Source organism: Mustela putorius, unplaced genomic scaffold, assembly GCF_011764305.1.
Source record: "Mustela putorius furo isolate JIRA1106 unplaced genomic scaffold, ASM1176430v1.1 tig00000174_pilon_pilon_pilon, whole genome shotgun sequence".
Taxonomy (NCBI): Eukaryota; Metazoa; Chordata; class Mammalia; order Carnivora; family Mustelidae; genus Mustela; species Mustela putorius.
Window position 1 is genome coordinate 18,776,291 of NW_025421304.1, and position 137,959 is coordinate 18,914,249.

The following is a 137,959-nucleotide window of genomic DNA, read 5'->3' on the forward strand; positions in this document are numbered from 1 at the left end:
AAAACAATCAAAAACTTTACAAAAGGGGCTGTATTGGTCCTTTTGACTTTTTTGTTCAACATAGCCTATATGGCTATTCACTGGGAAGGAGGAAGGGCAATTCATATGCTTTAGTCCCCTTTCCCACAATTTACAAGTATGAAGAGAGCGCTAGGGGCACTTGTAGGCGTGATGTGGTTTCCCTTTATAAAAAGAGCTGACTGTATCTTGGGGCCTAAAGGGGTAAGTTCTCCAGCTGAAATGAGAAAATGATGCTCTCCCAGCAGTCAGCTTCAGATTTGGGGAAGAAGCAAAACAAAAATCCATGGGCTCTCGATTGTGAGCTCTTCCCATGTTCCCTAAGCATACCAAATAGTAGCACATACACATTTTTAACAACTTTGTGATTTTCAGGGTCCCCTGTCCACATTAAAAAAATAAGTTACACAATATTTAAACTGGCTTTTTTTGCTATTCTTTGGGACACCAGGAATGTCAGAGACATGGAGCTATGTTATATCCCCACACAAGTGCATGGCATCAACAGCCTTCAGTTACAAGCTAGGCAGGTACCAAGTTTACCTACTAGCCTTGGACACATTTTGCACAAACCCAAGAAGTTCCAGACAAAGGTTTTATCTTTCATATATTTACACAGTTCAAAATGATATTCACAGCATCTTCTAAATTTTGGCCAAGAGTCAATAAAAAGCATTTAAACTTTGGAACGTGCCCACATAGGAAGCTGACCCAAACAGTAATTGGGGCAGGTACCCGGAAACCAAAGGGCAGGGAAAGTCAGGAGGAGCTGAAAGGGTTCTTCAGCCAGTTTATAAACCTGGTGCAGTGGGACCTCCAGGCTGTGACACATTTACAGCAGAGATGCAGATCCATCTAACTGGCACCTGTCCCTTCCATTACTTGCTGAGCCTGCTTCTGTCCCATGCAGCACTGTGCAACCGACTGGAATAACCTGAAAACAGAGACAGTTACAAGTTTGTGAGAAAAACTTCAGACCTGGCAGTATCTTGGGTCACCTGAGCTTTGGCTATCATTAACCTTCTTAATCACCCACCCCAGTTAGAGCCATCATCTGTTTCTCATTCTTAAATAAAAAATGACTTTGAACTCACTTTTCAATTTCTGGGGCACAGTGTACAAACTCGTGGTTCCAGAACTTAAACGCTGGATTTTTAATCAGCTCAATGAAGGTAATAAGAAGACCCCAAGGATGTGGCCTATTTACAATCAACCGTTCCAAGAGAACCCTGAAGGGGAAAAAAGGGTTAGTTACTGCACAGAGAAACCTACAAATTTATGACCACTTCTCCTTTACCCTTTTTCCTAACTTTTCTCCTTGATTATGAAATTACGTGTAAAGGTTAGCTTTACTAATGACAAGTGGAGTAATGTCTATATATATAGTATGGTTAATCACGTGGATTCTGGAATTAGAAAACCTGGGTTTGTATCCTGCCCCTCTTCCCATTAGTTAGTCTAGAAGACTGAGTTAAGGTAAAAATAACCGTATCAGATAATAGGTCTGTCCCACTTTTTACAATGTGTTTATCTCTTTCACCAGAATCTACCCACTGCCCAATCTCCAATGCTATGTGGACTGAGCAGTCTGCACAGATTCCTAAACTACCATTACATCAAAAAAGGGGGAAAGAAAAACACGTATGATTTGGTTATTTCTCTTTCAAACTTCTCCTAGACTAGACGATAAAGAAAAGCCCAAGTTCTTTAGATGGCTTTTAACAGGACTGTAGATTCAGGACTCTGGACGAAAAAACATCATCACCACTACCACCACCTGAGAAAAACTGCTGACTTTCAATCAAAATGCCAGTACCTTTTGTTAAAGACCTTTTATTTTAGCAATGATTAGAATTTGTAATTCTCTACTTGTCATTTTGTGTCTATCAGACTAGTCAACTGCTAGGGCAGGAACCATGTCCATTTTGCTCACAACTGTATCTCCTATTTAACAGGTAAAAGATACTCAATACTGACTACATGGGGGAAAAAAAATCTTCGTAACAAAGGGGAAGAGGCACCACATAGAATTATCTGAAAAACATCTCCCTTACCTTGTAATCTGTTCTTGGATAGCTTCAGTGTTGGCTTCTGCAAAAAGGTACAGCATGGTACAGCTGAAGTAGTGAGTGTGGCTATTTGGGTACCGCAGCTGATTTGCAATGGCATTCAGGAAGAGATACCGACCTAGAAATTCAGAAAACTCATTTTATTGCAGACTTGTCTCACATGAAAAGCCAACATAAAAAGACAAAATCATTCTGAGGGGCTAAGGTTTGGATTTCTACACTCAAATGCTCTGCCACTGAGCTATAACTCCTAAGGTTTGGATTTCTGATACAGGTTTTCACAGTATCCTTTAGTTTCAACCAATAGGTCTTGAGTCCCCAGTGTTTCCATTTCTGGGATGGGAGGTTGTTACTTTGTATCTTCATTTTTTTAAATATTTAAAAACAGACCCCTGCATATAAGCATTTAAAAAAATTAGGGAAGGGGCGCCTGGGTGGCTCAATGGGTTAAGCTTCTGCCTTCAGCTCAGGTCATGATCTCAGAGTCCTGGGACTGAGTCCCGCACCGGGCTCTCTGTTCAGCAGGGAGCCTGCTTCCTCCTCCTCTCTCTCTCTCTGCCTGCCTCTCTGCTGACTTGTGATCTCTGTCAAATAAATTTAAAAAAAAAAAAATGGGGTGCCTGGGTGGCTCAGTGGGTTAGGCCGCTGGCTTCGGCTCAGGTCATGATCTCAGGGTCCTGGGATAGAGTCCCGCATCGGGCTCTCTGCTCGGCAAGGAGTCTGCTTCCTCCTCTCTCTCTCTCTCTGCCTGCCTCTCTGCCTACTTGTGATCTCTCTCTGTCAAATAAAATCTTAAAAAAAAAAAAAAAATAGGGAAGAATAGCAATTTCACAGATTTCTTTAATGTCGCTTAACAGACAGCTGGATTCTTCTGCCCCATGTTCAGTGTGTTCCAGTGTTGTGTTTTATGTCGCCCCTGGAGAACTCCACTGGACACTCATGACAACTTGAGTACACACACATCATTATTGTGAAAGTAGTTTTGGCCTCCTAGCCCTTATGTGAAAGGGTTTTGGGGACGACCAGCCCTTAGGGCTTCCACTCCACACTTTGTGAGAACTGCTAGTTTAGACTATATTGGAATAAATACATATTAACTGGATTTGGTTGTCTGCCTCTGCTTGATTATTACTCATGTTTATAAGGCTATTCAAGTGAGCTTTAACACTAAAGGCTATGCCCCTCCCCCTTTTTTTGCTGGGTATGGACATAATGGTGTTCAGTCTTGTTAAATCTTGATTTTATATTGTTTCAGATCCCTTCACAAACAGACAAGCAAGTGCTTGTGCATCAAGATTAACTATCTCCTCCAGAACTGGTAACAGTGAAGTTAAAAGTAGGCATCCTTTTTAAAGTATATGTATGTTATGGGTGCCTGAGTGGCTCAGTTGGTTAAGCATCATCCAGCTGTTGATTGCTGGGTCACCTGAATTCAAACCCCTGTGGGGCTCGAGCCTAATTTCAAAAAAAAATTTTTTTAAATAAATAAATTTAAAAAAAGAAATTTTTTTTTGTGTTAAAATAAGCAAGTCTATGTAGTTGATTAGTACCTACTGGGGTCTCTATTAAGAATGAATACAGAAGACCAAAAGAAATGTGATTCGACCAGGCAAGATGCAACCTTTGGGAAGAATTCTATATTGTCAACTTTCCAAAAAGCAGGTTAAGGAAAATCCTATGTTAATTTTTATATACCTAATATTTAACAAGTTGCCTAACAGACACTAATAAATGCTGGGGAGAAACATAGGCTAACAAAACAATCTAAGATGAGCTTATTTTTAAAGAGAGGCTAGTAAAAAGAAAATGTTCATTTTCACACTAAAAAAAAAAAAAATAGTGTAATCATACAAACTGAAATACTAAGTAATGTGGTAGGGATTCTGGATATTTCTTTCCATTTCTCCAATTTTTTTGCATTAAGCAGATAGTATACAACTAAAGATAAAAGAGCCAGCAGAGAAAGACAAATACCATATGATTTTACTCATTATGGCAAATTTAAGAAACAAGCAAAAGAAAATAATGAGAAAGAGTCAAAGCAAGAATCAGACTTAATTTTAGGGAATAATCTGGAGGTTACTAACGGGGAGTGGGTATAGAGATGGATTAAACAGGTGATGAAAATTAAGGACTGCATTTAGGATGACCACTGGGTGATGTATGGAACTACTAAATTACTAGACTATACACTTGAAATTGATGTAACACTGAAAAATGGGATTGAAATTTAAAAAATACAGCCATAAACATACTGGTAAAATAACTGTCAGTTGTGGCTTAAAATATTTTTATGATCAGACTATGGCAAAAGGTGCAGAGAACTTAACTCTCAGAATTGGCTGGCCTCACTCACCTTCCGTGTCCAAGTCCACAGCTAGGTTCTGGAAGATGTCCATGTGAGCCGAGTGGGTGATCGTGCTCATTGATGGCGTACTACCCTTGTTGTGGATGTGTGCAATGGCCTGAGTCCCTACGTAGAGCACCAGTGCATTTATGAGCTGGAGGTTATAACGATTGCCAGGCTCATTGGATACCTAAACGAACAAAACAAAGCTACTTATTTTCACACAGGATTCAATATTTCTAGCCCTTTTCATGCCTTCATAGAAGAGCTGAACTGCTCTCAACATTTGTGATTTATATTTTAGAAATTTGCATGACTTTGTGAGGTTGCTGAACAAATACATAGTTGCCTAAGGATGGTTGGGTCAGTACCAAAAACGATTTCCCTTTGGAAGCCAAAACTTGAAAAGGTATCAGCAAACAAGTAAAGTTTGTAAATCAGACTATGCATTATCTCAACTACATTAAAATATCTGGAGGGGCGTCTGGCTGGTTTAGCAGGTGGTGTGAGACTCTTGATAACCGGGCTGTGAGTCTGAGCCCCACATTCATTTTGGAAATTAATGAAATCTTAGAGAAAAAAAATATTTGGAGGGGAAAAAGTAGTTTTCTGGTATGGAAAGACTGGAAAGATAACACAATTTCAAGTCCTCTTCTGTACACCCAACAACCAGAATCCATTTAGAACAATCTTGGGAGGACTGACAGGGAATGATTATCAGCAGTATTATTCTTAAAGAAAACAAGCCTATTCCCCGGTTGCCTCTTCCAAGGCACTAGCTTTGTGTCAGTGATAAAATGAAGTAGGTAAAATGCATAATCCAGGTAATCTCATATAATCTCATCCAACCAGTAGAAATAACATTTATGTTTTAAAAATTTTAAATCCAGTTGAAAACACTAACTCCCAGGTGTACGTAAGTAGCTCAGTCAAGCATCTGTCTTCAGCTCTGGTCATGATCCCAGGGGTCCTGGGATTGAGTCCTGCAGCAGGCTCCCTGCTCAGCTAGGAGTCTGCTTCTCCCTCTCCCTATGCCCTTCCCCCTGCTCATGCTCCTCTTCACTCTCTCAAATAAAATCTTAAAAAAACAAAACAAACACTCGTTCCCAAATAGGCCATCCACGGGACTGTGCCTACAAAATGCTATGAAAGCTAAAAGTTTTAAATCAAACCAGTTAACCTGTAGGTTGCTTCGCAAATCAGACAGAAAAGTGACCGGTGATCGAGTTTTAAGATAGGAATCCAAATCCTTTTTGAACTGAGGTGGCATCACTCCAGTAAAATTGGTAAGAATCCGGGGTGCAATGTTAATCTCACTCAACATATCCACCTGCAGCAGACAGATAAAATAATCAAAACCAGAAGTGTATGTAGAGTTAATAGTAAATTCTTTGTCTCTGCCTTAAAAAGTGGTGGGATTGGGGCGCCTGGGTGGCTCAATGGGTTAAGCCGCTGCCTTCAGCTCAGGTCATGATCTCAGGGTTCTGGGATCGAGTCCCGCATCGGGCTCTCTGCTCGGCAGGGAGCCTGCTTCCTCCTCGCTCTCTCTGCCTGCCTCTCGGCCTACTTGTGATCTCTCTCTGTCAAATAAATAAATAAAATCTTTTAAAAATAAAAATAAAATAAAAAGTGGTAGGAGTGTTTTCCCAAAACTGTACATTATAAATGTCCTGATGAGAGCTGCCACTTTTTATTAATCTTTAATTAAAAGAATATCTCCAACATGATACAAATCTCTCATTCTGTAATAAATTTTCTTATATATATCTTTCTAAATTAGGGCAGGGTACCTTCCTAAATTAAGGCTGGATTAGGTAACTTTTGCAACGAAGTTTAACGTATACCACTAAAAGTTTGTTTCCTGGACTTGGATTTCAAAAAAGAATACAGAGGAGATTCCTCATCCTAACAGTTCTAGTTTTTAAAAAGATGCCCCAGGGGTGCCTGGGTGACTCAGTGGGTTAAGCCTCTGCCTTGTCTCAGGTCATCATCTCAGGGTCCTGGGATAAGTCCTGCATCGGGCTCTCTGCTCAGCAGGGATCCTGCTTGCCCACCCCCCTCCCTGCCTGCCTCTCTCTGCCTACTTGTGATCAAATAAAGAAATAAAATCTTTTTCTAAAGGGGGGGGGGGGGGGGGGGGTGTCTGGGTGGCTCAGTGGGTTGAGCCTCTGCCTTCGGTTCTGGTTGTGATCCCAGGGTCCTGGAATCGAGCCCTGCATCCAACTCTCTGCTCACCAGGGAGCCTGCCCCCACCTGCCTGCCTCTCTGCCTACTTGTGCTCTCTCTTTCTCTCTGTCAAATAAATAAATAAAATCTTAAAAAAAAAAAAAAAAGCCCCAGCAGAACAGATCATACTTGCTACTTACAAGTAAATAAATAAATAATGCATATTAAAGAAAAGAGTGCAAAATACATAAAAATTACAGTAGCCACATCAGGGCTACACATACAAAAAACACCTTTGAAATATGAGCATTACAAAGTTCTGTTCTACAATTCTGTAAACCAGGGCCACCCAGCAAATAACTGGTTCAACACCTCTATTAAGGTTCTATAAAAATGAATTTACTATCAAAATTAATTTAAAATAGCAGCTAGGCAAATACTGTGAACTAACATTCAGCAAGCTTAATAACGTGATCTCCCCCCACCACCCAACAGCATTCTCACCTAACAACTTGTGTGTGTATATGCCTGAGAAGAGAGGGGTTAAACAGGTCTACCACTAGAGAAAGGGCTCAAATTCTAAGATATAACTTACTTCTCCTTGCACTGTTTGGAACTTTACCTTCAGATTAGGAGTGAATGGGTCTGGGAGCCTCATGTTTCTTGGGAAGGCACTCAGGATGAGATTTCTTAGCTGAATACAATTAGGTGGGATCACATCACAGAATCCATAATGGTAATCACAAAGGAACTCAGGGAAATCATGCAAAAGAACCAGAAGCACTCTCAAAGTACCCTATTTAAAAAAAAAAAAAAAAGAAAGAAACAAACAAACAAACAAAAAAAACATTGGCTGTTTCCCGCATTAAGTTAGGAAATAAGAGTAAAATTTATACTACCGTAAGTAAAAAAGACAAAAGTATATACTACGGTAACAAATTACAGGCTTTTTACCAAAATATTTACATCTGGAAATCACCAAAAACCAGCTTTGGGGAGTTTACACCTTTTATGTGTATGCTTTAAGAGGCTGGCAAAAATAAATTAACTAATTAATTAAAAGGCAAAAAATTCTGTCTTCAGAAACTGGAAAAAACAACTAATGAAAACCAAGAAAGGAAAAGAGGAAAATCAATTACATGTTGTAAAAAGTACTAAAGGAGGGCGAAACAAAGCTGGTATCCTTGAAAAGATTAAAATCCAGGCTTAGATGGCTTTACCAGCAAAATCTTCATTATAAGCACTTAAGGAAAAATGAATACAATTTTCCCAATCTCAGTTTTTTCCAATTCTTTTAATGAGATTTGCATACTCTTGATACCGAAGCTTGATGTGAAAAATCACACAAAAATCTTAAATATTAGAAACAGAAATCACAGTGATATATCATGATGAAATGGTTCCAAATGCAATGGCAGCTTAAGCATTTGATGGAGTTATTAATAAAAAAATTTTTCATTTTAAAAAAGCATTCAATGTAACTCAATACCCATTTAATGACATTTTAAAACTCAACAAATTATAAATAGAAGGGCATTTCCTTATTCAGATAATGGCATCTGCAAAACAAAACTGTAGATTTATAAAAATATAATGGTGAATTACTGAAAGCTTTCTTTACGATCATTAAGGAGACAAACACGACATTATCTCCATCTTCTACTCAACAGTTGTGGAGTTACTGGCCACTGACAATAAGGCAGGTAAAAGTAAAGCAAAAATCCACTGCTGTATGTAGATGAATTGACTTTGTATATAGAACATACTTCCTGGGACACCTTAGAGGCTCAGTCTGTTAAGCCTCTGCCTTCGGCTCAGGTCATAACCCACATCCATGTTTACACTGGGTTCCTTGCTCAGCAGAGAGCCAGCCTGCTGCTCCCCCTGCTTGTGCATGTGAGCAGGCTAATAAATGAATAATCTTTAAAAAAAAAAAAAGAAAGAAAGAAAGAAAAAGAATACACTTCTCCCCACAAAAGACACAGATAAACTCTCAGAAAAAGTAAATTTTGTTAGGTAGCTAGATACACAGCTACAAGGTAGCTGGGCAATATATAAAAAAAAAAAAAAAAATCAGTTTTGTTTCTATATGCTGCCAACAAACAAGAAAAAATTTTAAAGGTATTTTACAATTTTACAAAAAACATCAAATAACTAAGGATAATTCTAAAGAAAGAGACTGAAAACCTCTATGCTGGAAAACTACAAAGCATTACAGAGTAAAATTAAAGACCTAACTAAATTGAAACATCCATGTTCAAGATTGAAAGGCTCAATATTATTAAGAGGTTCTCTATTCTCTCCAAAGTGATCTATAGATCCACTGCAATCTCAATCTAAATCCCAGCCAGCTTTCAGAAGTTGAGCTGACTATACAGTTCTTTATGCAATGGCAAATGACATTAAACAGCCAAAATAATCTTTAAAAAAGCAAAGTGAGGACAATTTACTCTACTCATTACTCTGGTTTTTAGTAAGTCTTACAAATCAAGACAGTTTGGTACTGGCCTAGGAACAGATAAACAGATCAACTACAGAGACACGCATACACAAATGGTCAATTATTTTGATAAAGGTGCCCAATCAATTCAATGGGGAATAAAAAATGGTACTCAAAAGCCTTATATTACTTACTGTGGGGTGGCAGTACTAGGAAGGATGAGGAAATGAACCTCACCCATACACAATATTAAATTTGAGACAGATCATATTATGGTAACACAAAAGCCAGAATAATGTAGGTTCTTGGGCAATGAACAGAGTACAAGCAGAATAGATGTCAATTTGGGACTGGCAAAGCCAACATGAGATACAAAAGCCAACATTTAACGAAAGCAAAAACTTGGATCATTTTTACTACATTAAATTGAAAGTCTCCATTCCTCAAAAGACACCTATTTTTAAGGGAATAAAAAGGTAAGCCACAAGAGTGATCTGGAAATAATCTGATTATGTATTAAACAAAGGGCTCATATCCAGAATATATGAAGAATTCCTATTTAAAAATAAGAAAAACATTATCTGGTGAAAAGATGAGCAAAAAACTATAAAAGGAACATCACCAAATGATACCCAAATGGCCACTGTACTCATTAAAAAAATCAAGGATATGCAAAATTCATTCACAGTGAGATCCTAACTGCACAACTGCCAAAATGGCTAAAACAAAAAACAGACAATACCAGGGATATTCTGGTATAAGAGTTAATGGACACATATACTTTGTAAAACTAGCAGCATCTATTGAAGTTGAACCTATGAATATGTTTTTTGGGGACTGGTTATGAAATACACTTGATTTTTGTGTTTTCCTGAGGATCTGTTATTCTTTAAAAACTTAATAGGAAAAGTGAGGTACTTGGGTGACTCAGTCGGTTAAGTGTCTGACTTCAGCTCAGGTCATGATTTCAGGGTCCTGGGATCAAGTCCTGGATAGAAGTCCCTCTCCCTTTCCCTTTGCCCCCTCCCCAATGCCCTCTCTCAAATAAATAAATACATTTTTGTTTTAAGCATTAATTAGGGGCGCCAGGGTGGCTCAGTGGGTTAAAGCCTCTGCCTTCGGCTTGGGTCATGATCCCAGGGTCCTGGGATTGAGCCCCGCATCGGGCTCTCTGCTCTGTGAGGAGCCTGCTTCCTCCTCTCTTTCTGCCTGCCTCTCTGCCTACTTGTGATCTCTCTCTGTCAAATAAATAAATAAAATGTTAAAAAAAAATAAATAAAATAAAAATAAAAGCATTAATTAATAAAAAAAAAATAGGCCTCATATTCCCAGTTGACAGTGTTCAAAATTTTAAGTTTAAAGTATTTTAATGTGTAACTGCAAATTAATTACCTTATAGAGGATTTGCATAGGTTTGGTGAGTTCCACATTTCTAAGGAAAGGCGCTAAATATTTGAATAAATCAATCAGTAGCTGCGCATACATAGGCCATCCCTGAAAGAAAGAAATGTACATGAGCCGTAATTATACTCAGCTGCTCTTCTATCATCAAAAAGATGCCCAGGCAGCTACACTGTGACTTACTATCATCTTCATACTAATGTAACTAGAGAATACGGACATTAAATACTGCAAAGACTGGCATGAAAAGGGACTAAGCATAATTATGGCAACAGTGAGAAATAATATTTACAACAAAATGGCTCCAGGGGTGCCTCAGTGTCTCAGCTGGCTGAGCACCGGACTCTTGATTTTGGCTCAGGTTGTGATCTCAGGGTCAGGAGACGGAGCTCCCTGTCCAGCTCCCCCCTCATGCGGAGTCTGCTTGAGCTTCTTTCCCTCTGCCCCTACCCCCGCCATGTATGCATGTGCTCACACTCTCTCTTTAAAGAGAAATAAATCTTTAAAAAGGGGGGGGGTGCCTCCAGAAATTCCAGGATATATAGAGGTCCTTGTTCCTATAGCAAAATTTAAAGAGGACAAGGAAACTCAGAAAATTTCAGATACAAAACAAAACAGTCAATTAAGAAACTGACAGAGGTCTGTTTTCTTAACTCCTTCTTTTAATTAAGTCCTAGGTCTCAACCATTTCCTTTCCCACTTCCAACTCCTGTCCAGTAACTTGCAGTTTATAAAAAGTTCACAACACAAATCTTCTCAGCCAAACATGGCCTGTCATCAACTCCCAACTATACAAACTATGTTCTTGTGGACAAGTTTATGTTACTGTGTTCCTCCTCCTGGAATACCAAATAAAACCCACTCCATTTAAGGATTATCTCACTCTCTTTTTTGCCAACCACGTAAGTAGTCACATTTTCTTAAGGGCTAATCAGGGATGCTTTCTATTCATATGCCATTAAATTGCAAGATGGGAGAGAAACCTCTCATGTTAACTGTGTTTATTTGTAATTACAATTTAAAAACTCTTTACTAGAACTTGATACTAATTTCTTCAAATACAGACCAGTGGTATTCATCACTCTTGAGAGTGAAAAGCTTTAGCATTTAGAGTGAGAACCTGTAAAACTGGCAGGTTTTAGAGCTCCATTACCCAAGTTTTATTTAAAGCTACTCCAAGGTTTTGACTTTTTTTTTAAAAGTTCTTAAGCAAGATTAACACATTGCTCACAACAGACCTGGAGGAGCAATACCCTAATCATTGAGGAATGACTTCTAGGCACAGGCAGTCAAGTATTGGTTAAACCTTCTCCATAACTTTACTCCACATTAAATAATTCTTGACTAAGCCTGGAAGGAGTACAATTATTACTAAGTGACTAAGAGTGCTAATAATAAGCTCCAAGTAGTTACAGTCTTCATCTGTAGAAGATAAACTGCAGCCACACCTTCTGCTGTGGCGTATGTGCCAGCATTCTTGCAATAAATATCCGATGAGAGATCAGTTCAAGCCAGGCGTACACAAAGCCAGGAGCTTTGGTAGGCCTCAAGATATGGAATGTATTGCTGAAAGACAAAAACCTTCATCAGAAGCAAGGTCCAACTTAAATACAAACACATCAGTGTAATTAGAAAACACACAAGCTAGTTTTAAAATCAACATGCCTCAAATCCACAAGAGTACTACTTCTCGAATTTTACCACTAAGAACAGCAATCCTTAACGAGAAATCTCTATTAAATTCAGTAATACTCACCAGAAAGCTGTAAGTGTCTGGAAATTAATAGTTTCCAATACATGCTCAGGTGCATTGAGTTCCAAGAGCAACATGATAAAAATTCGATGGTAGGGAAGCTGCTGAAATTCACTTTGCCGAACGTCATGGTCCTGCAGGAGAACTCCCACTACTATACCAAGGACCTACAGAATATACAGATTAGAGCCTATAAATCATGAAGATAATTCACTTTTATCACTCCCTAGACATACTTTTTTTTCCCATACTCTTGTGCCCCACATTAAAGAAAAAGAGACATGCCATCTGAATAGACATTATATGCTGGCAGCCAAAGGGGCCATATACTGGTTTGATGTGGCCTGTAGAATTTTGTATTTTCTTTGAATTTCAATAATCTTCAACCAGAACTGTATACTCTCCACAAACCCACTGGTTTTTCAAGAGCTCTGAAAATAGGCATGGTACATCATACTCCATTATATTAATACAATCTAAAAAACCTTATTTTTCTGGTCTGATGTGAAACTGATGAGGCAAAATGGTTTATACGTTTGACATTTAGGAGATGGAGGGGCCAGAGACGATTTTGAATTGCAGAAATGTCTCATACAAAGAGCCATCCTGCATTCCACTTAATCTTCCCACCAAACAGTAAGAGACAGGATAACCTGTGTGGTAATTATCCACAAACCCTAAGTTTGTTTTTGTAGTTTTAATAGTAAAATTTCCAGGAACTCCACTGTGTATGTCAAAAGAAAACTATTTTGTATTATCAGTGTATTTTTAGTATTCCATTCACAGTGATTCTGTATACAGGTGAAAATTTTATACTATCTAAGTATCTTCCGATGTAGTCATTACCAAACATTAACATACTGAAATACACTGCTCCCCCCCACCACCTGTGGTCTTAAGTTAAAGTACCAAACTCTTCTAAAATTTAGTGATTATGTTTATACTACTACCTACAAATTTAATTTCAGGACTGAAGGGATCTTACAAAATGTTCTGGGGGAATAGGTTGGACCCTGAGAACCACTGACGCAGATTTCAAGTATACCAAGACTAAGGCAAAAAAGAAGTTCAGACCTTGTTCAGCAGATTAATCTTTGTGACAGTGTTGGTGGCCTCCCCTGAGTGCTTTACTAGCAGAGCAATGAGTCGGACAAAGGCATCCAGGTTGTGATAGCACTTGGCTCGGATCATGGTGGGATTAGCAGCAGGATTGTGCTGCTGCTCTGCCTGAGCACGGTAACTGATTTCAACACACATTTCAGTACACAGTCGAAAGAACCTCGTTATAAGGTCATCAGTCTTCAGGATTCCTTGTTGGTGCATCTACCAAGGGAACAATAATGAGAATATATATAGATAGATAAAAACAAAAAAAATGAGATAATACACATCAATTTTTAATCTTCATGCTTAAGAGGTATTCTCTTATTCACTCTTTGTCACATTTCTAATTCTTACTTTAAAAAAGGTGTCATGAAAATGACTTCTCCATTAAGGATCAATGACAGAATTCCTCAGTTTTAAGTTTAATGGAGAACAGCAAAGATGGAACAGAAGAGATAATAACATGGCAATTGTGAACAGTGTACAGCCAAATAATGTGGAAATTTAAGTAGACAAATAAACCAACTTTCAGGAGCCCACTAAAATCATATAAAGACATTCTAGCCAATTCATACTTCCCCCTTGTAGGAAATTAAATGCCATATATTCCGTATTTTATTTTCCCACAGAATTTAACTTCTTCCAACTGACTCAACCAATAACAAAATTTTTGAAACTCCAGCCAGCTGCAACAGGAAAATCAAGTAATAATTTGTATGATAAATGGGTACCCAAAAAAATAGCCACAGATCTAATCTGGCTATTTTAAGGAAAACTGAAGTCTATTTTAAAGTAAATTCAGTTTAAAATAAAATGTTCTTTTAAAGTATAGAAGTACAAATTTCATGACATATGATTTGGAAGTGAAGCAGAGCAGAAAAGTTATTTAGCTAGTATGAAACAAGACAGTACAAAAAGAGTTAAGGGTGCAGAGAGAGAGAGGGAGGTCAGTGCTTACTTAAAGAAACCAAGCCCAGAAAGAAAACTTGACCGTTATCTTGGAAATTTTAAAACAAATCACTGTCCCTTGATAAGCAATAAAATAACTGAACTGACATTTATGTACTCTAGGCAAGAGAGAAGTTCAGCAGAGGGACTTCTGGTACATTGAAATCTGAAAAACTAACAGGGGGTTAAGGTAATGAAGACAAACGGCTGTGATCAAGAGGGAACACAAGGAGGAAAGAATTCTCAAAAGGATACAAAAGAGAACAGAAAAGTATAAATTATACTTTCTTAAGCAGAGAGAAGAAACAAGAGCAAAAAAGCCAGCAGGAAGAGCTGAGACAGGTGCCACATCCATACCCATGAAATATTGATGATCGCAAAAACCAAGTGATTCAGAGTTCTTCTATCCAAATCAGAAATCAAACTATAAACATTCAGTAACATCCATGCAATAATGTATATTTTAGAATTTTGTTGGGTACAGAGCTACTGTACTGTATGATTTATTTAACTAAGTTAAAATTCATCTTAAAAAGTAAATCCAATTTCTAACTTCTAAAATTTAAATCAGCTCTTACACACTGTCATTTATCTGATAATAGAACTCTTTTGCAATCTTTCTTTGGTAGTACTCCTAAACTTTCATCTCAGTTTAAAGAAATACAATGGTCAATCTGCAGAAATTAGCAGATAAACAAATATCGCTCCCTGAATAAACATTACAATAGTCCTACTAAAGGAATTCTAAGGGCAGTCAGCACAAGTACCATTCTTGCCCTTAAGTAGTATGATTAGGACACACTGACTATTGGGTATGAATCCCTCCAGTGGTTGAAAACAGACAGTAACGATCAAAAACAGAATGCTAAATGGTACTGCAGCTCTCTTTCTACATTTTTGTCTGTTCCTCCTGTTCACAAACATTCTTTCCAAACTTAATTATTCTAGGAACTTGCCTCCTACTTTAATTCAAAGTTCAATTTAGATCAAATCAAATGAAAACAAATACAGTAAAGCCATTTTCCAAAAGAACATGTTAGTCAGTTTTAAGTAAATAAGCTACTTAATTTAGAAAATATAAGAAAAGACTCCACCCATTTAAGTTTTTAGTGTTTTCTTATTATTATTTTTTTAACATGAGCTAGGGGCGCCAGGGTGGCTCAGTGGGTTAAAGCCACTGCTTTCGACTCAGGTCATGATCCCAGGGTCCTGGGACTGAGCCCCACATCAGGCTCTCTGCTCAGCAGGGAGCCTGCTTCCCCTCCTTTCTCTCTGCCTGCCTCTCTGCCTACTTGTGATCTCAAATAAATAAATAAATAAATAAAACCTTTAAAAAAAAAAAAAGGAGCTATTGTGAGAATTTTGTTAGCCCATAAGGCCCTAGTTATCAAGCCAGTAAAATTATGACATACATCTAGCAATTTCATTATTCATTATCTGATCCCATACTTTGTAACTATGACAAATGAAATGGGATTAGTAGAACTAAAGAGAACATGAAATGTTGAATTTACTGGTTAGCACCCAAAGATGAGGAAAAGAAATAGGCTTTATCAATTTAACAGAGTAACGATGGCGACAATTTTTGGTTTACATGAGTATGGAGGTAACTGTCTGACGTAATACTGAGCTTAAATACTGGAGGCATCACACCCTACTTATGTTGAATAAAAAGCACCTTTCTTTCCAAAAGCTCTACCTGTCCAACAAACGCAGAGAAAGCTTTGGTACTGTCACGGCCAGCTGCTGCTGAATGGTAGAGATTCACCCATTCCCTCAGGAGATACTCTGCCTTCTCCCTCAGGCCTGGAGGATCATCATACTCTGAGGCTTGAGAGATTCCCGAATGCATCATAAAGTTAGGGCCTCCATGAGCACGATCAATCATTGCTTCATAGTTGGATCGCACTACTTCCATCAGCTGGGGCAATCTAGTACAATAAATCCAGAGTGAAAATCAGTCTACTCATGGTCGCGATTTCACAGACACAGTTGGACAATTTGCTTATTTAATAGAAACCAAAACAGTGACTTCCATATTTAAACAAAACTATCCTCGGTCTCTGTTTACTCATAACCACATAATACACAAATAACTGACCTTGGTTAAGCCACTTCTTAACCCCCCAAAAATAGTGCCTGTTGAAATGGAGCTGATCGATGTTCATAGTCAACAAATATTCACTGTGCGCCTACCATGTGCCATGGTTTGTTATGTATCTTAATTTCAACGTTTCTTTGAGATATTTCTATTTCATTCAAGAAAAGGTAAATCAACTTATCAAAACTCCAATTTTAAAGTGGCAGAGGCAGGGCTTAAACACAGGGCTCTTGATACCAAGTCTAGTACTGTACATAATGCTTGCTCTAGAGCAAGAAGGCTGGGCAGTTAGTTAAGGCTTCATACTTCAAGAGACAATATTAGGTCAAACTAAAGCTTCCCACATACTATATGTACAGCAAGTTTTTACAGGTAATATTACTTATTAAGTCTGCACATTCATTTTCAAAGCTCCTTCATAGACTCAATACACAAAGATCCCCAAACACTTCATCCTCACCCTTCTGGAGCATTGCCTCTGGAGTGAGCATTAATCCTCATGAGAGTTTCAATGGTGTGGAATAGATCTGCCTCAGTAACATGAGCAACACTCCTTTCATCCACCAACAGGATTTTTACCAATTGCATAGCAAATGCCACAGCCATGTAGTTTAAACCATTCTCCATTGACTGGCAACACAAAAAGCACAATGTAAGATAGACAACACTTACAGCAAACACACATCCCAACTAACCAGAGTACCTTTCCTGTTTAAGAAAATTTCCTCCATACCTGAGCTAGGTGAAGATCATACTGCTGCATATTAACCAGATGATTACGAATGAGCAACTCCACTGCTTCCACATTGTATTTATATTCATCCCGACATTCAATTAGGCACCTAGAAAAAGGATTTCTTTTAAAGGCCTAACCATACTGTTATCAAATAAACAATTTTACTCAATGGTAATTTATTCCAAATTAAGGATGCTTTGAGAACCAACAGCAAATTAGTATCTAAGATTCAAAACAGCCAATAATAAAATAGAAAAAAGACAACCCAGTGTTAAAACTCAAGCTTTGCTCTCAAAGTCTAGAAAACAAAGGATTCCATTTAAGACAATGAAATATTTATATACGAACACTACTGCTATGAAATCACTAAAACCTTTAAAAACCAATGATACACAATTTATCCCCCAAAGCAAGGTACTGGTTTTTCACATTCATCATAGGCACCAAAGTGGAAACGGCCAAGCAATCAACAATTCTCACTACTCAGGACTGGAACAAATGTCTCGCTTAACTTCTAGAAAAAAGAAATGTCTGGACATAAACAGGGCATGTATGTTAGAAACAGTCCAATAAACAGTACTCTTCTCTAAGATGGTTACCGACCTTGTGATCTGTTTGTTACACCATGGAGACCCGTATGCCCGGCCATCTTGAAGAGCTTTTAAGACCAAAAGGTGGCACTCCCTGTAGCGCAGCAACAGGTCAGCATCAGCACCACTTGTAGCATCAAGTAAACCCTCTACAGCCTATGGAAGAAAAACAGTATTCACAAACATGGATAATATAGTACTTGACCCAACTATCAAAGACAAAACACAAACCTTAACAAAAACTACAACACACCCTCTAAAGCCTCCAGTGAACAATGCGCTCACCAAAATGCTTTTCACTTACCCTAACACCCACACACACACTCTCTCTCTCTCCCTCTCTCTCTAAATTCTATCTAGTTTATGTTCACTGTGTTCTTCACATGACAGGCCCAATGTCCCAAAACAGTCAAAGTCTAATGCTCCCTGCCAAACTTCCCACATTACCCAAGTACTTGGTATCAACATATTCCTCCAAATCTAAACTGCTATCTTTTAAAGTTTCTTAACTGTATTTTCAAAAGATCTTAATAGAAAAAAAAAAAGTTCCCATTTCACCATCAGTAACTGTCACAACTACATTCTAGAGAAAATTACCTGCTTATTACGAAAAACAACTTGTTTTACCTTAATTTTAAAGTCTTAAGATAACCTAAGGAGATGATGGCATGGGTCACTATTATTTACAAACCTAGTCTCTTCCTGCCCTTGCTTCACAACTCATCTCTTCTTAAAAGTAGCATTTAAGAACTAACCTTCTGGAGCAGTCCAAGAGCAGCTATGGCATCCCGAGAGTTTCGAGATAATACTACAACCTCCAAAAGACTTCTAAGAGCCTGAGCTTGAGGATTCATGGCCAAAGTTGGCGGGATGGCATGTAGGTGCTGCTCCAATTCTGTAATGCACTTATCATAAATCTGAGCTACATCATCTGTTGCCCAAGCTTGCTGTTTTAGAAAAGGAAACAACCAAGAAAGTCATAAGCAATAATTTTTAAGATTTTTTTTCACCGGCTTATACATCAATTAAAAAGTCTTTCAGTATGTTTACATCCCTGAATATTTTTGTTTTTAAAAAACAACTCCCCCCCCCCCAAGATTTTATTTATTTGAGAGACAGCGATAGCTAGTGAGTACAGCTGCTGAGAGGAGAGGGTTCAGAAGTAGGCTCCTCACCAAGGAGGAAGCCCAACGCAGGGCTCAATCCCAGGACACTGGGACCATAACCGGAGCTGAAGGGAGACACTCAACCAACTGAGCCACCCAGGGGCGCCCCCCCCATCAAAACATAGAGGGGCTCTTCCAGTCCCCTTCCTGAACTATTCGATCTTAATAACATTAGGTGGGGCACTGCAAGCAAGGATGAGGGGAGGGGTATTTAATTTGACTGAAGAAACCCCACCAGACATCAACACAATCAAACAATCAAAGCAAGCAAAATAAATAATGGGGTAGAACACAGCCTAGGAAATTAGGTAATCTGAACAACGGAAAAATATAGTACTCAGTTCAAGTGTCAAAGCATGATAGAATAAGAACACAGCATCATTTCTGTGATAAGTATATCAAAGATGCTGGATCTGAATCTATTCCTGACAACATATTGGAAAAATGCAAATCAGGCCATTCTAAAAAATAACTGGCCTATAATCTGCATAAATGTTGAGGTCATGAAAGCACGAAAGAGGAGGAAAAACTGAGGTACTGGATCAGACTAACCTAGGGTAAATTTTAAAAATAAAACTAACTGAAATGTATGATTCTGAAATAGGTCCTTTTACTATAAAAAGGTGATACTGGGACACTTCATAAAACCTGAATGAGGTCTAAGGATTAGGTATTACTGTATTTGTAGTAACTTCCTGATTTCAACAGCTATACTACAGAATGTCTTTTTAGGTAACACACACCAAAGTTTTCAAGAGTGACTGGGGTATCAGGGTATCTCGTATTCAAATGGTTTAGGGGGAAAATGTTTTCCCATCCCTACATCTTCAACTTTTCTATATATATTTCAAACCCTTAGAAAATGTTTTTACAAAATACAGGCAAAGCCATGGGGGTCACCATGTAAATTCCTCTAGTTAGGCCAAACATGAAAATGAACCTCATGCATTTTTTTTAAAAAACCCCCCATATGAACACAGCACATATGCTATGCTCAGTAACTGTGGGTACATTTTCCCCCTATAACTTAAGCTCACAGGAAGCAAGTGACAGATTAACACCTAAAAACATTCAAATTAAAATGTTAAACATTCGACTTAATCCCAAGCAACAATTTACCTTCATGGGTTGAGCTAAAAATCCTGTGGGCTGACTTAAATCATTTGTGGGCAGGAAGCCAGGCACATTGCGTGCAAACTCTTCGTAAACAGCCAGCTGCTTTGGGTCCACACCACCAACCTGTGAAGAAGAAAACCTATTTTGACAGGATCCTCTTCACAAACTAAAGGCAAGTTTTTTCAAAGTGGAAAGTCTGCATGGGAGTAAGCACAGGGGTTCTTCTGAGAATGGATACAGGAGTCACTACAACATATTGATGTTTGATGCATGACTCAGTATGCACGCATCTGCACACAATTCACAGTGTTTCCCATTTCGCTGAATCATGTAAAGAGTGCCCGTCATTTATAAATTCATTTGAGTTTTTCCACTGGAAAATGCCTCAAATAAAACCATACCAAGTGCAATTCTCCAAAGGAACTGGTAAAAATGATCAGATTTCTCACCTCATCTTCTCACCAACAGGTAGCAATAAAAACTTAAGTACCAGAAGGGAAGACCAAGTTGTGAAACACAAAAACTAACAGGGACATGAACTCTTTATGGGAGCACTTCAACAACTGGGAGGTGTATACATCTAAGGTTATCTGTATTAATACACACATACACACATCCTTTAAAGATTTTATCTTTAAGTTATCTCTCAAAGTAATTTTATCTTGGGGCACTGGGTGGCTCAGTTAGTTAAGTGTCTGCCTTTGGCTAAGGTAATGATCCCAGGTCCTGGGATCGAGCTCCCTGCTCAGCCAGGGAGGCTGCTTTTTCCTCTCCCTTTGCCTGCCACTCCCCCTGCTTGTGCTGTCAAATAAATAAATAAAATCTTTAAAAAAGAAGAAATAATCAAGTATCCAAAAAAAAAAAGAGAGAGAGAGAGAGAAGGTAATTTTAATTTAATTTTAATCCCTCATGCCTCATGTGAGGCTTGAACTCCATCCCTAAGATCAAGAGTCACACACTCTACCAACTGAGCCAGCCAGACACCCCTATCTAAGGCACCTTCATGTGTTCTCCACAGATGGCCTTCAAATGATAGGCTGAGGTGGGATCTGTCTCAGAAACATCTAACATTTAACCCTACTGTCTTAGTCTTGGTGAAGAGTTTAAGCAACTAGAGCAGAAAGAAAACAAAGATGGGCAAGAGAGAGACAAAGCCCCCAGTTCTCACTTTTAGCCTGATTTGCTCTGGCATCCGCTCAGCTTGGTATGTTAACACAACAGGATCACAGTACCTGCGCCCTTCTTGCCTAGCATGTTTTCTCAGTTCAAATTCCTGCAAATAAAAAAAAGTCACTGAGGTTCTTGTTATGAGGCATTTTCTTAAACAGGAAAAAAAAAAATACTTAAATGGCAAATGCTAAACACTTACAGTTGCTAATCTCTTATCCATCTCAGGGCCTGCTTTTTCTACTGCAGTCTTCTGAATAAAACAGCAAGCTAATTCACAATTGTCCTGAGCTAACTGAGCAGCTGCCTGATCCATCATTTCCCTCTGTTGTGGGGATGCGGTCTATTGGAAGGGGAAAAGACAGAATGAAAACAATTTAAAAAGTTTTCTGTGGATGGACAAGACAGGTAAAAAAACAGGAAATGCAGTGCCTAGACAAATTTTACATGTTCTGACTTATGACTTATTAGCTATGACCATGAAATAGCCTAATCATCATCTTCATCTGTATATAAGATAAAAACAGAACTCACCCAAAACATTTTACTTATCAGGCAATTATGAAAATGGTGAACAAATACGTGAACAGTAAAGCAGTTTTTAATAAAAGTCATTATTAATCATGACATGTAAGACCCAAAATTAATAACTGAGTTACTTGAAGAAAGAGTGCATGTTTGTGTTTATGTGTATACATACAAAGTCACTTTTGTATTGTCTTATTCCAAGTGTTTTAATCTAAATTCTTAATGATAAACAAAAACAAGATTACTAACTTACGCGTTTTTAAAAATTCTTCATTTCTTTAAACAATATCTGGATATCTACTACCTGCCAAACACTATGTTGAGGGATATAATAGTAAGCAAAAACAAACATGATGCTTCAACTCACAGAATTTACAATCTAAGAGAAAGAAAGACATCAAATTTGGTGATATGTGAAGAAAAAGAACGTCTTTCAGGCAAGCAGTAAGGTACTATACCAAAAACATAACCAACATACACGAAGGGCTGATGCAAAGCTGTTTTTCAGGTTGGTAGATATGCTCATTAGCAGAGGTTCCCTGCAGGTAATCATAGCCATTCCAGCTGTTAAATTACGCATCATGTGATGAGCTGCTATTCGCATTCGAGATTCCTCAGAATCCAGGGCAAAATCCTTCCTGACTATTTGCTCACAAGTAGTCATAGCAATCTTAATCGATCGATCCACCACAGGATGGACCAGCTCCTGAACAGCCCGTTCAATTGCCTGGCGCACACACTGCTTCAACTGTGGATGGGCCTGAAACAAGGGAATCTAGGTGGGGAAAAAACAAGTTAAGTCAACAGCTTATTTAAGTAAGACAACCCAACTTTCATCAGTAATCACACTCATGATTTTGGAAGTTACTTCAGTATTAACCATTAACTACCAATTTCTACTTAAACCAATGAAGAACACAAGAAATAGAAGCTAAGCTACAAAGAGAGCAGTATTCGGATACTTTATGATATATGATAAGAGATAGAGTCTTCGGTTTTTTAAAAGTCTTATGGGCAAATTTTTTATTACTGGATCATTACCTGCTTCCTTAGTTAAAATTTGTGCCTTAAGTACTCTTTTGTTAAAGATTTTTATTTATTTATTTGAGAGAGAGAAAGAGAGAACAAGTGAGCACAAGAGCCAGGGCAGAAGGAGAAGCAGACTCCCTGCTAAGCAGGGAGCCCAACACGGGGCTGGATCCCAGGACTCTGAAATCATGACCTGAGCCAAAGGCAAATACTTAACAGAGTCACCCAGGTGCCCCATGTGGGCATTTAAAGAAAGTGACTTCTTTAGCTGCTTGGAGTAATGCAAATGAATCAAAGATTTCTAAGAGAAAAAGATTTCTTAAAAAGCACTACCACAAATAATTCCTCAGAATACCAAACATTTTACACTACCAATTTGCTTCACTTGGAAAACTATTTCCAATCTTTTATCTCTAAAACAAACTATGCCCTAATACTCAGTTAGTCTCTTTAACTCAAGGTCCTTGCAAGAAATTTTTAAAATACTCATGAGGGGGGGCACCTGGGTGGCTCAGTGGGTTAAAGCCTCTGCCTTCGGCTCAGGTCATGATCCCAGGGTCCTGGGATCAAGCCCCGCATCGGCTCTTTGCTCAGCAGGGAGCCTGCTTCCTCCTCTCTCTGCCTACTTGTGATCTCTCTCTGTTAAATAAATAAAATCTTTAAAAAAAAAAAAAATACTCATGAGGGATACATTAAGTATTCAGATTACTGACAGTGTTATAAAGGGAACCACAATTTGTAGATCTAGCCCCCAACCCCAACAAAAAATAGGATGAGGGTTAAAATATCTCTTTCAAAAGCCTTTTATGTTCTTTAAATAAAAAGGGGCTCACTGTATTCATGTTACTCCTATATGTGTAAACATTTTCAGTTTCTAAAAAACAAAGACCATGAATCCTCCAAGTACCTGATTCTGAACAAGTAAGCAGAATAAAAGATAATCATCACTCTGAACATACAGAGTAACATACTACCTTTCAAATGTAGGAATTTTATAGACCAAATCAAACTTCCTCCTAGAACCAGGTTAAAGAAATATAACTAAAAGTGTTAAGTCCCACTTCTAGACCCTGACCTGGAGATTTCAGAGACACACACGGGAATCAGCTCAGTTCAAACTATCTGCCAGGAAAGGTCATAATGCAAGGCTAAGGGTGACATGATAATGAAAATAAAGAGCAAAAAGCTATAAACACACTAAAGATCTTTTGACCTGTGGAAGGAATTCCTGGCGATTGTGATTAGACTGCCAGCTACTTACTATCTCAGGATTTGGATATGAGGAACAAATATAGACCATGTCTAGTCACAATAACTATTTTTAGAGTAGGAAAAAAGCCAAGCTATACTACAGAGCAGTTCCCAGTTCCTGCTCTCTGCACAAAAGTCTACACACTAAGAATCCAGAAGAAATGGCAAAAAGAAAAGGAAGGTGACCAGTTTATCTTGTCACAAAGTAGGAAATGGGGTATGGAGCAGTGTTTACATACCGTTGGATTTAGGGTAATGTGTGGTGCCAGGCCTGCAAGGGAATAGACATTGATGTCGTGGTAGCTGTACTGTGGTTGTGGTGGAACCGTGGCTGTACAAGTAGTACTGGTAGCTGGTGTTGTAGAAGTTGCTAAATGTTAAGAGATAAAATAAAAGCTAATAAAAAGCATACTTCTTGATTTTATTGTAACATTAGCAGGCTCTCAAAGAGATTAGTCTCTTGGAGGACTTGGGGGAATGGCACAAGTCACATTTTTTCCACCCTCAATTATAAGAAAACTTCTATTGTTTTAAACAGACATTTGAACAAAGTATGTAAAACTATGTCAGTGACAATGCCCCAGAGCAAATCATCAACTGTGAGGACATGCTTCATTAAGAAGCCCAACCCTTGTTGAATTACTCTTTCTTATAGGTATCTATTTCCAGTCTAGGCTGTTCCCTGGTTTTACTTGGAGATTCTTAGCCATTGAGGACTGAGAGAGAATGAAAGCTGGTTTATCCTAACACACCTCCCAATCTTTTTTCCCCAACACTTCTACAGCTCCCACACTTCCAATCTATATGATCCAAGTATAATAATTCACCCCCCACCCCTGGCAGATCTAACTGGTTGCCTGGCCAGCCCAAAATTTGAGGAATAACAGAGACCATCATACCATTCAGTTTCTTCTGAGACCTCAAACAATGTAAAAGATAACCTTAGTTGGGTTATGATTAATGATGCTTAATTAAGAATACCATATGAATTCTAATACCTAAGACAATGCCTACACATAACTAACTTTTACTTAATTTAGGCGGCTCACCTAAGTATATAAAATTTTAGCACCACATTACATGGAAAATCACAACTTTCTATATGCATGAAGACGTACCATTTAAGAAAACCTTCTGGTAAGGAGAGGGCTAATTATGACACTTACTTGTGGTTGTGATGGGAGGGAGTTCTTCTGGCTGCTTGACATCTTTCTTTGGAGCAGAGAGTTGCTCATCTAAGTTCTTTAGGCGATCTTTATCCTTTAGGAGGTTTCCAGGTTTTAGCTCATTGATGTCTAGTGCAAGGTTCTTACAGAGGACCTCAATCTCAAACTTCAAGTTTAACTGCATAATTCAAATATTCAAAAAGAATTTTTTTTAAATGTAGATTTATTCACAATACATACTACTCTTACCCAAACATTAGGGTTTACCCCAACTATCCTCTACTTCTCCTATAAATTTTAATAATGTGACGACACAGAATGTTCTAAAGGATAAAGCAGCAATAAATTTACCTTTAAGTCATGTTCTTGATGTAGCTCTGCTAACACATTCATAATTGCCATTGTCCACGGGTTGGGTGGCCTAAAAACCTAAAGAAAAAGCTATTATGTTAAGGGGGCCACCAAAATCATCTTTTAATTTGTATTACATAAAACAGCTATAGAGAGGGAGCCTGGGTGGCTCAGTGGGTTAAGCCTCTGCCTTCGGCTCAGGTCATGATCCCAGGGTCCTGGGATCGAGCCCCACATCAGGCTCTCTGATCAGCAGGGAGCCTGCTTCCCCTCCTTTCTCTCTCTGCCTGCCTCTCTGCCTACTTGAGATCTCTGTCAAATAAATATTTTAAAAAACAAAAACAGGTGTAAGGGGCATTGGGTCCTAATTCCTTAAGCATCTGCCTTCTGCTGGGGTCATGATCCCAGGGTCTTGGGATGGAGCCCCACATTGGGCTCCCCACTCAGCGGGAAGTCTGCTCCTCCCTCTCCCATTCTCCCCATTTGTGTTCCCTCTCTTACTGTGTGTCTCTCTTCATCACATGGAAAAAAAAAAAATCTTAGGATAAATAATAAAATTTGAAGAATTAAAAAATATAAAAGTTATGCACTTATACCCATATGGCCATAACAAAACCCTTGGGTTTCCCATCTATGTATTTTAGGAAAACACCAAATCCTTTAAAATCATGCTACTTTAGCCTCTCATACTCGAAATCCGAGTTTCCCTAAGGAAGCCTGACTAAACTTGCTCTGTGTTCACAGCAACTAAAGACATAATCTCTTGCACTTTTGCTGAAACAAGCTAACTCTTAAAAATCAACCACCGATAAAATATTAAAATATACTCACCACACTACGAATGCTTGATTCTAAGACTTTGGCAACAAAGGGAACTACGTAGAGCAGCTCTTGCTGTCCTTTAACATAAGCCTCAAGCAGCAAAGACTTTACATCCAAGTCCTAGAATAAGAAAAGTATTTTTTTTAAAAACTGGGCATGTATTTCAAAACCCTTCACAAAGTACCAAAAAAAAAAAAATTATCTTGCCAAACTCATTTCCAAATTAGGAATCAATATAGTATGACTCTTGTCTTACAGAAAGAGATTACAGTCAGACCTTACTGGCTTTTGCTTATCCCGCTTAGCAATGCAGGATCATGAGCATGCAAGTGGATTCAAAACATGGGCCAAACTCTTACAAACACCCAATTATCTTTAAAACAGCCCCAAATAGGGGCACCTGGGTGGCTCAGTGGATTAAGCCTCTGCCTTCGGCCCAGGTCATGATCCCAGGGTCCTGGGATCGAGCCCCGCATCCGGCTCTCTGCTCAGCAGGGAGCCTGCTTCCCTTCCTTTCTCTCTACCTGCCTCTCTGCCTACTTGTGATCTGTCAAATAAATAAATAAAATCTTTAAAAATAAATAAATAAAATAGCCCCAAATAAAGTCAAGATTTTTTTTTTAAAGATTATTTATTTATTTATTTGACGAGAGAGAGAGAGATCACAAGTAGGCAGAGAGGCAGGCAGAGAGAGAGAAGGGGAAGCAGGCTCCCTGCTGAGCAGAGACTCCCCCCATGTGGGGCTCGATCCCAGGACTCCGGGATCATGATCCAAGCCGAAGGCAGAGGCCCAACCCACTGAGCCACCCAGGCGCCCCTAAAGTCAAGATTTTTAAACAAAATATGCTGTATGAACATTCTCAAGTTTTACATGGACCCCCTGAAACTCACAGTGTGTAAGATGGGTTTATTTTTAGCTAGTGTTATCATTCCTAGCCAATGTCCCAAATTCTTCAGCAAAGAACGATCTGAAAAGTTCGCTGCAGCTTTATCAGAGGTCAGGAGCACCTGAAATGGTACAGGATTAAGAAAGATAGAAAATGAGCTTAAAAAAAAAAATTCTCAACTGAATGTTTGGAATTCCTCCTTATCCTACGTTAAAAATGAGCCCTCAATTCTGAGAACATGGCCCCACATTAGATCTATTCCGTATTATCAGAGTATAACTACACAAGGTTAAGGGGTCATGTATAGTCCTACAGAAAAGTATTTGAAAATTGAAGGTTTTAGTGAGTTTTGAAGCAGACACCCAACTGCAAATCTAGTTTTGAAGAGCCAAATTCAATTCAAATGATAATAAACCAATGCTTCCAAGTCATTCAAGACAATAAGCATATGGAGAAATGTAACCAATATCATAGTACTGAGTGCAATCTTTAGCATTATCTAGGTCACTATGTATCTCTACAGAGAACTAAAATAGCTTTCTGAAATACAGTATAATAATGCTTAAATGCTTCTTTTAAATTTTCTAGAATACCTATTTATTTCATTAATCGCTTCTTTTAAAATTTCTAGAATATCTGTTTCATTAATTCTCTAGTTGTTACTTTCCTAAACAGGATATAACCACCACATGAGTTTGTTTGGGGGAACGTACACAAATCCATGTGCAACATGTTACACCTTAAAATTTATGGCTATCAAGTTGTAATTTCAATTTGTTTAAAAGAATCTTGAAATTCTGCTCCATAATATGTACGTACATTCATATCCCAATCATAATTTTAATCAGATAAAAAAGGGTGAATATAGTTATGTTCCTTAACCTTATCCAGCAACAGCAGAACGGCACAAAGTCAGCTGTGCAACAGAAAGAGCCAGGAATTCTTTTGCACTACAGCGTAACCAAGAATGGGGAAAATTCCCATCCACAGGTTTAAATATAGTGCTAGTTCCTAAACCACTACCCCAAGTGATTCATCAAAGAATGATGACAGCTGTATGCTGGTTTTCTTGAAACATTATTCTTCCTGAGAAACAAAATACCTACTTTTATGGAACAAGTGTTAGCACATTAGGAAAACTCAGACTCTGAACTGCTGAGAATCCTTCACAACAGCTATAATTGAGGCTACGGTACAGAGATACATGGCACTTAATAAGAAATCAAAGGCTCACTGCAGCACTGTCTTTATAATACATAAACTATTAACAATCTAAATATTCATCAGCAATAAATATACAGACAGTGGATTTCTATAAGACAATTAAAAAGAACCTGAGGGACTAAAGTTCAGAGCATATTACAAGTATGAAGAGGAGACATTAACAGAGCTAAAATTTAAAACATGCACGGAATGATGAAAACAAAATCAGAATAGGAGAATTACTTTCCAAGTAAACAGTACATGTCTGTGTAACTAAATTCTTAATGAATGTACTTGTACAATCAAGTATTTCCAAATTCAAAACAGTAATGAATAAAAAACAAGAACTAAATCTTACTTTGATGTTTCTGTAGGTCTCATTCAGAACCATCTTATTAAATTCAGGGTTCTTCAGCGTGTCAAGGAAGTTTGAATAGAGGCTGTGAAAGTTTGGCTCAATACTGACTCTCTTCATAACCAGGTACTGTGAAACCCAAGGCATAAATTCTTCCTTCACAGTTTCCTTTAGTTCTTCAACCTAGCCAACCAATGCAACACAGAAGTACACAATTAAAAGATAATACAGTTTTGTGGGGTTTTGTTGTGAACACTACAATATGTAGCATGTGGCTCCTTGCAAAATCAGATGCTCAAGCGCCACCCTTCATCTCCCCCCCACATTAGACACATACTATGAAGTACTGTATATTCAATTCCATGTTAGTATACAGTCATCTCTCAAACTGTGTGTTGACTAGGACTAAAAATCTATAGCTCCTTTCAGCTTTAAAATTACAAAACATGAAGTCCCTCACCTCCACCATTCCCAACTCTCCATTTGACCAAAATTGCATAAATTATTAATGTACAACCTGCCATTAAGAGACCTAACACCGGAACTATGTTTTCCTAAATTTCCAACTCCAGGAAACCTCTCTTCCAAAAGGACACTAAAGGCTTATCCCCCAATCAATTCTGGAGGGATTTTGAAAGATGGTGTATGTGTAATATCTCAAAAATTACTTGTTCAGGCTAATATTACCAGCTAACATAGGCATTTCCAATGCCTTACATATAATCTTGAAAAGCAATGGTCATTTCTTGTGCTTTGTACAAAGTTACCTCAGTTATTAGACATCTAATAAAAGCTCTGAATGGTCTCTGGGAAAACATGACTTGCAACGTGGTACAAATGAAACCCTCCACCATGACGAGACCACTGAGTTTATTTCAAAAGCCTGTAAAACTTGCTGCAAAACTAATGCTACTTAATGTCTGCAAAAACTATAGCCACTAGTTGTATATCCTCATTCCCTTTGTTTTGATTCTATTACTTCCACCTTTAAAGTATTACAAAGGGTGCAGAATATCAAATATAAATCACCCAACCTATTAGGGTAAGAACAGATAGCATTCACAATGGTATATAAACTATTATATCATGCTCACCTTTTGGGTCATATTCGATTGTGAGAGATTATTGAAGATAAAAGCAATTTTCTCTTGGATATTTTCTGGGGGCTCTACAATTCTTTCAGTTTGATCTGTGGCCACAAGCAACGTGTCTATATTTGTAGTATTAATAGAAGGCTAAAAAACAAAAACAAAAACAAAAAACATAAACATAAACTGAAATGTCTGCTTAACAAATCCCAGGGAAAAATGCATACCAATTCTTTCAAAATAAAAAAAAACATACACATGATATATACAGCTATATACTCTAAGCGTTGGCCAGAATATGTATTGATATAGTGCCTGTCTTTGAGAAATCTGGGGAGGGAAGATACAGAGGGAGAAATGCTGGTCTTTATACTTTCAGTAGATATGTGTTACTTACAATAAAATTAAAATACATGCTCACTACTGGAGACATTACAACACTAACAGACCCGAGGAAAAGAAAAGAGATGTACTTACTGGCACATCTTTCTTAAAGCTGACTCCAGTTGGCCTGGTGACTGTAACCGTTTTAGCAACAGTGGTGGTTGTTGAGGTGGTTACCATCGTGCTAACCTGACCAGCAAGGGGAGCTTTTGCTGGAACCTGGGCCTGAGCCTGGGCCTGAGCCAGTGCAATACTTCCAGGGGTTGTGATAGAGCCCTGCATTTTCACAGGAGGATCTCTAGACTGTTGTCCATATTCAATATACTAGGGGAAGGGAGAGGGTAAGACATTAAAAAGACTTCTTAATCAAAACTGAAAGTGCTTAATTATACTCCTCTAACTTCTGAGAGGGGATGTCCCTTACTCCCTGCCCCATTCTGGTCCATATTCCTATACATAATATACATAAGTAGATACCATAGGGCTCTTTGGAAGGTAAAATAATTATGTCTTACAATATTATAAGGGAACTAGACGAGCAAAACAACTTTCAAAACAGCCACCACCAATGCCTGCATATTTACTTTCATAAATCCCTTAATATATGTAAACTTTAACATCTTTAAATTTCTATACTTAATTTTTTTAAAGATTTCATTTATTTATTTGACAGAGAGCAGGAGAGCACAGGCAGGGGGAGCAGGAGAGGGAGAAGCAGGCTTCCCTCTGAGCAGAGAGCCCAATGCAGGACCTGATCCCAGGACTCAGACCATGACCTGAGCTGAAGGGAGCTGCTTAACTGAGTCGCCCAGGCACCCCTAAATTTCTATACTACATTGATCTCTTTTACTGGATGCTGATAAGAAACCTAAGGACCAAAAATGAGTTATTTCTCAATAACTATATTACTATGAAACAAAGAAACACACTGTTGAAAGCCAAGTCAGCTAGACCCAAAGAAGCAGGAAGGCAGACTTCTTTCCATTTCATAGACCACTCAACCTCCTTTCCACACACAAATTAGAAAACTGATAAAAGGCTCCTAATCCTATTCCCAGCAGTCCAAGCCTGAACAAAACAAAAACTACTACCCAGCCGCACCCAGGTGGCTCAGTCAGTTAAGCATCTGGCTCTTCATTTCAGTCCAGGTATCATCTCAGGGTTGTGAGATAAAGCCCCAAAACAGGCTCTCCCCTGGGTGAAGAGCCTGCTTAAGATCCTCTCTCCCCCTCTGTCCCTCCCCAGCTCTAAACAAATAAACAAACAAACAAACAAATTACTATCTAGATATATAACTTTATTTAAGAAGGACATTCTCAAGGCTTCTAAAGTGGCACAGTCACTTAAGCACCCTACTTTTGGTTTTGGCTCAGGTCATGATCTCAGGGTCCTAAAATTGAGCCAGGAGTTGGGCTCCATGTTCATCAGGGAGTCTGTTTAAGACTTTCTGTCCTCTAATCATTTCCCTTGCTTTTGATAAAAAATAAATCTTCAAAAAAAAGATAAATAAAGGGCATTTTCAAGTAGGAAAGACAATCTCTGAATAAAGTATAGGACTTTAAATTGGCTAAGGGGTGCCTGAATGGCTCGTTAAGCATCTACCTTCAGCTCAGGTCATGATCCCAGGGTCCTGGGATAGTCCCACATCAGGCTCTCTGCTCAGTGGGGGGCCTGCTTCTCCCTTTCCGACTCCCCCTGCTTATGTTCCCTCTCTCCCTGCCTCTCTGTCAAATAAATAAAAATCTTTTAAAAAATAAACAAATTGGGGCGCCTGGGTGGCTCAGTGGTTTGGGCTGCTGCCTTCGGCTCGGGTCATGATCTCAGGGTCCTGGGATCGAGCCCCGCATCGGGCTCCCCACTCCGCAGGAAGCCTGCTTCCCTCTCTCTTTCTCTCTCTCTCTCTCTCTGTGCCTCTCTGTCTACTTGTGATCTCTGTCAAAAAAATAAATAAAATCTTTAAAAAATAAATAAATAAACAAATAAATAAAATAAATTGACTAAGTACAGAAATACACATAACCTTTCTCTCACCCTCTAACTATCTTGTTATAGGAGGTACTAGGAATCACTGCTTTGTGTGATCATTTCCAGGCCACCTCTCGTCTCCACACTCTCTAGGTCTATATTCCCAGCTCTGAATTCCAAACACATTTCTCATCTTAGCCTTACAAAACTCTGCTTTCCTGTACTGTACTACAGTAATGGCATATTCCCCCAAACCCCTCACGTGAATGAGTAACACTTGTGGCTTCCCTCCATAGATCTTTTAGGTTAACCCATCACAAAAACTCTCCCCTCCTACAAACAAACCCAGCTGGACTTGGTGAAAACACTGGACTAAATTCTAATAAAAATTAAAAGTAGATTCATACTCTGATCTTTCTGATTTGTGTAAATATGACATTATAAAGCCATTTCTCTGATTTACGCAAAACAAAGTTAATAAAGATTAACTTAATTGTTCTCTATAAGCAAGGTTTTGACCAAAGATAAGACAAAGGTATGAATACTAACCAATTAATCTAAAATCAATCACTAGAACAAAAGCTTACAAATTTCATGAATAATCACATAAAGTGGCTTATAACATATAATATCTAGGGGCACCTAGGTGGCTCAGTTGGTTGAGCACCAGACTCTTGATTTTTTTTTTTCCTTTTTTTCTGACTCTTGATTTTGGTTCAGGTCATACCTCAGGGTGGCACTGAGCCCCACATCAGGCTCCATGCTCAGTGCAGAGTCCACTTGACCCTCTCCTTCTGCTTCTCACCTGACCCCCACTCACATGAGCACTGACACTTTCTCTTTCATAAATTAAAAAAAAAAAAAATCTTTAAGAAAATGAACACTATCCCATGTTCATTTCCTCAGGGACTGCCTCCTTTTTAACAAGTACATCAAAGGAATCTAAGCAGGTGGTAATAAGACTATATATTTTTTTAAGTTATCTCTATACCCAACATGAAGCTTGAATTCGCAAATCAGGCAGATTTTTTTTTTAATAGGACTTTACTTATCTGAGAGAGAGCATGTGAGTGGGGAGGGGAAAAGAATCCAAAGCAGACTCTACAATGAGCAGAGAGCTCAGTCCTGAGATAATGACCTGAGCTGAAACCAAGACTCTGATGGTTCAAGTGACCGGGCCACCCAGGTATCCCATGCAAGAATTCTTATTAACAGCAGATGATGTCTATACTTTAATAGCAGTATCAGGCTAAAATAACTGATAAAAGCCTTTATTAAATGAAGCAAAACCACTGCTTAGAAAATATCATCCAAAAACAATTTTTTCATAACCTATTATTAAGCTGCAAAATGAGCAACAAATAAAAAAAAATGAGCAACAAATAGTATGCATGCTTATATAATGCCAATCATTAAGAAATCTTAATGCCAGTCCCAGCAAATCCACAATCAATCAAAGTAAGCTCTCCTACTAAAGAGATTTTAGGTATTAAAGACACTTACCTCCTGTAAATGATGTGGAAATTGCATAAAGTGACTGATAGAAGCCAAGTGCTGACAATACTGGGGATAGTCCTTCAATCTGCCAACAAAAACATTCATTCATTCATTCATCACCTCATGTACAAACAGAAGCAGCAAAATTAACAGATTTTCATTCAACTGCTAGTCTAGGCCACTTGCCCCATTCTACCTAAGAAACACCTACTTGAAGAGATTGCCAGATAAGAGCATGAGAGTGAGGGAGAGAAATATCTATGAACTTTTTTTTACATCAGAAAACAGTATCCTTTGTTTTTTAAAGGTCCTATATTTCAGTTAAAACTTGATTACAACAAGCCATTAAAATCACTATCTGGGAACAATTTCAAATGTTCATTAACAGCTAGATGGAAAAACAATTCACAGTTAATCCATACAGTAACACAGTTAACCAATACATACATAATCAATACAATAAAAAGAAGCTACTGAAACATATAGTAAAACAGATTAATTTCAAAAGCATCAGCCTAACTGTAAGAAGTCAGACTCATACATACTCTCCATGGTTCTGCTTATAGAACACTAGGAAAACTAGAAAGAAATCAGATCCAGGATTGCCAGGGGTCAAAGAACTACATAGGGGAAATAAGAGAACTGCTTAGGAGTAACAAATTTTCAAGATTCTGATTGTAATAGTGGTTCTAAATTCTGCAAAACTCAAAGTACTGTAATCTAAAATGGTGCCTTTCACTAAAGCATACTTAAATAAACAACAACAAAAACACTATGTCAATTTACACTTTTCCTACCACTTATCTGATAATTGTAAAAAACTGTTCTCACTCCCCCCCCCCTACTTCATACAGATGTTAAGATACATATAATGATGGGGCACGGCAAGAATTACTTGGTAAGTGAGTTATTATTTCTTTGTGTATTAAATAAAGATGCTTCCAGGGCGCCTGGGTAGCAGTCAGTTAAGCATCGGAACCCTGGTTTCAGCTCAGGTCATGAACTCAAGGTGGTGAGATCAAGCCTCACGTGGGGCTCTGTTCCGCGCAGGGCTTGGTGTGGAGTCAGCTTAAGATTCTCTCCCTCCCCCTCTCTACTCTCCTCCCGTTCTCACATGCCCTCTCTCTCAAAGAAATAAATAAATCTTTAAAAAAGGGAGATAAATGCTTCATAGGAAACCTATTCACTCACCTATTTTTAAACCTATCTAGTGCAGCAATCCCAAAATAATACATTTTAGAACCAAAAGGCTTGCGTAAGGCTTCAAGAACATATCGCAGGGCCAGACCTAGTGCCATGTAAGTGACCAGTCCTTTTTCAATTATCCCACCAAACAGGCAGGCTGTTATATGTAACTCTTTATCAGGGTACTGGGGGAAAAACCGATATTCTTCAAACAAGTTCCTCAGCATACAGTTAAAGACTTCTCGTTCCCTCTTTATGGTAGAATCTTTAAACCTCTGTAACATTTCTAATACCTAGAAAAAGCAAGACAAAAACAAAACACGCATAAAGGAAACTATGATGAAAAGCATTCCTTAAATATTCTTCAAAGAACTGTTAAAAAAGAATATATTTTTAAAAATATAATCTTTAAGGTGGGGGGAGACTGGCTGGCTCAGTTGGAAAAGCATGCATTTCTTGATCTTGGGGTCGTGCATTCGAGCTCCACATAGGGGGTAGAGTTCCACACTGGGTGTAGAGATTACTGATAAGAATAGATATAATTTAAAAATAGATATATGATATATAGATAATCTTTAAAAAAGGATTCTTAATCAAGATATTTAACAATATACTGAGCCTGAGATGAATATTATATCTCAAAGGGTATACATACACATACCAAAACACTCTGAGCTGAATTTCTAAAAACTCTGAAAGGGGATTTAAGATTTATATAAACCATAACATCCTAGACACTTACCTCATCAACAGACATAGTTGGATGTGGTGGGTGATTATATATTCTCTGAAAATAGCTGTTCGCTTCGTCATCTATTTCTTTACTAAAGTGCTGATTTGCCTCTGGCCACACCTGAGACAGGTCCGCTGTTAGAAACAGAAAGGCAACCAGTGGGCATTTAAGCCTTTTCCCCAATGGCCCACTTTTATACAGAGAGAAAAAGAGAAAAATACCCTTTTAATCTTAAGGGGAAAAAAAATAAAAGAAAATGAAGAAATTATTAAGTGGTCAAAGATCAATATTCAAGTATTTTGCGTACATATAAAAGATTTTAACAAGTGCCTTACAAACGTAGCTCTACCTCAGTATTTTACCAAACCATGAAAGTTCACTACATTCAAATCCACACTGCACTTGTCCTTAACACAACCTCACTTGGCATTAACAAGTCTTTACTACTTTATAATAAAAATGACATCTAACATATAAGAATTATCAATGCATGTGCATTAAGACACTGATGTAAACACAAAGCATGCTACAAAACATAACATTCAGACAAGTCTTTCACACTAACGTTTTCAAGTCAACTGGTATACTTTCAAATCCTATATAATGAATATCTGGTCCCAACAAGGGGATTTATAGGTAAATGATACCTACATCTATACAAAGAGGACTTTTGACTTTGAGAATTAACTTACTAAGGAAGTGAAACTTTAAAAGCTGTCTTCCAAGTTACATCAGATATGTCATGCGATGATTATTACATGTAAGGCTATATATACCATAAAGCTTTAACCTTAAAATAAACTGCCTTATATAAAACTGTCAGGCTGAAACAAAAATTTGAAATTCTCATAGCTGCTCCTGAATTGTTTACAACAAAAGAACACCACCAACACATTTTTAGAATAAGTGTAAGATTTATATACATACATTTAAATGCTAAAAACAGCTTTTTACTGTATTTCTTACTTTTAGAGTAACACCCCTAAAAGATGCTACCTCTTATTAACCATCACAGTGTTCTAACAATCCACATCAATGGTGGAGAGATAACTCAATTTTTTACTTCAGTAACTCAAGTTAGTCAATTAATTCCCACTGACCTACAAGGCACATCAAATAATCACCCCTACTAACAATATATTAAGTCAATTTTTTTGTCCACATAACTGTAGGGGCAACAAACTGGAAATCTAAAAAGCTTTATGTACATCAGTCACACTTCACAATCACAGACAACACTACCACTTACAAGGTTTCATCTTACTCTGCTGGAATGTAGGCTGGTTCAGTCCAGAGGTGCCCAGTTTCCTCTGTACAAAAGGATCGTTATTCACTGCAGGGAGTCCAAGAGCCCCAGTTCCTATACCAGTCAGGCTGCCTGTGCCAAGACCACCTACTAGAAAAAAGGGAGGCAGCCAGAAGTCTTATCATTACTCATATTCTTTACTTACATCAAAGATCTAGGTTTTTATTTAGAAAGACAGTGTCTTTGTAAATTCGCTTATAACAATATTTAATTTTATACAGATCTAAACTAATAAAAGTAGATAAAAATGGCCAAGGTGGGGCATCGGGGTGGTTCAGTTGGTTAAACACCTGCCTTCAGCCTGGCACATGATCTTAGGGTCCTGTGATCCAGCCCTGTGTCAGACTCCCTCACAGGGCATCTGCTTCTCCCTCTCCCTCTGCCCCCACCCGTTTGTGCATACATACATGCTCTCGCTCTCAAATAATCTTTTTTGAAAAAAGGAAAACACAAAAATGTCTTCAGCATATATAATTATTCATTTATTTATATTCTTAATAAGACTAATATAGAAATCTTTTTTTTTAAGATTTTATTTATTTATTTGACAGAGAGAGATCACAAGTAGGCAGAGAGGCAGGCAGAGAGAGAGAAGAGGAAGCAGGCTCCCTGCTGAGCAGAGAGCCCAATGCGGGACTCGATCCCAGGACCCTGAGACCATGACCTGAGCAGAAGGCAGTGGCTTAACCCACTGAGCCACCCTTAACTGTACATTCTCATAGGTGATATGCTATATAAGACAGTCAAACTAAGAGGAACTGGTTTGCTTTTAACACTGATTGAAAACTAAAGAATTTCATTGTATCTTCCAGTTAGCATGAGCCAGGACCTGCTTATTCCACTCAACTATAGCCAACAGAATTTATAAGAAGGCCTTATTAAGGAAATTAATTTTGACTTAAATAAATCAACAATCAGGGCTAGAACACACAAAAGAACTACTAATCAGGTTACAGAGTCATCACATTTTCAGTCCTTAAATTCAGGTACACTGAAACTTATACCCTGAAGATAAAAGATGCAGATAACTTAGGAGGAAACAAGTGGGTACAGGAGAGGGGAAAAAACTTAACCTTTACTTCAATATAAAGTTCAAAGCCAAAACATTTAAAATAACTAAAAAAGTTTTAGGGATTTACTATCATTTTCAAGGTAGGTGAGGTATAACGAAGCAGAATATATACGTGAATCTCCTATGTGAAATATTTTCTACCTTTATTATTTACTGAATGATTCATAAAGCTGTGAATTCTTTATCTGAACCTCCATCTTTCAGAATGTCAATAACACACTTGATAATGTCTATATTATCACTTGGTAAAACAGAATCCTTATCATCTGAATTAATTAATATTATAATAGTATAGTGTTCTCTTCCCAGCTTTGAAGAATGAAACCACCTCACAATTTAAACAGCTTTCATTACAACAGTGACTCTGAACACCTTACCCTAAAGCACAATGAGATTTACAAATAATCTGCACTCTCATCCACCACTGCTCCCCCTTACCTGGAAGCTGTGATGAAAGTCCTCCAATACCACTGAAAGCAGTTGTCTGATTTGGGGTTGAAAGGGGTGGAAATGCTTTTGCTGGTGATTGAGGGGTACTGAAGGCAGAACCCAAATTTGGAGGAAAACCCTGCATACTCTGGGTGTGAGGGGCAGCTGAACCACCTATACTAAGAGATGCCATTCCACCAAGAGGGTCAATCTAAAGAAAAACATTATAAAAATGAATTAAACATACTTTAAGAACATACAGACATATGATACAGGTAAAGAAATCTTTAGCTCTTCATATGCTTAATCAGTAAACTGCAAAACCCTGAGCAATCATAATACCTAAATCCTCAAATCAAGTCAACTGTGCTAGTCTTTTTTCTTACTATATCACAGAGTAGGTTTCAAGAGTTAGCCTCTAACAAAGCATCAGAGCCGTTAATGAGGGATGCAAAACTTCAAGAGTAACACTTAAGATGAACTGCCCTGCAGCCAGCACTCAGCAGTGACACAAGGACAGTTAGGTCTTCAAAATTTCCAATAAGTCCCTTTATACCAGAAAGAATCTCTCAAACTACATTATTTAACTTTCAACACGAAAAACTTAGCAATCAGAAATAAATCTTTCAGTCAAAACAAATAAATCTACTCAAAATATGAAGATCTTGAGGGCTGGAGGAGATCAGCTCTAATTTAGAACAAACAAACAAAAAACAAGGTAAGCTATTCACCAAAAGATCTTTTAAAATATCTATAACTGCATTTTCAAGCTTCTTAGTTTGTGTCATTATTTCAGACGTTCATGACATAGAAAATGGTACACAAAATGCCTTTTATAAAGTGGCCCCTGAAGAATCACTAAACATTCTTTTCTTAAACCCCAATCTGCCAATCAATGCAGATGAAAAGAGAAGTGGAATATGTTGCTCCCAGAGAGAAGGGGGGTGGTTGGTGTCAGGGAGTAACTTATATGTACCTTGTTTTTAAAAGAGCAGTTCAGTTGAGAGCTGAAGAGCCCCAGTTATAACAAGTCCTTATGCTCTAGCACTGTTGCTTGGCCCGTGAAGCTACAAACAAGACACATCAGGTTCAAAGGCAGTGCTTATTTCTCAAGTCTAAGTTACTCTTATTTTAAAAAGAAGCCCTTATCATTTACCTAAATAAATTGTTTTGTACCTTTCCTCTCAGAGTCACGTTCTATTTAATGATTAAAGTCTATCCTCAATTATAATGCCTATTTATGGATCTCCTTTAAAATGTAGTAGTGGATGCTAGACATGCAGGTATCTATAAGGTAATAAATTTAGACAAATTTTCATTTGACAAATTACAAATGAGGTGGAAGTTTATTCTATTCCAAGTCTATGAACACACACAGATGTACCAGTTGTAGCATTCATTTACCTGAACGGGAGAAATGGCATCTAAGCTGCTAGCACTAGGAGGGCGTCCTTTTGGCATAACTCCAGGTGGAGGCTGTCTGGCCTTGTTCATAACATTACTGCAATTGGCCACCATGGTAAGGATGGTTTCTGATAACTCCTGAGAAACACTCCTAACGACAGAAGAGAAACAAAAAATATCACTTAGTCAGAACACCTAAAGAAACAAACCTGATTTTCTTTTTAAGTAGGCTCCATGCCCAGTGTGGAGCCCAATGTGGGGCTTAAACTCACAACCCTGAAACCAAAACCTGAGGTGAGATCAAGAGTCGGATGCTTAACCAAGTGGGCTACCCAGGCACCCCCATACCTAATTTTCTAATAAAGAAAACCTGACAGAACATGTCAGAAAAAAACATAAATTTCCACCATACCCCATTCTTTGAATCCATCATTAAACAAGGGTTTTCTGAGCAATGGCTCTCTCGTGGAGATACCTAATTTATACCCTTGAAACTAAACCTTTTGTATGGTACAACAAATGTATTATAAAAAACACGCCAAGAAACATTACATATACTCAACCCATTTTGCCAAAAATTATGCCCAAACCTGAATATAGCAAAGCCAACAGGTAAGAAACTCAATACTAGTTTCTCATAAATACAAAACATTTATTTAAGTATAGATAAAAATACCATATACATGTAGTCACTACACCTGTCAAGCACATAAAGAACTGATTCCTAAAATGTCAAGTAGGATAAATGTTTTGTTTAATGAAAAATCCACCTTCTCATCTTAAGGTATCACTGCCTCATAAAACTGTAGAAAACTCTTATATTTCTAAACTCTACACAAACTTGATTCTGTCTTTAATCTTTCCTCCTAAATTTGGAATATTACTACTGCCATCAAGAAGTAAAAGTAGTCAGTCAGAGAAGAGCATTATTTCATGTTTGGGAAATGAAATATAAAACTGGACATCAAATCACTACAGTACAATCTACAAAATTCTTGCTTGAACCAATATGAAAGACACAGTGGCTCCAACATGGATTATGAATTTAAATGAACAATGAGTTGGGGTTTTTCTCATCTATTAAAGCAGGAAAGAAAAATATTAACAGATCATGGAAAAGAAGATGGAGATGTCAAGTACTACAAGTTTGAGTTTACTTATTTACTTTAGTACTGTTAATTTCTAAAAGATGCTGCAAACAAAGACATTTAAAACAGAAAAAAACATGAATAGCTCTCTCTAGCCTCCATATATCTAAGTTCAAATGCCTACTCCTATGTAATTAAAACTTCATGGACATACCAGTGTGATCTCTTAGATTACCAAATACTCCACTAGCAAGGCTATGAGGAAATAGACATTTTCACTGCTGGTGGTTATATAGAATGAAAAACTCCCTAGGGAGGGAAATTTTCCAGTAACTAATAAAACTATACATGCATTTCCATTTATTCCAATAGGCTCTGCTTCTAATGGTCCCAAATAAACACTAGCAAAGACGATGGCTGCAAACACTATTTACTGTAACACTACTTATGATATATAGCAAAAATAATCAGAATGTCCACCAATCAGAAACTGATTTAATAAAGCACAAACATCTACTCAATGAAGTACTATGCAGCAACTACAAGTAATAAGAAAGCTCTTTGATTCTATGGAGTAAACTGTAGGATACCTGATCAAATGAAAGCATGTTGTAATAGAATATACAATATTCTCCCTTCACTGTAGTAAAGAGGAAAATACACGAATACTTTTTTAAAATTCAAAGATAACCCCCAAATATAAATGAAAATGGTTACCAAACAAGAACAAGGTGGGAGTAAGAGCCACAAAGATCCCTCTTAGTTAAAAAAAGAAACCATAACCAACTAAATAAATAAATAAATAAATATATAATTCCAAAGACATCTATGCCATGGGTTAATGGTCTCCAACAGTAAATAATAATCACTATGTTGCAATAAATACAAAATGCCTTCAATTTTAAGACACAATATTTTATGTATTACACAAAAAGGAAATAAACTAATTTCAACTGTTAAGACATCACTAATGATATGAATCATTTCAGATATTAAAATATTAAACAGTGGGTATCTCAGATTGACAGGCTATGGTTAATTAAAATATTCCTTATTATTTGGAAAAAACTTGCTTATATTTGACACGATTTCAAACTTAAAGAGACCAGAATATTATTAGGGATTCCCATAAATGCTTTACTCACCAATTAGTTACATTTTGCCCAATTTGTTTAGCCAGTCTTTCTATACTCTCCTCCAAGTGTATGTGATGACGTTATCTTTGGTCCCTAAATACTTAGCTACATTTATCCTAAGAACAAGGACATTTTCTTATAGAACTACATAGAATAATATATGTCGAAGTTTAACACAAATAAATCACATTCAAATTACATCATTTCCACAAGATACTTCACTGCTATTATTCCCCTGCATCATGATCCAATCCACTGCACTGCTGTCACCACTTATTTGAACTAGAGAAATTCATCAGCTGTTATTTGTCTTCCTCCAACTTGATTTTTTTAAAAAGTTATTTTATTCAATATCCCTTGATATGAGTTTGTCTGATATCTTGTATTTTAGATGCGTTTGTTGCAGGAGTACCACATAAGTTACATTACATTCTTCTCCGTGCATTTTATTTTTTGTTTATATTATTGTTTTAAGTAATCTCGATACCCAATGTAGGGCTTAAACTCAAAACAAGAGTCAGATGTCCCTTCAGTGCATTTAATTAGGAGACATATGATATAGAGAGCTGGTGATCACTTTGATCTATAAATTCATGTGGCATATGCCAGGCTTCGCCACTGAAATGTTGCTTCTTTCCCCCTTTGTTATTATAAGGTAATTTGTGGGGAGACTCAAATCAGGTGATTGTCCTGCTCCTCAAACATTCTTTCATGACTTTTAGCAGCCACTGAAGTTTATAACTCCATCATAATTATTTCTGTATTTATTAACTGGAAGAACTTCCCTTCTTTGGCATTTACATGCATCATTAAATTCTTCAACAAGATAGGTTCTTATAATACAGCAACAAAAGAAATTAAAACCTGGAGTTGGGTAAACCACCTCCTTACAAATAAATACAAAACATTTTATCCAATTTCAATATGCCCTTAAATTTCCAGTATTTAATTCCAGTTTACTTACTTCCAGGTGGATTACAATGTACAAATGTGAAAGGCAACATTCTAAAACTAAATTTTAGAACATCAAGAACTTACAGAGCAGGGTTTCTCAACTGTTGCACCATCAGCACTATGGAATGGATAATTCTTTGTTGTTGGAAGGCTCTACTGTGGACTGTAAAATGTTTAACAGCAACCCTGGCCTTTACCTACCAGATGTCCTTAACACATTTATCTCTGCTTGTAACAATCTATAACAATATCAAATAACTCTGAGGAAGGAAAATACTCCCTAGCTGAGAACACCCAGTTAGGGATATATGTGTGCAAATTTCTCAAAAAGCATAGAAAAGCAAAATAAAATTCAAGATCTATATGGGATAGCTTACGAAAACAGGACTGGAGAGGAAGACAAAGTTAGCTCCAAAAATGTTACCGGTTAAGCTGCACAGTAGACTCATAGGTGTTTATTATGCTTCAGAAATTACAAAATATACACAGTACATAAGCAAATGGTGAAATGAAAAGATCTCCAAATATTCTCTACTCTATAAAAGCAACTAGAAAAGTGGCAAAAATTATCGGAATCAACTATATTAGAATTCTTACATATATGATACATAATATATATATGATACATGAACTCTTGATATAGAACAATCCGGAAATTTTTATTCCAGAAAGACTGAATCTTGGTAATAAAAGCTTTCCGGTATCTCAATTTGCTTTACTTCCATGCCGTCCCCTCCAGCTGGACAGCAACCTTTAAAACCTACCATTACAGAGAAAAACCAGCAGCCTGACAATCACAGGACAGGGCTCAGAACTGGATTGAGGCATCTCCAAAGCCTCATCCTCAGAGAACCCTGTGAGACAACAATGGCAAGATTATCTCTATCTGACCTAGGAGTTGGCCAAGCACAGCCTTTTCCCTCACGAGATATTGATACATTTAAAGGGAACTGTTTTAATTTTCTGGCTGCCTAGGGTGGAAGAAAACAGTTTGAGCAAATAAGAGGTTAAACAAAAAACTTAAAAGGAAAATCTGGGGAATAAGATTCCCATGGGTGAAATGGAGAACTCTAATTTTCCCAGAGAATCAAGAAGTCCTTGGACATGTATTGAGCAACGCCAATATGTCAATCTTTGATATTACCACAAAAAGACCTAAAATGGACCAAGCTCTTACCTCAAGTTGATGTTCAGGCTCTAAGAAGGAAATAAAGGCTAACAAGGAGTTGTCAAGTGATTAGTGTTAAGATGTGCCCCAATATGCACACACACAAAAAACACAGGAAAAGGAGTAACTTGCTCATTCTGGCATTTAAGAAAATCACCCAATCACGATCTCAGGGTCCTGGGATCGAGCCCCATATTAGGCTCTCTGCTCAGAAGGGAGCTTGCTTCTCCCTCTCTCTCTGCTTGCCTCTCTGCCTATTTGTGATCTCTCTGTCAATTAAATAAATAAAATCTTTTTTTTTTTTTTTAAGAAAAGAAAAAAAAAATCACCCAAGTCTTAGCTGATCACCAGGCTACCCAATGTCAATGGCCTAAGGTGACAAAAAAGAATATGAACATGACAGAATCAGTTCCAAAAACTCTCTAAATGAAAGAAAAAAAGCAACAAAACAAAAAACAGAAGTGGGGGCGGGTGCCTGATTTCAAGAACTCAAACATTATTTTGACTTACCAGTTTCCAACCACAAATTACAAGACATGCAAAACAAAAACAAAAACACAGTAAAGCATGGCCTGCACATAGCAATAAAATGCTATCATCAAAAACTGTCCTGGGAGGGGCTCCTGGGTGGCTCAGTGGGTTAAAGCCTCTGCCATCAGCTCAGGTCATGATCCCAGGGTCCTGGGAAAGAGCCCCATATCGGTCTCTCTGCTCAGCAGGGAGCCTGCTTTCTCCTCTCTCTGTCTGTCTCTCTGCCTACTTGTGATTTCTGTCTGTCAAATAAATAAATAAAATCTTAAAAAAAAAAATCAGAATTTAGTAAGAAATTCTGGTGGGGCGGGGGATGGGGGGTGGGGAGAGACTACCTGTCCTGAGAAAAAGACATGCTGGCCTTAGTAGACAAAGACTTTAAATCACTTATTTCAATATGTTTCAAGAACTGAAGTAGGGGCACCTGGGTGGCTCAGTGGGTTAAAACCTCTGCCTTCAGCTCAGGTCATGATCCCACGGTCCTGCAATTGAGCCCCACACAGGGCTCTCTGCTCAGCAGGGAGCCTGCCTCCCTCTCTCTGCCTACTTGCGATCTCTGTCAAATAAATAAAATCTTTTATTTTTTTTTAAGATTTTATTTATTTGACAGACAGAGATTGCAAGTAGGCAGAGAGAGAGGAGGAAGCAGGTCCCCCACAAAGCAAGAGATACCCAGGACCCCGGGATCACGACCTGAGCCGAAGGCATAGGCTTTAACCCACTGAGCCACCCAGGCGCACCTAAATAAAATCTTTAAAAAAAAAAAAAAAAAAAGAATTGAAGTAAGGCATGTTAAAAAGAACTACAAGAAAAACTTTTAAAAGGTGCCCCTCAAGGGCTGGCTGGTTGGCTGAGTTGGTGGAATATACAAAGTCCTGATCTCAGGGTTTTGAGTTTTAGCCCCATGATGGGTGTAGATTGCTTAAAAATTAAAATCCTATGAGGGGAGAGGGGAAGCCCAGGTGGCTCGGTCAGTTGGGAATCTTACTCTTGGTTTTGGCTCAGGTCCTGATCTCGGGTTGTGGGAAAGAGCCCTACATGGGGCTCGACACGGAACCTGCCTGGGATTCTTTCTCCCTATCCCTCTGCCCCTCCCCCCACTCGAGCATGCTCTCTCTCACTCTCTGAATTAAAAAAAAAAAAAGATGTTCCTCAAGATAGAGCATCTAGAAATTATTGTTTCTTGGGCACCTGGCTGGCTTAGTTAGTGTGCATGCAACTCTTGATCTTGGGGTCATGGGTTTCAGCCTCACACTAGGTGTAGTAACTTCCTTAAGTAATTAAGTAAAATTTTTAAGAAAGAATTCTTTTAGAGTTGAAAAATCCAATAACTGGGGGGCCTGGGTAGCTCAGCCAGTTAAATGTCTCCCTTTGGCTCAGGTCATGATCCCAGAGTCCTGGAATCAAGACCTGAAATGGGCTGCCTGCTCAACAGCAGGATCTCCCTCTCTCTCTCTGCTGCACATGCGCTCGCTCTCTCTCTCTCTCAAAAAAAACAAAACAAAACAAAACAAAAAAAACCTTCAAAAAGAAAAAATGAGAGAAAAGAAGAGGAAAGAAGAAGAAAAGAGAAAAGAAAAATGTAGTAACTGCCAACTTCACTACAGGTTCCCAAGAACAGATTCATGCAGGCAAGAGAATCCAAGAATCTGAAGATAACTAAGATTATCCAGCCTGAAAAAGTGAAAGAAAAAAGTGGAAAAAAATAAACTCAGAGACAGGTGGAACACTACCAAACGTATCAAGACATATATAATGGGAGTTCCAGAAGGAGATGAGATGGAAAAGGGGCAAAAAGAGTATTTGTCGAAGTAACAGCTAAAAACTTCCTGAATTTGATGAAAACCATTAATCTAGACTCCCAAGAAGCTCAACAAACTCCAAGTAATATAAACATACAAGGTCTAAACCTAGAAACATAAACTGGTGAAAGAAAAAAAGACAACGTAAGCAGCTTAATGGCAAGGAGAGGCAATGTAGTGCATACAAGGGAGCCTCAAAAAAAAAAATTAACAGCTGATGTCCCCTCAGAAACTATGGAAGCCAGGAAGCCCTGGGATGGCATATTCAAAGAACTGAAGGAAAAGGCGTAGCAATCAAGAATCCTGTATTATAAAACTATCTTCGAAATACAAAGGAGAAATTAAAACTTCCCCCACTTAAACCAAAACTGAGGGAATTTATTCTTAAATAATCTACCCTAACAAGAAATAAAGGGAATCCTTTATGCCGAAATGAAAGGACACTGCATAGTACCCTGAGTTCACATGAAACAAGTAAGAGCACCAGCACAGTGACCTAGATAAATATAAAACACAGTGTGTGTTTTTTAATTTATATCTTTTTAATCTCTTCCTTGATCTTTCTTTTTCTGGCTTGGTAAGTTTATTATTGTCTTTACCTAAAAAATCTTCATAGAAATTATGGTTTGGTTTATTAGCTCTCAGTGGCCTGCTCCTAAGCTCTGTGAAAGTTTGAGTTCTTCTGCGCTACCGCATCTTTCTTCAGGGCCAAGAGAATTTGGGACCGTTCCACCTATTCTAACTTCTTTCTTAGGCTCCTTCTCAGAGACTGGATTCTCTCATACAGCAGGATGAGCTTTCTTACACATCTTCACCATGTTTAGAGTTACTTTGTTCTTTATATATTGACAAAACTGTCTTTTCTTTTCTTTTTTCTTAAAGTAATCTCCATACCCAGTGTGGGGCTCAAACTTACAACCCCAAGATCAAGAGTCAAATAAATGCTCCACTGACTTAGCCAAGCAGGTGCCCTGAGAATTGTTTCATGTCAGCATCTTCATTATCTTCTATTTGGTAATGCATATAATCTGCAATGTTCTGACCCATATGCTTCCCATGTACTTCTGCACTAAATTCCTTGCTTTCCAAACCAGGGAATCATTTGGTACTATGAGGGACAGCAAGCCTCCATCCGCAGGTCCCTTGAGGGCCACAAAAACTTTATTTCCAGTAGCAGTTGTGGCCAGCCCTGCATCCAAAAAGCAGGTGAAGACACCAGGTTGACCGTCAATGCTTTCCACATTGTATTCATCTCTAGTCACCTCCACCTGGCCTTCACAGATCTTGTCTAAGCCAAACCTACTAAAGGCCAGTAGCAGACCAGTACAATATGCTGTAGCGTAATTTGTCAAGCCAGCCTTCACACTGTACTTTGGAAGTTCATGAGCATAAGCTGCAAAAACAATCATATCTCCTTCTATAGTGGCATAAGCAATCTGACAAATGATCCTTCTGTTAGCTACTTGAACTATCATTCTATATTTGGATGTGTTGTACTTATTTTTATCCTAAATTACCAAGTGTTTCTGAGCATAATAATCAATTATACCCTCTCATCTTCTAACATCCATTTGCAAGACTTTCTCTTGACAGTTTTAACAAAGTCCACCCTGCAAAACAGAGAACAGCGTCAACAGCTTGCCAGAGACCTACCTCTTGCTTGATTTAATTACCGCACAAGGTAATAATTATACCTTTTTTGATGATACCACTCTGTAGAGAGGTATAATCTAACAATAGCAGCCCAATGAAGGAGAAAGAGGACAGAGCTATAGGAGTAAATTTTTGCATTCTATTGAAATTCAGTTGGTATTAATCAGAACTAGGTTGTTTTAAGTTAAGATGTTAATTTTAACAGGTTAACTACAAAGGGAAAACATAACTCAAAAGCATATATTCAAGGAAACAACAAGGGGATTAAGATGATATACTACAAGATACCCGTTTTAACAGTGGAGGCGGCAGTTATGGAGAAATAAAAGAAAAAAAAGACATAAAATATACAGGAAAATAGAAATTACATGAATAAATTACCTTATCAGTAATCACATTAAATATATATAGATCAAATACTCCAATTAAGAGATGATCACATGGATTAAAAAAATAGTAATAATCCAACTATATGTTTTCCAGAACTGACTCACACTTTAGATTAAGACATCTATAACTTGAAGATAAAAGATGAAAAAAGATACCATGCAAACATTCACAAAAAGAGAACTACACTAGCTCCACTAATGAGAGACAAAATGTAGCCATAACAGGAAATAAGAAAAGGATTTTATAATAATTAAAAGGCCAATCCTTCTTACAGGAAGACATATAATCATAAGCATACATACCTTTAAAAACAGAGCCCCCAAACACATGAAGGGAAAACTGAAGGGAGAAATGAACAACTCAAAAATAGTTGGAGGCTTCTATACTCTATTATCAATAACTGATAGTCAGCAATACTGTATTATATACTTAAGTTGCTGAGAGACAAGATCTTAATTGTACCCACCACACAAAAAAAGAATGATAATTACGTGATGTGACAGGTTAGCTAACACTATTTTAACTGCATACTGCAAAATATAAATGTATCAAATCAACACATACACAAAAGGACACAATGTCAATTATACCTCACTTTAAAAAAAAATAATGGAGGGGCGCCTGGGTGGCTCAGTGGGTTAAGCCGCTGCCTTCGGCTCAGGTCATGATCTCAGGGTCCTGGGATCGAGTCCCACATTGGGCTCTCTGCTCAGCAGGGAGCCTGCTTCCTCCTCTCCTCTCTCTGCCTGCCTCTCTGCCTACTTGTGATTTCTCTCTGTCAAATAAATAAATAAATAATCTTTAAAAAAAAAAAAATAATAATAATGGAAAGAACCACAGTGCAGTTAAACAAGGAACACAGACTTCAACAAAACTATTAAACCAACTAATCCTAACAAACATACAGAACACCGTACCCAACAGCAGACTTTACACATCCTTCTCAAGGGCACATGGAAAATTCTCCAGGATAGACCCCTGTTAGGCCACATGATAAAACTCAATAATTTCAAGAGACTATAAAATCATGTAAAGCATATTCTCCACTCACAACTGAATAAAACTAAAAATTAGTTAAGAGAAACTAGGTATTCCCAAATATGTGAAAATTAAATATAACAAACTTTTATGGGTCAAAGAAAATTACAAAATATTTTCAGATGACTTAATACCAAACTTAAAGCATTTCATAGGTGGAAATTCAAAGCCATAAATACCCCAAATTAAACAAGAACAATCTCAAACAGAAAATCAAACTTTTCATCTTAGTAAATTTTAAGAAGTTCAAACTAAACACAAAATAAGAAGCTGAAATAAATGAAAAAAAGAAAAACAACAGATAAGAACGAAACCAAAAGTTGCTTCTTTGAAAAAGGTTAACAAAACTGACATACATTTAGCCACAATGACAAGAAAAGGGTGGTGAGGGAGGAAGGAAAGAAAGAAATAGATTCAAATTATTAAAACCAGGAACGGAAAAACAGGATTTTACCACCAATCTGAAAGAAATGAGAAAGAGTATAAGGAGACTGTATAAAGGAACAAGATGGGCAAACTCCTAGAGAAGACAAAAATGACCAAAACTAATTCAAAAGAGGAAAAAAAAAAAAATGAAAATTTCCCTAGGGGCACCTGACTAGCTCGGTCAATAGATCCATGTGACTCATGGTCTCAGAGTTGTTAAGTTCAAGGCACCACTGAGTGTACAGATCACTTAAAAATAAAAATCTTAAAAAAAAAATCTGTATACATCTGTTTACATCTGTAACAAGATACAGAAGCTCAGGACCAGACGGCTTCACTGCTTAATTCTACGGAACATTTAAAGAATTGACACCAATTTTTCTCACAACAATTTAAAGAGGAAAGGGAAAGAACATGTATCAATTCACTGCATGAGGCTATTATTACCCTGATAATCAAAACCAAACAAAACAAGAACAATATCCCTTAGGGACACAGACACAAAAACCCTCACTGAATACTAGCAAACTAAATTCAGCAACATATAAAAAGTCGTATACACAAAGACCAAGTGAATGCAAGATTTTTTAACAGCCAAATCTCAATTAATATGCATAACAAAATAAATAAACAAAAACCACACAATCACCTCACGAGATACAGACAAAAGCATCTAATAAAATACCTTCATGATAAAACATGCAACTAACTAGAATTAAAGGTAAGGACACCTCAACCTGAAGGGTATCTAAACCCACAGCCAACATTACACTTAATGGTTAAACACCTTCTAAATTCAAGTACAAGACAAGAATGTCTGCTCTGGCTATTTCTATTCAACATCAGACTGCAGGTTCACTGTAGGGGAAAAAAAAAAAAAAAAAGATGGGAAGGAGAAAGAACTATTCACGCCATTACCTGACTTGTACAAAAGAAACTATACATACAACAGAGAAAGATTAGGATTTATACACTGAAAAGGACAAAACATCACTGAAAAAAATTGAAGACCTAAATAAAATTCATGAATCACAAAACTTAGTATTATAAGATGGCAATACTGGGGCGCCAGGTGGCTCAGTGGATTAAGCCGCTGCCTTTGGCTCAGGTCACGATCTCAGTGTCCTGGGATCGAGCCCCGCATCGGGCTCTCTGCTCAGCAGGGAACCTGCTTCCCCCTCTGTCTCTGCCTGCCTCTGCCTACTTGTGATCTCTCTCTCTGTCAAATAAAATAAATAAAATCTTTAAAAAAAAAAATAAGATGGCAATACTTCCCAAAATGATATAAAATTCAATGTAATTCCAATGATGATCTTCACAACTTCACAAGAACTCATATGGGAGGGGTGCCTGGGTGGCTCAGTGGGTTAAAGCCTTTGGCTCAGGTAATGATCTCAGGGTTCTAGGATCAAGCCCCATATCTGGCTCTCTGCTCAGCAGGGAGCCTGCCCCCCCCTCCCACCTGCCTCTGCCTACTTGTGATCTTAGTCTGTCAAATAAATAAGTAAAATCTTTTAAAAAAAAAAAAAAGAAAGAAAGAAAAAAAATTCATATGGGAATATAAGGGACCCAGAAGAACCAAAACAATCTTGAAAAGGAACAAAGTTAAAAGGATTCACACTCCCCAATTTCAAAACTCATTGAAAAGCTATAGCATCAAGATGGCGTGGTCCTGGTCTAAAGATCAACATGTACAGATCAACAGAACTGAGAATCCAGAAATAAACCCCCACATTTCAGGCAACTTTTCAGAACACAATTCGAAAGAGAGTAACAAATATGTTGGGACAACTGAACATCCATATGCAAAGCAATGAATCTAAATCTCACCTTACATTCATATACAAAAAAATCAACTCAAATGGATCTAATACGTATTTTTAGTACAGCACTTTGGATTTAAAAATGACTGGATTATCTAAGCTGCTGTCACTTTTAATCATTCAACTTCTCTTTCCCCAAACAATTTATTCATATAATCCAATTCCAATACTAAACAGTCCTATGTAAACATACTCTTCTTACCCTGCACAAGCTTGTAAACAGGCCAACATTGTCGCCAGAGTTTCTGGAGGAAGTTGAGCACTTTTGGGCTGATCTTTCTCTGGAGCAAGTCCACCCAAAATAGAAGGGCACCGTCTCTTTAAAAAAGTCATACATGCCTGGATAAAAGGCTCCTAGAAAAAAGAAAATCTTTGAGTTCATGTGAAACTGCTCTTAACTGCTTTGAGACTTAAGATAAATTGTTTTCAGATTAAAGACTATTAAAAGACAGTATGACTAAAATCCAAAAAATAGTATCTTCATTGCCATTGTTCAACTAATTAAGCCATCAAAATTTTAAAGCACTAATAAATGGACAAATCCTGCTTACTCCATGCTCTCGAATTTTATCTGTGAGCCACTTATCAAGTTTGAGGTATTCACGACGTGAAGCAAGTGCAGCAAGGTCAATAACAAAGGCAAATGGAGTACCATTTAGCAGCATTGACAAGGCCTAAAACAAAAGAATATCAGAAACTTTAAGTCAGAATGCCTGGATGGCTCAGACAGTTAAGCATTACAACTCTTGACTCTGGCTCAGATCATGATGTCAAAGCAGCGAGATCAAGCCCCACAGCAAGCTCCCCATTCATTAGGGAGTCCACTTGAGATTTTTGTTTATCCCTCTCCCTCTGCCCCCTCCTCCCCATTCCCCAACCTGCACACACCCTCTCCCTCCAATAATCTTTTTTTTTAATTAATAAATCTTAAAAAAAAAAACCTGTTATATAAGCAATTAAAATTAAGTATCTTTCTCTCATTCTGTTCTAGTCTCTGTTCCCTGCTTTAACTTTCACAAACAAGTCTAAATAAAACATATTGCTAATATTTTCTTGGTCATCATTTTTTAAGTAGCTTAGTATAATTAATTGGTGATATTAGTTTTTACTAAAAATAAGATCACATTTCAAAGGTGGACAAACACATGACTTTACCCTGTGCTTCTTGAAAATAACTCAACCTAAGTCAGAGCAAGACACAATGCATAAAAAACAATCAATACTCCATTTTTAAAAATTTAAACTCAGACTTATTCCAACCTAAGCACAACTTCAACACCAGTACTATGCACCTACTGGTCAAAGACATCAAGTGTCAGACTACTTGTCAAAAGATACCATGAATGCTAATAAAACTTCCAAAAGGGTGAAACCCAACCAGTTTCCCCACAAATTATATCTAGCATACTACATGAATTATCACTTGCTTTAAAATAGCCTTGCAACTGGGGCACCGGGGTGGCTCAGTGGGTTAAAGCCTCTGCCTTCGGCTCCGGTCATGATCCCAAGGTCCTTGGGATCGAGCCCCACATCGGGCTGTCTGCTCAGCAGGGAGCCTGCTTCCTCCTCTCTCTCTCTGCCTGCCTCTCAGCCTACTTGTGATCTCTGTCAAATAAATAAATAAAATCTTTTAAAAATAAAAAAATAAAATAAAATAGCCTTGCAACTATCACAGAAGACAAAACAAAACTCAATCAAATGTACTGAGAACTGAAAACATTTTTTTCACTTTTTTACAAAGATTTTACTTATTTATTTAAGAGAGAGCAAGAAGTAGGGATGGGGGCAGGGAGACAGAGGGAGAAGCAGACTCCCCATTCAGCAAGTAGTCCAACCCAGGACCCAATCTCAAGACCATGACCTGAGCCAACAGCTTGACTGACTGAGCCACCAAGGCACCCTCATTTCTTACCTTTCTAAAACCATTTTCCTTCCAAACCCTTTGTACTTACCAAGGCAAACTAAATATCAACTTAATCTAGCTAAATACTAGTTAAATTTGAATTATTCCTAAGGCATCTATGTTACATGAAAAATGTTTTCTGGGGTGCCTGGGTGGTGCAGTCAGCTAAGCACCCAACTTGATTTTGGCTCAGGTCATGATCTCAAGGTCATAAAACCAGCCCCGTGTCAGCCTCCACACTCAGCAAGAAGTCAACCTGAGTTTTCTCTCTCCCTCTGCCACTCCCCACTTGCCCTGCCCCACCCTTGCTCATACTCCTCCTCTCTCTCCAAAACAAACCAATCTTTATTTAAAAAGCTTTCTTTTCTCATTAATAAATAAAAGTGTTAGCCTGTCCCTCCAAGCTCACCTTCAAGTCCTGGGCCACATCAAGTATTCGAGACAATTTGGCCTGATCATACTGCTCCCCTCGCATGTACCATTCTGCCATCGCGTGCATAATAAGTTGGCGGATTGAGGGAGACTGTCCCTAAAAAAAGAAAAACGGGGGTTACATATCAGTACTGCTAAACATTTTCATAGGCACTACTGCAAACACCCAGCTAATCTAATTTGCTATGTATATGTAAAATTGAGGTATATCAGTGCAGACTTTAAGTTCAATCCTCAAGCAGTGATTGTAGAGACATTCTCTATAAGAAAATCAAGTTATTTCCAGATCTTCCAAATGAAAGCCTGTCCCTAAACCTTGGGTCATACAGTCATTCAGTAAAAATGTATCCTATAAAACATCTGCCAATACATTTTCAAACAGAACAGAATACAATGTGAACATGAGGATACATCAAATCTGTATAAATTCCTTATTGTTAAATTAGAGAATTACTGGTCTGTAAGCTTTTAAAATTGGTTTAAGGTCATCATTTCTCATGTTGCACAGTGTAGTATTCCAGGAATGGTACTCGTACATTTTACAACATCTAGCTATTTTCACAAATGAGAATGTTCGTTTTTCTGTAATTATCCAATTTTCTTTATTTCCAGAAAACAGCCTGGCTTTGAGGACTGATCTAAAGACTTGCAGCTGAATTAAAGAAATTAAGTTGGAATTTAGTGACTAGTTCTCAGAGAAGGAATGGCAAGGCAACTGCTATCACTATACCTAAATCACTTTCCAGTTACGGTCCTAGAGCGACAGAAGATCCAAATGAAACAAGGGGTGAGGAGATGCAGCTCCTTTTGGTCTGCCCTTTCTACCTTATACCTGTGGTGATAAAGACCTAAAAATACCTGGCCTGCAAAGCTTTTGGATAAATGCTTGTTAAACATTCTGTAAACTCTAAGTTTACCATGTAATTTGAGTCTAAAAATGGAGGGCTGACTGAATAGCATAGAACTAAACTTAACATTTTCAATATAAATGATTCGTAACAAATTTTTTTTTATTTTTTAAAGATTTTATTTATTTATTTGACAGAGAGATCACAAGTAGGCAGAGAGGCAGGCAGAGAGAGAGGAGGAAGCAGGCTCCCTGATGAGCAGAGAGCCTGATGCGGGACTCGATCCCAGGACCCTGAGATCATGACCTGAGCCAAAGGCAGCGGCTTAACCCACTGAGCCACCCAGGCGCCCCGTAACAAATTTTTTAAAGTACTTGTATATAATGTGAACTAGTGAGAATATAAATGACTAAAGAAAAAAATAGCCAAAAAAAAAAAAAAAAAAGGCACTTGAGAGGAGCCCTGGTGGCTCAGTTGGTTAAGCGTCTGACTCTTGGTTTCGGCTCAGGTCATGGATCTCGGGGTCAGGAGACTGAGGAAATTCTGGATTTTAAACATGCAGGTTTGAAAAGAGATCAGATGGGTAGTTATTAGAGATGAGGCTCCACAATCAATGGGGAGTCTGCTTAGAGACTATTTCCCTCTGCTCTTTCCCCTATCTCTGTCTCTCTCTCTCAAATAAATATTAAATAAATCTTTAAAAGGGGGGGCACTTGGGATGCCTGGGTGGCTCAGCTGGTTGGACGACACTGCTTTCGGCCCAGGTCATGATCCGAGAGTCCCGGGATGGAGTCCCACATCGGGCTCCCAGCTCCATGGAGAGTCTGCTTCTCCCTCTGACCTCCTCCTCGCTCATGCTCACTCTCACTGTCTCTCTCTCAAATAAATAAATAAAAATCTTTAAAAAAATAAAATGAAAAAATAAAAAGGGGGGCACTTGATATAAATAACTGCTTTTTCTACAGATTCTGAATTTGTCATTATTAAAAATATAATAGGGCATTAGGGGAAAAAATTCAATGAACAAAATATATTTACAGATTAAATCAATTCTAAAGACTTTGGGAGGGAAAGCACAGGGCTTAAAGGGCATTTCAGCAGAATCTAAAATAAAATATAGATGCTAAATATGGATAAAAGACAAAATAATGTCAAGTAAATTGATTTATAATCTTCTTCTGTTTACTGTTAAAAAGTGACATGAGCACCTTCTGGCTCCATAATAAATAATTAAGCTCCTTACTATTATCAAAAGCACACTGGTGCCCTTGTAGTACAGAGCTTTCGTGGTACCGAATTATTTATCTGTTTGTTTGTTTATTGCTTCTTCCCTCTCGTTCTTTGAAGTTTTAGACTTTAACATTCATATGATGCTAAAAGATAAAGTAAGCTTTGTGGAAGTGCCACTTTTCAAAAGTGTCATAACTGAAGATTGACCATTTAGTTGAACATGCTCCAAAGAATGTCAGTTATTAAGAGAAAAAAAATGTCTATTTCTTACCTGCCCATGCCATGCATAGTGCAAAATAATAGCAGAGTTAGGATGGTTTCCGAGGAAAATTGGCATCAGAGTAGAAATGAGCTCATGGCGCAAGGTGTGCCAAGAGGTGTTGATTTGTAGTAAGGCCAATACCAGCATGTCTGGACAGTGTTTAATAGGGAAGCTGAAGAGCTGTTTGACTTGCTCATATTGCCCCACCTCTGCAAGCCTCAGCAGAGATTCAATCAAATCCAAGCTCTTCCTAAGAAGAATGGAAGTAAGATACTGTCATTGAAAACCTAAGCACACAAAAATGTCTTTTCCAAATAAGTGTTACCAGCTATCACAATAAAACTGAGTTGTTGTCAACTCGACAAGTGTTTAAATTGGTGGTGTTCATATTAAAATCATATGCTGGTATAATTTCATACTAATTTCAAAGGCGGTCCAAGTTGACAAAAAGTGGTTTAGGAGAGGGGACACCACAGACCACTTATACAATCACGGATCATTCTTACCAAGGAGATACCATCAAAGATTTTTATAATTGGTATAAAAAATAAAAACAACATCACAGAGTTTATTTAGGAATAGTCATAAACCCAAAATGTGAACACAGACCTAATTTATACACACAAAAAATTCTACACAAAAATAGAGCCTGAAAACTTACTTTGGTAATGCCAAGGTCTAACTTAAGTGCCTTCTGATGTCAAGAAAATTCAGAAGTCCACAGCATCCCCTATGCATTATTCTTGCCCCAAGAAGCTGAATGTGGTTGACTTTAATCAAATCTCAGTATCTTACTCTACCCTTAGTCCAGGAAAACTATGGGGACAGAGATCAAATTAAATGCCATGAGGAAACATACCCCATACCATGGGATAGTTTAAAGGATAAAAAAATCCTATTACTTCATCAAATCAATGGCAAAATTATATTTCAAAAAAGAGAATGAGAAAAGGTAGATTTATAGAATGAAAGAAACCATATAAACCCTGTCTGGACTCTTTATCATACAAACTGTTAAGACATTTTTGAGACAAAACTTGATGTTAAGGAATTGTTAAATGCGCTATGACATTGCAGTTTTACAAAAGAAATACTGCTATATACTTGGAATTGATGGGGAAAAAAATATCAATCAAGCCTGCATATCCAATGTTGCTAGCACCTGAGAAAAGGACAAACTAGAACAAACTACTGCTTGGGAGTCAATCTTTCAGAACAGGGATCAGCAAACTACATCCACAAGATCAATCGTACCTACTGCCTGTTTCAGTAAATGTTTTGTTGAAAGAACTACACCCATATTTATACTGTGCTACAATAGTCAAGCAGTTGCTACAGAGACCATCTCGCCAGAAAAAGCCTGTTACAGGAAGTTTATCATCTCTCACTTTAGAAGTTCTGGCAATAACTAAAGGGCTTTAAAGTGCCCTAAAAATCCCACCCAGAGCCCCCAAAATTCAATCATTTGTTCCATGTTGTGAAAGGGTCTCAGAAAACTGGTTAGAAAAAAAAGTTAAGAAACAAAGCAGTTACCTTTGGGGAGCAATCCAGCCCATGTCCCCCCCCTCACCGTGTGTGTGTGTGTCTGTGTGTCTGTGTGTGTGTCTGTGTGTGTGTCTGTGTGTGTCTGTGTGTTTGTTTGTTTTTCAAAGTAATGCAAGTACTTTCACCATCCTTACCTCACATTCCTAGAGAGGAGTGACTTGAGTTCCAGGAGAAACGTACTGGGCCAGAGTCAGATTCTCCCTCAGAAATTAGGAATTGGAACTCAAATAAACTAGGTAATTTAGCTGAAAGGATTAGAATTGATGGGTTGGCCATCTTGACTACTTACAAAGAAAAGAAAGCAAGCATATCTGTAGACAGAAGAAAGGGGTCTAAACTAAGGGAGAAGTACAAACTTCCTTCCAATATTTGACAGTTTCAGAGAATACCCACTGGCAGACCTTACAGAGGAAAAACATAACTATCTAGTGATAAGGAAACTAAAAATACACTTTTATCCATCAACAACCCTCTATAAAATTTAAAGTTTAAGTAGGCTCACTAAAATTACTGTTCCAGTAAAATTTTTAACTACATAATTATTCCCTATTAATTCTGTATTGCAAGAAAAGCTAGAGGTGAGTCTTTACCATGTGGCAATTTCTCGATTGTCATCCTCTGGTGGTGCTTTCAGAATATCAGTGGCAACCGTATGACAGGGATAGTCAGCAAAGCAGAAGATCTCTGGATTTATAAGGGAATGCTGAATGAAGGAGAGCTGGAACAAGAGAAAAAAAAGTTCTTACTACCATAAATGAATGCAAATGCTATGAAAATGAAGTATTTTCCACAGGCTAATCTTAATCTTATTAAAATGACAATTTATTTAAGGTTTTATTTATTTATTTGAGAGAGACAGCCAGTGAGAGGGAACATAAGCAGGGGGAGTGGGAGAAGGAGAAGCAGGCCTCCCACTGAAAAGGGAGACCGACACAGGGCCCGATATCAGGACCCCACCATCATGACCCGAGCCGAAGGCAGATGCCCAACGACTGAGCCACCTAGGCGCTCCGACAATTTCTGTTTTAAATCTTAATTACCTGCTCTTCAAAACCACAGACAATTCAAACACATGAAAGGTAGGAGAAAAAATGGTCTTGGACAGAAATAGTTGGAAAAATGGTTTGCTACACTTTAAGTCTGACTAGTACTCAACTATGATGATCTCCTTTTCAAAATACTAATGTCTCTACTATTCTGTACTGCACAAGACAAATTCTACGTTAAAAGATTATTTTAACCAATGTACAGAAGACACTACGTAAGAAGGAAGTCATTATTTGCCTCCCCTTCTACAAATGAACACCAATCACTTACCTGGCCTTCTGCATGTTTCCAAGGTCTATATATGAGGTCTACTGGGAACACTTCCATACCTAGACCCCGCTGAATGCCATAAACCACATTATGAAGTCCTTTACTGTCACGAATTTGAAATCCAGGATGGTCCAGTTCATAAGTTACTTCCTTGAAATTCAAACTCGGGTTCTAAAACAAAAACATTTCGAAACCTAATGAACAAAAAGTATACATATTTCTATGCTTTACCTAAAAAGCCAAACTCAATCAGAAATTAAAATGTTCTAATTATAAACTCAAAATAATCATAACCTGGAATTTATAAAGACGTAGAAAAACAATTCTTAATATTTAAAATAAATTGGTTCTACTAGCAAGGCACTCCAACCTTTTAGTTCATGACATACTTACAGCCAATGGGAGTGGGTAACTTAGTCCAACAAACAATCCCATCCCAGTTTGGCAAAATTCCTCAATTAATGCCTCTCTGTTTTTACACCCCAGATTCTACTACCTTGGAACAAAGTTGCAAAGATAAGTCAATTATCCCAAATACCATTTTTTTTTTTAAAAAGATCTGACTTACTGAGAGAGATAGAGAAGACATGCACTCAAGTGTGGGGTAAGGGCAGAGGGAAAGGGAGACAGAGAATCTCAAGCAGACTCCACACTGAGCATAGAGCCTGATATAGGGCTCAATCTCACAAGCCCAAGATCACGACCTAAGTCAAAATCAAATCCATCCTTAACAGACTGAACCACCCAGGCACCTCCCAAATACCATTCTTAATTAACTGAAGATCTCCCCTACAAAGTATACCAAGTATGCATCAGGAAAAGTGGTCTAAATTCTTTATGTCAAAATGACTGAAAATGCCATTAAAAAAAAAATGTTCTATGAAAAGGTATTCCAAAAAGCAGTATAAGACTCCTTAAGAAAACATAAAGCAGGGCGCCAGGGTGAAATCAATTCGTTGAACGACTGCCTTCAGCTCAGGTCAGTATCCTGGAGTCCCAGGATGGAGGCCTGCATTGGGTTCCCTGCTCAGCAAGGGGTCTGCTTCGCCCTCTGACCTTCCCCGTCTCATGCTCACTCTCTCTCATTCTCTTTCCCTCTCAAATAAATAAAAATCTTAAGGGGGAGGGGGAAAGCAAAGGAAGCAAGTTTACAGAAGATAATTTACCAAACACTCTGCACAAAGTACTAAATTTATTTTATGCTTGAAAAGAAAAAGGCTGTGCACACTCTATACTTAAAAATCCTCGAAGCACCATGGACAGTTTAGTTTTGCTCTAAGGCAACTCCTTGCAAGCCATGAAGACATCAATGCTTGCTTTACAAAGCAAGGGTACAAAGAACAAACTTCAAAAGAAGTATTCACTCTAAGGTAACAACAACATTCAGAAAATAAGATTTTCTCTTCTTTCTAACATTTGTTTCAAGTACTGACTATAACAGAACAGAACCAATAAAGTGTTATTACACAGCATTATCATTGAGACAATTTAGTAAATCCAGAGCTAAGTTTGGTAAGATGTAAGAATCCCCTTGGTTTCTTCCTCTCATCTTTGCTGGGCAATGGAGAAATCAAATTGCTGACCCAAAATGAAATTGTCTTCTACTCCCTGCCACAAAAAGTATGTAAAAAACTCTAATATAAGAAGAAAAAGAAGGAAGAAAAGAGATTACTAATATAACAGTTCAAACCCACAGTGCAGGCTCTCAATTTTATAGCCTTTTGCACGCTCTGAAAACAGCAAACAGGATTGGAACACGAAATACTGTCCTTATCTGCAATTTTTAAAAGAGAATTTCAGTAAGGCAATATAGTACAATGATGGAACTACTGAGTGAAAAGGGCATTTTTTACTTATGCGTGATCACAAGATAAAATCAAAACAGTAAGTTGGGGGGGCGCCTGGGTGGCTCAGTAGTTAAGTGTCTGCCTTCTGCCCAGATCATGATCCCAGGGTACTGAGACGGAGCCCCAAATCGGGTTCCCTGCTAAGTGGGGAGTCTGCTTCTCCCTCCAGCCCTTGCCCTGCTCGTGCTCTCTCACTCTGGCTAGGTGTTCTCCCTTAAATAAATAAAATCTTTAAAAATAAAAAAGTGGTATCCATACGTAATAAAACTGGTAATTTTTTTTCATTTCCAAATTTTGTGCCATGATCAAGTATTATTTTTTCCTACTACTAAAGGAGAATAAATCTGAATACTATAAATCTACCTATCAAGAAAAATTTAAAAATCCATGGAAGTCGTCTGTAACTCAATTATATCTATAAATCACTAACATAGAAAACTAAAAATATGAGAATTAGGATCAATGTCCTGAGACCTTACAAGGAATATTATGTTGTAAATATATATAGATATAGATATAGATATCTCTGTATCTATATCTCTAGTCTTCAAAGTTGTGTCTTGTTCCTAGATATTTTATGGATGAGAATGAAGATATTACATACATCCTGACTCCATTATTCCCCCACTGATTACACTTTATCATCCCCAATTCTCAAGGTTTCATTCCTACATGTTTTACTTAAGCATTTTTACATTTTAAGAAAAATACTTTGTTTATTTGGGGTCAAATTATTTAGTTTATGGATATTCTGTAAGTTAAAGTAGTAAGAGAAATATGAATTTTATTATCCTTATCCACTATGAACAAGACAGCAGAATTTTTGTTGTACTTTCCACAAAACATTCAGAAGGCCTCCTTTCTCAGTAATTCCTTATAAAATCACTACTTTGCACTAAATTTGTTTCTTCAAAATAACCACACACCAGGACTTCACCAAACTCAGCAGTGTCACTCAGAATTGAACAGCAACAACTCCTAATGAACAAAACAGGTATGTAATTATGAACTATCTCCAAAAGATAATCACTTTGTAAAGTTCATTACTTTGGAGCCAAGGAAGTTGGGAAACCCCAAAACACTGCTGCTCTCATTCAGCTAAGCATTTTATTTATTAAAATTTGCTTTCTTGGGGCGCCTGGATGACTCAGTGTTAAAGACCCTGCCTTCAGCTCAGCTCATGATCCCAGGGTCCTGGGATCAAGTTCCGCATCAGGCTCTCTGCTCTGCAGGAGCCTGCTTCCCTTCCTCTCTCTCTGCCTGCCTCTCTACTTGTGATCTCTGTCAAATAAATAAATAAAATCTTTAAAAAATAAAATAATAAAATAAAATAAAATCTGCTTCTTTGGGCTCTATCATATTAACATCATGCATATAAAATCATGATTACATGTACTCACCAGTTCTTTGAGAACATCAATCAAGACTTCTACATTCCATGTGTGTGCCTGTGCTCCATCACTTTTATCTTTTCCATCACTCCAGATCCCACTGCCAGGAGCAGAGATACTCTGTACAAGTAAAATTTGAATTAAACAAACCCAACTACTTAATGTGTTCAGCTCTGGTTGGCAGATCAATCATACTATAATTTAATAAAGAAAGTAAAGAGGACAGGATATTAATTCACACTGTAGAACAGCTGATTTCTATATTTACCTGTAATGGAATTCCATCTGTCAATCCTGAATGAGTTCGAGCCATCATCCCCAAAACCCTGGCAACCTGGGCAGCTGTGACCTCCCGAACACCAAACTGCATGATTATATTGCGACATTCTTCAATACTGAAACAGAAATTAAACCTCAGGAAAACGCTTCCGCCTTCAATACAAAGGTTAAGAAATGTTAATATACAAAAGCCCTGAGTGAAATCCTTGGACTTTTCCTAATATGACGTTATTCCATGTTATTTTATATAGCTAGAAATATAAAAAGTACCTACTTAACTAAGAAAATGGGAAAACTTTTCCTTTTCACTGTATCTATATAAAAAGATAAGAACTAGCTCAATCTACTGTGGTAATCATTTTCCAATATATGTAAATCAAACCATATATGTAAATCACACCATCATGCTATATGCTTGAACTTGTACAGTGATGTATATCTGTCTCAATTATTTCTCAACAGAACTGAAAGAAAATAGGAAAATGGAAAAGGTTTAAAAGATCAATGGAAGAAAATACAAGCCAGGAGTAATGATTATCCTTCACAAAAGCAAAATTAATTTCCTCCACCTTCAATAGAATCAAGTTTATAATACTGATATTTAGGGCACACCTAGGTGGCTCAGTTGGTTAACTACAGACTCCTGATTTCAGCTCACAATATGATCTCAGGGTCATGACATAGAGCCCAGTGTGGAAATCAATCTTCTCTCTCTCCTTCCCTTCTGGCCCTCCCCCAGCCATAAAATACATACATACATATATATATGTGTGTATATACATATGTATATATATATGTATGTATATATATATACATACATATATATATACACACACACACACACATTTGTTTTTTTAAAATGTAAGATAAAATGCTGAAACTCGAGGTGAGTTTGATTATTTTGATATGCACAAACCCTTGAAAATGTATCCTAACTCTTCTACTTTGCTCCTTGAATTTTAACTAAATAAAAGTTTTATGCCAGGCACACAGTCACACCCAACAAATATATTTTCAAAAATAAATGGAAATTTGGTTTCTGTGAAGTTTGAAAAACATTAAAAAGTCAAAGTCAAAACAGAACATAGTAATACCCTTAATTAACTCTCAAGAAAATACTGAGTCTGGCGCCTGGGTGGCTCAGTTGGTTAGGCAACTGCCTTTAGCTCAGGTCATGATCCCAGACTCTCAGGATCAAGTCCCGCATCATGCTCCCAGCTTGATTGGGGGGGGGGGTCTGCTTCTCCCTCTGACCTTCTTCCCTCTCATGCTCTCACTTACTTACTTTCTCTCTCTCTAGCTCGCTCGCTTTCTCTCTCTCTCTCTCCAAAAAAAAAAAAAAAAAAAAAAAGGAAGAAGTCATCTACAAGAAAATACTGACAATCCACTTTATCATAGTAATAGTAGTAGTAAAGGGGTGAAAGTATTTCCTTTGGTGTCCCTAGCAAGAGACAAAAACACTGAAGCAGCAGCTTTGTTAAACAAGAAAAGGAAACTGGAGAAAATAAAGGTACAGTAGGGATTTGAAGGTACAGTGAGGGAAGAGAAAAGAGAAACACATCAAGTAGGATAAAATTTCCATGAAGCCTTGTCTCAATGCTGTCTCTCCCATAAAAGCTAGAATTGTCTATCTGCAACTCGAGTAGGAACCTCTGATTTCTAAATTTGAGAAACTAGGGGAGGAGAGAGATATTTATATATGTATATCTATATATATATATAGATATACATATATAAATATTTATATATATAAATATCTCTCTCCTCCCCTAGTTTCTCAATTTTATATATATATATATATATATATATATATAAAAATTAATACAGGCATACCTGGGAGATTTTGTAGGTTTAGCTCTACACAACCATTAACAGATCAAGTCAAACGAACTTATTCACTTCCCAGTGTAAGTTATGTTTACACTATACTGCAGGTCTAATGCATGTGCAATTGCATTACATCTAAACAAAATGTACATACCTGAATTAAAAAATACTCTTTTGATAAAAATTGCTAGCTATCATCTGAGCTTTCAGTGAGTTGTAATCACTGATGACAAACCACCATTATACAGTAATATTACTATATTACTATACAAATATAGTAATGAAAAAGTTTGAAATACTGTGAGAAATGTCAGAATGTGACACAAAGACAAACTAATAAGCAAATGTTATTGGGAAAATGGTGGCAACAGACCTGCTGTATACAGGTTGCCACAAACTTCAGTTTGGAGAAAAAGTGCAGTATCTGTGAAACACAACAAAGTGAAGCATACAAAATGAGGTATGCCTGTGTGTGGAAGATTAAATTCAGAAGCAAAACTCAGAGACAAAGATGAGGGCACATTAACTAATCTTAGGAACTTGCCTTAAAGAATTATTACATCATATCTGGCACAAGAGTAATCAGAAGTTCAGTACGTTTTATACCAACCTTGCACAAAAGCCATAGCCTACTTCCTGCATAAAATCAGCCAAGGAGCTCTCCATCATGGTTTTAGCTACCCCTCCAGAATCAGGCAGGATCCTGTCCATTAGAATGTCCCGTTTTTCAGGGTATAAAAGTGGTGCAAGCACCACGGGACAGCGTTCCTGGGGAAAATCTGAAGGACAAAAGATTACAACTGCTATACTGATTAAAAACAAACTATCCTCATTTACTCTTTCTAGAAGCCCCCAAACCTGAATCTTCCACACATTCATTTTCAAAGTTTTTTTCCAATCCAACTCATCCAAGTTAGGACCTTAACACCAATTCCAAAATATGGATGCTTTTGCTTGGGTATATATTTTTAAGTTTTGTATTAGGATCCTAATACAACACCTAGAGACCAAGTCACATCCTAAATATTACTTCAAATTTTCACAGTAGGACTATCAGTTTCCATACAAAAAAGACATCAGAGACAATTAGAATATCACTATCGGGGTGCCTGGGTGGCTCAGTGGGTTAAAGCCTCTGCCTTCGGCTCAGGTCATGATCCCAGGGTCCTGGAATCGAGCCCCGCATCGGGCTCTCTGCTCAGCGGGGAGCCTGCTTCCTCCTCTCTCTCTGCCTGCCTCTCTGCCTACTTGTGATCTCTGTCTGTCAAATAAATAAATAAAATCTTTAAAAAAAAATTAAAAAAAAAAATAGAATATCACTATCAATTTCAGGAAGAAAATTTCTTATCACTGAGAAGTTAATGCAGTTTAAAATTAAACTGACGCCTGGGTGGCTGTCAGTTAAGTGGCTGCCTTCAGCTCAGGTCATGATCCCAGGATCCTGGGATCCAGTCCTACATCCGGCTCCTTGCTCAGCAGGGGAGCCTGCGTCTCCCCCTGCCTCTACTCTCTCTGACAAATAAATAAATAAAATCTTTAAAAAAAAAAAAAAAAGTAGCTGTTAAAAAATCTTTTTTAATTAAATTCAACTATATAGGGGGCACCTGTCTAGTTCAGTTGATACAGCATGGAATTCTTGATCTCAGAGTTTTGAGTTCAAGCCTCTCATGAGGTGCAGAGACTACTTAAATAGATAAGCGTACTTTAAAAATATTTTAAATTAAGGGACACTTTGGTAGCTCAGTCAGTTAAGTACACAACTCTTACTTTTAGGTCAGGTCATGGCCTCAGAGTCCTGGGACTGAGCTGGGCAATCAGTGGGGAGTCTGCTTCTTTTCTCCCTCTCCCTCTGCCCTTTCCCCCAGCTGGTAGGCATTTTCTCTTTCTCTCTCAAATAAATAAATCTATCTTTTAAAAGATTTTTTTTAAAAGGTAAGAGTGAAAATAAATAGTGGTTAGTGTATAATCAAAGATTTGTTTTAAGAAGACTACTCAGCTCCACAAAACAAAAATCAGAGAAAAGAACATCAACAACAGGACCAGGAGTTATCTTAGCATAGCAATTCAAAGAGTCCAAGAACTAAAGTGGGCATATCAATAATGACCAATTTTTTCTAAGTAAAAAGAGTATGTCCCAACAACATAGTCTCCATCACCTTAAAGGAGAAAAAAAGACTATATGAAACATACCAAGTCTTAACCGAGATTGTTATCTATAGGACAAGATTACTGAAGTTACGTTCATTTTATACCTTTCCTATGGGGCTTTAATCACTTTCATATGTGAAATTACAAAATTCTCTCTTAAAAAATGAAAAGTAAATCATCGTCTTTATGTGTATTCTAAAATCCTTCTGTCATGTATTTGTGTTCATCCTAAGAAATCACCTTTTGTAAGCAATAGATACTCTTTTACCTCTGCGCAGCGTCTTAAGAAAAGCGTCTATTTGTTCCTGTCCAACTCCAAAGGCTCCCTTCTGCCCAAAGAGGAGATGGGAGAGGAGGAGATGTAGGACCTCTATTGCTATATCTTGGAAGCCACCTTCTTGATTTCCACTGACGTCTGCGTCAATGTAAGAACGCAGAAGATCAGGAAGCTTCTGTTTGATAAACTGGGCAGCTAGAAGTCAGGTAAATCAAAAACCACAAGTTACTTTTGCACCACAACAGGTAAAAACTCACATCAGAACACAGATGACCATCATCTTCATTCACCAACTCACCCTCACCCGCTCATGTTTAAGACAAACTAAAAGAAAATAATCTTAGATTATTTTACTAAGTCTAAACTATGAAGCCTCAAGATTCAAAAACTCATGGGTTTTAAAGAAATAATTTCACTACAGGATCTTTAAGAAAAAAGTAACTTACCAAAACCTCTGAGATCTGAGCTGGAAGAATTCAAGAGGGCAAGGCCAAAAATTACCTGAAACAATAGGGATTAGGTTGTTCAAAGAGTCAAGTAACTGTTTTAATTCCAATTTTGCCTATCTCTCTTCTTAAATCACTTACCTCTTGTACTTTGCTTAACTTGAGAACTTTACTCAGCTGGGCAAATAAGTGGGGTGCAGGCTTTAAACTCTGAAACAAACCAAACTTTATTTTAATACAAGAAGAACTTAAAAAGAAAAAAGAACGTAATGATTTTCAAGATAAAAACACCTATTCACTCAATCAAGGTACTACACAGGAGTGAAAGAATTCTGTAGTCTTATCAGAAACAACACCCCATATCCTAGAACTGTGAAATGACAATCTTAAGACTTCACATGATCTGGTTTTAGTAAGTCTCTACTTATTATCAAACTGTCTTGATTTTGCTAGAAAATTAAAAAACCCCAAACTACTGAAAATTTTAAATTAAAATAGATCACTATGAGATCAAGGTTTAAAGCCTTTTTAGAAAGTCACATTCTTTAAAAAAAAAAAAGGAAAGTCATATTCTTAAGACTACTAAGACAAAAGCAATACCAACCTTCTGATAGTGCAATGGATTATCAATGGCATAGGACAGCGTCGAAATAAAATTTGGCTTTGTAATCAGCGACGCACACTCCTGAATCAGAAACTGAGTCTTTAAAAATAAAAAGTGAATCTTCATTAGCACTAACATTCATCTCTTCACAGACGCAGAGGTACTCAGAACATTAAAGCATAATCCAATACTGTATATTGTTTCCATACCTTATCAAAATTAGCTCTTTAAAAATCCCATTTAAACTACTTAAGAGTCTACTAGCAACAAGTTAAACATCAACACCTTTACAAAATAGTTTCCCTTGACAGATAACTGTAAGGAACAATATAATGACAAACCATTACCAGACTGAAAATCAAACCAAAGAAATTCTATCTAGAACAAGAGATCCCCTCTCTGCCTTACTTACTTGTCAAGCAGGACTTCCCCCATTCCTGTTTCCCACAGGCAGGTCTGATCCCCAGCAATCTAAGCCGGACCTAGGTAGCTATTAATGGTCTGCAGCCAGGCAGGAGAGGGGAAGGACGAAAAAAAAGGACAAGTCCCGGGACGCCTGGGTGGCTCAGTGGGTTAAAGCCTCTACTTTCAGATCAGGTCATGATCCCAGGGTCCTGGGATCGAGTCCCGCATCGGGCTCTCTGCTTCCGCAGGAAGCCTGCTTCCTCCTCTCTCTCTCTGCCTGCATCTCTCCTACTTGTGATCTCTGTCTGTCAAATAAATAAATAAAATCTTTAAAAAAAAAAAAAAAAAGGACAAGTCCCAATACCTTTCATTCATTCAGTCAGCTAAGATGACTCTGCATGACTTGTAGGTGTTATTTGCTACACAATGCCCAAGATGCAATTCACTGAACAATTAAATCTAAGTAAACATAAATTCTGTAAGCCCCAATACCTGATGAAAATCTTTGCCACTGCTTTTACCATCGCCACTGAAATCCACATGTGAAAATAGGCAGCGTAATAAATGCCTGTCTGCCTCAGGACCGTGCCGATTCACAATCTATAAAGACCAAAAATATAAATTTATAGTCACCATTAAAGAGAATTTAACAAAAAAAAGTCTCTATGCAAAATCCCAAAATACATTAATTGTTCATTTTGATTAAGAGTTATAGGAATTAATAAAATGGAGGTGCCAATATTTTATAATTGTTTTTTAAATGTTTCCTACAGTCACGGACAGGAAAAATAGAATAAATTAATTAGTTCATATAAATAACTGTGTGCACTTTGGTCAGTATCTAAACCAAAACACAAAGTAGCAAAAATGACATGTAATAAGAATAGAGAATGTTTTTCTTTTTCTTTTTTTTAAAGTTGTAAGGCAACAATTCTGTAACAAACTGTATTTATTCAAGTTTCACTTCTTCTATGCATTATAAATCACTCTAACGCAATGGTAACTCCTTAAAATAGACAAGGCAATGACTTAAATAAACCAGTCTGGGGACACCGGGTGGGCTCACTGGGTCAAGCATGCCGCCCCTGATCTCGGCTCAGGTCTCCATCTCAGGGTTTTGGGTTCAAGCCTCGCACTGGGCTCCGCACTGGGCTCCACACTGGGCATAGAGCTTACTTAAAAAAGTAAATACAAAAAAATAAAGTCTGACTTCAGTACTTTAGATCTTTAGATGCTACCCACAAGCTCCATTAGTTTCTTGCTGTTTCTCAAATTTACCAATGTTGGTACTTGCTATTCTAACTTAAAGTTTTAGGCATCTACATATGGGCTGTTCTCTCAGTTCCTTTCATAGCTACATGACCAGCCCCACCATCACCACTTTATCCTGCTTTACTTTTCCCCGTAATTTCTGTTTATTTTCTATGTCCCTCACTAGACTAAGTTGCACAAGAGCACAGAATTTGTGCTGTGATACTCATTTCTTCACACCTAGAAAAGAGCTTAGCACACAGTAAGTACAGAATAATCATTTATCAAATGCTTTTTTGAGATATTACAAGTAATATTTTCTTACACTTTAGGCTAAGTATGGTACTGAGATTCCTTGGTTTTATCTTCAACAATTCTGTCAAAATTTACTGCAATTTTATAGATGAAGAGACGAACACTTGCATCAGATTATATGAGCCTTAAATCCCATAGTGGATGAGCTGAGAAATCAGAATTCATAGTCCAACTCCAGAGCCTATATGCTTTCCACTGAATCGTAATTATGTGGTACCTGGTTAAATTAACTTATTTCAGTTTCAGTTTTTCCCACCCCAAAAACTCAGGTAGTTAAACATAAGACACCAATTTTTACACTGTCCTACAGATATTTAAAATTAAAAATCAATAAAATCAAATAATAAGAACCTCGACATCTCAAAAAATTACTGTGAACCTATTCACAATGTATTGGTTCTCTGGGCTCTTACAGTTCCTTAAGTCCTATAAAAGCAGAGATTATTTTTTTCCCTATCCCCTAGAATGCTAAAAACATCTTAAAGAGGCAATTCAAATTAGTCAGGAATAAAATTACTTATGCTCCAACCACCAAATGGACCTCTCCCTAAAATGAACAAGAATACTTGGCTTTGGGGCGCCTGGGTGGCTCAGTCTATTAAGCCTCTGCCTTTGGCTCAGATCATAATCCCAGGGTCCTGGGATCGAGCCCACATAGGGAGGTCTATGCTCAGCAGGGATCCTGCTTCTCCCTCTCCCTGGCACTCTGTTTGTGGGCATGTGCTTTGCTCTGTCAAACAAATAAATGAAACCTTTAGGAAGAAAAAAAGAGATCATCTGGCTTAACAAGTATTTGACCACATACTAGATACTATGCAAGGTACAGCAAATGTAGCAGTAGGAGAGAGCAATGGGCTTTATAGCTCTCATGAAGTATGATCTCACAGGGGAAAAAAGTATGAAGAATTTCTGATAATACTGTCATGGGAAAAAACAAAACAGGGTTATGTGACATGGATAGGAGGGGGGAGTGGTGCCTCAGAAAGGCCTTCCCTAAAGATGTAACATATAAGCTGAGATTTAAAATACTGAGGTAACAACAATCACAGAAAGAGCTTGAGGAAAGATCATTTCAGGCAAAAAGTAAATAGTATGCAGGGGCGCCTGGGTGGCTCAGTAGGTTAAAGCCTCAGCCTTCAGCTCAGGTCATGATCCCAGGGTCCTGAGATCAAGCCCTGCATTGGGCTCTCTGCTCAGCGGCAAGCCTGCTTCCCCCTCTCTATCTGCCTGCTTCTCTGTCTACTTGTGATCTCTGTCAAATAAATAAAATCTTAAAAGAAAAAAAAGTAGATAGTATGCAAATGCATTTAATAACAAAAAAAGTCAGAGGGAGTCAAGTTCAAGAGTCTAGATCATGGTTAAGGAACCTACCAACTTATCTGCTATTACACCAATCTAAAAATGGAAGAGATATTCTGCTTGACTGTTAAAAGCCAAAGAACAAAACAAACAAAACAAAACACACAAAACAGGGGCGCCTGGCTATCTCAGTCAGTTAAGCTTCAGGCTCTTGGTTTCAGCTTGGGTTATGATAGCAAGGTTGTGGGAAGTCTGTTCAGATACTTTCTCCCTTCCTCCTCTGCCCCTCCTGGCTCGTACTCTCACTTTCTCAAATAAATAAATAAATAAAATCTTTAAAAAACAAAAAAATGTTTAAGTTTTTAACTAGAATAAACAATCTTATGACTGTCTCTTCTCATCCTTCCACTGACTTCTACAATATTATGTAATTTTACAATTGCTTTTACAGTCACTCAATCTTACCAACAACCCTAGGAAGGACAAACAATACCACATTAATACAGATAAAGATTCTTTTTAGAAAATCAAGGTTGCAATGACTAACAAATTTCACACATAAGTTGCAGGATAGTGGTATGATCTGAAGATGTGTTTTGTAACTGCTAGGTAAACAGAATGTTCATTCAGTGATACCACGCTGCCCCTTCATTAGAAGAAAACTTTTCCTGTTTTGTTTTCCCACTAAAGTGCTATTTTAAAAGCATGGTCTTGGATTGCAAAGATGTTGAAATAAGATATCATTGCTCCCACAAGATCAAGTCCTACGCATTTTCACTTAAAATTTAAACCATTCCACTCACTGAACAGGGGAGACCAGTAAAATATTTCAGTTTTAGATTAAGTACATTACAATCTGGTAATTGAATCTTTAGGCTACATTGAAAATAAATTAACTGTATCAAAAGCAAACTACAATATTTCTATAATGATCTGATCTGTAGTTAGAGTAACAAATTCTCATCTACAATCACATATTAAGAGGAACATTAACAAACAGTGCATTTACAGTGGTAGAGATTCAGAAAACCATGTGAAATGGTTAGAAAAAGGGGACACTATCTGCCCTAGAGAACACATGAGAAAGAATTAAAGATTTAATTGTGTGAAGGGTAATTACATGAAAATTAATCTTAAACATAGAAAGAGCCTCAAACATGTTAGCTCACTGTAAGAAAATTCCTAATAATGTTGTCCACAAAAGGTAACTTCCATAGTAAGAAACAACAAAAATCCCTCTCTATTAATACTTGTTACACTCTTCTTTGGGTAGAATGTTGATAATCAGCAGTTACCTGATGATTTATGCCTGCGACGTAGCGCCAAAAAGCAGATTTTGTGTGTGTGTGTGTGTGTTTGTGTGTGTATGGATATAGATTTTCACACAAACGCTCTAAAAGACTTATAAAAAGAAAAATACAAAACCTAACAGATTATCTCAAAGGTATTAAAAAAAACAAGATTCTATACAACTACGAAGTACCAATTTTGGGGCACCTGTGGCTCAGTCAGTTAAGCTCAAGTCATCATCTCAGGGTCATGAGAACCCCTCCCCCACTTCAAAAATAAGTATCAGATTTTTGAAATTTTTTTTAAGATTTTTATTTATTTACTTGATAGAGATCACAAGCAGACAGAGAGGCAGGCAGAGAGAGGGGGGAAGCAGGCTCCCCGCTGAGCAGAGAGCCCGATGTGGGGCTCGATCCCAGGACCCCGAGATCATGACCTGAGCCGAAGGCAGAGGCCTAAACCACTAAGCCACCCAGGCGCCCCAGATTTTTGAAATTTAAATTGAAGGCAGTAACTCTATACCTTACAATAATCACAGTTTTAGACTGTAATACACTCTACAGAGGTAATAAAGCATCTTCATATTTATCATACTTGTTAAACAATTTTAACTTTTAAAAAAATACTGATTTTAGTTTTCATTATCCTATCTGTATGAATAACTTTGGGTTTCTATGAAATATTTTGGATTTACTTGAATCCATTTCAATATATAATATATTTCCAGTAATGGGTGCCTGATTGTCTCAGTTAATGGAGCACACTACTCTTGATCTCAGGTAGTTGAGTTCAAGCCCCACAATGGGTGGGCACGGAGCCCACCTTAAAAAAAAAAAAGAACGAGGTGCACCTGGGTGGCTCAGTGGGTTAAGCTGCTGCCTTCGGCTCAGGTCATGATCTCAGGGTCCTGAGATCGAGTCCCACATCGGGCTCTCTGCTCAGCGGGGAGCCTGCTTCCTCCTCTCTCTCTGCCTGCCTCTCTGCCTACTTGTGATCTCTCTCTGTCAAATAAATAAATAAAATCTTTAAAAAAAAAAAAAAAAGAATTGAAACAACCAAAAACCACATTTCTAGGAAGACTAAATCGCTTTTTAAATAAAAGTTTACAGATAACTTTGGGAACAAAAATTTTACATAATTATCAAACAAAACTAAATTATTAAAAACGTATTATCTAAATACTTAAAGTAATAAATAAACAATGAAGCCAAAACTATATCCACCTGGTGGATATAGAACTACTCTAAATAACTATAATATAGTAATCTGATGGTACCTCTCTAGTGAGATACTAGTCATATCTCATTTCATTGCACTTTGTAGATAATGTTTTTTGTTTATCGAATTGAAGATTTACGGCAACTGTTTACAGTGCCATTTCTACAGAAGCATTTGCTCGCTTCTTGTCTGTCACATTTTGGTAATTCTCACAATATTTCAAATTTTCCCATTATATTTCTTATGGTCATCTGTGATCAGTGATCTTGGATGTTACTATTAGAATTGTTTCAGGGCACCATGAACTATGCCCATATACAAGGGCAAACGTAATAAATATCTTGTGTGTTCTGTCTACTCCACCAACTGGCTGTTCCCCAAACTTCTATCTTTTACCTGAGACACAGCAATACTGAAATTAGACCAATTAATTACCCTACAATGGCCTCCTAAGTGTTGAAGAGTCAAACACATCTCACTTGAAATCAAAAGATAGAAATGATTAAGGAGGCATGGCATGTTTAAAGTCGAAAAGGCCAAAAGCTAGTCCTCTTGTGCCTATGTTAGCCAAGGTGTAAATGCAAAGAAAAAAATTCTTAAAGGAAATTAAGTGGTACTCCAAAGAACATACAAATGATAAGAAAGAAGAGTCTTACTGCTGGTACGGAGAAAGTTTTGGGGGTCTACACACATCAAACCAGCCACAGCATTCCCTTAAGCCAAAGCCCTAACCTCTCTCGAACTGTATAAAGCCTGACATAGATGAGGAAGCTACAGAAGAAAAATATGAAGCTAGCAGAGGTTGGCTCATGGGGTTTAAGGAAAGAAGCCATCTCCATAAAAGAACAAGGTAAAGCAAAGGCTGATAAAGAAGCTACAGCAAGTTGTCCAGAAGATCTGGCCAAATAATGAAGGCTGCTACACTAAACAACAAATTTTCAATGAAGATGGAAACAGACTTCTATTAGAATGAGATGCCATTTGGGACTTTCACAGCTAGAGAAAAGTCAATGCCTACTTCAAAGGACAGGCTGACTCTCTTGTTAGGGACTAGTGCACCAGGATCAAAGGACAGGCTGACTCTCTTGTTAGGGACTAGTGCACCAGGAGTCTGTATGTTGAAGCCAACGTTCACTTACCCTTCTGAAAATCCTTGGGCCCTTACAAATTATGCTAAAGTGACCCTGCCTGTGCACTATATAAATCGAACAAAACCTGGAGGACAGCACATTTGTTTACAACATGGTTTACTGAATATTTACTGTTGAGACCTACTGTTCAGAAAGAGGTTTCTTTCAAAATATTACTGATCCCTGACAATGTACCAAGTCACCCAAAAGCTCTGATCAAGATGTGTAACAAGATTAATATTGTTTTCTAGTCTGCTAACACAACATCCATTCTGCAGCCTATATGGATCAAGTAGTCACCTCAACCTTCCAGTCTTGCTATTTAAGAAATATCTTAATATTTAAGAAATACATTTCTTAAAGCTAGAGCCACTACAGATAGCAATATTTTTAATGGATCTGAGCAAAGTAAACTGAACCTTTTGGGAAGGATTTGCCATTCTAGATGCCATCCAAGAAGAACATTCAAGATTCAGGAAGAGGTCAAAATATCAACATTAACAGGAGTTAATGGAAGAAGTTGATTCCAACCCTCAAGGATGACTTCAGGGGATGAAGACTTCAGTGGAAGAAGTAACTACAGATGGGGCCGAAATAGCAAGAGAACCAGAACTGATGATTTAACTTAATTGCTGCAATCTCATGATAAAACTTTAACAGATGAGGAGTTGATTCTTTTGAATGAGCAAACAATGTTTCTTGAGATGGAATTTACTCCTGTTGAAGATTTGGAATGACAAAAAAGGTTATAATATTACATAAATTTAGCTAATAAAGCAGGAGGTTTGAGAGGACTCAAATTTTTTTTTAAAGATTTTATTTATTGGGATGCCTGGGTGGCTCAGTTGGTTAAGCGGCTGTCTTCGGCTCAGGTCATGGTCCCAGTGTCCTGGGGTCGAGTCCCACATCGGGCTCCTTGCTCGGCAGGGAGCCTGCTTCTCCCTCTGCCTCTGCCTGCCACTCTGTCTGCCTGTGCTCACTCTCGCACGCTCTCTAACAAATAAATAAAATCATTAAAAAAAAAAAAGATTTTATTTATTTGAGAGAGAGAGAGCAAGCATGAGAAGAAGGGGGTCAGAGGGAGAAGCAGACTCCCCTCAGAGCTGGGAGCCTCATGTGGGACTCAATCCCAGGACTCTGGGATCATGACCTGAGCTGAAGGCAGTCACTTAACCAACTGAGCCACCGAGGCACCCAGACTCAAATTTTTTTTTAGGATTTTACTTATGTATATATTTGAGAGAGAAAGCATGCACAAGCAGGAGGAGGATCAGAGGAAAAGGAACAGCAGACTCCACCTTGAGCAGAGAGTACAATGTGGGGCTCCATCTTAGGACGCTGAGAGTTTATGAATGAGCCAAAATCAGGAGTCAGGCGCTCAACCAACTGAGCCACCCAGGAGCCCAGGACTGACTCCAATTCTGAAGTAAGTTCTACTGTGGGTAAAACGCCATCAAAGAACATCATACACTACAGAGAAATCATTCATAAAAGGAGAATCAATCAATGTGGCAAACTTCACTGTTGTCTTATGTTAAGAAACTGCCACAGCCACTCCAACCTTCAGCAACCACCACCCTGACCAGTCAGCAGCCATCAACAAAAGGTAAAACCCTCCACCAGCAAAAAGATTAACTCTGCTCAAAGGTTATATGATAACATGCTTTAGCAATAAAGTATTTTTTTAACAGAAGTGTATACTTTTTAGACATAATGATTTTACATACTTAATAGGCTATACTACAGTATAACAGAACTCTTAAAATTCACTTGACTCACTTTACTGCAATGACCTGGAACCAAACTCACCTTATCTCTGAGATATGTCTAGGAATACCTCTGGGATAGCCTAAGAGCTCCCCTCCCTTCCCCCCTACCTCCTAAAAAAGTAAACTATTTTCCATAACCATAGTGCTATTAACAACGTCAGGACTCTTTATCTGAACTCGACTGTACAGTGTGGAACAGGGTAAACGGCTTTTTATATCACTGAAAATGGAATTTTGTGCATGGGGAAAAAAGACAGAGAGAGATTTCCAATCATGAACTGAAAGTAAAGATAAGGGGCGCCTGGGTGGCTCAGTCGTTAAACAACTGCCTTCCGCTCGGGTCATGATCCCAGGGTCTTGGGATGGAGCCCAGCATCAGGCTCCCTGCTCAGTGGGAACCTGCTTCTCCCTCTCCCACTCCCCTGCTTGTGTTCTCTCTCTCACTGTCTCTCTTTCTCTGTCAAATAAATAAATGGAACCTTAAAAAAAAATTTTTTTTTAAAGTAAAGATAAATTGGAAATATCAGTAGTATCAGTATGAACTCTTCGTATATTTGCTCTTTAGCTTTGTACATCGAAAGGCCGAATACTGAACAACTGATCATCAGTGAGCAAACACAAGCGCTGAAATAACTTCCTAAGCCCAAAATGGTGCCATTACTACCCAGGGTGCTGTGTCAGCAAATCAAAACTTAGGTAACTTTCAAATCTCTATAAATGCTCCACTCGACCAGAAATGCAATATATTTATATCAGTGTATCAGTTAACCAATACCCAAAGGTCAAGCCAACTCTGTGCCTTCTCACCTTAAATAAGGTTGACTATGTGGCCCCAACCAACCAGATGTTTTCCATGTCTCTTCCTTGTTTTTTATTTATAATCCTATAAAAATAGCTTCTTTCCTTCTGCCCCATTTTGTAGTCCTCCTAAAGAGGATTGTCCACTTAATGAAGTACTAAATAAAGTTTTTTCACATGACCTAAGTTGTCTCTCTTAATCACTTCTTAACTCAAGAGACAATCTCCATATCCCATTTCCCACTAAATAAAACCAAGGCCTCTTAAACAAACTGCTAATTCCAGGTCCAAAGCAAAAAATACACAAGATGACTCTAGAATATTTTAGTTTCCAGTGCTTCTGAAATGATATCAAGGACTATAAATATTACAAAATAGGAGGACAGGGGACTCCAAAGCCAACAAGAATAAGCACTCACTGGCCAAAGAGTTTCATCAGTAATACTTTTCAATAAACTCAAATATATCAAATATGTTAAAAATACATGAGTTCCTGGGGCATCTGGGTGGCTCAGTAAGTTGAGTGAATGACTCTTGATTCCAGCTCAGATCATCTCAGGATTGTGGGATCGAGCCCAACATCGGACTCTGCACTGAGGGGAGTCAGCTTGGGATTCTCTCCCTCTACCCCTACTCCCATCCACACACGTGCATGCATGCATGTTTGCTCTCTAAAAAGATAAACCTTAAATAAAATACATGAGTTCCCAAGAATACTAAAAAACTCATTTATCGGTCATGTTTGGAAGATGCTCAGAAAGAAGTTACTTTGATAACTGGCAAATAAATAGAGAATCAAGCACTGATCTTGCCCTTCCTATATACAATGTATCTCAGGTAGCCATATAGTTGGTAAGGGTAAGTTTCCCTTTACAGAACTATTTCAAGAATGCTTAACAGTAAGAGTAACAACATTTCACAATCCCTAACAAATTAATGAATCCAGTCAATGAACAAAGCCCGCTAAAAATCACAGAAGTAGAGGCAACCAGACACTGCAAAGCTCCTGATGGAAGTACACACCATCATCAACTACAAACCGTCCTAAAAGGCGGAAACTCTTAATCTGACTGCATTTCTAAATATACTAATTTACAGAAAATAGAAACTGCAATAAAAGAACATGTTAAACACCACTACAGCAAAATTCACACTCTGGATAATTACAAGACAAACAAGGCAAACAATCTGATTTAACAAAGTAAGTACCTCAAGAAAAAAAGAGTGAGGGAAAACCAAAGATTTTAAAAAAGATCTGATAAGAGCCAATGCAACATACATATTATTTGGATCCTAATTCAAACCCATGTGTGATAAAAATTTTTTAGATGAAACAAAACAAGAAACTTGAGTATTAACTAGATAGTATATGTTTAAAAAATACTGTTTTGTTTTTTTTGTTTTGTTTTTAAGAGAGAGCATAAATATGAGTCCATGAAAGCTGGGAAGGGGCAAAGTGGGAGAGAAAGAGAATGTCAAACAGGATCCACACCCAGTGCAGAGCCCCAAGTAGTGTTCCTTCTAATCTACCCTAAGATCATGACCTGAGCAGAATGTTTAACCAACCGAGCCACCCAGGCACCCCATAACATGTTTTAAATTAAAATGTGAGAGAGGAAAATAAATAAATAAATAAAATGTGAGAGGGGGCGCCTAGGTGGCTCAGTCAGTTAAGCATCCAACTCTTGATTTCTGCTCAGTCATGATCTCAAGGTTGGGAGATCAAGCTCTGCATTAGGGTTCATGTTCAGCATGGAGTCTGCATGTCTCTCTCCTTCCCTCTTTGCTTTTCATCCAGTTCATGCACATGCTGGCTGTCTCAAATAATAAAACCTTTAAAAAAAAAAGGTGACTAAAAAACTAACGTATGGTACATAGCAGATGATTATAATAGTAGCGGCATAAAATTGTCAGGGCACATTCTGACCAACACAGCTTTCAGAATTTATCCTAAGGAATTAATCTGAATAAAGGAAAAAAGGTTGATAAGTCTTTAATGATGAGGTGTTACTGGATTTGTTTCTTCAAAGATGAAAATTCCAGGATTTAGAATGACTTAAAGGACCCTGAAATTCAGATTGAGGTGGTTAGATCTTGTTCTCTACTAAAAAGACCCCTGAAGGTATTAGAACAATGAACTTAAGCACTGTAATTCATCAAAGCATTAATTGCAATAAACCCTATAAGCATAAAAAGCTGATTATTACAATAAACTACATACACTGAAATACTACATGAAAAGAAAAAAAATCAAATAGGAAATGAGTAATTCCAAGAATTCAGCGCTTCCATCAGAAAGGAAAGGAGAAGAGTAGCCCAAGAATGAATTTCTAAGAATTTATCCTACATAACACATACATAAAAAAAAAAGTTTTAATGCACTGTCAATAGCAAAAGCAAAAAATAAAGTATATAATCTAAATGTCCATAAATAGTGAAATAAATGTTTCATCCATATAATGGTTTCCTATACAGCCTTAAAAGAACAAACTTTTTATGTACAGGATAATGAATAATTTTTTTTTTAAGGAAGGCTCCACGCCCAACTGGACTCAAACTCAAAACCCCAAGAGATCAAGAGTCAGATGCTCTACCAACTGAGCCAGCCAGGCACCCCAAGAATAATTTCTACGATAGACTGGTAAGTTAAAAAGGAAACAGGGACACTTAAGTGGCTCAGTCGGTTAATGCTCTGCCTTTGACTCAAGTCAAGATTCTAGTGTCTTAGGATCAAGTCCCACATCAGGTTCCTTTGCTCAGTGGGAAGCCTGCTTCTCCCTCTGTCCCTCCCCAATTTGTGCTCCAACAAATAAATAAAGTCTTTAAAATAAATAAATAAAATTAAAAAGAAACAACCAAGATACAGAAAACTATCATATGCCAATATGTGAAAAAAGAATGGAAAGTATTTTACTAAGTTTTTTCTTTTAACTTTTTAAAAATAGCTTTATTTAACCTGATTTAGCTTTATAAAAATAATATTTTACTATTTTCTATGTGCAAGCATCTTTGGAAGAACATTTAAGAAACAGCAAACATCAGTTGCCTGTGGGCAGAGAAAGAGTGGGTAGCTGGGGTAATCAGGTTAGTAATATTACCTATTTTAAAGACCTGAGTGGCTCAGTCAGTTAAGCATCTGCCTTCAGCTCAGGTCATGATCTTGGACTCCCAGGACTGAGTCCCTGCTCAGCAGGGAGTCTGCTTCCCACTCTGCTCCTCATCCTGCTAGTGCTCTCTCAGGTAAGTAAGTAAAATCCTTTAAAAAAAAAAAAAAAAGGGTGCCTGGGTGGCTCAAACTCCTAAGTGTCTGCCTTTGGCTCAGGTCATCTCTGGGTTCTGGGATCAAGCCCCCACATCAGGCTCTCAGCTCAGAAGGGAGTCGGCTTCTCCTTCGCCCTCTGCCTCTCCCCTCAACTCGTGCTCTCTATCCCTCCCTCCCCCAAATGAATAAATAAAATCTTTAAAAATGAAAAAACAGGGACGCCTGGGTGGCTCAGTGGGTTAAGCCTCTGCCTTCGGCTCAGGTCATGATCTCAGAGTCCTGGGATCGAGCCCCACATCGGGTTCTCTGCTCAGCAGGGAGCCTGCTTCCTCCTCTCTCTCTGCCTGCCTCTCTGCTTGCTTGTGATCTCTCTGTCAAATAAATAAATAAAATGTTTAAAAAAAAAAAAAAAAGAATGAAAAAACAGGGGCGCCTGGGTGGCTCAGTGGGTTAAGCCTCTGCCTTCAGCTCAGGTCATGATCTCAGGGTCCTGGGATCAAGCTCTGCATCAGGCTCTCTGCTCAGCAGGTAGCCTACTTCCTCCTCTCTGACTACTTGTGATCTGTCTCTCTCTCTCTCTCTCAAATAAATAAATAAAATCTTAAAAAAAAAAAGAATAAAAAATAAAAGTTAAATTACCTCCAAACACACACCCCAAAAACAAGGAAAGGAGAAAAAACTCCTGAACAATTAATTCTTAGATTTAGCTCAAATAATCAGGCACCTATTTCATTTACAACTTGTATGTATGTACTACCTACCTTATGTAACAACTGTTAATTTATAATGTAGAAAAAGGAGAATTTCCATTTTTTTAAATAATGCTTAGGACAGGAACTATACTAGGTGCTCTTCTTAACTTCATTTAATCCTAAGAATGATGTCAGACAAATTTTATACTTAGCCTTATTTTGCAAATGAGGAAAATAATGTTCAGAGAAGATAACCTACTGTCACACAACTAGTGAATTTTAATTTAATAATATATACAATTTTAAGTATAATACTCCATTTATTAATGAAAAGGGGGTACCATCACTACAACTAAAATATAGTATACTATTTAACTCTCATAAAGATTGAATGAAATGCTCTATAAAACAAACTTGTACTTGAGAACAGTTTAATTTTTAAAACTTGGGGAATCAGGACACCTGGATGGCTCAGTCCATTATGCATCTGTCTTCAGCTCAAATCATGATCTCAGGGTCCTGGAATCAAGCCCCACGGAAGCCCACATCAGGCTCCCCACTCAGCAGGGAGTCTGCTTTCCCCTCTCCCACTGCCCCTCCCCAACTCATGAGCACGTTCACTCTCTCTAATGAATAAATTAAATCTTCTTTTAAAAAGAGTAAATATTGGAGGGGGTCAATGGCAAAAAAACTGGGGGGCAAAGGATGAGAACTGACATTTTCTCCAAAGATACACAAAATGCCTATGAAAAGATGTTCAACATCATTAGCTACATAAGCAAAATAATGAGGTACCTGTTCACATCCACTAGAATGAGTATAAACAAAGACAAAAAATAATGAGTGTTAGTGAGGATGAGGAAAAATTGGAAGCCTCATTCACTACTTGTGGAAATGAAGAGATGTGGTACCCTGGATAAAGTCTGGAAATTCTTCAGGAAGTGAGAGTTATCCTATAACCCAGCAATTCAATTCTTTCACATATACCCAAAAAATTAAAATCAAATATCCATCCAAAAACTCATAAACAAATGCTGAAAGCCACACTACTCACAACAGCCACAAAATAGAAACAAATTAAATATCCATTTTACAGATAAACTGGAGAATATTCAAAGAACTATTATTCTTATAAATAATATTCACATCGTATTATTACCCATAAAAAGGAAGGAAGTATGGACACAGACTCCAACATAGATGAATCTTTTTCTTAAAGGGGGGGAAGTGAGGGAGAGAATCTTAAGCAGACTCCACACCCAGCACAGAGCCCGAGGAGTAGCTCAATCTCCCCACCCTGAGATCCTGACCTGAGCCAAAATCAAGAATCGGACATTTAACTGACTGAGCCACCCAGGTGCCCCAACAAGATGTATGAATCTTAAAAACATTGCGCTAAGTGAAAGAAAACAGGCACAAAAAGCCCCATCTGTTATGACTCCATCTATATGAAATATCCAGAAAAGCGGAAAGATTAGTGGTTGCCAGGAGCTGGAGAGGGGAGGGAGAGCAACTGCTAATGGATTCAAGTATTTCTTTTTGAGGCGATGAAAACATTCTAGATTTAGATGGTGATGATTAAGTAACTTTGTGAATCCACTAGGAACTACTGAATTGCACATTTTATAAGGGGGAGCTTTACAGTTTGTGAAATATATATCTCTCTCTCAATTTTAAAATGTAGATAAGAAAAAAAATGAGACTAAACCAAGTCAGGTATTCATAATTTTTACAGAAAAATTTGTATCTGTGACTCCTTAAAAAATAAAAAAAAAAAAAAAGATTGGGATAAAATCTCTTTTATATATTAAAGCTGAGGAGAACATTCTTTCTACTATACACTCATTCCTTTAATGGTACTTGTTTTCTATGTTTACTTACATGTTGTATTTCCTGCTGGCTGGCTCGGTAGTTTTTCTTGGTTAAATTGTCCACCAGGTAGCTGATTTGAGACAAGGCCAGCGAGAGCGAGTCAAGATTCATTGCTGGTTGGGGCGGAAGCAGGCGGCCGAGCCCGGCGCAAAATCACCATTATTCCCCTTTAGTCACCTCAGAGGCAGGTTAATGCTTTCCTTGTAATTAGCCTATATCTGATGTCTGTACAGTGTCTTCAGTTCTTCTTTACCAGGGGTATTACTCTGTTCTGAAACATGGCACCTGTTTTAAAAAAAGAAAAGGATAAAAATCAGATTTTTTATTTAGTTTTTTACTAGGAGAAAAAGAGTTAAAACATTATCATCTCTCCATCTTAGTACCTGAAATCCCACTAAAGACTCAGGGAAAAAAAATTAGTATGTCTCAACCACCAATTACAGAAGATGCCAAGTCTGAAAAGTAGGCAGGGCCAATATAAAAAGAAGTATCCCCCCTTAAAAAGCTGGAGTTTAGCAAGACAACCTGTATTATCTGGATGTCTATTTATAAATCTACTTCAAAATGATTATTTATATAAATATACCCTTTAGAAACAGGAAAGTACTTAGAATTAGGGTTCATGGAAAAAAACATTCATCTGACATTTTCCATTTTCTGTTCCTCTTCCCAGAGCATCTACAGCCTATTTACAAGATCCCATTTATTTAACTAAGTTAATGTGCATTAACTTTCATGCACGGTTTTGCAATCAGTTTGGTCCTACAGCTGTACCTTAGGGTATATGTTTCAGGTATTTGAATCACTGTCTCAAAGGCAAGTAAGGGCTTCAGAACCCAAATTCCTTCCCACATTGATGAGAATTTTACTAGGAAGATTTAGAAAGGGAAGCCCAAAGCAGAAAATGACAGGATGCTTATCAGTTTAATTCCAACCATGGGCTGAGTCCAAGTAACTATTCTGTATTACAAAAAAAGTGAGGGGGAGGGAAACCACAAATTTTTCTTATGAATTCATCAAGTATTGCTGCTGAAACACAAAAATCTGAAAACAGATGAACTTACATACAACTTCATGCTGTGAAATCAGCTCATAATTTCATTACAATCAGAAAATTCACAAAGATTAAAAGACCCTCTTAAGGGCATTTAAAACCTTTACCTTTAACAATTTCTAAACGAATTAGAAACACTACATTGTTTTGTTCTGTTTCATGTTATACACAGCAAAAGCTGGACCAACCGTATCCCTACACGTGCTCCTCAAAAAAGAATAGGAGAGGCCTGAAAATGTGCCAAGATGTTTTTTGTTCATTCTAAATAACATGTGAGAAGTTAAAGACAAATTGCATTACTATCTATCCATTACATGCAACTAGACTTGCCTGCTATAAATCTTAGAGAAGCTTTCTTCATGTTCTGGTCATAGCTCATTTTCTGTATCAGACCAATAAAATTATCCAAGTTCGAGAACATACTAACAAGAAGACAGGCAAAAAGAGGACTCATCAGACTTTTAACAACGGTATTGTGTACAACATTTCTTGAAATTTAAATTGGCAATACTACAAAAAGTGTTTATTGCGCTATCCTTAAACCTTTAATTCCACTATTAGGAATGTATCCCCGCCCCCCAAAAAAGTATCTCTCCATACCTATGAGTTCTTTTTGCCTCAAGAACTCAGAGGACACATATTTTCAGGTAAGTCTATCTCAGTAAAAAGAAAAAGTGAAGTAAAACAGTAAAAAGTAACTCTTCGGGAGCACCCAGGTGGCTCAGTTAGGTGTCAGACTCGATTTCAGCTCAGGTCATGATCTCCAGGTTGTCTGGCCAGCAACGGGCTCCAACACTCAGCAGAGAGTTGGCTTGACTTCAGATTCTCTCCCTCTGCCCCTCCTTTGGCTCAATGCATTCCCAAATAAATAAATCTTAAAAAAAAAAAAAAAAAGTCTTAGTTGAATCTAAAGAAAGCCCTTGACTATACAGTGAAACTACAAAACTCTGTTGAAATCAAAGATGACACAAACAAATGGATACAAATGTTAATAGATTAGAAGAGCTAATACTCTTAAATGTCCACACCACCCATTCAGCAGGTTAAGCATGTGAAACTTGATTTCCGTTCAGGTCATTATCTCAGAATTGTGAGACAGAGCACCATATCAGACTCAGCAGTAAGCATGGTGCCTGCTTAAGATCCTCTCTCTCTCCCTCCCTCCCACACTAAAAAAAACTAATAAAAATAAAATAATTTTTTTTTTAATTTAAAAACTGAATGGTTCCTTGGTGGCTCAGTGGTTTAAGCCTCTGCCTTTTGCCCAGGTCATGATCTCAGGGTCTTGGAATCGAGCTCCAAATCGGGCTCTCTGCTCAGCAGGGAGCCTGCTTCCCCCTCTTTCTCTGCCTGCCGCTCTGCCTACTTGTGATAAATAAAATATTTTAAAAATTTTTTGGAAAAAAAAAATGTCCATGTCAAGGGTGCCTAGGTGGCTCAGTGCGCCAAGCATCTGCCTTTCGCTCAGGTCATGATTCTGAGGTCCTGGGGCCAAGCCATGCATCAGGCTCCTTCTCCCTCTAATCTTCTCCCCCCACCCCCACCCTCCTTGGTGTTAATGTGCTCTCTGTGAAATAAATAAAATCTTTTAAAATTTTTAATTAAAAAATAAATAAATAAAATGTCCATGCCACTCAAAGCCATGTAGATTCAACACAAACCCTATGAAAATTCCAATGGCATTTTTCACATAAATAGGAAAAAAATCCTAAATTGGTATGGAACCACAAAAGATCCCCAAAAGCCCAAGCAATCATGAGAAAGAGAACAAAACCAGGGGCTCCTGGGTGGCTCAGACTGTTTAAGCATCTGCCTTCGGCTCAGGTCATGATTCCAAAGTTCTGGGACTGAGCCCTGCATGAGGGTCCCTGGCTCAGCAGAGAGCCTCCTTCTCCTTCTTTTGCAGTTCCCCCTGCCTGTGCTCTCTGGCTCTCACTTGCTCTCTGTCAAATAAATAAATGAAGTCTTCACAATAAAAGAACAAAACTGGAGGCATCACACTTCTTGAACTCCAACTGTACTACAAAGCTACAGCAACTAAAACCATATGGTACCAGCGTAAGAACAGACCCACAGACCAAAACAACAGAACAGAAAGCACATACAGTCAAACAGTACTTGGTAAGGGAGACAAAGCAACCAATGGAGAAAGGATAGTCTCTTCAATAAACAGTACTAGGAAAACTGGATAACTACATGCAGAAAAATCAAAGTGGACTTCTATCTTACACCGCTCACAAAAATTAACTCAAAATGGATCAAAGACTTAAACATAAGACCTGATACCAAACAAATTCCTAGACAAAAACATACAAAGGAGGGCACCTGGGTGGCTCAGTGGATTAAAGCCTCTGCCTTCGGCTCGGGTCATGGTCCCAGGGTCCTGGGATGGAGCCCCACATCCAGCTCTCTGCTCAGCAGGGAGCCTGCTTCGCCCTCTCTCTCTGCCTGCCTCTCTGCCTACTTGTGATCTCTGTCAAATAAATTAAAATCTTTAAACAAACAAACAAACACACAAAGGAAACTTTCAGGGCAAGTCTTGGCAATGATTTCATTTTTTAACATGATACCAAAAGCACAGCAAACGAAAAAAATAACAAATGCGACATCAAAATTAAAAGTTTCTTCACAACCAAAGAAAAGACAAAATGGAAAGGCAACCTACAGAATGAGAGAATATCTGCAAAACACGTACCAGATAAGAGGTTAATGTACTAAATTTATTTAATTCATTTGAGAGACAAAGAGTACAAGAGGAAAGCCAGAGGGAGAGAGAAGCAGACTCCCTACTGAGCTCAAAGCCAGACATGGGGCTTGATCCCAGGACCTGGAGATCATGACCTGAACCAAAGGCAAACACCCAACCATCTAAGCCACCCAGGCACCTCTATACTAAACTTATTTTTAAAAATTTAAAAAAATTTAAATAAACCCTCCTACAACTCAGTAACAAAAAAATCAAAATCCAATTAAAAAATGGGCAGAGAACCTAAACAGACATTTTCCCAAAGACAACATCAAAGTAGCAAACAGGTATCTGCAAAGGTGTTCATCACTAATCATCAAGGGAAATGCATATCAAAATCAGGATAAAGGGGCACCTGGGTGGCTCAGTGGGTTAAGCCTCTGCCTTTGGCTCAGGTCATGATCTCAGGGTTCTGGGATCAAGCCCTGCATCGGGCCCTCTGCTCAGCAGGGAGCCTGCTTCTTCCCCCCATCTCTACCTAACTACTTGTAATTTGTAATCGCGCTCTCTGTGCCAAATAAATAAATAAAATCTTAAAAAATAAAAATAAAAATAAAATTACCATACATTCCAGCAATCCACTTCTGGGTATATATCCAAAGGTAATGAAAAGATGTTACTGAAGAGATATATGCACTCTGATGTTTACTGCACCAATATTCTAATAATCAAGATATGAAAACAACCAGGATGCATGGATGGCTCAGTTGGAACGTGTGACTCTTGATCTCAAGGTTGTGAGTTCAAGCCCCACTCTGGGTATAGAAATTACTTAAAAATAAAATGTTTAGGGGTGTCTGCCTTCGGCTCTGGTCATGATTCCAGGGTTCAAGGGCTGAGCCCTGAATCGGGCTTCCTGCTTGGCGGGAAGCCTGCTTCTCCCTCTCTCACCATGTGAGAGATAGATGCCGAGGTACTGGTGTATCTGGTTGTGTTCCCTCTCTCATCGTGTCTCTCCCTGTCAAATCAATAAATAAAATCTTTTAGAAAAAATAAAATCAAATAACATTTAAAAATAAACTCTTTAAAAAAATTTATGGAAACAACCTAAGTGTTTGTCAATAGATGAATGGAAAAAGATACACACACACACACAGAGGAATACTTTTCAGTCCTGGAGGGAAAAAAAAAATACTGCCATTTGTGACAATATGGAAGGCCTTGAGAACATTATGCTGAGATAAATAAGACTGAATAAGACAGACACTATATAATATCCATTATTATGGGATCTTAAAAACAATTCAGAAACAGAATATTGTGGTTGGTGGGAAGTAAAAGGGGGTGATGGTGGTAGTAGTGGTTATGATGAAGGTGGTCAACAGGTAACTTTCAGTTATAATGATTAAGTCCTAAGGATGTAACATAACATAGGCCATGGTAATTATAGAGTAAATCTTAAAAGTTCTCATCACAAGGGAAAAATAATTTTTTTCCTATGGGAGGTAGTAGATTTGTTGTTCTTTTTAAGCAGGCTCCAAGCCCAGGGTGGAGCCCAGCACAGAGCCCAACACAGGGCCTGAACTCAAGAACCTTGGATCTAAGACCTGAGGTGAGAGCAAGAGCTAGACACTTAACAAACTGCACCTGGATAGTGCTAGATGTTAACTATATTCATCAGAGTGATCACATCACAATATACAGAAATACTGAATCATTCTTTGTTGTATACCTGACACTATTATAATATTCTTTGTAGACTCTATCTCAATCTAAATAAATAAATAATTTAAAAACCAAACTCAAGGGGTACCTGGGTGACTCAGTTGTTAAGCATCTGCCTTCAGCCCAGGTCATGATCTCAGCGTCCTAGGATCAAGCTCTGTATCAGGCTCCCTCCTCAGTGGGAGCTTGCTTCTCCCTCTCCAGCAACCCTGTTCTTGTGTTCCCTCTCTCTCTCTGTCATAAATAAAATCTTAAAAAAAAAAAAAAAAAACCAGAGTGAAGTAGTTATCAGGGGGTGGAGAAATGAGTGTTTAAGGGTAAAAATTTGCAATAAATAAGTCCTAGAGCTCTAATACACAATACAGTGATTATACACAACAAAACTGTATCACAGGAGTGCCTGGGTAGCTCAGTCAGTTAAGTGTCTGATTCTCAGTTTTGGTTCAGGTCATGATCTCATGGGTGTGGGATCAGGCCCCAAGTCAGGTTCTACACTCAGCAGGGAGTCTGCTTGAGGTTTTCCGTCCTCTCCCTCTGCCCCTCGCCCCACTCACACGCCGCATGCTCTTTCTCTCTCCCTCTCTCAAATAAACAAATCTTTAAATTAAAAAAGTTGATTCATGGGGTACCTGGGTGGCTCAGTTGGTTAAGCGACTGCCTTCAGCTCAGGTCATGATCCCAGAGTCCTGGGATCAAGTCCCACATCAGGATCCCAGCTCTGTGGGGAGACTGCTTCTCCCTCTGACTTTCTCCCCTCTCATGCTGTGTCTCTCTCTCAAATAAATAAATAAATCTTAAAATTTTTTTTTAAAAAGTTGATTCAGGCAAGAATTACCTTAAAAACCTCAGGTAAAAGGTTGCTGGCACAGCTGCATACTACTACCCAACAAATTACCTACTAATTGCAAAAGAAAAAAAATGTGCCTTTATAATACAGCTATGGCAGTCACTACCTTAACTAAAAAAGTACTTTATTACTCATGGTAAATCTGCCCAACATATGTGTCTACTGATGTGTTACAATATGAAGTTATCACCTTGACACATAAACATAAACCACATTAATATATGGCTAATACCTCTGTATCTATCAATTCCCAGGAAATAAAAGGTTAAAGGGAAAGGTTTAAACTACACAGGAGATCTTATCAGATAAATGCAAGTACTGGTTCATTCTACCAGGCCACTGGCCTGCTCTTTTCTTTTTTTTTCTTTTTCTTTTTTTTGGCCTGTACTTTTCAGAAGGTCAGTAGAGAGAGAAAAAATGGGGTCTATTCTGATTATGAAACTATAATACAAAAGCAAAATGTGAACCTTAATGAAATCATGACTCAAAAAAGTTATTAAAAACAGGGTAGCACAGTCGGCTGAGTGTCAAACTCTTGGATTTGCCTTGGGTTGTGACCTCTGCACTCAGTGCAGAGTCTGTTTGGGACTCTCCTGCCTTCAAATAAATAAATAAATCTTAAAAGTTGTAAAAAAGTTATTCTTTAGGCAACTGGAGTTTTTATAAGAGTATTTAATATTCTTAGCTGTAGTGTGTCTATGCACGAATGTCTTTTTTTTTTTTTTTTTTTTTTTTTTAAAGGATGCCTCAGGCACCTGGTCGGCTCAGTTGGCTAAGCGGCTGCCTTCAGCTTAGGTCATGATTTCAGGGTCCTGGGATAGAGCCCACATCCAGCATCCTGCTCAGCAGTGAGTCTGCTTCTCTCACTCTCCTTCTGTGCTCTTCCTCTCTCAAATAAATAAATAAAATCTTAAAAAAAAAAAAGAGGGGACACCTGGGTGGCTCAGTGGCTTAAGCCTCTGCCTTCAGCTCAGGTCATGATCCCAGAGTTCTAGGATCGAGCCCCATCAAGGTCTCTGCTTGGCGGGGAGCCTGCTTCCCCCACGCTCTCTGCCTGCCCCTCTGCCTACTTGTGATCTCTCTGTCAAATAAATAAATAAATCTTAAAAAAAAAAATCTTAAAAAAAAAAGAAAAAGGATGTCTTAATTTTCAGGAGATATATGCAAGTGTATGTATCTTCAAACCAGTAAAAATACATAAATAGGGATGGGCAAAATGGTGAGGGGGAGCAGGAGGTTCAGAGTTCCAGAATGAGTAATGAAGGAATGAAAGGTAAACCATATAGAATATAATCAATAGTACAGTAATAATGTTGTATGTTGACAGACGGTAGCAACACTTGTGATAAGCGTAACATGGAACTGTCACATCACTATGTTGTACACCTGAAATTAACACTGTCCAATATACTTCAATAAAAAATACACGAATATCAGGGATGCCTTGGTGGCTCAGTCGGTTAAGCCACTGCATTCAGCTCAGGTCATGATCCCAGGGTCCTGGGATCGAGTCCTGTATCCGACTCCTTGCTCAGCAGGGAGCCTGTTTCCTCTCTCCCCCTGCTTGTGCGCGTGCTGACAAATAAATAAATAAAATCTTTTTAAAAAAGAGAGAGAGAAATATACGAATAACAGAAAAAGTTATTATGGTAAGATGTTAATTGTTGAATCTAGGAAGCAAGTATGTTGCTCTACACTGTACTATTTTCATCCTTCCGCACATGTGAAATTTTTCTTAATAAAACTAGGGATAGGACACCTGGCCTGGGTGGCTCAGTCAGTTGAGTGGCTGCCTTTAGCTCAGGTCATGATCCGGCTCCCTGCTCAGTGGGGAGCCTAACTCTCCCTCTTCTTCTGCCTGCCACTCTGCCTACTTGTACTCTCTCTCTGTCAAATAAATAAATAAAATCTTAAAAATAAAAAAAAAATAAAACTAGGGATGAGGGACATGTATTACTTTTATAACTTAAAACAAAGATTACAAGCATGTAATGTGATTTCCAAAAACTGACTTTCTTTAAAGAATTTATTTTAGAGAGAGCAAGAGAGAGGGAGAGCACAGAGGGAGGGACAAAGAAAGAATCTCAAGCAGAATCCCTGCACCACACTCAGGGCTCAATCCCACAACCATGAATCATGGCCTGAGCTGAAAACAGGTACCAGAAGCTCAACCAGACTGAGCCACTCAGGTGTCCCCCAAAAGCTGACTTTATTTTTTTTTTTAAGATTTTAAAAGCTGACTTTATACTCAACAGTATTTTAGCTTTTATGGCTATAAAGTAGTTTTTATAAAATGAAGTTTAAGTAGTAGCAATTTTTTTAAATCCAAAATTTAAACCCACAGGACAAGCAACTACACATAACAAAAGGCTAGATCAAAAGTGACTGAACCTCTATACCGCCCCCTCCCATTTGTAAAAATAAGGCCTCATCTAAAGCAGAGCTTTCCCAAAATGGTAGATCTTTAAAGGCTGAGAGGTAACAATCTTCTACGGCCTCAAGACAGTCTCCTAGATTGCTCTGGAGAGCAGCTCAAACCAGTCTACCCTTTGATAACATCAGCTGGTTAACAGAAGGAAGTATTCGGGACAAGCAAAGTGGATGAGATAGATGATGCTCTATCATCTAACATCTGCTATAAGAGTTTGCTGAAAAGCAAGTAGCTGTCAATCTCCCACAGAACTGTTGGAGAAGTTTACATATGCCACAGAGTACAGCCAGGCCAGCCAAGATGTGACTAACTGGTCCAGCATGATGATATGGAAAGGCTGAGTAGCAGGTTCTTGAGAGAAGGAACTAAAACTCCTATTATTTCTTGTCTTCTCTTTTGGTGACATGTGAGACAGCTGTAATGTCTTACAATGTGCAATGTACACAAATTCTCATATTAAATGTTTATCATTACTTTTACCTAATTATTTTTACTGCTGGGCTCAAATACATTCAAAAATGTTTAAAAATCAATTATCATATTTTGTCCAAAAAGAAGATAAAGGGCCATCACCTTTAAGTATTTCAATGTTGGGTTGCCTGGGTAGCACAGTGTACTGAGCGTCCAGCTCTTGGTTTTGGCTCAGGTCATGACCTCACGGGTCTTGGGATTGAGCCCTGTGTTGCCTCCACACTCAGCAGAGAGTCTACTTGAAGATTTTCTCCCTCTGCCTCTTCCAGCTGCTAACACATATGGGGGTGCTCTCTCAAATAAGTAAAATCCTTAAAAAAAAAAACAAAAAACTCTCCCTCTGCCCCTTCCCCAGCTTGTATTCTATCTCTCAAATAAACATTAAATATTCCAATTTTAAGTCTTTGAATGGATCTAAAGATATCTTAAATATACCACATTTATGCAAATGAAATTTCTCTGACAACTGTCAATAATCTGGAGATCATTAAAATGTATGTAGACTTTTCAAACCATAAAACCGACATAAACCTGACTGCAGAAACAAGTTCAATTTCATTAAACTATGAAAATATTTTTAATTAGAAAAATTTACTATTACACCATTCCTTATTTCATAAGGATTGTATAAAATTTCCCAAATGATCTCCTTCCATTTCATTCCAGGACACTCTATAAAAAACCTTCATTTGCTAACAATGGCACTCCTATTAATTCAAATGCTTGAGCCTAACTCCATTCCATATGAATACCTTAGATGCTACAGAAAAAAGTAAACACTATCTCAAGGGGCTTAAGAGAATAAATACAGATTTTATTGTTCTGCTATGCAACGAAGGCAACTGTGTTTAAGAACTGGGAGATGGCACCCATCTCGATTTTTATCTCAGGGTTTTGAGTTCGAGGCCCATGCTGGGTTTAGGAATCACTCAAATAAATTTAAAAGAAAAAAAGATCTGGGAGATGGGACAGAGACCTATTTAAAATGCTGACTCCTGGGGCATCTGGGTGGCTCAGTGGTTTAAAGCCTCTCTCTGCCTTTGGCTCAGCCCTGCACTGGGCTCTCTGCTCAGCCAGGAGCCTGCTTCCTCCTCTCTCTGCCTGCCTCTCTGCCTACGTGTAATCTCTGTCAAATACATACATACATACATACATAAAATGCTGACTCCTAAGCACCACCCTACACCAACAGAATCAAAATCCTTGAGGAAAGAATATTTTTTTTAAAGATTTTTTTTTTAAGATTTTTTTTTTTAAGATTTTATTTATTTTTTTGAGAGAGAGGCAGTGAGAGACAGCATGAGCGAGGAGAAGGTCAGAGGGAGAAGCAGACTCCCTGTGGAGCTGGAAGCCCAATGCCGGACTTGAACCCGGGACTCCGGGATCATGACCTGAGCCGAAAGCAGTCATCCAACCAACTGAGCCACCCAGGCGTCCCCAGAACACTGTATTTTAAGCATACTTTGCAGGTTACTCTTACTCATTTTAAAGGTTGAGAACCACTAACCTTACTAATAGCTCTGGAAAATGTGTTTATTTTAAAGATTTTATTTATTTATTTGACAGACAGAGATCACAAGTAGGCAGAGAGAGAGAGGAGGAAGCAGGCTCCCTGCCAAGCAGAGAGCCTGATGAGGGGCTTGATCCCAGGATCCTGAGACCATGACCTGAGCTGAAAGCAGAGGCTTTTTAACCCACTGAGCCACCCAGGCACCCCGAAAAGGTTTTTTTAAAAGTATACCAAACCAGGGCACCTAGATGGCTCAGTTAGTTGAGTGTCTAGCTCAGGTCATGATCTCAGGGTCCTGGGAGTGGGCCCCACATCAAGCTCCACACAGGGCAGGGGGAGTCTGCTTCTCCCTCTGCTCCTTTCCCCCTCTGGCTCTGCTTAACCACTCAGGTCATGATCTCGGGATCCTGGGATCAAGCCCCACATCGGGCTCTCTGCTCAGTGGGGAGCATGCTTCCCCCTCTCTCTGCCTGCCTCTCTGCCTACTTGAGATCTCTCGCTCTGTCAAATAAATAAATATTAAAAAAAAAAAAAAAGTGTATCAAACTGGGTGCCTGGGTGGCTCAGTAGGTTAAGAAACTGCCTTCAGCTCAGGTCATGATCCTGGAGTCCCCGGACGGAGTTCCACATCCAGCTCCCTGCTCTGCCAGGAGCCTGCTTCTCCCTCTGACCCTCCTGCCTCTCGTGTTCTCTCTTTTTCTCTCTCAAATAAATAAAATCTTTTAAAAAAAAGAAGAAGAAGAAGAAGAAGAAGAAGAAGTGTATCAAACCTTAATGCAATCTCTACTAAGATGACAAGGAAAGCCCTTCACATTTGTTCCTTTTTCTCTCCTTAACTTCCAGTTGGGCCAAAGATACCTTTGTAAAGGCAATTTGATCTCCCATTGCACTTACCCAGCAATCCTGGCATTATCACATAACTTGCTCTAGGTTTAAATATCAACAGGTACTTCAAGAAGCTAAATAGGCAAGACCCAACACTACCAGTTTATTAAAACTCCAACACCCAGGGACACCTGGGTGGCTCAGTCAGTTAAGCATACGACTCTTGATTTCAGATGTAGATGTATTTCCATAATTGGAGAAAATGAGAAGAAATCGCTCAGCTAGACTACTTCTAAATTGGAATGGTACTTTCCAGAGTTGAGAATTTTCAAGGTCAAATTGCAGCATAATGAGACGTAAGTATTTGCTCACCTTTTTTTTTTTTTTTTTTTTTTTTAGATTTTATTTCTTTATTTGATAGAGCACACAAGCAGGCAAGAGTGGCAGGAGGCTCTCCACTGAGCAGGGAGCCTGATTCAGGGCTTGATCCCAGAACTCTGGCATAATGACCTGAGCCAAAGGCAGACACTTAACCAACTGAGCCACCCAGGTGCCCCTGTTCACCATTTTTTTTTTTAATTTATTTTTAAGGGACCTCTACACCCACCATGGGACATGAACTTAAAACCCCAAGATCAAAAGTTGCATACTCTACCAACTGTGCCAGCCTTATGCCCCTCCATATCTGTACCTATATATATCTCTATCTCTATGCTTATTTTTAGAAAGAGATCTTCCAAGCAAATGGGAGGTGGGGGGGGGGGTACCCACAAAGGGAGAGGGAGAGAGAATCTTAAGCAGGCTCCACACCCAGAATGAACCCAACTATCTCACAACCCTGAGATCATGACCTGAGTCAAAATCAAGAGGCAGCCACTAAACTGACTGAGCCACCCAGACATCCCTAAAGACAGTATTTAAGAGAACATTAAAGAACTGGACAGCAGAGGTAAGATGATTTCAAAAAACAAAAAACAAAAACAAAACCCCCTGTGTTGCACCTCCAAAATCACTGCCTAAATAATTGTTTTAATACCAATTCCTACCAATTTTAGGAATTTAATACCAATTCCTAAAACAAACAAACCCTGGTATCTCCAACCTTACATAAAAGATGAGTAAAAGGAGTTTTAGAACCCTAAAGCCCCAATTCTGCACTGAATACTCAGCAGTCATCTTTATATTCATTCCCTTTTCCTCCATGAAACAAACAACTATTTAACATCATAGCATCTGAAAATGGCCTAAATATCTATCAAAAGGGCAATGGTTAAGTAAATCATAAAAAGGAATATTATGTAATAACTTAAAAAAGGAGTTAGAAAGAATGGAAATTATCTATTGGGAGGAAAGCAAGTTACAGAACAGCATTCTGCATATGTATATGTCCTTATATGCAGAGCATCTAAAATGATACAAAAATAACTATCTGAAAGGATAGATGAAAGGAGCTAGGAAGGAAACTGCAATTTTTTTCCCCTACTGAAATAGAAAAGTAATTTAAGTAAAATATCAGGTCAACAAAGTTTTGCGTATTCCAAGATTATACAAAATCCCTTCCCATGGAGACCATCCACCTCATTCAATGAGCAGAAAACAGTTAACACAGAATGCCTGAGACTGCTATCCTTAGACTTAACAAGTTGGCCTTTGGCTGCTGTCATAACTTGAATGGGGAAAAACTAATCCCCACTCCCAGAACTAATTAAGAGTGGCTCCCTGTGCCTAAACTCTACCCAAAAATGTGATTTATGCTGAACACCTGGCCTTCCTTCTGAGAACCTCGAATTTTAGTATGTCGTAGCCAAAAGGTGCTCACATGACAAGTCCCCAGTAACAATCCTAGGCATTGATTCTCTAACACGCTTCCCCTGCTGGGCAACATTTCACACACATGTGTTGTCACAATTCCTTGCTGGAGGAATTAAGTATGCCCCATATGACTCCACTGGGAAAGGCACTGGGAGAGGTTCAGCTTGAAAGCATGAGTCTAGTTTCCTCAGACTTCACCTTACAGGACTTTTCCCTTTTATTTTGCTCTGTATCCTTTTGCTGTAATAAATCACAGCCTTAAGTACAACCCCCACACACTAACCCTGCCACCGGCCAAAATGAAATGTCTTCTGGAGTTAAATGACACCAAATTTGTGGCTTTCCTTTCTCATATGTATAGAACCCATTTCAGACTTCTGGATTCTGTCATAAAGATGATCCTGGGGGGCACCTGGGTGACTCAGTCAGTTGAGTGTTTGCCTTTGGCTCAGGTCATAATCCCAGGGTTCTGGGATGGAGTCCCACATCAGGCTGCCTGCTCATCGGGGAATCTACTTCTCCCTCTAACCCCTCCCCCCAGCTTGTGAACTCTCTCAAATAAATAAATATCTTAAAAAAAAAAAAAAAAAAGACAATCCTAGAAGCTACAGGGAATATATTTTAGGGAATAAGGGAATAGGAGAAACTAGCTACATGTTCACCCAATCTCTTCCCTCTACCTGGCTAAATTGCTAGATTACATTTCTCAGCCTCTCTTGCATAGGTGTGGCCAAGAAACCCCGAGTTCTAGCCAACGAAATGCAAGCCAAAAAATGATACCAGCCACTTCCAGACCTTGTCCATAAAACCTACTCTGGACCCTCCCTCTAGAGAAAAGCAGTGCCTAAGATGGAAGGAGCCTGGGTTCCTGAATTACCACAAGAAAGGTAACCTAATGAACATTCTCAACGAAAGTTATCTGAATAGAAATATCTACTCTGTTAAACCACTGATATTTTGGGGTTGTTTGATATAACAGTAACCCACTTTGCCTACTAACAAAGGACAGGATCAGGTAAAAAAAATTTTAGAAGCTAGACACCTGGGTGGCTTAGCCAGTTAAGCCTCCGACTCTTGATTTCAGCTCATGTCATGATCTCAGAGTCCTGAGATCAAGCTCCATGCTGGGCTTCCCTGCTGAGCATGGAACCTGCTTAAGATTCTCTCTTCCTCTGCCTTTGCCCCAACCCCTGCTCGGGCTCTCTTTCAAATAAATAAAATATTTAAAAATATACATATTAGAAGGGAAGAGAAGTGAATGCATTCAGCAAAGAACTGCAAGGATTCTGAAACTGAATAAGCAAGAAAGGTGAACCAAAAGAAAAGTCAAAAACATTTCCACTAAGCATCTGGGTTCCACTTACTTCTGACATAAAACTGAGAAGAGAAAGTTTACATGGCAAGAAAGAAAATGAGGAATTCCATTTCGGACATATCTGGAGTGACACATACAAATGAAACCCACCAGTTGGTTGAGAATTTCAGCCTGCAGCACAGGAAGGGTGAGCTGCAAATAAAAGATTTGGGAGTTATCAACATTTAAAAGAGACATCTGAGGGACGCCTGTGTGGCTCGGTTGGTTAAGCAGCTGCCTTCAGCTCAGGTCATGATCCCAGCGTCCTGGGATCGAGTCCCACATCGGGCTCCTTGCTCCGCAGGGAGCCTGCTTCTCCCTCTGACTCTGCCTGCCATTCTGTCTGCCTGTGCTCGCTCTCGCTCGCTCTCGCTTGCTCTCTGACAAATAAATAAATAAAATCCTTAAAAAAAAAAAAAAAAAAGAGAGAGAGAGAGACATCTGAGCCTGCACAGCTCAGATGGTTGGGTATCTGCCTTCGGCTCAGGTCATGATCTCTAGTCCTGGGATCCAGCCCCATGTCAGGCTCTCAGCTCAGTTGGGAGTCTGCTTCTTCCTCTCTCTCTGCCTCTCCCCCTGCTTGTGCTCTCCTCTCGGTCTCTGTCTCTCTCCCAAATAAGTAAAAAAATAAAATAAAAAAGAAACAGCAAAGGAGAAGTATAGAAAGAAAATAAGGGTTTTAGAATCCTAAAAAAGCTTAGCATTTTAAAGGTGGCTGGAAAAGAGGAAGGAACTCGGGATGCCTGAGTGGCTCAGTCAGTTAAGTGTCTGCCTTTGGCTCAAGTGATGATTTCAGGGTCCTGGGATTGAGTATTGCAACAGGCTCCCTGGAACCTGCTTCTCCCCTCTGCCTCTGCCTGTCTCTCATGAATAAAAAACTAAATAAAATTTTTTTAAAAAAGAAAAGAAAAAAGATAAACTCAAGAAGGGAAATGCAGAGTAGCTAGACAGGCAGAAGAAACTTGGAATGCATATTATCAGAAGCCAAGCAGAGTCCTCCTCGACTTTGCGGCAATAAGTAAAACCTATGAACAGATAACATTCCCTAAAAAGAGTTCCAAGGACGAATCTTTGACAAATGTCCACTGTGGCAGGCAGCCTCTAAAATAACCCCAACAGGGGCGCCTGGGTGGCTCAGTGGGTTAAGCCGCTGCCTTCGGCTCAGGTCATGATCTCAGAGTCCTGGGATTGAGTCCCACATCGGGCTCTCTGCTCAGCAGAGAGCCTGCTTCCCTCTCTCTCTCTGCCTGCCTCTCCATCTACTTGTGATTTCTCTCTGTCAAATAAATAAATAAAATCTTTAAAAAAATAAAAAAATAAAAAAAATAAAATAAAATAAAATAACCCCAACAATCCCTGCATAAGGATAGATAAGGTCTATCCTTATGTAATCCCCTCCCCTTACAAGTGGGATGGACCTTACTTAAGAGTGGTTTCAAAAGAAGAAAACAGTCCTTTCAAAGATTCAACTACAAAAAGACTGACTTCTACCTTGTTTAACTCTCTGAGCCTGTGCTCCAAGAAAAGCAAGTTGCCATCCTGTGAGTAACCCTATGGAGAAGGCACATGTGACAAGCAACAGATGTCTGCCAACCAACAGTCAGCAAGGATTTGAAGCCTGCCAACTGCCAGGTGAGTGAGTTTATAAGAACTCTCCACCCTTCAGCCTTGGGCTGACTACTGCCTGTGGATACCTGCACTGCAACTTTGTGAAAGACACTGAGTCAAAAGCAATCAGCCAACTGTGTCTGTGAAATAAAGAACAAGTTTTAAATGGCTGAATTTGGGGGTACTTTGCTATGCCACAACCAATAACTAATACATCCATACGCTATGAAAACCATGGGGGAGAGATTTTACAAAGGTATAGTTGTCAGAGGCACCTGAGTGGCTCAGTTAGTTACACATCTGACTCTTGATTTTACCTCAGGTCATGATCTCAAGTCCTGTGATGAGCTTTCCACTAAGCAGAGAGTTGTTTTTTTTTTTTTTTAACTTTATTTTAAAATTTTGTTTACATTTTCACTTTTGTTTTCTTAACAAGTCTACTATTTAATCTCTCAGGATAAAAAAAATTATTAAGATTCTAAAGAATTAAACAACAAAGGATGTCAAGGTGAATAAGCAGGGAGTCTTTTTGAGATTCTCTCTCACCCTTTCCTGCAGCCTCTCCCCGCTCAACCTGCATGCACATGTTTGCTCTCTCTCAAAAATAAAAATATATTTTTTTAAAGATTTATTTATTTGACAGACAGAGATCACAAGTAGGCAGAGAGGCAGGCAGAGAGAGAGAGAGAGAGAGAGGGAAGAAGGCTTCCTGCGGAGCAGGGAGCCCGATGCAGGGCTCGATCCCAGGACCCTGAGATCATGACCCAAGCCGAAGGCAGCAGCCCAAACCACTGAGCCACCCAGGCGCCCCCAAAAATAAAAATATTTTTAAAAATAAACGTATAGGGGGACCTGGGTGGCTCAATCGTTAAGCATCTGCCTTCAGCTCGGGTCATGATCCCAGGGTCCTAGGATGGAGGCCCGCGTCAGGCTCTCTGCTCAGCGAGAAGCCTGCTTCTCCCTCTCCCACTCCCCCTTCTTGTGTTCCCTCTCTTGTTGTGTCTCTCTGTCAAATAAATAAATAAAATCTTTAAAAATAAATAAATAAAGGTATAGTTGGCAGTGTACAAAAAGTATATGGGAATTATAAATTACTGGAATTAGCAACTAAGTGATCATTAATAACTTTTAAGAGAGGGAAGTTAGTGGTTACCAGGAGTCAGGCTAAGAATCCTCCGTAAGTGGACAATGCATGAGGTAGTAAGACCAGGCCTAGCTCAAGCCCTAGCCCCTCCAAAATCTCCCCAACCACTTCAGATCATCTACAGGATAATCTACTAATCTATCTCTCTTCCTCTTTAGTATCTATGATGCACTATAAAATTTAATCACACTCTCACTATTGTTTCCTGCGTATTATCCCTTACATTGGCTCCCAGAGACATACATGCCTTGGGTTTATTCCACAGCTCTTCCTCACCATCACTGCCAACCGGCTTTGAGAGCACTGAAAACATTCCAGAACCCTGATAAATCCATTACTGTATCAATTTCTAGTTCCCTAAAATACAATTTGACTAGATATAACAGCAAGCAAAATGTAGCCAAAGTTTGGGAAACTTCTTTCATCTTCATCACCCATGAAATAGAGATAATTTTCCATAATCTCATTTCAGGTTAGTCTTTGTCTTGTTTTTGTTTTAAGTAGGCTCTGTGCCCGTGCCCATGCCCATTCCCATACCCAGCATGGAGCCCAACACAGAGCTTGAGCTCACAACCTGGAGAGATCAAGACCTGAGCGGAGATCAAGAACCAGATGCTTAACCAACTGGGCCACCCAGGCGCCCCAAGATTAATTAGTCTTTAACTACAGAAGCATCTCTACTTATGTGTCATTAAGAAAGTTTACTTGGTAATACTTTTCTAACATGAAACATTGGGGTGCCCAAATATGGGTGGGCATATTATGTGACTGCCTTCAGCTCAGGTCTTGATGGTCCTAGGATTGAGCCCCGCGTCAGGCTCCTTGTTCAGCAGGGAGCCTGCTTCTCCCTCTCCCTGCTACTCCACTTGCTTGTGCTCTCTGTCAAATAAATAAATAAAAATTAAAAAAAAAAAAAGATTATGATACATCCAATTTCAGAGTCATTAAAATGTTGACAATGTTTTAGAATCAGTGAAATACACTATTCCTCCTCTTCATGCAGTTTTCTCATTTGGGACACTGCAAAATTCAATTTTAAGAAATTTGTAATTTACACCAAAAATAATTGACTCTAAAGTAAATAAAAGAACGATGAAAAGAAATCTTCCTCAAGAGGTTATTTACTGGAATAAACTAGAAGGCAATGTAATCTCCAAAAGCATTCCGAAATTTGTAGGAGTAGGAGAGACACTGGCACTTAATGAGAATTAGAGATGAAATAACCAAAGATGGACACCGCCACAAAGAACTATCCTGCCCAAACACCAATAGTGCCCTTGCTAAGAAAATGGCTTTGCATCGATTTTCTGTACGGTAAGCCCCAGATGTGAGCACCTCAAGTCTGGCTCTCCACAAAGTTAACACAAAGCCAAGCACAACTTAAATTCATCAGACAATAAGAAATTATACGACTTATATTAAGTGGCTACCACAACTTATCACAGAAAACAGTTTATGGAACTTTATTATACGTTATTAACCCAGTCAAATATTTATTGAGTACTTACATGTGTCAGGTATTTGAAACATATGGGTGAACAGACATTCATAAATTACTGCATTTCCACTGGAGGTGAGAAATAATAATCTTAAGAAATAATGAAAGGGGGGAAGCTGGCTGGCTCAGTCAGTATAGCATGTCTCTTGATCTCAGGATTGTGAATTCGACCCCGAAATGGGAGGAGAAATTACTTTAAAAAATGAAAAGAGCCGCCTAGGTGGCTTAATTGGTTGAGCATCTGCCTTAGGCTTGGGTCGTGGTCCCAGGGTCCTGGGATCAGCCCCGAATCAGGCTCCCTGCTCAGAGGGGAGTACACTTCTCCCTCTCCCTCTGTTGATCCCCCTACTTCTGCTCTCTCTCTCAAATAAGTAAAATCTTTTTAAAAAATGAAATATTAAAAAGTACATATGAGGGGCACCTGGGTGGCTCAGTCATTAAGCATCTGCCTTTGGCTCGGGTCATGATCCCAGGATTCTGGGGTCGAGCCCCACATCAGGCTCCCTGCTCAGCGGGAGGCCTGCTTCTCCCTCTCCCACTCCCCTGCTTGTGTTCCCTCTCTTGCTCTGTCAAATAAATAAATGAAATCTTTAAAAAAATATATATGAGGGTGCCTGGGTGGCTCAGTGGGTTAAGCCTCTGCCTTCGGCTCGGGTCATGATCTCGGGGTCCTAGGATTGGGCCCCACATCGGTCTCTCTGCTCAGCGGGAGGCCTGCTTTCCCCACTCTCTCTGTTTTCCTCTCTGCCTACATGTGACCTCTCTCTCTCTAATAAAAATAAATTAAAAAAAAAATATATATATATATATGAGAAACATGTTAGGAGATGCTAAGTACTACAGACAAGAAAACAGCAAGGTAAAGGGGACCAAATAGGGAGACTGAAGGGCTGCAATTAGTGTGGTGGCCAGAGAGAGCCTTACTGAAAAAGAAGTCTTTTTTTGTTTGTTTTAAAGATTTTATTTATTTAGGGGCACCTGGGTAGCTCAGTCATTCATTACACGTCTGCCTTCAGCTCAGGTCATGATCCAAGGGTACTGGGATAGAGCCACGCATCGGGATCCCCACTGTGTGGGAAGCCTGCTTCCTCCTCTGCCACTGCTTGTGTTCCCTCTCTGTCTTTCTCTGACAAATAAATAAATAAATAAATAAGATCTTTTAAAGAAAAGAAAAGATTTTCTTTATTCACCTGACAGAGCACAAGCACAGAACACATCAGAGGGAGAGAAGCAGGCTCCCTGATGACGGGGGGGAGGGGGGGGGGGTTAGCCATGCACACAGATCAGAGAAAAAATGTTCTAGGCAGAAGGACTGGTCAGTTGGTGCAAAGGCTTCCTAAGAGAGTGCATGGCATGTGTAAGGCAAAAAGCAAGGAGGCCAAGGGTACTTGAAGGAAACCAATAGGGGTCGGGGGACAGGAGGCAGAGAGAGTAAGTTGGGGAGAAGGCAGAATATGTGAGGAGGTATAGGGCAGAGTTAAATCCTGTAAGTAATGAAGGACTCTAGCTTTTACTAAAGACAAATGGAGAATCAACAGGTGGTTTTCAACAGGATAACAAGATAGGATTTTCAAAACGGAAGAATCACTTTAGATGATGAACTGAAAACAAACTATAGGGGACCAAGGGTAGAAGCAAGGTAGATAATAATAGCACATTATAAGAGAATTAGTCACTGAAACTCACACACAGAAGACCTCTACAAAGTTTTATACAAATATTCCACAACTAAGTTAGTATATTAAGGTATCGTACCAATGTTTTGTGGTTGCCATAAGGCTTAGTGACTGGGCATGACTAAATATTTTCATATAATTTCTACATTTTACATTTGGACAGATAACCTCAATGCCTACAATCTCTGGCATGTTTGCCTGTTTGAAAAGGGAAGAGGAGTATTTAAGATTTTATTTTCATTATTACTTATTTAGAGAGAGAGGCAGAGGTGTGGGGGAAGGGAGAGAGGGAATCTTAAGCAGACTCCATCAAAGCTCAGAGCCTGGATGCAGGGCTTGATCTCACAAACCTGACGTGAAATCATCAAGTCACTTAACTGACTTAACCACCCAAGCTCCCCATATTTTTTTTTTAAAGATTTTATTTATTTATTCGACAGAGAGAGACTGAAAGAGGGAACACAAGCAGGGGGAATGGAAGAGGGAAAAGGAGGCCTCCCACTATGCAGGGAGCCCAACGTGGGGATTGGTCATGACCAAGACAGATGCCCAACCAACCAAGCCACTCAAGTGTCCCCCCAAGACTTTATTTTTAACCAATCTCTATACCCAACATGGGGCTCAAATCTACAACCCCAAGATCAAGATTTGCAAGGTCGGGGTGCCTGGGTGGCTCAGTCGGCTAATCATTTGCCTTATGCTTGGGTCATGGTCCCAGGATAGAGCCCTGCATCTGGCTTTGTTCTCTCCTCAGCGGGAGTCTGCTTCTCCCTCTCCTTCTAGCTCCTGCTCCATCTCTCTCAAATAAAAAAAAAATTTTTTTAAGAAAATTTGAAACCTCTACCAACTAAGCCAGCAAGGTGTCTCCCTTTTTTTTTTTAAACACTATTTGTTTCCTTTTTTAATGTATGTATTTTTAAGTAATCTCTACACCCAATGTGGGGCTCAAACTCATGACCCCAAGATCAAGAACCACAGACTCTACCAACTGAACCAGCCAGTCACCCAAGGGAAGGGGAATAGTCTTGAGATATTCATGCCATGGGGTGCGTGGGTGGCTCAGTGGGTTAAAGCCTCTGCCTTCAGCTCAGGTCATGATCCCAGGGTCCTGGGATCGAGTCCCACATCAGGCTCTCTGCTCTGCAGGGAGCCTGCTTTCTGCTCTCTCTGCCTGCCTCTCTGCCTACTTGTGATCTCTGTCTGCCAAATAAATAAATAAAATCTTTTTAAAAAGAAAAATATATTCATGCCATAACTGTGGGTATACACATGGTAACTATTACCCAAACTAAAGAACACAAACAAGTGGGAATAATCCAATCATGAACATCCCAGAATTATGTATTACTGAGCTTAGAAAAGCCTAGTATAAAACATTTTTTTGGGAACCCACCTGACAAGAGTTAAGGAAATATTCAAAGGTATAATGGTCAACAAGTAGTAAACAGGTTTGAAATGAGGGAATAAGGGGCGCCTGGGTGGCTCAGTGGGTTAAAGCCTCTGCCTTCGGCTCAGGTCGTGATCCCAGGGTCCTGGGATCGAGCCCCGCATCGGGCTCTCTGCTCAGTGGGGAGCCTGCTTCCCCCTCTCTCTCTGCCTGCCTCTCTGCCTACTTGTGATTTCTGTCTGCCAAATAAATAAATAAAATCTTTAGAAAAAAGAAAAAAAAAAAAAAAAGAAATGAGGGAATAACAAATGGAGCAAGAGCTGAACTGCTTCCTAACCATGCTACTTTGAATAAGCAGTTTTACCAGACTCAATAGAATCTTAATAGTAACCCTTAAAGAACATTTAATAGTCTTTTATACTTTCCAGAATTTTACAAGACTTGATCCAATCCATACACCAGCACAGTATGACATAGTTAGCAAATAAATCCCTATCTTTTTCATTTGTTTTTTAAGTAAGCTCTATAGCCAGCGTGGGGCTTGAACTCATGACCCAGAGACCTAGAGACCCATGCTCTACAGACTGAGCCTATCGAAAACCCCAATAAACCCCTATTTTTTAAAAACTGAGAAAGTGAACCAAGAAGTATGTCTACTACAAAATTAGGAAACAATCAAGTTCCTGCTGTGGAATCAACTGAATATTCAGAAGCATCTGTAATTACAAAATTATAGTAATATTTTGTAATAGTAATACAAAATTATAAAGCTACATAAGTCAATATACTTGACTACTAAAAGTACCCTTCTTTGAGCTATCTTTTTAAGATTTTATTCATTTATTTGGCAGAGATCACAAGTAGGCAGAAAGGCAGGCGGGGGGGGGGGGGCAGGCTCCCTGCTGAGCAGAGAGCCCGATGCAAGGCTCCATCCCAGAACCCTGAGATCATGACCTGAGCCGAAGGCAGAGGCTCAACCCACTGAGCCACCAGGTGCCCCGACTTTGAGCTACTTTTAAAATATCACTACACCAAGGTGCCTGGGTAGCTCAGTTGGTTGGGTATCCAACTGCTTGTTTTGGCTCAGGTTGTGTTCTCATGGGTGGATTGGGCTGGAACTAGGCTCTCTTCTCAGGAGTCCATGTGGGATTGTTTTTCTCTCCCTCTGTCCCCCTCCTTACACACTTACACATACTCTCACTCTCTCAAATAAATAAATCTTAAGAATATAGATAGGTTAGGGACGCCTGGGTGGCTCAGTTGGTTGAGCAGCTGCCTTCGGCTCAGGTCATGATCCTAGGGTCCTGGGATCGAGTCCCACATCGGGCTCCTTGCTCGGGCGGGGAGCCTGCTTCTCCCTCTGCCTGCCTCTCTGTCTGCCTGTGCTCACTCGCTCTCTCTCCCTCTATCTCTGACAAATAAATAATAAAATCTTTAAAAAAAAAAAAAGAGGGCGCCTGGGTGGCTCAGTGGGTTAGGCCGCTGCCTTCGGCTCGGGTCGTGATCTCAGGGTCCTGGGATCGAGTCCCGCATCGGGCTCTCTGCTCAGCAGGGAGCCTGCTTCCCTTCCTCTCTCTCTGCCTGCCTCTCCATCTACTTGTGATTTCTCTCTGTCAAATAAATAAATAAAATCTTTAAAAAAAAAAAAAAAAAGAATATAGATAGGTTAAATATATACATATTAAGTATATATATATTATATACATATGCAACTATACCAAGAAAAAACTTATTCATTAAAACCTAAATCCCTCCCTATACTTTGGAGATCTTAAAGGAAGTGCAAGTTAATTTACACTGAGTTAAATATGACCACTCACAGTAACTGTAACAGGAAAGACCACCTTTGTGTCAGTTATGAGTTTTACATTTTCACACTGAAAAGAAGAAACATTCAAATCTTTTGTCTTGTACTACAAAAAAACTGCTGAGGGAAAAAAAAAAATCTGTATTTGCTTTGGTCACAACTAAGAAAATCTCTTCCAAAAAAAAGAAAATCTCATCCAAATAAATATTGGCAGTATCTCACAATATATCTAGGTCAAGCTGTTACACTATGCATATGAAACTTATACAGTGCTGTGAGTCAATTATGTCAATAAAATGGGGGGAAACACAGATTAGGAGCAAAGAAAAAAAAATCTCCCTAGGTAATTACCTAAGAAACAGTTTAATTCTGTAGAATTATTATTAATAGAGATAGTCATGATGTGCTAAAGACTCCAGAGATTTTCATTATACAATGATACTCTCAAAAAACAAATGGTTGGGCGCCTGGGTGGCTCAGTGGATTAAGCCGCTGCCTTCGGCTCAGGTCATGATCTCAGGGTCCTGGGATCGAGTCCCACATTGGGCTCTCTGCTCGGCAGGGAGCCTGCTTCCCTCTCTCTCTGCCTGCCTCTCTGCCTACTTGTGATCTCTGTCTGTCAAATAAATAAATAAAATCTTAAAAAAAAAAAAAAAAAAAAAAAAAAAAAAAACAAATGGTTAACCACGAAGACTAAAAAAAAATAAAATAAAATTTTAAAAAAAGCATAAAGGAGAGCTTGAATTCACAACCCTGAGATCAAGACCTGAGCTGAGGTCAAGAGTCAGCCGCCTGGAGCACCTGGGTGGCTCAGTTGGTTTAACATCCAACTCTTGATTTCAGCTCAGGTCATGATCTCAGGGTCATGAGATCAAGCCCCTCACTGAGCTGTGCACTTAGCAAAGTCAGCTTCCCCTTCCCTTGCTCTGACAAGTTCTCTCAAATAAATAAATCTTTTTTAAAAAAAAAGAAGGGGGCACCTGGGTGGCTCAGTGGATTAAAAAAAAGAAAGAAAGAACTGGACACTTAGGGCGCCTGGGTGGCTCAGTGGGTTAAGCCGCTGCCTTCGGCTCAGGTCATGATCTCGGGGTCCTGGGATCGAGTCCCACATCGGGCTCTTTGCTCAGCAGGGAGCCTGCTTCCTCCTCTCTCTCTCTCTGCCTGCCTCTCTGTCTATTTGTGATCTCTCTCTGTCAAATAAATAAATAAAATCTTTAAAAAAAAAAAAAAAAAAAAAAGAACTGGACACTTAACCGACCTTGCCACCCAGGTGACCCTATGCTCTTTTTTGATGAATTCATACATCATTCTTTCCCTTGTACTGAACTCAAGCGGAATGTGGAAAGACAGAATGAGCATTAGGGTAGAGCAGGAAAACCTGGTCTGCCTGACCTTAAACTAAGAAAGTCACCTTACCTTCCTTGGCTTCACTTTCCTAAAGGATGATACCATAATTCTATATGGCTAGCTTTTAAAGTTTAACCATCTAAAAGATATAAACAGAATTAGAAGTATACAGTCCCAAGAAAAACACTATAAATCTACCCAAGTGTAAAAATGAAGCATCACTCAATTACAATTCAGGGCAGTAACATGTTTGGGGGGGGTGGGGGGATTACCCACTATGAGGCAGAAAACTTATAAGGCAAAACAGTATATGCTATAGGTAAGTGAAACTGCCCAAGAGGTATAGGAAAATCAGGGCAGAGATGTATATAGACACATACAAGTTTGAATGACAGATGTTTTGGTAGACACAATGACATTACATATAGAAGAGGCAAAGATGTATTAGGAACTACAAACAGTCTTGTGACTATAGCGTAAGACAGTAATATGATGGGCGCCTGGGTGGCTCAGTTGGTTGAGCAACTGCCTTCGGCTCAGGTCATGATCCTGGACTTCCAGGATCAAATCCCGCATCAGGCTCCCAGCTCCTTGGGGAGTCTGCTTCTCCCTCTGACTTCTCCTCTCTCATGCTCTCTCTCACTCATTTTCCCTCAAATAAATAAATAAAATCTTTAAAAAAAAAAAAAAAAGACTAAAATGATGCCACAGGTAGGGAGGGATCAACACTTACACAGCACCCAGCATGGGATGTGAAGGACTTCTGAGCAGAGGATCACTGTTTTCAAACCAGTGATTTAGGAGGCAATTCGGCAGTAAAGAGTTAACTATATTCCTGGAATTATTTACATTTGGAATTCATTTACATATTATGTATGTAATTTTAAAAACAAACAAATCATGAGGGAAAGATACTGAAGATTAGTAAGCTACTGCAAAGGGGTGCTGACTGGGTGGCTCAGTCAGTTGAGTGCCAACTCTTGATTTCAGTTCAGGACAGGTCACGACCTCTGGGTCTGGGATTAAGCCCCAAGTCTGCTTGGGATTCTCTCCCTCTCTGTGCCCCCTCCCCCTGCTCACTCATGCACTCTCTCTAAAATAAATAAGCTCTTTCAAAAGAAAAAAAGCAAGAAAAGAAATATAGCTATTGCAAAAAAAGGCAAGCTGGGGGGGTGGGCAGGTTGGCTCAGTAAATAGAGCACAGGGCTCTTGATCTTGGCATCATGAGTTCAAGCCCAAGTTGAGGATAGATAAAGGAAAGAAAGGGTCTGAAACGAAGGGTTAACTGTTCTTATGATTAGTCTAAAAATTTAAAACTAACATTGCATTTCAAAACTGAGTTATAAATCCAAGGTGACAAACTTTAAAACTATCTGAAATGGAAAATGCTGAGCTCTTGATGAGGATTAAGAACAGTAAGATGAGGTTTTCAAAATACGCCTTCACTCCCTTTTATATTTTATATAATTAGCACAACACACACACACACACACACTTCTCCTGCAGACAGTTTAACATCTCAGTCAACATTTTACGAATTTCCTAACAACTGTTAACAAAATTAACCGAAACATTTTATCCTGGAGATTTATGCTGAGCTTTCCAACATTAAACACAGAAATGCATTTCTTAAATCTACACTTCCAAAGACGCTGCATTTCCTTCAAATCTCAACACAGGGTTTCAGATTAAGTCTACACCTCTAATTACTGAGTTCTTAAAGGTGCTTTCCCCCCCCCCCGGATTTTATTTATTTGTCAGAGGGGGAAAGGGAGAAAAAGGGAGAGCACACAAGCAGGAAGAATGGTGGGCAGAGGGAAAAGCAGGGTCCCCACTGAGCAAGGAGCCTGATATGGGACTTGATGACCTGAATGGAAGGCAGACACTGACCCACTGAGCCACCCAGGGGTCCCTTAAACGGGCTTTTCAATAAACAATTTATTTTATTTGCTTTACTACATGCTTACAAATGTAAGAGTGAAAAGTACATTAAACTATTGCATAAAGGTTTTGAGCCCATTTTAGCTTTGAAACACGCCTCTTAAAATTGTGAGCAAACAGAAAAGAAACTGTAGGATTTTTCTATATATAAGGTCTTAAAATAAGACTCAGTGGGATGCCATTTTGAAAGGTCCCAGCAGGAAGTTCAGTTTGGTCACAGAGCCATTTAAGAAGTGCCTCAGCTAATATTTTTAAATGACTTGAAAGTTAGTTTTGTACTTTAATAAAGGATACTAAGTTCATAAAACACAGCATTTCAAAATGGCAGGCTATTATTTTCGGTCATTCCAGAAGTATAAACAACATCTTACCAAAAATTAGTATCTTAAAGAACATGTGAGCATTCAATTAGAATTACTATGGATAAATTCCCTACCATGGCACTGAATGCCAAAAAGATTTGCTACCTTGTAGAATGAAATAAAAATTCAAGTTCATCACCTTAGGCTGGTTAAAAAGAAAGCTTTTCATGACTGCTTATCAGAATCTAACCAAAAACATGCTTAGAAAAAGCAACATGCAAGAGTAATATGCGATTAGTCTTCAAGAAATGTCTTGAAGAGATAGCGAGCATTTCCTCTCCTGCCTTCACACAGTAGTTTGTTTTTAAATGACATAACCCCAAGTTAGAAGAATGTCACAGTACTTAGCCTGACAAGATTCCATGTTGAAGAGACCGGGATTTAAACAAGCCCAGCAGAAACTCAGAGACTAGAGAGAGAGAGAGATTTAAAAAAGGAAAGAAAAAGAAAAAAGAACAAAACCTAAGCCAAAAACTAATCCATCTGAGTGTTTAGAAACCAAGTGCATTTCAGTTCAGTTCCACCACATGCCACAAAACCCTGCCTTCTAAGGTTACATACAATCTTAGGCAAGAAAGGGAAATGTTTTCAGTTATTAATGGTCAAGTGTTTGTGCCTTGATTCTAGAGTTAATTTTCCAATGAAGGACTTGGGACCCACACTTGTTGAAAAGGGACCAACCCTCTCAACTCAACAGGTTTTATCAACATGCTACCATTTCAAAGTACAACTAGAAGCAAAAACTTTATGTATCATCAGCTCACTTTCTCCTTAGACAAGGTAACAATCTGCAGTGTCCTAAAACAAGACAATTTAAACTGTTACCATATATCTTATTAATAGCTAAAATACTATTCTGCCCAGCTTTAGAAGGGTGAGAATGTCAACCTGAGCCACAGATTACTAACATATTATACCCAAATACCTCAACATAAACCGGTTTGTTCATGTGTTTGCCCTGCTTTCTAATTTTTGACCTGTCCTCCCTTTTTTTTTTGGGGGGGGGGTCCTACGTATTCCTATCAAACGGATTGTCATGAAAGCAATGGCCAGAATTCCCCGCCCCCCCCCCCGGCAAAATACTCAAGTGTATTTACTCAAATTATTCGCTGTTAAAATAAATCTCCCAAGGCAATAGAATTATAAAGAAATAAGGAGAAAAATTAAGTATCATTACTCAGCTTACAGGAAGAACGCAGACTTTTTATTAGAGTCCTAAGAAATGTGGCGTTTGATTGCGTGGCTTCAGGGTAAAAGTTTACTTCTCAAAGTTTATTTTAAACACAGCATTTCCAAACTCACAGGTTATCAGGCATCTTTTTTTTTATTTTTAACTGCAAATCGTGCTCCTAACGGGGGTAGTCATCTGTGTGAGGCTAGTTGGGTGAATTCTGCAAGAGGGACTGGTATGGAATAAGAGTGTTTCGTTTGGCCTTAAGCAACCTCCCTACTCGACCTGTAGGAAGGAAGGAAATCCTTCCCCAGCGTGGAGGCCTACAAACGTTCGGCTCTCTAAGGGGACACTTCCCGTGGGAGAGCAAAACCGCCACTACATCTCAGACACCGGCCCAAGTGAGTGAGGGCCGACTTCGGAGAAAAGTCTGAGCGCCCCGGCGCGCGAGTGGAACAAAACCTGTGGCAAGAAGTAATGAGGAAGTACTGGCTCCCGCCCGCCCCTCCCACCGGCGGATACTCGAAACACCGGGGGTTTGACAACGTGCTGGGGGCAGAGGGAGGGGGACTGCCAGCTCCAGGTCGACCAGAAAGAACCAGGAGCCTGCAACTACTCCAAACACGGACCCTCGCCTCTGGAACTAGGCCTCGGGGGCCGAAGCCAACTGCACCCATCCGGAAGCCCAGAGAGAAAGGGGCAGTTGAAGAGCTCGTGGGCTCTGAGGAGGGTGCAGCCCGCGCGAAGCGAGGCCCAGCCGCCCGAACTGCCGCCACCGCCGCCCTCAGAGCCTCCAGGCCCGGGCCGGGGGGACCACCCCGCGCTCTGCCCTCAGCTCCGTGAAGCCTTCGTCCCGGCCTCTGCTCTTCAGAGCCCAAAGACTCCGCGAGCCGTGGGAAGAGTCCGCCCTCTCCCGCCTCGCCACTTCCCCGTCCCGACTGCCCCTCACTCCCCGGAGCTCCGGGGAACGCTCCCAATGGCCCCTGGACCACCCCCGTTCCTTCGTCCACCGGCGCTCGCGTTCCGCAGCTGACACCACCAGCCGGCCCCAGCCACCGACCCTGGCCCACCTCACCTCAGGCGGTTCCGGCAGCGCTGGACACAGGAAACTCCTGAGTCCCCGACTCCGGCTCTCCTCGACCCCCTCTTCGGTTAACTCCGCTTGTTTCTCTACAAAATGGCGCCGGAGGTCGCGCGCTCACGTCGCGGCCTTTCCCCTCCCCGTTCCCATTTCATCATTCGCTGCCCGCCCGAGGAGGGATGGCCCGAGCATCAGCCAATGATCGTACCCAGCCCGTGACTCCCGCCCAATCACCGCCAGGTGCCCGCGGATTTAAACCAATCACACACTTTCACTCGCAGAAGTCAAGGAAGAAACCAGGCTCCTGCTAGCAACTACCAATCCGGACTCCTACTTCGCGGGCTTTGGCCAATTGCCGCTCACCCGTCCCTGGGGATTGAAGACGGAGCCCTCGCGCCTGCGCTCGACAGGAAGACCAATGGGGAGACGCAGATAACTTCGATTTGGGGCTTCACAGACTTCCCACCTGCCCTCGAGGTCTTCGACCAATAGGGGCCTGGCATTGCCTCTGAGAAACAATAAATAAGGGAGGGGGCCCATAATCCCTCGCCAACGTGCGCAGGAGCTACTTTGAGTGGGCTTGAGGCACTTTCCCCGCCTCTCCTTGCTCTTTGGCAGTGTCAAGTCCCGTACACAGCGGGGCTGCATTTTCGCCCCCGCGTCCCTTTAGCCGCGAACGCCAGTTACCCAAAAGCAAGCCGGACTGTAACTAGAGTGGGGGCGCTTTGCGTTCTGGGATGTGTAGTTGTCCCTCATTCCGCGCCTCATTCCTGGCGCTAAAGTATCGCGTCTTCTTCCGTCATTGCGTCCTAAGAGAGCAGCGCATGCTGGGGAATGTAGTCTCCTACTTGGTCCCAGTTTGCCTCACTTGATCAGAACTTTCTCCTTATCCAGTTCTGCCTATTGAAGAAGCGACCGCTTACAGAAAGATAGGAAGCTAAGATTCTCTTTTGGCTTACGCCCTGTAAGCGGTATCAGAACGGATACCTATCAGGTTATCAGAGAGGCTCTCAGAAGAAAAAGCATAGAAACATAACTTTGCTACGATTTATCAAGAGCAGAATGTAAGATTTTAGGGTCACCTGTTTCCAGACAAAGGTGGGAGAACCGGGAACGAAGTGTGGACTGGTTGGGTTTTTTCTATGTTTTGGAGAAAACCTACCCTCCTCATCACCCCATCCTAGGCTAGACTCAGCTTGTTTCCCAGCCATCTGTCTCACTACCTCTTGTGTCTAAAAATACTTCTTTTTTAAATGGTGGCCAAACACTTACCATAAAATTTACCTTAACTATATTAAATGTTCTGTACAGTAAGATTAACTATATGCGTATTGGACAACTGATCTCTAGAACTTTTTCATTTTGTAAAACAGAAACTCTTATACCCATTGAACAACTACGAGTTCCCTCCATCCAATCCCTGACAAGTGCCATTCTACTTTCTATTTCTAAGAGTTTGACTACTTCAGATACCTCATATAGGTGGAATCGTGCCGTATTTGTCTTTTTGTAACCGGCTTATTTCACTTCGCATAATGTCCAAAATACTTTTTGACATCTGCCTTTCCTCGGTTGGAGGCCAGCTCTTTCAGCAAACATTTCCTCAGTGTCTTCTGTTTTCAAGCAACTGTATGAGACCCAGAGATGCCACATACAGCAAGGTCAAGGATTGCTTTGGTCTAATTTATAGCTATATTCTCAGCACCTAACACAGCACCTACCGTGTGGTAGACACACAAACGAATGTTGAAATATGAGGAAACAGAGAAGACTTACTTTATAATGTTAATAGTGAAAGACCCCTTAAACTGACCAAGGCTAAAGAATACACCTTTGTATTCCATGTTGCCATATAAAATTGCCAAAACCTCTGTGGATAGCAGCATTTGGGCCAAGTTTCTCAAAACTGAATGACCAGTAATTCCATGTCTAGGACTTATTCCACAGGTGAATATTGCAAATTTGTACAGATAGGAATGTTTAGAAATTCACTGACACATCATGTAGGGGGCCTCCCAAAATTGGAAACAATAGGGAACCGGTTAAATCAATGCATGCTACATTCATATAATGGAATACTATAAAGTTTTTTAAAAGAATGAGGCAAATAGGGGTGCCTGGGTGGCTCAGTGGGTTAAGGCTCTGCATTCAGCTCAGGTCATGATCCCAGGGTCCTGGGATCAAGCCCTGCACAGGGCTCTCTGCTCAGCGGGGAGCCTGCTTCCCCTTCTCTCTCTGCCTCCCTCCCTGCCTACTTGTGATCTCTCTCTCTCTGTCAAATAAATAAATAAATAAATTTTTTTAAATGAGGCAAATTTATATGTACTGATATGGCATGATTCCAAGATTTATTGCTAAGTGAGAAAAAAGGTGCACAATAGAAAAAAAATAGCATAATCAGTACGTTACCATTTGAGTAGGAAAAAATAACTTTGTCCCTATTTACATATTACTGAATGCTTAAAAAAAATTTAGAAAGGAGCACCTGGCTGGTTCCATCAGTAGAGCATAGGACTGTTGATCTTGGAGTTGTTAGTTTGAGCCCCGCATTAGATATAGAGATGACTTAAAAATAAAATCTTAAAAAAAGAAGAAGAAGAAAGGCTTGGGAAGATACACATCCCAATTAAACTGACACCAGTGGTTATCTGGTTATCCCTGGGGAGGGCAGTGGAATGGGGAAGGGTAAAGGGAACTTTTGTTTTTTATTCTATATATTACCACACTGTTTGAACTGTTTACAAAGAGGATGTATTCGTGTTTTGTTTGTGTAATTTATTATTTTTCTTTAAAAAAAAAAAAAAGACAAAGTGAGACCCACAAAGGTCAACTATCTAAGGTCAACTTGATAATTCTACAACTAGTTCAGCCCTCAAACCGAGAGCTCCTAAAATAAGTTGAAATAAAACTGAGTTGCCTTTCCCCACTTTGGCCTGTTTTTGCTAGGAAAATGGTTTGCTACTTTATACTGGGGCTGTTCCAAGACATTCTTAAACCCACTACCAGTCCCTCCCTTGAAATTACATGAATAACACTCCTAGAATTTAACCTGTCATGAGGACTTAGCCAGGTACCTGCAGGATTCATGCAACAGAAGATCAAAGTCCTTCAACTGTGTGTTGTCAAGAATTCTGGGTGGCTTCTGTCCCTACTAGAAAGCAAGGAGACTAGTAGAATGTTCACAAACTGTAAGAGGTGATGGAGATCATCTGGTGTACCTTTTTCATTTTACTGAAAGACATAGTAGGAAATCACGCCCAGACAAACTATTTTACTAGAGACCTTCACAAAGGATTGAATCACCTTATGTAACTCAGCAATTATGTATCCAGGGGTTCAAACGTATTTAGAAACAGGATATTTCAGCCAGCTGTTAATTACTCACCTGGCCTCCTTCCACAGCCTTCTTTCAGTCCTTCACCCTCCAATTAATTGTGCATCCCGGGCTCTGGAAGAACTTTACAAACTCTTTAAATTGTTTCCTAAAATAGCCTGGAGGAGGAAACCTACCTGTTAGGAAACAAAACCCTTATGACACCTTATTGAATTGGGTTGCAGGTGGTGGAGGTAAATTTACCCAGAAGACAAAGGACTTTGAGACTTTAAGATCTTTGTGAACTCTATTAATTTTGAGGTGCTTGGAAGAAGGGTAAGCAGAAATATAAGCCTTATTATTTCATGCTCCTGTTTTTCTTTTTTTTTTTAAGATTTTATTTATTTATTTGACAGAGAGAAATTACAAGTACACTGAGAGGCAGGCAGAGAGAGAGAGAAGGAAGCAGGCTCCCTGCTGAGCAGAGAGCCCGATGCGGGACTCGATCCCAGGACCCTGAGATCATGACCTGAGCCGAAGGCAGCGGCTTAACCCACTGAGCCACCCAGGCACCCCTGCTCCTGTTTTTCAGTCACATTTATCAGGCGATTCAGTAAATTCAATTCACAATAGTTTTGACTACCTTATGATTCTCCGTCTTATCCGAAGCAACTCCCTGACACCCTAACCCTAAATTCTGATCTCCTTCCAGCCCACCACCACTGCCTAGCAACAAAGCTGTAACTCCCCAGGTACACAGGCTTTGGTATAACTTTGGTGGCTCTGTCCTGAGGGGAGGATGTCCAGGGAGGCACACTGCAAAAAGCTCATGGAGAAATTCTGAAACCCGAGTCCTAAACCAGGCTGTCCCCCTAACTTTCTGTGTAACGTTGGGAAGGTCACTTCCCCTCCCTGGACCATTTTTTCCCTCTTCTTCTCCGCTCTGAGGGTATTGGACAAGCATTACATGGCTCTCGTGAGTTGTTGTGAGCTGTTGACTCCTAGGAAGCCAAAGACTTGCTGTGGGGTGCTGGAATTCTTATGCATGTGTAGATTTCTTCAATTAACCCATATGTTCTTTTTTTAATATTATTTATTTATTCATTTATTTGACAGAGATCACAAGTAGGCAGAGAGGCAGTCAGAGAGAGAGAGAGAGGAGGAAGCAGACTCCCTGCTGAGCAGAGAGCCTGATGCGGGGCTCCATCCCAGGACCCTGATATCATGACCTGAGCCAAAGGCAGACGCTTTAACCCACTGAGCCACCCAGGCACCCCCCATATGTTCTAACAGTATAATTTTACATGCTTTGTCCCATCCACACATAAGGACCCTGTGAGGTAGGGACTGAGTTATTTACCCCATTTTACAGATCATAAAATGGAGGCTTAGATAGGTTGAGTCCCTTACTTGAAGTCAAATACCTAGTCAATGGCAGAACTAAAGTTGGGACCCAAACCATCAGGCTTTAGGGCTCACAGGCTCAGGCACCATACTCTCAGCTGTAGTTCAGAAAAACCCCTGCCCAGGTTGCCTCCTAGCCGTAGCGTTCAATGGCCCATTAGCAACCAGATATTCTCCAAACCAAAAAAAAAACAAAAAAAAAAAGGCAACATGCCATCTGACAAGGTGTTATGAGTTAGTGATACAGGGTTTTTGTTTTTTTTTTAAGATTATTTATTTATTTATTTATTTATTTGACAGAGAGATCACAAGTAGACAGAGAGGCAGTCAGAAAGAGAGAGAGGGAAGCAGGGTCCCTGCTGAGCAGAGAGCCCGATGTGGTACTCGATCCCAGGACCCTGAGATCATGACCTGAGCCTAAAACAGTGGCTTAACCCACTGAGCCACCCAGGCACCCAAGTGGTACAGGTTTTGAAAATACTGCTGTGTGTTTGGTGTTTTCCAGTTGAGTTTACGTTTAAATCATTAGATTCTCTCCTTAACAGGAAATTTGTCCCAGGACTATATAGGAGTTTCTGATTTAATTTAAGTTTTATTTATCCCCCCGTCTCTTTTCATGAGAAAACAAGGAAGAAGCTAGGAAGTAAAAGGAAAGGCCACATATCAATTCCTCTGGTTCACAGATTCTTTAGAATTATCTAAATCGATGCGTGCAAACAAATTGGGGCAAGTCTAAGAAGCCTGCCTGGGCTCTAGGCAGATGAATACAACTTAGGACACCGAAAGAATTCTGAGCTGGACAGAATCTGTGGCTCTGCTCTGATTTTCTGTGTCATCCCTGATTAGAGACGTGCTGTTTGAAGTGATTGCCTGGAAGCTGAACCATGAGCCCAAACTCTTCATCCTTTGCCCATCTGGACCCCTCCTTTGGCAGTTAGTTCATTTATTATTAAGACTTCTCAGGGAACTATCTCAGCCCCAACTTAAACGTAACATTTTTTTTCTTTTTTTTTTTTGCTCCCTTCCCTCGACTTAACATTTTTAAGATTTTATTTATTTATTTTTTTGAGAGAGAGACAGTGAGAGAGAGCATGAGCGAGGAGAAGGTCAGAGGGAGAAGCAGACTCCCCAGGGAGCTGGGAGCCCGATGCGGGACTCGATCCCAGGACTCCAGGATCATGACCTGAGCCGAAGGCAGTCGTCCAACCAACTGAGCCACCCAGGCGTCCCTCGACTTAACATTTTTAACCTAACATTCATCTCTACTATCATCTTAGGGAACTTAGAGACCTAAACTCACATCATATCCTGAATGGGAGATGGGAGAAGAGCCGTAAGTCGAGGATAGTCCTCCAAACTCCTCTTCAGCACTCCATATTTCCCTCATTAAGGTGTAAGTCCATCAAACATTTAATCTCTGCCAAATACAGCATAGAGTTTTAGGAATCTGAGGGAAAAAAAAGGTCCCCGCCTTTTACAGTCATTTGTAGTCGCTCTTTGGAGGAGCAAAGACAAACCAGGTAAAAAGCAGTGAGCAAATGAAGGCTGTATGTTACCTATAGAACAAATGGGTCAAACATCTCAATGCTGGGGGGCACCTGGGTGGCTTGGTCTGTTAAGCATCTGACTCCTCATTTTGGCTCAGGTCATGATCTCAGGGCTGTGGGATCAAGCCCTTTGCTGGGCTCTCTGCTCAGTAGGGAGTCTGCTTCTCTCTCTCTCTCTCTTTCCCTGCCTGTCCCTCTAGCTCCCACCCCCCTCCATCTCCCTTTCTCTCTCTAAAATATATAAATAAAATCTTTAAAAAATTTTTCAGGGCAACCTGAGTGGCTCAGTTAGTTGAGCATCTGCCTTTGGCTCAGGTCATGACCCCAGGGTGCCAGGGAAAAAGTCTTGCATCAGGCTCCTTCCTCAGTGGGGAGCTTATTTCTCTTTCTCTCCCTCTGTAGCTTCCCCTGCTTGTGCTCTCTGGCTCTCTCTGTCAAATAAATAAATAAAATCTTTTTTTATTTTTTTAAAGAATTTATTTATTTATTTGAAAGACAAGAGATCACAAGTAGGCAGAGAGGCAGGCAGAGAGAGAGGAAGGGAAGCAGGCTCCCCACTAAGCAGGGAGCCCGATGCGGGGCTCGATCCCAGGACCCTGGGATCATGACCCGAGCCAAAGGCAGAGGCTTAACCCACTGAGCCACCCAGGCGCCCCAATAAAATCTTTTGAAAACAAATCTCAACACTGGAAAATGGTCCAGGAGAAATACTTTCGCTAAAACTCTTCCAGGATACATACATTAAACTAATCACCCATCCCTGCTCCCAAAAAAGGTGGGCTAAACAGCCAAACCCACTGACCTGAAAAGACTGTTCATGACCAGGAATCCTTAAACTCAAATATACTACTGGGTTCCTATGAACAGCTTTCAGTATTTTAAAATGCATATCCTTCCCCACTCTTTTACTAAATTCATTAATTTCTGGTAGGTAAAAATTTCCAAATTCAGAACCTGCAGGGAAAATAATATCAAAAGATCTCTAGAATAAAACATTGGCCTCTCTATTTTGAGGCCCATTCCAGCTCTAAAATCTGAACTTAAGTAGTCTCATTCACTCACTAAAAATAGGTATATGCCTATATTTGTCTTTGTTGCCCTGTGGTGCTTGGTTTGTTTTAGAGTAGTGAAAGATGAAACAATATCCAGATTCAAATTTTTTTAAAAAGTGTTTTGAGAAGGATCTTAGTCCATTCAAGCCGTTATAACCAAATACCAAAACCAAGCGACTTCTGAACAACAGAAATATATTTCTGACTATTCTGAAAGCTGGGAAGTTCAAGATCAAGGTACCAGCAAGTTTGGTGTCTGGTAGAAGATGGCCATCTTTTTTTTTTTTTAAGATTTTATTTTTAGGTGCGCCTGTGTAGCTCCGTCAGTTGGGCTTCTGCCTTCTGTCTTCAGTTGAGGTCATGATCTTGGGGTCCTGCAATCAGCCCTGCATGGGACTCCCTGCACAGCGGAGAGCCTGCTTCTCTCTTTCCCTCTGCTGCTACACCCTGCTTGTGCGCTCTCTCTCTCTCTCTCACTCTCGCTCTATCTCCCTGTCGCTCTCGCCAGCAAGAACGACCGGGAGACGTGATGGGTGGCAAGCTTCTTTATTTGTTCGTTTTCCTCTCTCGCTTTTCTCTGTCTCACAGGCAATCTCCCCACTATATATATATCCACCGCCTCGGCCAATCACCGCTCTAGTTACGCGCCCCTCTCCCTGATCACGCAGTGCGCACCGGCTCACCCATGTCTGCCGTCAGCCAATCAGTCTCGCTTCGTCAAAACCCGGGCACTTCCGCATACGTGACTCCTTGCATCTATTGCATGGCTCTCCACATCTCCCAAATAAATAAATAAATAAATAAATAAAATCTTTAAAAAAAAAAAAAAAAAGATTTTATTTTAGGTAAACTCTACACCCAACATGGACCTCAAACTCACAACCCTGAGATCAAGACTCACATGCTCCACCCACTGAACCAGCCAGGCCATCTTTCTGATGTAACCTTCCATGGTGGGCAAGGGAGCTCTCTGGGCTCTCCTTCATAAGGGCACGAATCTCATTCACAAGTGCTCCATCCTCATGACCTGATCATTTTCCAAAGGTCCCACCTCCTACTATCATCACACTGGGGGTTAGGATTAACCTACAAATTTTGGCAGACACAGACATTCGAGTCTATAGCAATAAGTTTACTTGTATTTTGGGCTGTTTAATTTTTAGCCATCAGCTAAATGGTAATTGACTCATACTAGGTGTTCTAAAATATGGAATACATAAATGAATAAATGAATGACTCTTGAAGAGTATCAACTCCAGAGAATCATTTCTTTTCTTTTTTCTTTTTTTTTTCTTAAAGATATTTATTTATTTGAGAGAGAGAAAGAAAGAACAAAGGAAGAGGAAGAAGCAGACTCTCTGCTTAGCAGAAACCCCAACATGGGGCTTGATCCCAGGATCCTGAGATCATGACCTGAGCTGAAGTCAGATGCTCAATCCACTGAGCCACCCAGGTTCCCACATTTCTTTCTTTCTTTTTTTTTTTTTTAAGATTTTATTTATTTGGGGCCTCAGGGTGGCTCAATTGGTTAACTGTCTGCCTTCGGCTCAGGTCATGATCCCAGGGTCCTGGGGATGGGCCCCCACATTGGGCTCCCTCCTCAGTGGGAAACCTGCTTCTCCTTCTCCCTCTGCTACTTCTCCTGCTTGTGTTCTCTTGTTCGCTTTCTCTGTCCAATAAATAAACTACTTTAAAAATAATAATAATAAATAAATAAAAATTTAAAAATATTTTATTTATTTATTTGAGAGACAGAGAGGAAGAGGGAACCAGACTTCCCCACTAAGCACAGAGCCCAACCTGGGCTGGCTTGTGCAGGGCTCCATACCAGGACGCCGAGAGCAAGATGTTACCCAAGCCAAAGTCAGATGCTTAATCAACTGAGCCACCCAGGTGCCCCAAATCATTTCTTTTTTAATAGGCCGTTGATCATATGCAATATGTAGTCCTGTCATCTTGTCCTGTCATCTTGATGCAGACAATAGACAAAAAGCAGAAACATCTGTTCAAAAGAGAGTGGATGGGTAAAGGTATGAGGAAGTAGCTTTCCCATAAAGTTAACTTTATGTGAGAAAGCCTCTTAAAGTGAGACCTGTGTTGAGCTTTACTCTTTCCAAAGCGATGTCAAGGATCAGATCCCTCCATCAACTCTGGGAGGCAAGAGAGAGCCGGAGAAGGTTTCCGGTCCCTCTGCATATTGGAAAATAGAGACTCAGAAAAGGTTAGTGACTCTATTAAGATCCCATAGCAAATGAGAGGCAGGACCTTGCCTGGAATCCAGCAGTTTCTGGAGACATCCGGACATCTGTCTATCCTCATCACACAGACCTATTTTGTCTTCCCCCTTCCCTCTTCCCAGATTTCACTTTATTAATGAGAGCAGCATGGAGCTTTGGAGAAGAGGAATGAAAGTGCGTGGAAGGGGATATACCCCCCAAAAGAAGCAGACTTCTGGGCACCTAGGTGGCTCAATGGGTTAAGCCTCTGCCTTGGGCTCAGGTCATGGTCTCAAGGTCCTGGATTGCTCAGCGGGGAGCCTGCTTCCCCCACTCCTCACCGTCTCTCTGCCTACTTGTGATCTCTGTCTGTCAAAAAAATAAATAAAATCTTTAAAAAAAAAAAAAAAGGAGCAGACTTCTGCTTCTGCACAGAGAGGAAGACTCCAGCCTCTGGGGAACCTTACCCCAGCTGAGGAAGATCACAAGAAAGGGGTGTTCTTCAGGAAGCACCTGAATGTCTCCAGAGCCTGAACAGGTTGATATTGGAGGACTATGACACCTGAGCCCTATTCAGAAGAAAGGCGAAATAGTACCAATTATCTGGCTAGTATATGTTTCCATAGAGCAGTGTTTCTCAGAGTGTGGTTCCCTACTCAGCACCGGCAACACCATCCGGGAACTTGTCAGAAATGCACATTCCTTTCTGCTCCAGCTCAGACCTCCCAAACTCTGTAGGTGGAGCCCAGGGACCCACCACCCTCCTAGTGATGCTGATATGTTTTAAACTTTGAAAATCACTATTCTAGAGTTCACATTTTATAGAAACTTTTTTTTAAAGCAGAAAAGTTTAGTAACCTTTTTTTTTTCTTATTCTACAGTGGCCTGGATAGAGAGAGAGGGAGAACACGGAGAAGTCTGGGGCTTGATGGAGAAGGTGGTATTTGAATAGGGACTTTATGACCCTCACCTTGGTCTTCCTAATTGTATTCTCCAAGCAATGGGGACTCTAACTGCATCTACTTTCCTCAGTTCCCCAAACTGCCACTGTCTTTAGGTCCAGAACACCAGTCCTGATGGAATCTCAAGCCAGGACTCCAGTTCTTTCTAGCTGGGTCCTATTTGGCACCTTTCACTCACTGAAGGGTGAAGAGCTTCCCACCCTATGCCCAGGAGGATCTAGCCCAGACTGAGTCCTGAGTCATTTATCCTGAGAAAGTGCTGGTGAAGCAATGGTTAGGAGTTGGGTGGCCTTATCTTGGTCATGAGGAATGAGATCTTCCCCTGTTCTTTAAAGAAGCCAACAGCCTGTTTGTTCTAGAACCAGGGATGGCAGGGGCTCACCATCTGGGAGACCACGGAAGTGGGTCACTCAGCAGCTGTGTTCTCCACAACCTCTGCAAGGAGATTTCTCCTTTAAGTAGCCTTCAGACCAACCAACCCCTCTTTGGGTTTTCTCTCACAGCTTCTGGCTCTGAGGGAATTTAGAGATGGAACATTGGGTACTTACGAGTCACCACCCCTCATCTACCGGGGCAGAACTCTCACTTCTTCCACAAATAATCATTGATGAGACATCCACTCTGTCCTAGAATGTAGCTCAGAAGAGTACAAGCCCTTTAGAGTCTGCTTGCTGCCGCTCACAGACTAGCAGAGAAGGCAGCTGTCAAATAACGAATTGCCAATGTGACAAAGGTTAATAAATGGGGAAGCACAGGGGCACTGGGAGACTCAGTCGGTTAAGCGTCTGCCATCGACTCAGGTCATGATCCCAGGGTTCCAGGATAGAGCCCAGTATCAGGCTCCCTGCTTGGTGGGAAGCCTGCTTCTCCCTCTGCCCTCAGCTCGTCCTCCTTGTGCTTTCTCTGACAAATAGATAAATAAAATCTTTAATAAAGTAAATAAATAAATAAATAAATAAATGGGGAATCACAGTGAGCTTTGGGGAGTCTACAACCCAGTCCAGGGATTCAAAAACTGTCTATGAAGATGGAAGGAGTAGTTCTCTAGATAGAGTGACAGAGAGAGGATGCATCCCAGCAAAGGGCTGAGCCTTACAGGGATGATGCTGGCATCTCGGAACATCTCTGAGGAATTGCAAGGCCAGGAGAGATGGAGCTAGAGAGGTAGCAGGCTCCTGCCAGAGCAGGCTACCTGCCAGAGCAGCCCCAGTCAGCCTTCTGTTGAGGGCTTAGGGAGGGGCGCCTGACTGGCTCAGCATGTGACTCTCGCTCTCAGGGTTGGAGCCCCACATTGGTTGTAGAGATGACTAACAATAAATCAAGAAACAAACAAAGAAACAAACTGAGGGCTCTCTGAAGCCTTTGAAGGGTGGGGTAGAACAGGTGACATACTAACACTGTCATTGTTTTAAGGTCACACTGGCTGTGCCCTGGGAAGAGGGTGAGTGCCCAAACTGAGAAGTGCCTGGGAGACTAACCAGGAAGCTGCTGCCAGAGGCCAGAAGTGGGGGTGGTGATGATGACAGAGGGACATGAGGTCACCAGAGATGTGGGAGGTAAAAGTGTGGGGCTTTGGCAACTGATGGGGTATGAAAGATGAGTGGGAAAAAAGCAGAGGATTCTCTACCCCAGGTGACATACCTCCCCCACCCGAAGCAGGGAGACCAGGAGTGAGTTTGGGGGCAGTGATGGCGCGTTCAGTTTTGGGGTTGAAGTTACCTGTGATTCGCCCAGGTGGAGAGATTGATTGGCCCCCGGGCTAAAGTGGCTGGAGATAGAGCTGAGGGTGGGACTTCTGACGGGGACTAAAGTGACCAAGAGGAGGGCTGTGCTGGGGAGGAGGGAGCTTCAAAGAGCAGAGGCTCCAGGGCCCTGAGAAGAGCTGCCTTGCTCACAGTTAAGGAGAGAAGTGCCCCGGGGCTCCTGGCTGCCTCAGTTGGAAGGGCATAGGACACTTGATCTTGGGGTTGTGAGTTTGAGTCCCACGGTGTGTGTAGAGCTTACTTGAAAAAAATAAAATCTTTGGGGGGTCTGGGTAGCTCTGTCGGTTAACCCTCCAACTCTTGTTTCAGCTCAAGTGTTGATCTCAGGGTCGCACGTTAAGGCACATGTTATGCTCCATGCGGGGCACTGAATCTATTATAAATAATTTAACCTAGTAATGAGAGAGAGAAAATAGGGACACCTGGGTGGCTCAGTCAGTTAAGTGTCTGCCTTTGGCTCAGGTCATGATCTCAGGGTCCTGGGATCCAGCCCCAAGTAGAGCTCTCCACTCTGTGGGGAGGCTGCCTCTCTCTCTCTCTTTCTCCAATAAATTAAAGGCTTTATTTTATTTTTTAAGATTTTATTTATTTATTGGAGATAGAGATAAAAAACAGAGAGAGAGACACAGCAAGAGCAGGAGGGACAGGGAGGGAGGGAGGGAGAGACGGTCAAGCCGAGTCCATGCTGAGCTGACTCATGACCTGAGCTGAAACGGAGTCAGACACTTAACCCACTGCACCACCCAGGGGCTATTACAATCTTTTTTTATTTTTTTTTTTAAGATTTTACTTAGTTATTTGTTTGAGACAGGAAGAGTGAGCACAAGCCGGGGTGGGGGAGCAGCAGGGGGAGAGGGAGAAGCTCAGCAGGGAGCCCAACACGGACCTCAGTCCCAGAACCCTGGGATCACAACCCAAGCCAAAGGCGGATGTTTAACCAACTGCACCACCCAGGCCCCCCAAAATCTTTTCTTTCTTTCTTTCTGTTTCTTCCAAGATGGCTAGCGCCTTGGAACAGCCCGGCCCAGGAGGTTGAGGACTAGGAGAAGCTAAGGAGGGTCACAGAAACCAAGAGCATGGAGGGACTCCATGCTTTTGTGCAGTCCAGAGAGGAAGGGATTGACGAAGCCTTGGGCTGTGTGACAGCACCAGTGGTGACCTTGGAGAGGGCCATTTCTGTGGAATGAGGGGGCGGAAACCAGATCCAAGTGGGAGCTGTAACTGGAAGGGAAAGGAGATTTGGGTTTGGTTTGGTTTGGTTCTGAAGATGCAGAGGTTGGTACACATTTAAATGCTAGTGAACTTGTTTTGGAAAGAAGTTATCTCTCCTCAGATTTTAGATAGCTGGAAGCACAAGGTCTCCTTTGTTTTCTGAAAGGAAGGAAGATACACTTGGCCTTTGATCTCCTGAGGCCTCCTCTTCCTAATGTTCTTCTCTAAGGCAGAAGTATCCAGGGAGAGCCCCATTCAGAGGGGCACCCAAGGCACCGTTCCCCAGGCTGCTGACTTCTGGAAGAATGAAGGGCTGTAACCTTTCCCCCACCCACCCGGCTTCCTCAGGGGCACCATGTCCCACCTATTGCTTCCAGGCCTCCACACACAGCTCCCCACCCAGGAAGTTGCAAGCCAGGTCAGTGTCCCCTTTATAGACAAAACGGCACAAAGGTCATGGTGCCACAGCTCCTGGCAGAAAGTGGCCATGTCACATGCTGCGTCAGTCCTGAGAACTAAGCTGGGAGCTGTAGGGAGAAGCAGCTGGGAACTGGGATTCCCAGGGTCTGCAAGAAGTTCCTCCTGGACATGGACCTACCCACTCCCCCAGGATTACAGGTCTCCCAACCCTCTTTCTGACTCTAGGGTCCCCACCTCTATGCCCTCTGCTTCCAACTACAACAGGTGCCTCTCCCTCAACTACTTCTTCTTCTAAAAAATATTTGATACTTCCTGTGTTCCAGACCCTGTACAGGTGCTGGGATTATAACAGTGAACAAACATCCTGCCCTCCATTTATTTATTCATCCATTCATGATTTTTAGAGAGGGTGGGAAAGTTGGGGAGGGGCAGAGGGAGAGGGTGAGGCTCTTCAGGCAGCTCCATGCCCAGCACGGAGCCCTATGGCACATGACCTGAGCCAAAATCCAGAGTCCCACGCTTGACTGACTGAACCACCCAGGCACCCCCTGGCCTACAGTTGATACCTGCTATCTCTGTCCTGCCTCTTCCCAAGGAGACCCCTCAGCTTTGTGAGATTCCAGCTTCGCTGTCATGCCTTTACCGGTGGCTGCCGGATCTCGGGTTCTCGGGCACGGTTCCCCAGGCGGAGAGGGAGACCCTGCCTCGTGTAATTTGGGTTCAGCTGCAAGTACAGGGTAAGGCACTGATTCATCAGGAGGTGAAGGCAGTGAGCGGAGGAGAGGGTTGTGAGCTGGAAAGCCTCAGCTGTACCCTCCCCCAATCCCACTATTCCACACTCAGGCCCCACAAACTTAGTGAATCCCCATAGAGATGTTCTTGGAATTCCACAAACTCTTTTCACGTTTTATACCCCTCATCCATTTCTGTAACTCTGCTCATCCCCTTCACATACAGACTATGTTTTCCCTCCTTTTCTAGACCACAGGATGAATGCCCTCTACAAAACAGAAGGGTTGGCTCAAAGGATCTGGAAGTCCTTTCCACCTGGAGCTGCCCTGTCACAGCTGCCCAGGCTCCACCCGGTACTCCAATGGGAAGTTTTCAGAAGAATTACCTGGGGAGGCAGGACAGAGAGGAGGGGCGTTTAGATCGTTCCTCCTTGTCCTGCTCTCTGCCTTACCATCACCATATGATAGTCTCAAGAAATAAGGACTCAAGGACACACCAGCTCCAGACGGGGGAAGGAGGGGTCCCCTGGGGAAGTGCTGCCTGTCCCCTATTCCCAACCACCCTGAGCGCCACACCCTCCTGCTTCCTTTCAGGTTCAGACCGTGCTGTCCACAGTCCACCGTCGCCCTGGCACAGAAGCACTCAAGTCCGCCTCCTTGGAGACATATTCCAGCTCTGCCCTGGGTGGGGCGACCGGATGGGGTGGAGGCAGGTGGCAGGGCAGGAAAGGATTCACCTGAGGCAGAACAAAGGAGACAACAGGGGACGCCTGGGTGGCTCAGTTTGTTAAGCGGCTGCCTTCGGCTCAGGTCATGATCCCAGCCTCCTGGGATTGAGTCCCACATCGGGCTCCTTGCTTGGCAGGGAGCCTGCTTCTCCCTCTGCCTCTGCCTGCCACTCTGTCTGCCTGTGCTTGCTCTCGCTTCTCTCTCTATGACAAATAAAATAAATAAAATCTTAAAAAAAAAAAAAAAAGGAGACAACAGATCATCTAGTGCGCTGCAGGAGAGCAGTGGGCAGGACAACCAAGGAGAGACTGTCTGCCGGCAAGCAAAGGAGACACTGGTGGGGTCTAGAGCTAAGGGGAGGAATGAGGAGGTATAGGAATGTATAAAATGTTCTTTTTTCAGTTTCTGTGTCCATTTGTCCGTAGTCTGTTGATCAGCGAGGGCCTTTGGGTATTTTGAGGTGGGCTGCCTAATGAACCTATTTGCATTCAGCTCAGTTGTCCCCGCGGACCAGCGGCCTCACTCAGCTTTCCATTCCTCAACCCTACTGCCCAAAAGCAGCCGCTATAGTCCCCCACCCCCTGACAGATTGACAGTGACAAATCTTTGGCATTTGGGTAAAGGTCTCATTTTCAGTAGCTGCTTCATGCTGGACCAGGCGGCAGGGGGGAAGAGGGGAGCACGCTGTCCTTACCTAAATTTGTTGGTCCATGGGGGGGTTAGACCAAATGCATGGAATTACATTAATGTGCTGATAGGTGATTTGAGTGAAACTTCTTGGTGGCCAGGTCCACGGGATCCTCCAGTGGGATGGGCTGGAATCTTGGCCGAACCATCATCATTTGTACGTGGAATTGTTGGATTCTAGAAGAGACACATTTAACAAAGAGATTAAAGAGAGGGAACCAATTACTAGGAGCACAGCTATTGAGGCCAGGGGTCCTGAGGGAAGAAGCCAGGATAGCCAAGACCAGGTTCCTTTTCAGGAAAACCATCTTTTGGGTTGCAAAGTCCCAAAGGGAGGAAGCCTACTGAAATCAAATTATGGACATTTTCTTGTATTTGTGTTTATCAAACAGAGTTCCATGGAGGGGCCCTACCTTTTGATCTGAGAATTCGCCCTGCGGCCAGGAAACATTACATAAAAAGATGAGACCTTTTTCCTTAGGTCTTTGTGAGGGGGGTCAAATTTGTTCCAGTGTTTAAGATTGCAGCCAAAGGGGGGCACCTGGGTGGCTCAGTGGGTTAAGCTTCTGCCTTCCGCTCAGGTCGTGATCTCAGGATCCTGGGATCGAGCCCAGAGTCGGGCTCTCTGCTCAGCAGGGACCCTGCTTCTCTCTCTCTCTCTCTCTCTCTCTCTCTCTGCTTGCCTCCTGCCTACTTGCAATCTCTGTCAAATGAATAAGTAAATTTTTTTTTAAAAAGATTTTACTTATTCATTTGACAGAGACAGAGATCACAAGTAGGCAGAGAAGCAGGCAGAGAGAGAGGAGGAAGCAGGCTCCCCACCCAGCAGAGAGCCCGATGTGGGGCTCGATCCCAGGACTCCGGGACCATGATCTGAGCGGAATGCAGAGGCTTTAACCCACTGAGCCACCCAGGCACCCTGAATAAATAAAATCTTTAAAAAAATAAATAAATAAAAATTTAAAAAGATTACAGCCAAAGGGCAAGTCTAAAGGAATAGAGGGGATTTGTCCCAAACTGGGAGGGATTCTCAAAGAGGTGCCCACTAAAGGGAATGGAGCGCCAACTAGTGGTCACAATTTCAGTTGGGGGGGGACCCTATTGACCTGAAAAAGGACTTTTTTCCGCAGGGCAACTGACTCCAGTGGGGCAACCCAGCAAGGAGATAAGGTGGTGGCAAGTGGTAATTGGAATCCCTGCTGGGGTGTCCCCTGCAACAGGGAAAGCTAGACACGGGGGGAGCAAACTGGGTCAGAAAAAGGACGGGGAGGACCTGCCACTGACTCTTAGGAACATATTCTGCCCACAGACCAGGATGGCAGCTGACCCTGTCGGAACAAAGGAAGAAAGGTAAGGCCCTAAAGAAGCAAGGTGGCTGAGAGGCAGCCAGCATCAGGAAAGGATCCCAACTGAGTCCAGAACGGGTGTAGATTCACCCTGGATGAGCTGCTGCTGCCAGCTGAGCCACAGGGAGGGAACGGAGGCCTCCGGAGGGATGGAGTGGGAGAGGGGAGGAAGGCGGTCCTTCAGCATCGCGGGCAGGGACAGTCCAACCCCTCTACTGTTAGACCTTCAGAGCACACTTGGGAGCCACCCTGGCCAGAGATCTTCAGTCATCTGAGGAGGGATAGGGTTAGACCACCCAAGGGCCTAAGGAGAGGGAGGCAAGGATCCCTCCAAAGGGCAGGAGGGAAAATCCCTCAAGCTTTTGGGCAAGGGTAGTCTGGCAGGTTCCTCCTTGGACTTCACATTGGAATAACCTCAGCAGAGACTGTCAGTTCCCCAAAGAGTACTAGACTCAGTCCCCTGAAGGAAAGTCCCCAGAAATACCTGGAGATTCTGAGGAGAGTCCCCAAGGTTGGCAGAGGGGCCCCATAAGGGCCACCAAACGTGGGGCAACCCAGTCGGGTGGAGGCGATGGCATGGGCAGTGAAAGCATTCACCTGAGGCAGAACAAAGACAGAAGTTTATCTAGTGCACTTCAAGGGAGCAGTGGGCAGGGCAGCCAAGGGGAGACTATCTGTTGGGAGGCAAGGGTAGGGGTTGTAGTGAAGGGGAACAATGAGCAGGTATGGGAATGTACAGAATTCCCTTTTTTGGTCCCTGTGCCTGGTTGTACCAAGTAAGTACCCCATTGGTCAGCGAGGGCCTGTGGGTATTTTGAGGTAGGCTCCCTGATGAATCTGTTTGCATTCAGCCCGGTCGTCACTGTGTGTCCCTGGCCTCACTTAGCTTTTCCATTTCTCAAGCTTGTTGCCTAAAGTGGCCTCTATACCCTAGATAACCTTGCACTATGATGAAACCTCTCTAAGCTTCAGTTCCTTCATCTGTAAAATGAGGATAACAATAGTGGAGGTACTTTGGAGGGTAAAATAAGACAAAGTCTGAAAAATACTCAGTGCTGGGCATAGGAGGAGTTCATTTATTCAACAAATAGTCATTCAGTGCCTCCTGTGTGCTAGGCATTGGGAAGGTAGCAGCAAAAACAGCAAGTTCCTGCATTTGTTGATCTTGTACTAAAACAGGGAGGGGCAGGGGATGAGCAATAATAAATAAATAAAGCAAGCCAGGCAACCAAAGTGCTGTGAAAAGTAATGAAGCAGAACAAGTTGCTGGAGTGACAAAGGAGTGGGCAGCTACTTTTGTTTGGGGAGATCTCTCTGAGGAGGATCTGAGCGGAGATCTGAATGAGCTGAGCAGGCTTCTAGTGGCACAGGGTCCCAGGCCGGGGACCAGAAAGTGCAAAGGCCCTGAGGTTGACATCTGGTGAGTCTGCAGGTGAGGCTGAACCAGAGCTGCGATGGTGGTGGTTGTAATGGTGATGCTATTGTTGTTGGTGGTGGTTGTGGTGTTGTTGTTGGTGGTGGTGGTTGTGATGGTGGTGGTGGTTGTGATGGTGGTGGCGTTGTTGGTGGCAGTTGTGGTTATGATGGTGGTGGTGGATATAGTAGTGGTGGTTATAGTATTGTGTCAGAGGGTTTAGTTCTGAGTCTTTCTGGGAAACAATGTGTGATCTATAGATATACAGAGGAAGGCTGAGTTAATCAATCACATGCACTAAAGGTGCTTGCTTAAGAACACTATGAAGGAGGTGCCTGGGGGACACAGTCAGTTGGGTGTCCAGCTCTTGGTTTTGGCTCAGGTTATTACCCCATAGGTCGTGGAATTGTGCCCAGAGTCTGGCTCATGCTCTGCACGGAGTCTGCTTCAGATTCTCTCTTCCTCTCCCTCTGCCCATCCCCCTCCTGCACAATTGCTCTCTCTCTCTAATAAACAAATCTTAAAAAACAAACAAAAAAAGACTACTAAGTTGGCTGGAAGGGCCAAGGCAGAGGCTTTAGAATCACCAAATTAGGGGTGCCTGGATGGCTCAGTCAGTTAAGCATCTGTGTTCAGCTCATGACTTGATCCTGCGGTCCTGGAATCTGACATGGGGTTCCTTGCTCAGCGGGAACTGCTTCTTCCTCTGCCTCTATACCCCCGCAACCTGTTTGTGCTCTCTATCTCAAATAAATACGTAAAATCTTTTTTAAAAATCACCAAATTAGAAGGATATTATAATAGTCTAGGCAACAGATGAAAGTGAACTGGACTGGCTGGAAAGGTGGGGAGAAGTGATACTGGTAATGATCTCCAGACCAGAGGGCACAGCCCTAACGATCTTATACCCACCTGACCAACCACTTACTGGGGTGGCCATGTGATACTGGTATTTTCAGACAGGGTTGCTCATGTTGGCAGCATCACACCCCTGGGGGCCATGTGTTCCCCAGCAGGGTGAGTAGAGGTGGAGGGTGTTAAGGCAATGCCCAGAAGCATGCGGGAAGTTTCTAGAACCTGCAGAGAGGAGTCAGTCCAAGGTCCTTCCAGGGTTAAGGGTAAAACCACAGTATATTACACTTCTGGTCACAGGGTCCAATTATTTTGACACCCAACATGCTGAAAACTTACAGTACAGCATGTGAGACCTGAGCTTGCGCCCTCTGGCATCTGAAAGCTGGGGAACACCCCCATGCCATACCATAGGGAGTTGTAGGCACCATTACAACCCACTCCGGGGAAGAGAATTACCAAGTACCAGCCAGCTCTGACAAGCCAGTGAGCTCTATTCTGATTTGGGGGAAGAGTTCCCAGTTTATGTTTTACAGTTTGGCTCACCCGGATGGGGGCAAAAGCTTTCAGGTTCTCTCATCCCACCTCTTCCCACTTCGTGTAGCTTTCCAGCAATCTCCAGTTGTGCACGCGCAGTAGGAACTTGGCGGGGCTGGGCAGAAATCTGAGCTCGAATGCCCAGGAAATGTTCCTAATGTGTTCGTTCCCGTTTGAAAACCAAAGTTTGGTGACCTGTAATAGCTCCCTGGATACAGCAATCCTTTGACAAAGGTCAAATAAAATTATGAATAAATAAATAAATAAGTAAACAAACAAGTAAAAGGGTGAGGCACTCCCTATTTTGGGATTCCTGCAAAGGCAAATCAGAACCCTGAAGGCCGAGCATGGGAAGCACTGGCAGGAACACTCTCAGGGCTACCCATCTCCTCTGAGTTGTCATCCACTCCTGGTGAGAGACATCCTGCTGCTTATTTTGTTTAAAAACACCATAGTGTGCTGGGGCCCCTGGCTGGCTCAGTCAGTAGAGCATGTGACTCTTGGTGTCTGGGTCCTGAGTTGGAGCCCCACACTGGGTGTGCAGCCTCTTGGGAAAAAAAAAAAAAAATCACAGAGTGCTGTGTAGTTGGCCTGAATCACTTAATGAAGTCAGAGCCAATTCAGAGTTACCTCTAGACTAACTTATATATTTGCACTTAGATATGTACACTCTCTTGGGTGGGTGAGACAGGTGCAGCGTGACAGCAAGTGCTGCGGGTGAACATGCATCAGACTGAATGTTCTGTCCGATGTGGATCAGGGTCTGTCTGCTGAGAGTTTTGCCAAGGCCTTTGCAGGTTTCTTCTTGATTAGCTCAGGGTAGGAGGTAGGGTCCTTCTGCCAGGAAGCTATACAGCCAGGGGGACCACCCTGCCCTTAGAAACAAAAAATTCTGAATTCTAGTCCACACTCTGTTTCCTAATGCCTGGAAGGCCTCAGGGTAGTTTGTTCTCCTGCCTATAAAATGGGGATAATAATGCCTATTTTAAACAATAAAATTAACCCTGGAGTACACCAAACTTCTCTACGGCTTGAATTCTCTCTCTCTTTTTAAAAATTTTATTTATTTGGGACGCCTGGGTGGCTCAGTTGGTTAAGCAGCTGCCTTCGGCTCAGGTCATGATCCCAGTGTCCTGGGATCGAGTCCCACATCGGGCTCCTTGCTCGGCAGGGAGCCTGCTTCTCCCTCTGCCTCTGCCTGCCTCTCTGTCTGCCTGTGCCTGCTCGCTTTCTCTCCCTCTATCACTGGCAAATAAATAAATAATCTTTTAAAAAAAAATAAAAATTTTATTTATTTATCTGACAGAGAGCTAGAGCGGAAGAGCATAAGTAGGCAGAGCGGCAGGCAGAGGGAGAGGGAGAAGCAGGCTCCCCGCTGAGCAGGGAGCCTGATGTGGGGCTTGATTCCAGGATCCTGGGATCGTGACCTGAGCTGAAGGCAGATGCTTAACTGACTGAGCCACTCAGGTGCCCCTATGGTTTGAATTCTTAATAAGGACAATCCTTAATAAGAATAATATATAAGGACTTACATATTAATAAGGACTATATATATTTGCAATTTAAAAAGCAAAAAGAAAGGGGTGCCTTGGCTGTCTCAGTTGGTGGGGTGTGCGACTCTTGAGCTCAGCGTCATGAGTTCAAGCCCCATGTTGGGCATAGAGATTATTTAAAAATTTTTTTTAAAAAGGGAGAAAGAAAAAAGATAAAAAGGGAAAAAGAAATCAAACTTTTAAAAAGATCACTGTATTTTCTGAAATGATTATCACAAGTTTAGTTAACATCCATTACCTCACATAGCTACATTTTTTTCCTTATGATGAGAACTTTTAAGGTTTACTCCACCAACAACTTTCAAATACACAATCCAGTATTATTAACTTCGTAACCATGCTGTTTATTATATTCTCAGAACCTACCCATCTTATAATGGATCATTTTTACCTTTTGACTACCTTTCTCCATTTTCCCCTCTCTCCAAAAATTAGATTATTTATTCGTGTTTTGTTTTGTTTTAGATTATTTATTTATTTATTTGACAGACAGAGATCACAAGTAGGCAGAGAGAGAGAGGAGGAAGCAGGCTCCCCGCTGAGCAGACAGCCCAATGTGGGGCTCGATCCCAGGACCCTGGGACCATGACCTGAGCCGAAGGCAGAGGCTTTAACCCACTGAGCCACCCAGGCACCCCTCTCCATTTTTTAAAAAAAGTAGTCTCCACCCAGTATGGAGCCCAAGGCAGAACTTGAAGTCATGACCCTGAGATTAGGGCCTGAACTGAGACCAAGAGTAGGACACTTAACCGACTGAGCCACCCAGGCACACCTTTCTTTCATCTCTGAAGGATAATTTCATAGGGTACAGAATGCTAGATTGTTTTTTTTTCTTTCAATATTTAAAATATTTTACTCCACTCTCTTCTCAGTTGTATCGTGTCTGAGGAGAAATCAGATGCAGTTTTTTCTTTTTCTTTTTCTTATTTTTTAGATTTTATTTACTCACTTGAGAGAGAGGGAGAGTACAGAGGGAGAGTGAGAGGGAGCGAGAGGGAAACAGACTGCCCACCGAGTGCAAAGCCCAATGCGGGGCTTGATCTCAGGACCCCCACATCATTAGTCAAGCCAAAGGCAGACACTTAACTGACTGAGCCACCCAGGTACCCCTTAGATGTAGTTCTTTTTTTTTTTTTTTTAAGATTTTATTTATTTATTTGACAGAGAGTGAGATCACAAGTAGGCAGAGAGGCAGGCAGAGGGACAGGAGGAAGCAGGCTCCCCACCAAGCAGAGACCCGGATGCAGGGCTCAATCCCAGGACCCTGAAATCATGACCTGAGCCGAAAGCAGAGGTTTAACCCACTGAGCCACCCAGATGCCCCTATAGTTCTTATCTTTACTTCTCTATAGGTGTTCTCCTTACATTTCCCCACTCCACCTGCCCCAGCTCTTTTAGGGTTTTTAAATTTATCTTTGACTTTTTATATTTTGGAAATGATATGACTAGGTGTCATTTTTTTCTTAAAGTAACCTTTATACTCAATGTGGGGCTCAAACTCACAACCCTGACATCAAGAATCCTATGCTCTACCAACTGAGCCAGCCAGGTACCCCTAGGTGTCATATTTTTTGGCACTTATGCTGCTTGGTGTTCTCTGACCTTCCTGGATCTGTGATTTGGTGTGTGACGTTAATTTAAGGGGAATTCTCAGTCATTATTTTTTCAAAAAAATTTTTTTTCTGTTCCTTTCTCTCTTCTTCTAGTACTCCCATGATGTGTATGGTAGTCCCTGATAGTTTTTGGATTTCTGTTTTTGTTTTGTTTTTAGTCTTTTTTCTATTTACTGTTCAGTTTTGGACATTTCCACTGAGAAATCCTGAAGCTCAGAGAGTCTTTCCTCAGCTGTATCTAATCTACTAATACACCCATGAAATGCATTCTTCATCTCTCTTCCTGTGTTTTTTATCTCTTGTATTTCTTATTGGTTCTTAGAATTTCTATCTTTCTGCATGCACTGCCCATGTATTCTTACATGCTATCTACTTTATCCACCAGAGTTCTTTTGGCCTATTGCTCATCATTGTTTTAAATTCCTTGTCTGGGGGCACCTGGAAGGCTCAGTTGGTCAAGTGTCTGTCTTTGGCTTGGGTCATGATCCAGGAGTTCTGGGATCAAGCCCACCACATCGGGCTCCCTGCTTGGCCCTGCCTTCTCCTTCTCCCTCTGCCCCCTCCCCACCACACTTGTTCATGCTTTCTCTCAAATAAGTGAATAAAATCTTTTTAAAAAGTAAAAAAAATTCCTTGTCTGTTAATTCCATAATCCTTGCCATATATAACCATATTTTTGGCCTTTAATTGGTCTCATAATTATTTTTTGATGACTGGACATAATGGACTGGGTAAAAGGAACTGCTGTACATAGGCTTTTCCTTTTTTCTCTTTTTAAAAGATTTATTTATTTGAGAGAGAGGGAGAGAGAGAGAGAGAGAGCAAGCACAAGCAGGGGGAGCAGTAGAGGGAGAGGAGAAGCAGGCTCCCCACCAAACAGGGAGTCCGATATGGGGCTTGATCCCAGGACACTGGGATCATGACCTGAGCTGAAGGCAGATGCTTAACCAACTGAGCCACCCAGTCACCTCTACATAGGCTTTGCATGAAAGAGTGGCCAGGTGTTGGAGGAAGGGCAGCATTCTGTAATCCTATGACTCAGCCGCAGGCTTCAGTGATTCTGTGTGCCCCTGGCTTGTGAACCTCACACAGGGTTCTTATCTCTCTTCCCCGTGTTTTCTAGATGGGGCAGAGCCAGTAGAGTAGGCTGGACCTCTCTATTCCCTCTCCTCCACAGGGAACGCTAGAGCTGGCTGGAGTTGGGTATTTCCCTTCCCTTAGGTCAGTTAGGCTCTGATAAAAATCCCAGCAGGTTAGGCTCTGGTTAAATGTTAAGTTTCCTCTGAGGGCAGATCTTGTTCAAGAACAGAATGCTCTGGCATGTTTCAAAACGTGTCTTCTACTCTCCCCTCCTGGAAACTCTAGGGGATTTTCCTCTGACATTTCCTATGAGAACCTGCAGAGTTCCAGGAAGTAAAATGACCAAAG

The 137,959-nt window shown here is 40.1% G+C and overlaps 1 protein-coding gene, 2 non-coding genes and 1 pseudogene across 10 annotated transcripts; all 4 read right to left on the bottom strand.

The window, feature by feature from the left end:
- Positions 1–599: 599 nt before the first annotated feature.
- CNOT1 (CCR4-NOT transcription complex subunit 1) lies at positions 600–113,324 on the bottom strand. 8 transcript variants are annotated; one of them, XM_004744290.3, is made up of 49 exons: positions 113,175–113,324; positions 83,453–83,728; positions 69,040–69,147; positions 68,143–68,241; positions 67,680–67,748; positions 67,539–67,593; positions 67,084–67,287; positions 65,278–65,446; positions 62,830–62,956; positions 62,571–62,681; positions 59,324–59,494; positions 58,597–58,724; positions 56,471–56,711; positions 54,099–54,218; positions 52,338–52,460; positions 51,989–52,140; positions 39,778–39,928; positions 38,383–38,584; positions 36,816–36,959; positions 35,576–35,700; positions 34,840–35,126; positions 33,655–33,733; positions 30,280–30,510; positions 29,809–29,949; positions 28,718–28,897; positions 27,161–27,277; positions 26,279–26,389; positions 25,448–25,525; positions 25,097–25,274; positions 24,170–24,300; positions 22,129–22,425; positions 21,325–21,465; positions 21,124–21,228; positions 19,959–20,078; positions 18,429–18,620; positions 17,687–17,829; positions 17,081–17,189; positions 16,808–16,977; positions 15,946–16,177; positions 13,269–13,517; positions 12,198–12,361; positions 11,890–12,007; positions 10,433–10,534; positions 7,223–7,396; positions 5,615–5,764; positions 4,444–4,624; positions 2,073–2,205; positions 1,113–1,247; positions 600–952 (listed from the first exon to the last, which is right to left on the bottom strand). In XM_004744290.3, exons 2-49 carry the CDS (start codon positions 83,552–83,554, stop codon positions 874–876), a joined length of 7,128 nt encoding a protein of 2,375 aa, XP_004744347.1. In that variant the 5' UTR covers positions 83,555–83,728; positions 113,175–113,324; the 3' UTR covers positions 600–873. The 8 variants fall into 8 exon arrangements, with proteins under 8 accessions (XP_004744347.1, XP_012907622.1, XP_004744348.1 ...); XM_013052168.2 differs by having other exon boundaries at positions 15,925–16,177; XM_004744291.3 differs by having other exon boundaries at positions 36,831–36,962.
- LOC123391093 lies at positions 28,025–28,162 on the bottom strand. The gene has a single exon (XR_006605718.1). It is a non-coding gene; the product is annotated as a small nucleolar RNA SNORA46 (small nucleolar RNA).
- On the bottom strand, positions 39,342–39,477 carry LOC123391094. Its single transcript, XR_006605719.1, has one exon. It is a non-coding gene; the product is annotated as a small nucleolar RNA SNORA50 (small nucleolar RNA).
- LOC106005014 lies at positions 46,181–49,088 on the bottom strand (annotated as a pseudogene).
- Positions 113,325–137,959: the final 24,635 nt, after the last annotated feature.

Bases quoted from the DNA above. Each gene is read 5' to 3' on its own strand.
- CNOT1 (XM_013052165.2), bottom strand. From the start codon at position 83,554: ATGAATCTTGACTCGCTCTCGCTGGCCTTGTCTCAAATCAGCTACCTG. The intron at 58,725-59,323 runs GTAAGTGATTGG...CTCTTGTTCCAG, and splicing joins GGAAACATGCAGAAGGCCAG to CTCTCCTTCATTCAGCATTC. The intron at 28,898-29,808 runs GTGAGCATGATA...TTGGTTGGCTAG, and splicing joins AATCGAATATGACCCAAAAG to GTTGAAGAACTAAAGGAAAC.